At 38.8% G+C, this 144,179-nt stretch overlaps 1 long non-coding RNA gene across 2 annotated transcripts; it reads left to right on the top strand.

Annotated features, from left to right (window-relative positions):
* The first annotated feature begins 28,429 nt into the window (after positions 1–28,429).
* LOC147827623 (uncharacterized) lies at positions 28,430–106,360 on the top strand. Of its 2 annotated transcripts, XR_015451858.1 has the most exons (4): positions 28,430–28,889; positions 51,837–51,942; positions 54,096–54,163; positions 106,110–106,360. It is a non-coding gene; the product is annotated as an uncharacterized LOC147827623 (long non-coding RNA). The 2 variants fall into 2 exon arrangements; XR_015451859.1 differs by lacking the exon at positions 51,837–51,942.
* The last annotated feature ends 37,819 nt before the right edge of the window (positions 106,361–144,179 follow it).

Raw genomic sequence — 144,179 nt, 5'->3', positions numbered from 1 at the left:
TTAAAATGTATAAAAACCAATCTAGATGACTTAAGTAATGTCAAGCTTTTCCTGTAGAGTCCCCTGCCTTTGTAATAATTAAATCAGTGAAAATCAAATGCGATTACCTAGTGCAATGTTTTGAAAGTATGTTGAATATGTTTTCCAACTACTTTACATGTAACATGAATGGCAATTGAAGAAATCCATGGTCTTTGGGAAGGGACAATTTCTGGGAGCAGGGTGTGATGTTAACTATACACCTGTCACTATGACTAGGATAGGTTACAGGGCATCCTAAACTAAGGACCTCTGTGCGATTAACCTTATCATCTCCTCCTGTTGGACCAACTTCCTTTCCTTTCTGATACTTTCTTCCTCTTGGCATGTGCAGCGCTTTTCATTTAAAAGAAACTCATTCCTTGGCAGTTGTTTAATTTATTCTGTCAGAATCAAGTTGTTGGCATTGTTTTCTTCCAGTTTTAAGAACAACAGTATTATTGTATATTACTTATAGCTATATAGTTTCATTAAAACTTCTATAACAAATCAATGCTAGCAGAAATGGGGCTATTTGGCGAAGGGTGTGTATCTGTCTAGCCTCTTCTCAATTTAAAAAAGTACAACATTTCACAGCATGTCACAGCCTCTAAATTGTAGATTTTTAAATATATGCTTTTGCATTGGAATTTTAAATTTTTTAATTGACATAATTAACACGTGTGAAATGCACACATCTTACATATTCATTTGATGAGTTCAACAATATTTTCCAACTGTTAAGCACTAGATTCAGGAAAAAACCCCAAACATTTCCACCATCCTCAACATTCTCTCATGCTTTTTAGTCAATTCCTATCCCCACTGGAATTCTATCACTTTCTGTTTCCATCTTCATAGATTGATTTTGCCAGTTATTAGAATTTTTACATAAGAAAACATGCAGCATACTTTTGTGTCAGGATTCTTTTGCTGCTCGGTTTTTGAAATTCTTTGAGGCTGTTTCTTGAATCTGTACTTTATTATTTTTATTACTGAACAGGGTTCCATTTTATGAGTATAATGCAAGTTGTTTGCCCATTGTTTTGTTAATGGATATCTTACTTATTTCCAGGTTTCAGGCTTTTAACAATGTAATGCAGCATTTTTATAGATAACTTCCTTTTCCCCTGGATAATCACTCAGAACGGAGCAACAGATTTGTAGTTAAATGTATGTGTTGTGGTTTAGATCTAAAATTCTCCCCAAATTATCATGTGTGTGAAAGGTGATTGAATCATGGGGGCACTATACTCATCAATGGACTCATCCATTGATAAACTCACTAGCTAAATGTGCTGTTACAAAGTGGGGCTTGATTGGACTGGAAGGATACATTCTTATCTCCAGCTCCTCCCTTCTGTTGCTGCTTCCTAGTTGCCATAAGTTGAGCACCTTCCCTTTTGCCATGTTCCATCTTAGCCTTGGATCCAGCCAACCATGGACTGAAACTGTGAACTCAATTAAATCTCTCTTTTAAAAATTTTTTATAAGTACATGCTTGCAATTCATGCAGTTTACAATCATCTTGGGGGGTGGTTACATGTACATATTATAGCTTGTTTCCTTTTTTAAAAATTCTCTTCCTTGTCCCCTCTCCCCACTCCTTCTCCGGTTCCCCTTTTTCATACTTGTTGATATTACTGGAATTAGCTCATGTTATGGCTGTTTACATTAATTGGAGTTATTAGGTTCTCGTATACGGCATGTCTCTATTCTTATTTTTCCTTCCCTCTCTCCTCAACCCTTACCCTTTTTCCCTTGGACCACTTCCCTATTGCAAGAGTTCTGTCCTTTTGTTCTTTCTATCTATCCTTTATCATTTTCTTTGTACTTTGCCCACGCAAATGAGAGATACCATATGGTATTTAAGCTTATGTGTCTATTTTATTTCACTCAACATTATATTATCCAGGTATATCCATTTTCCTACAAATGTCTCAAATGTGTCATTCTTTACACCCGAGTGAATAGTATTCCATTATATATAGATATCCACATTTTCTTTATCCAGTCATCTGCTTCTGGGTATACAAGCTGCTTCCAGGATTTAGCTATTATGAATTGTGCTTTTATAAACATTGGAATGCATGTATCACTGTAGTATGATGACTTAAGCTCTTTGGGGAAGATACATATCACCCAGCGGGATAGCTGGGTGATATGGAATTCTGATTTCAGTTCTTTGATAAATCTCCACACTGATTTTCATATTGGTTGTACTAGTTTGCATTCCTACCAACAGTGTAGGCAAGTTTCTTTTTCATCACAGCCAAGCCAGCATTTGTTATTGTTTGATTTCCTAACAATTGCCATTCTTTCCAGAGTAAGATACTTAATGTTGTTTTAATTTGCATTTCTCTAATGGCCAGAGATGTTGAACATTTTTTCATATATTTACTGATAATTTGTATTTCTTCCTCTGTGTCCATTTCTTGACTGGGTCTTTAATTTTAGGTGGTTTAGTTTTTTTTTCTTTTTAGTTCTTTATATATTCTAGATATTAGTCCTATTAATCCTGTCTGAGGAGTAGCTGGCAAAATTTTTTTCCCATTCTGTAGGTTGTCTCTTCACTCTACTAATTGTTAATTTGTGCCGTACAGAAGCTTTTTAGTCTGATATAATCCTATCTGTTGATTCTTAGTGCTCTTTCTTGTGCATTTGAGGTTCTGTTAGCAAATTTTTCCTATATTTATGTCTTCAAGTGTTTTACCTATTTTATCTTCCAGAATATTTACTATTTTTGTTTTAATGTTTCAGTCTTTGATCTATTTTGATTTTAATTTAGTATATGGTGAGAGACAAGGGTCCAGTTTCTGCAAATAGATAACCAGTTTTCCCAACACCACTTGTTGAATAAGCTATCTCTCTTCCAACGTATGATTTTGGGCCCTTTTTCAAAAATAAAATAGTTGAATATGTCTGGTTTCTGTGTCCTCACTTCTGTTCCATTGATCTACATGTCTGCTTTTTTCCAGTACCATGCTGTTTTTATCACTATGGCTTTGTAGTATAGCTGGAAGTCAGGTGTTGTTATGCTGGCTACTTTGCTCTTATTGCCCCAAATTACTTTTGTTGTTCTGGGTCTCTTCTGGCTCGATATGAATTTTAGGATTGTTTTATCGGATCTATAAAGTACACTGTTGGTATTTAGATTGGGATTGCATTGATTCTGTATAGCAGTTTTTAAAATACGGCCAATTGGACAATACTGGTTCTGCCTATCCAGGCAAATTAGTCTTCTTTTTTTTTTTTGAGATTGTTTAGGCAATGTTAAATATGTTGAATTCAACATAAGGTTTAGAATTTGCAATTATTTTTTTAAATGCCCTGGAATTTTGAAGTGGTTACATTTAAAATACAGATAAATTTGAGAAGAATGATAACTGTACCACTATTGAGACTTATAATCTATGTATATGATGTCATATATTTATATCTTTATTAATTTTTCTCATCTGTGTTTTGTAATATTCAGTGTAGAGCTGTTGCACATTTTCATCAAATTTTTAACTAGGTATTTGATGGTTTTTGAAACTGTTGTAAATTTTATTTTTTAAATTTTGTGTTCTAATTGTTCATTTTAGTAGACAAAAATAAAAATAATTTTAAATATTGACCTGTTTTATAACCCTGCTAAGTGCATTTCTCAATTAATTTTGTAGATTTTGTAAGGTTTTCTATGATATGCACCATCATATTGTTGGTGTATAATTCCAATTTTGCTTCTTTTTCAGTACTTGTATCTTAAGAATTTTATCTTCTTTATTGCACTAGTTAGGACTTCAATGCAGTATTGAAAAACAGAGCATTCATATTTACCTTGCTTCTAATCTTAACTTTTAACCATTAAGTATAATATTAGCTATATGTTTTATGTGGATGTTTTTAGCAAGATAATGAAAGTCCTATTTATTCCTAGCTTGCTAAACGTTATCATGGACAGGTATTGTCAAGTTTTTTTTCTGCTCTTATTGAAATGATTTTGTTTTGCCATTTATTTTGTTAATGTACCAAATTACATTGACAGATTTTCAAATGTTGACCTAACCTTCCATACTTGGGATAAACTCACTTAGTCAAAATATATTTTCCCTTTTATGTGTCTCACTTAGTCAAAATACATTTTCTCTATATCTCTGAATTCAATTTGCTAATTTTTAAAAAAGGAATTTTGTAGCTATCTTTAGGAAAGCTAGATTTTGGTCTGTCACTTTTTTTGTTGTAATTTTTTTTCAAGTCTTGAATTCTAGATTGTTACTTTCTCATAATCAGTTGGAAGGTATCCTTCCTCCTCTGTGCATGCAGAAATATGTTTTTGTGAGATTAATATTATGTCTTCCTTGGTTGATAAAATTCACCACCTAACTCTTCTGGGCCTGAAGTTTTCTTTGTGTGCACAATTTTTTGGGTCACAAATTCAATACATAGTCATTTTTGTTGTTTATATATTGCTATGTAACAAATTACCACAATCTTAGCTGCTTAAAGCAGCACACATTTATTATCTCACACTTTCTCAGGCATGATTTAGTCGACTCTCCTACCTTAGGATTTCCTACTTTAGGATCTACTTTAGGGTGAAATTGAGGTACTGGGCAGGACTGAGGTTTCATCTGTGGATCAACTGGTCAAAGATGTGCTCCCAAGCCCAGCTGGTGGGATCCAAGTCCTTTGGGTATATATAGGCCTCTCTTCTTTGCTGAATTTAGTTATAGTTCCTTGTCATAGAAGCTTTTCTCCATGGCAAATTCATCAAAGCCAGCAATGGACAGTCTGTGGGGAGGAAATCACTTAGCAAGACAAAAGTTACCGTCTTACATGACATAATCGTGCAAATGATATTCCATCAAGTTGGCCTCATATTACTATTAAAAACAAGTCACAAACTCCACCTACTCTCAGAGGGAGGCAATTTCATAAGAGCATGAATAATAGAAGTGGAAATAACTGTTAGATAATCATTAAAGTTCTCTACCTTAGAGATATAGGACTATTTAGACTTTCTGTGTATTCCTATGTCAGTTTTGGTAAGTTGTGTTTTTCAAGGAATTTTTCCATTTTACCTAACTTGTCAAATTTATTGTCATAGAGTTAGTTATTTATAGTACTTCTTTTCTTATCTTTTAAAATATTTGTCAAAGGATGTTCCATTTTTAATTCTTGATATTAATGATTTCCATTTTTTCCTAAGTTTTTCTTCATCAGTCTTGCTAGGGCTATATCAATTTTATGAATCTTTTCAAAGAATCAACTTTTGATTTTTGTTGATTCTTTCTATAGTTTAATCCATTTTCTAGTCCACTGATTTTCTCTTTTACTGTGTTGCTTCTTCTATTTACTTTTAGTTTAATTTGATCTTATTTTTCTAACTCCTTAAAGGAGAAGCTTAGATCTTTGAAAATAAGAAAATATTTCACAGTTCCACAACCATGATCATATATTACTAAAGCCCTTCTTATGGCTTTAGATAGAGCCTGTACAATTGAAAGGCAGGGAGGTTTCCTTTTCACTAGGCTCACAATAAATCAACCTTTTCTATTATGATATTTCATCTCTCTTAAGATGTACACTTTAACATCTCTGAAAATGGAAGTCTTATAAGCTCAGCATCTTATAATTACTGCCAAGCAGGCAGAATCATGGCACATCATCATTGCCAGAGTATGCACAATCTTGGTGACGGCTATTCACATTGTCATCATCTAACTCGAGTTATATGCATTTTTGGCACCTGTGTTAAGTTTAAGTATTGAAATATTGTAAAATGATTACATTATGATTCAGCGCTGAAACCAAAAGATAGTGTTTGTTCATAAAGGCAAGAAATGACAGCAAAATTTAACATTAATGGAGCAAATGTTATAGAAGGAATGATCAAAACTTAATGTTTTCTTTCAAAGCAACAGCCACTTTATTTCATTTATACTTTGCTTTTTATGTGTACCTAATTGTAATATTGGAGAAAAACTGTCTAAATTATAGCTAAAGTGAAAATTCTAAGCAATGAAAAAGCATTGAGTCATACTTTTATTGGCAGTGTTTTCTATTTTCTGAAGTTTTTTGCAGTTGACAGTGCCTTTTATTTAATGAAGTACAAGTAGCTCATTTAATTCTCACATAAAATACCATGAAGTTGTTACTCTTCACTTTTAGAGATGAGAACAGTGAAGCAAGGGAGAGTAATCTGTGAAAGCTCACACAGCTAGTAGGTGGCAGAGCTGGAACTGGAACATTGGAGCCTGGGCTCCTCATTACATTGCCTTAGTGCATGAGGACCAGGGAAAGGCAGTTGCCCTTTGGAGATTTTCAACTAAAAATAGCAGATTTTTCCATTTGACTATTGACCTTATTCCTCTCCTACTTTTTATTAATTATATTGGTACATTTAAAGTATACAGTATAACGACATTCATCATTGGAAATTTGCACCTTTACATGATCCATCTTGGTTCTTATTTTTTCCCTATTTCCCTGCCCTCCCTTCAACCCCTCCACCCCTCCCTAGTTACAAAGACTTTGTTTCCCATTTTTTCTTTTTCTCATATTAATTCCATTTCCTTCTTTCTTTTCCCCTCCCCCTCCCATTTCCCCTTCCCCTTTGCACCTTTTCTTCCTATTTCACATTATCTATTATACCTTTTAGTCCTTATTTACACTTTTCCTACCACCCACAGATAGAGTCAAAACTCCTTAAAATTTAAGATTTTTCCATTATTTAGCCTCAGTCGCCTCCTGAACTTTGCCCAACTCATGTAACATTAAACTCCAGCAAATCCAATGATTGTCTCACATGTTAATACAACCACATGTCCATACCTCGGTCATTTCTGGTTTACTCTTATTTTTCTAGCATATTTAATGGATTCCTATTCATTCTTAAAAGATTGACAAGCTGGATAATAAAGTCAACCTACCTACATAGGGTGCCTCTAGTGATTTTTGGCTGATCTGAGATTATTTATATTAACCTGTGCAGAAAAGAGCTGACAAAGGAGGCTCAACTGCTATCTTTTGAAAGGTCTGCCTCCAGGGCTGTCCCTTTGCTAGTCATCTGAAGACTTGGATGTCAGTGGGGCTCTGGTTCCAACCACTCCTAAAACTGATAACAGCAACTCAACGGTTTATGTGGAACACCAGTTTTCCTTCTGAAAGCCTGGAATTTTGGTACCTCTTAGACCAAGACACCTACAGAGACTATCCTCTAAGTAGCAGTCCTGGGATCCAAGTGTCTAACAAACCTCTCTGTTATATATTTGAATATATTTCACCTAAATTGTCACAACATTTTAATTAAGCAAGTGTTGTGTGACTCAATTGGGAGAGGACTCTTCTTAGCCTGTGGTTTCCCCTATACTTTGCCTCATGTATTTTTTTCTCCTTATAAATCACATCTGTGAATATATGTGGATTTCTGTAAGTCCTCAATGAAACCTCAAACTTGGGGGTAGTCTGTAAATACCTCCCTCTAATTGTAATCATTTCCTACACCCTTTCTTCCTTGTTTTCCCAGGTAACTTTTTCAGGAAGCAGTTTCTGCATCTTCCCACCCCATCCTGGTGTGTTCGATGTTTTTCCTCAGATGTTTTTCCTACCATATTATGCTGAGAAGTCTCCATCATTACATGTATCACATCATTTTATAATTATAGAGATGCTGTTTCCTACTCCACTAAACGGTGAATTCCACAAGGGCAGAAATTGTGTTATGTTCATCTTTGTATCTGTATACCTGTCGCACAGGGGTGGTCAATTAATATTTGTTAAATAAATGAACATGTTGGCCAGTCCAAGGTAATCCTTCTATTATTAGTGTCATCTATAAGTAAAATAGTAATAAAGACAGAAGTTTGGAATGGATTTTGAGAGCTTTTTTCCCTTTCTTTAATGAAAACCCTTGTCCATATAGGTAGTTATTGAGTTATTAAATTATTTTCTCATACACCAGATACTCAAAACTCATCTACTGTGCATCATATATTAGGCAGGCTTTTCTAGTCTAAGAGAAAAGTGGGGGAATTAGATATAAGGGTTCAGTTTTGTCATTGTGTAAAACTGTGGAAATAAAACCTGGTCTTCTTAATTTACAGTTACGACAAGAAATACTGCAGTCCAGGGTGATTTTTAAAACAAGGTGCTATGCAAGTCTAAGTATTTCTCCAAGTACAGTGTATTTTGCTAATTCCAAAGAAAATGCATTTATTTCCTTTTTTGGATTATTTGCTGGTTAGAAACTTATGTACTTGTTCTGATAAAATTCATTTCTTTATAAAATCATGAAGATGGTATTTAGATTTATTTTTTTCCTTCACTTATGTGCTTGCTAATGCCTTTCTTTTCCTCCCACAGTTGTATGATCAGCCTGCTATTTTTAATACTGCTTTTCTGACAAAACCAAGCCTAAGCTTTAACAGATACATTTCATAACTTGGAAGTTGCCTCAATGATTCACTCTGCTATGAACTGAATATATTATATGTCTTTTATATTGTTCTTACTCTTAAAAAGGATATTTGGTTTCCTGAGAAGTGATTTTTCAAGTTAAAATTAGAACTAGAAAAAGATATGATCCTTCTGGGGGTGGAGGTTTTGTACTATAAGGAGTTGTTTGTAATTCTAGATAGAAATAGTTTCAGCTAAACTCAGCCAATGTTATAATTATATCTCATATTTCCTATTCATGATGTGGATGAATATGTGGGAACGGCTGGTGTAGAATTGATCAATGTCGGTATCATTCAGTTTGTGAACACTTAAGCAGATTACAGACTATTCAAAACACCCTCTTATATACTCTCCTGTAGTCACTTTAACAATCAAGAATGTATACGACCCTGTTTGGGGCCTCATAAGGATCATGGAATTAAACTGATCTGGGTAATTGCTAATTCATTCTTTTCATTTTTGATTCTACACCAAGTTTGCCTGACTCATGTATGATATAAAAATATATTGTGTGTGATACATGGGAATATTTTGATTACTAATTCTTTTAATATTATAAATCACATATATCAGAAGTAGAAAGTCCAGATTTAAATCTGAGTAATTCATAAACCTTATAAAGAAATTCCTGGGAAAATCTTTTTTTTTAAAAATCATTATTCAAATTTTTGCATTGTTTAAACCATATTTACTATTTACCAAGATAAAAAATCTATGTCTTAAGCCCATCATCCATTCAACAGAGGTCAAAATCTACAGAGGTCTAAATAATAGTTTTGAAAGAATCAAAAACCTCATTTTTAAAGTGGTCTTCCTCTTTCACTTTCTCCCTCTTCCTCTTTTACTGAAATATGCCATAGAACCCTAAATTATCTGTTTTCTAGTTATTTTAGCTCTTTCAAAATATAAACTCAGTATATTTTCAGGTAATGATTTGATGTTAAATTTTGAGACAGTTTAGAATTTTTGTTCTTTTAATAGAGCTACGCACTAGCACACATTTTAGTTGTATGATTCTATCTAAAGCTATTGAAAGACCTGTAAGTATTATAATTTAGTATAATCTTTTTTACTATATTTGTTCTGACACTGTTTTCATTCCTTACCATTGTATTCATTTATAAGTCCTATCTTTAATATGTTTGCTTTACAAAAAAAACCCCAACTTGCTGAAATTTTGGTATGGCAAGATCAACACACAATTTTTTCTTTTATCAGAACAAGAACTAAACCAGACTTACAAATTGCGTGGTGAAGAGAACACAGCATAATAGCCGAAGGATGTCATCATTCTGTTTCCTCACTTTTACTGTTTCTTTTCACGTTGCTATTGCCCAACTCCATAAAGAAACACGAACAAAGACCTATTCTATCAGCATAGCTTCTCTTCTCCCAGGAAAAAGCTAAACGTTCAACAGCTTACTGTGAAATAACTATTGGAAGAACAAAAGAATCCAAATGAGGCTAACTGACACTTGAAGAAATATTTTAGCAACAAAGTTCAAACTGCATTATTAATAGGAAGTGGATTTATTTCTGGTCTGAAAAACTGGCCTGTGAACTAATACAGACTATTCTAATTATTGTTGCCCCAGCCCTAAGATTTCTTATTTCTGGCCTTTACATTTCAGATTTCTTATCAAAATTCCAATCCTATGAGGCAGATTGTGGGCACTGACAGCTCTGGGAAACTGGACAGCATCTGAACATACAATGATTGATTCTTGCTCTAATTGAGACAGCTTTGAAAAGTTACCCTATGAGAAAGATTACTTATTTTTAAAAAAAAACTGCTTAAATAGTCATATTGCAAAGAACACTATGGTTTGATAATCATCATTTTCTACGATTGCAATATATTTATAAGTGTTGAAAAAAAACAATGGCAAAAGATTAGTTGAAATATAGAGATACACATCTATTATTAGGGTAGTCGATTTATTATTTTTCACCACTTGTTTTATTAACATACATCTTATGTTACATGTTGCTTTAATCTCCTTTATTAAGACTAGCGGAAAGATCCTGTCGTTATTTACTGTTTCGATGCCTCAGGTTCCATGTTTTGTTCTGAATTTTCTATCCCAACTTCTTTTGACATGAAAGTGAAATGTTTTTTGGGTAGATGTGCGAATGGGTCTAGGGTGGGTGTTTTTTATGAAAACAATCCCAGAAAATCAGTTGTGTGAGCAAATTCTATCTTCAGGCCAAATAACACTTTTGCAGCAAATGATATCCCACTGTAAATGTTCTCTTATCATAGCTTTCTCTGGGCTAATGTGGTCCTTTCTCATTTCTCCCTTCCCTTTCATGCCCCCAACTCCAATAAAACTAGCAATGCTATTGTGCAAACGGAGAAATGCACACATTTCTCCTTTCCAGAGGCGCTTTTATCGAAAGGGGAATATACCACAACTGTTTTACCACTTTGCCGCAGCTTCTGCAAAGAAGAAAGAGTTAACTTCTCTGTCTGCAGCTGATCCGTGCTTAAGCAGTTCACTGGGGCATCGTGGTTATAAATGTGATAGAGTATCCCAGGAGCCCGGCATGATTTTATACTATTTTTCATAAATAAGTAAAAATGCATCAGAAGGCATTCCAACTTCTCAAGGAATGCACAATTAAAGAAAATGGAGAAAGACAAGACCTAGGATGTGGGACTCTGGCTTCAGTCCTGTGGAGGAAAATGTATTCACTTTTTTAAAATTTTTTGCTTTCCTCAGTCCTGATTGAGTAATGACAATAGTTCAGTAGGAAAGCTTACAGAAAGAAAATAATGCCCCAGAGCACGTCAGTAGTAAAAGTAATTAGTTCATTGTTAACATCAGGGTGCTGTTAACAAGCACATGGGCCCTGCTCTCTGGCTAAGCTGCCACATATTATGATAGTCAACTCCAAAATAAAAATTATTTTGTGCAGAAGGAAGGAGAACAGGGATTATAAGCTTGGAAAAGACTAAATTTGGGGATCGGGGATATTTTTCAAAAGCATAATCAGAATCCACAAATGCAGCCTTGCCTCCCAGATCTGGTCATTATGCACCACATGTGTATTCAAAGCATGCATGGTTATGAGAAACAGAGACACCGAGAGCGAGAGAGAGAGCAGAAGCAGCACGCTAGGAAGTGCAGTGCGGGAGACTGAGCAAAAACCATTATTACGCACAGCACCTAGGGAACACAAGATCTAATTGGAGAATCAATAACTGAAACCCCATTTTATATATTCTGCTCTATTAATTCTTCAGGTTAATAAAAGCTGCCCGCATGATGATATTTTGGGATATAGATATTCAGAGTTGGATTACTTTTGACAAGAGCGTACGGAATCTATTCAAAGCTGATTTTCCCCCCTTTTGTTCACTGAGGACCTGCAGAATCTAAGATAAAAATGGCAGTTGTCCTGAGGGCGCCCTGAGGCATGTCATTAAAATCGGAATTTGATCCTCTTTTCATGGTTACTTGGGACAATCAAGCACAGGAAACCTGAAATCTCATCAGTTTTCCAAAATATGACATGCCCTTGACTTTGTCAGTTTGGCTGCCATATAAAGCCCTGGCTATTTCAAAATCCCTTTAGATGTCACTCTGTCTTCAAGAATGCACGCTGCTGGTCTCCTGTGAAAGAAAAGAAACTCAGGGCTTCCTGTCAGTGTCTTTGCCCAGTTGAAACTCTTGCCTTTCTGTTTCCCATCAAAGAGAAATTCCCTCACCATCTTCCAGTAAAAGGCCAGTAAAAGGCTTGTGTTTTCAAAGAAACAAAGCAATTTACTAATTGTAATTAATGTCAATCTGAGAAGTGTTTTCAATCTACTTGTTCATGCATTCCAGGTAATGAGGGTTCCTTCGGTTTTTAAAGCTTCAATGAGTGGTGGATGATGGTACCATAGAGAATCTGGGAGATAATTTGTTACCATATAAAATTATATGGCTTATTGTCCATTTGTTTTTGTTTCTTTGCTTTGGTTTTGGATTTTAATTTCAACTAATAAAGTCTTTCCTTGCTCTATTGTTCAAATTATCTGAAGTCAGAGATTCCATAAAACTAGAAGTATGGCTGACTTGAATTGCCAGGAAAATGAAATGTGCATTTCACAAGGCAATCTCCAGGAACCAAAGTTTTTGTTTAACTAATAAATTCTTAAACGAATTTGTGAACCGAGGTCTCTTACCATCTTCTACCTTAACACTTGTTTCTCAAGGATGAATGGCCAAAAGGGTCTCCATCACTAAGCCTACGCATTGCCCTGACCGGAGAGACATTGAGTATTCCCAGCAGTGAGAACAGCTTTTCATGAGGAAAGGGCAAAACTCTAACCCCAGGGCAAACAGGAGGCTTTTCCAAGGTGGAAACATGTGGGTTAGCTATTTTCCCACATGTCTTAGAACTAACTTTTCTTTCTATAAAAGCAAAAATAAGAAAAGAGATCTGGCTACTGAACTTTACCTGCTCACTAAAGCCAGCTGCATTTTGATAGATGTTGCTGGTTGCAAGTGTTGTCAGTTAAAGACTTCGAAAGAGGCAGCCACATGACTAGCCAGTGTGTGCTATGGAATGAAAGCAATTCAGCATTGCTGGCAGGTCTAGGAAATTCTTGCTCTGCTGGGGTCTTAGACTTGGGGTATTCCTCTGCATATGTAGAACCTTACTCATGGGATTTTGGTTGGTTAAAGCTATTATTTAACAGCATGAACCAACTTTATGAGTTTGTTTTTAATCTACTACATGCCACATAATAAAATTCTTTTTTGGCAGAGATTCATGGTTAGACCCATTTCCTTAAGTCCTTTTATTCTAAAAGAATAGCTTTTGAGAACTTCTTGTCATACTATTGGTCCAGTTCTCGTCTTAAATAATATGATCAACAAAAGGAGCAACTTCGGACAGCAAGGAGCTGTTCAAGTCTTTTATATTGATTTTGGTTATTCACTAGTGTAACTATTTCATATAAGCTTATCAGTTTGTCTTCTACTTTGCCTCTGTGGCTTTACACGTGGTTGTTGTCCTAGTTGGATACCTTTCTTTTCATTACACCCTCTACATGTCCCACTCTGTCTTGAAAACCAGCTCCAAAATTCACTCCTGCTGATAGTTTTTCTTGTTATGTTCAGTGTGACAAGGGTAATTCTTATGTGCTTGTTTGCATTTTGTCATTGGTACAATATTGCCACTTATTATTCATTATTCATTATTGCAGGAACTTGATATGTTGTGCATCAATGAGTGGGCCCACAAACCTAAAAGAGACATCCTGTTACCATGCTTTCTATTGCCAGGTATTAGGCCTAACTAGGTCCTATTGTGACCAATTAACCCTCTGGGATGTGGTTTTCGGTAAACCCTTTTCTCATGTGGGTGTGCTATTGAAGCCACCATTCTTCTACTTTTCTGTTCCCTAGGGTACATAATATAGAGCTTATCACAAGTTGATCTTTTAGTTCAGCAAGTGATATAGAGCTTTTTATACATACAAAGCACTTAAAGTACCATAATGAATAGAAGATATGCTACTCTTTTGAGGTAGCATAATAATTATGAAGCTCTAGTGTCTAAATAATGGTGATTAAGTGTTGGAAAATTATGCAGTCTGAGGGCCAAATCAAGCCTGCCATCTATTTTAGTAAACAAAGTTTTATTGGTACACAGCTAAACTCATTCATTTACATACTTTCTGGCTGATCTGGGGGCCAGAGTGGTATAGTTTTGAGAGACCTGATCAGCAAGAGTAAAATATTTATCATCTGGCCCTTCATGAGAAAACCTTGCTGACCTCTGTCCTACCTTGCAAGAACTCGAAGGCAGAAATGACTAGTGGAAAAATCAACCTGATAAACTGTTAGCAGATAAATTATACAAATACACAATGTTAAGCAACCTAAAAAGGAAGTTTCTGTAAATAAATGTATGAGGACTTCTACTTTCAGTAAGAAAAAACAACCAAAAAAGTAAAGAATAGAGGATTGTAATCATTATTCCTCAAACTGACTTATAACTTCACATTTACAAAGCACAGCTTATATAACTGCCTCTGAGTAGTCATTTTATTTAGTTATTCAACAATACTTGTTGGTGACTTGCTGTGTTCCAAGCACTGATCTTGGTGTTCATTGGTAAGCCAAATGGAAATAGATACATGAATCCCCTAACTTACATGAGAATTTGTATACTGAGTTTCAGCAGTAAGTGGTACAGCCAGGCCTGGAAGCCAAATCTCCTGACTTTCTATCCATTGCACTTAAATCAGTAGTCATCACTATAGGAAGTACAGGGTACAAAAAAATTATACAGATTTATTATGAATATCACTTTTCTCTCCAATGGTAGATTTACTGGTTGGTGGTACAATATTTGTCCCCATAAGTATTCAAATATAGTATAATCTATGAGGTAATCAAAGTGAGGCTCTGGTACTTACATTGAGTAGCTATATGAAAATAATCTCTTAACCTCAATTTCCTTATCTGTGCAAAGAAGTGTAAATCATAACTTATTTTTAGCCTATAAAAGGTAATTTGTTATGACACTGTGCACTGATACTAAAAAGCAATGTTTGAAACATCTTAGAGTTAAAAATTCTATCGTAACTCCTTTACTTACAGAATCTTTGCCTGCCAGGACCTTATTGAGATGGCACAGTAACAAATATTTACAGAGATTCTGACGTACATGATGGAGTGCTGCATCCCCATTTTTAGTTTGTAACCTAGCTTGCTTAACTCTAATGCACATTTTCTTTGTTGTAAAAATGCAGACAAACAATGCTGACCTAACAGAATTGTAAGATCTTATTGACATGAAATACATGAAAGCATCTAGTCACATGTCCACTTTGTTCTAAGGGGTGAAATGTGCCCACCTCCTTTCTTCTATCGGTATCCTCCTGACCATTAAGGCCCAGTCAGGGTACTATTACTACAATACTAGAGACAGAACAAAGTTATAAAAATATAAGAAGGAGAGCAGCTCTTCTCTTCTCTAACCAGGCACATAGAAAAAATGGTCATATTCTCCAAGGCGATGAGATTGATGGAAATGGCAGGAAACTCCATGTGATGAAAATCTGTTAGCACATGCCATCAAAAAATCTTGTTTCTTTGCCTTGGTTTGAAATTTAAAGACAAAAGGGATTCCCTTTTATCAGTGGAGGGCCAGGAGCGATTAGACAAATTATACATAAAAATAATATTTAAAGGTCAGGTAATTATTCAACTTGGGGGAACTAGCTCCGTAATAAAAGAAACATTCTCTTATCTCCTCTTAATTCTGAAGTCTAAACTTTAGTGCCAGTCTGCTTTAAAATCAGATGACACCATTGCTGGCTGTCGTTCTATGATGTTAGAGAAAGTGTTGAGCATTTAATGAATTCAGGGGTGTGTTTCCAGTGATGAGAAGTGCTGTCTTGTGTTAAAGGTGTCAGTTCGAGAGAGACTTGAAGACACAAAAGACTATGTTTATGTAGGTGTTCTTTTATGTCAGGTGCTACACTTATTGCTTTTGATTAAGATGTATGATTGAGTTACTGAATATGACATTTGTTGAGAGACAGAAGATTACCATGGGTGAATTGCAAGAGAGTAAAGAATGAGGTACTGGATGAAGTGTGAATGAAACGTTACATGCATTGATGTCCTGTTTATTTCATTTAGGAGTTTGAGATAGAATTAATCTATTTCATTTTTTAGCATGTTAAAAGAACTATCTTAAAAATTTTCCCTCCGATACATAATCAAAATATATCAACATGGACTTTGACAGGTAGTTTACAGTTGGTTTTAGTTAGATACAAGTGTGTATTGTGGGAGATGAGAGCTGGGGAGGCTTTTAGAAAAGCTCAGACTGCTTTCACATACATTGCCATTCTGTTTATATTCACAACATTTCAGTGTAATAGGTAAAAGCCAGGTTTTTCATGAAGTTTAAATGTTTCAAATGAAAGTCCATTTTGCCTGTTACTTTTTGAACCACTGTGATGCAAACCAAAACCCATCATCTCTGAACATAGAAATTAAAGAATGAAATAGACTCTAAACTGAAGCTGAATAATCTAATTTAACTGTTGCAGTTAGTATGGTGAGAAAAAGCTCAAAACCACGGAAGCTTAAAGGGCAGAAAATAAAGCGATGTTTGAGGTTGAATTCTCTATGTAGCACCTGGATTTGAGCAGGCGAAAATTCACAAGGAAGACCTGAAATTCTCCCAGAACTAATGTTGTGAACTCACCTACTGTCCTCTTTGACTGTTTGCTAGTTTTGCTTTTGCTTTGCTAATTGGGCATGCCAGGCACATTCTCGATTGCATTTTAGAGGTGGAGGGAAAGAAAAGGGGGCAGTTTTAGAAGGTCCTAATTCATAAAACCAGGCAGTGGTACACCCAGAAAAGGAAACCCAGATCGTCTTGCTCCCAGACTAGAGCTATAGTTACTAAAACCAAATTCCCACTCTCTGCTCCCTTCTAGATCTTCTTGCTTATCTGTATCTACAAAATGATGCCTGCGTGGGCTGGAAGCTGCAGTCCTGGTGTTGTTAGCTCTCTGTTGGCCTGGGCTGGCTCTGCAGTCCCAAAGACTGACGGCCACCCAGAGGACCTTTCATTTGCCCCCTTCTGTTTTCTAATCAGGACCCTCACCGCAAAACAGTCTCACCCTGCCCAGAGGCCTTAACACTTCATTTCTGTTTGGAGATGTATACAAAATGTCTAAATATTTCTTACTAAACTAAAAAATCTTTTAAAATTAGGGTTCATTGTTTTCCAGCTATGAAAACAGTTTGTCTTCATTGTGGAAAATTTTGAAAGTATTAAGCAAAGTAGGAGCCAAATAAAATTTCCCAGTTCGCTAGGGAATGTTGACTCCTATGAAGAACAAAATAAAACAAAAATCGATTTTCTATTTTAACTAATTTAGATGGCTTTCCTCCCTTGGTTTCAAATGGAAATCTTTTACTGTGTATCCGTGTGTGCTTGTGTATATGTACATGTATGTATTCATATCTGGATCAGTATCATATAGATCTAGATGCAGAATCAAAAGAAATATTTCCTGTTTCCTACTGCCCATTACGACTAATTTTTCTTTATTTTTCTATCTGTTCCTAAATTAAAAGAATAGTGTTGCCAGAGATGTGAAAGGGAGCATAGAACAGCAGGCAGTAAACGTCTTTGCTGAATGCCAAGGCCCAGATACAGGCCCCAATAAAACTCCATTTTTCCTTTTTGCTCATGCAAGGTAATCCAAAATTGCATTCATTTCAGGGCTCCTACTGAAACACACACAACCCAAGCCCTGAGCCTGTGTTCCAGTACAGGCTGGAATTTAGCAATGCCAGCCTTGCTCGGAAGACTGCCCAGCTCCCTGGGACCTTGATCAAGTGCTGTGCCACAGGGCATGGGTGGAATCTGCTATAAAGGCAGCCTATGGATTCTTTAGATTACCTCCTTGGGAAACACATTATCGTTTAATCTTTCTATGAATAAATTTTTGTATTTTAAAATCTACTTTTTTGTCAACAAGAAAAATATTAGTTTTGATCCTCAAAAGTTCTTTTCTCTGATTTTAAAGGAACATTGCTTTAGTCTCCATCTTTTATGGTATCAATAAACTAATGAAAATAGTGGGAATAATTCCCATAGAGAATAGTTAGAGAAGATCAAAAATAACCTTCACTGCAGACAGAGTGGAGCCTATTCTTCACTCAGTAACAGATTCTGACTTGGGGATGCCCTCTTCTTTTACAGAGCCAACATATTCCTTTCTTTTTCACTAATGTTTATGTGAAAAAAAATGTCCTATTTAAATCACAGACTAATGTGTTTCATTGGTTTACTTTTGCCACATATTATTAGAAAATCACAAATAATACTATGCACTTGGTGAATTGGGCAGGCCTATTAATAAATTATTAACTTTTAATAAATAAGATTGCCAGGAATTTTTAAACATAATCTTGCCACAATGCATTCATTTGCATTGTGTTAATAAATTACTCATCTGAGATTGATATTTGAGAGATCATTTCCTATCTTAATACATTTAAAGATATTTAAGAGCTATTACCCTTTGAAGTGTATTTCATTTACCTTTCTTTTAAACACGTAAATATTGAGTGCTCCATTTAACTTGATTTTGACTTTGAAATTTCTGAATGTTTACGTTTTATCTGTAATAACATTAGTATTACAATAACAGTTCTCAGGACTGAAATAGCTTAGTGGCTGGGAAGGTTGTCACGAAGAATTTCATGCTAGCATGGCCATTGGGTAACGGGGGTGCTTGTAAATCGAGTCAGAGCATGTCATTCTCCTTATAGGTTGCTCTCTATCTAGATTTTATGACTTTAAGTACTTCATGATCAGTAAATAATAAATTCAATTTACCGGTTAGAAGTTTTGTCACTTAGAAATACTCACTTGGAATATATATTTCTTAATTGGCATCAATGGCACATTTCCCAGGAAGCATAACAAAATGGATCATTTAATAGATGCCCAATCTCTCCATCCATCTATCTATCAGTGCGGCACATGATGTTTTGACTTTAATATGGTAATTATCTCAGGCTGACTTCAGAGCAGGAAGCTGCCTCCCACACAGCAGTGCTTAATTACTTTAGACTTCAGCTTGCCAAGTGAAAAATTGACTGTTTTTTTGCACATTGCATGGAATTGAAATGATTTCATTGTCATTTCAGTTGAAATACAGCCTGACATCAGCATAGAATCATGGGAAAAATAGTGCAAAATTTCTCTGAAATTCTAAAATGGTCTGAAAGCTGCCTTATTTTTTTATGAAGCTGCATTTCATTTTCAGAATGTTAATGAAGATCTACTTCATCTTGAGAGAAGCAAACTTTTAGGAATTCACTTCTGTGAATACATTCCAGTGGCAAGTCAATAAAAGGTAGTGTTGTTAGGTAGCTACAATCAAATGTGTACTTTGACAGTGAGGGTGCAGAAGAGCAATTGGAATCAGTGTTGATATAATTAGTAGTAAAAATTGTTAGCTTGAGCATATAACTAATAAAATAAAAGTGGTTATAACCACCTCATTCAGAAAATTAAGAAAGTGCATCTTTATTCCGATTATAAACTGAATGTTGGTATGATGAATTTGTAAAATAAACCAAGGCTTTATGTTGAAATGTATCAAAAGTGCTTTTTTCTCCAGATTTCAACTGTCAATTGATACTCCTAATTGAATAATTTTCAAGATACCAACAGCAAATTTCGTTAATAAAATGTCCACAAAACCATGTGATTGGATAGAGGGAAAAAGTAAAACTATGACAGGAGGCATTGGTATATGGAGCAAATCATATCCAATCTTTCACTTTGGCCAGAAGCACTCCGCAAGTAGCAATGACACCTTTGCCATGTAAACCGCAGGGGAAAGTAATTAAATTTAACAGAAGCTGCCCTTGATTTAAAGCCACAGGGGAAGTAATTAAATTTAATAGAAGCCACTACTTCTAAACAAAGATATATGGCATTTCTATCACCAAATGCTTTTTTCTTTTCAGATGTGCCTATAACTTCTAGTAGTCTGCCCTGGAAACCAGTTCCACAACAGCTACTGGACAAGATGTGATTGGATAGTGTAAACTGGGCTGGACAAATCTAACGTCAGCGCATCTGAATGGTTCAGTTCTGCCTTCCAAGGCAGCCAATCAGAGCCAGTACTTTGCCTTAAAATGATACAGGGAATTTGGGTGGTGGTGGGGAACAAACTTGTGTTTTTCTCGATGACTTTGATACATTTTAACATTTGCTTAAATTGTTCTCAAATGTTAGCCCCTGGGGCTGCCATTGCCTTGTTGAATTGACCCAGTATCCTGGGTTTGGAAAAAAACAGACTTCTCCTTTTCTAAATTGTGTGCACTTGCCATCAAGTGTGTCTGGGTGTGGCCACAGAGACCTTCTTTTCTTCCACACTGGACCAGCCAAGGTGAAACAGGCATTCCAGGGGTCACTAGGATTTCAAAGATACCTATGCAAAGATGCTTATTGCACACGGTGGTCCTTTCACCGCATCTGGTATCCTGGCTCTGTCTGCTTAGTAGGAAGGGATATCTTTTAAAATTCTGTGTAAAGATCCCCTCTTGTCAAGTCATGCATCTTCTAGGCTTTGTCCTAAAGCTCACATGATTCCATAAGGCCAGCACGGCTCAGGCTGTTCATGTCTTCCCTTCAACTTTGTGTTGGAATCCATAATAATGAATACCTCTTGACTGTTTTTGCTGAATCGGATTGGAATGCATAGTTCTGATAGAAGATGAGAGAATTCATTTTCTTCTCTGAACTTAAGATTAAGAACACCAGGGATATCCTGCTTACCCAGAGGACAAGGGATAAAGAAGTACTGGGATGATTGTTATCCAGAAGAGCAGCCCAGTGAGACCAGTTGTTAGACAGTGTCATTCTTAATACAACATTGTTTACACAGACAGGGAGATGAATAACCAGAGTGTGGCTAGGCTATATGAGTTCAAATTGAATGTGGCCATTCCCAGCTGCAGGACACTGGCAAGTCAGTTTCTTGATAATGACAGTATCTGACACACAGAACTATAGAAAGGATCAAATGGGTTCATATATGTAAAATGCATACAACAGTGTCCAATGCATAGCCAAGTGTTTAGATGCTTACTCTTATCACACACAGTGTATATTAAAATTCACTGACTATTGGCAATAACAATTCCATATCATACTCAGTATCATGAAAGACTATCCCACATGGTTTTATTTGAGTTGCACACTCCAATTACATTGTAAACCCACATTCTGTTTCATATTTAAAAAGAAAGCTATGTAGCCAGATGAACATTCCTACTGCTCAGATGGAAGAGCGGTGGTCAGATAATTTGCTTGGGAAGTCTCAGTGGAGATCTAGAGGAGTTACTGAGGGATGGGACTGGAGGTAAAGTTGGCATGGAGGTATCATGATGAGGTTTGTGGGTCAGTATATCTTGTTAAATTTGCAAGGAAAACCTCAGTAATGCCTCCACTGCAGTTGTGGATTATGCCCGTTTTCCTAGTTAGCCCAGAATAGGCACTGCAATGAGTGAAATCAGCCACTATTCCTTCCAGGACTGAACACATAGTCACAACACATTTGTCAGCTATATATTTTTCTGTCAAGTAGTTGTTGGGTGGAAAACCACCAAAAAAGAATTTTTCTTTGTCAGATAAACTTTTCACAATGGAAGAATGTAGTGAAGGCTTCTGAAATAAATCTGGTATCACTGGGGAGTTTACAAATACTAGCATATTAATATACAGCTAAAATAATAATAAAAAACACCATGCTGCTAAAGATGTTTAGTATTATCAGCTCACTGCAGGAGTTTATTAGAAACTCCTGCTTTCTTTTATTAAAATTTCAATTGGCTTGGTGAATGAGATCCTATGTTAGTGTCATAAAGTGAGAAGCCAGAAGGAGAGGATATTGGCATTTAAGTGCAGATTTCATTTTAAAAACACTTTACATTGTAAAAGAAGATTGCATATTATAAATATTACATATAATGCTGGTGGTGTTAAAAGTAGAGTTAGTTGTTTTTTTTAATTCATCAAATTGTCTTTGTTTATGATCATATCTGGCAGATTTTATATTTCTGTAGTAATGTAAAGTTTAAAATTTATCCCAAGATGTTTTTAGTTATAGGCAGCAAACATGATTTTTAAAAAGTTTTCATAAAATGATGCAGAAGTACAATTTAATGGGAATCTGCTTTGGCAGTAGCATATGAGAATTGACAATTGTTTAATCTTATAATTAGCTGATTATTTTACCTCTCCAGTTTGGAAGCTTTTTGCTAAACTAACTCAGTTCCAGACAGGTTACAAATTTTAGTCTACGGGTGCATGTTTGGACTGGAAATGTTGAGGTAAATTCAATGTAGCACTTCCTGTGGTAAGTGCATGGTTTCCTTACCTTGTGTTAAATGGTCACTGCTTCTTTACCTGGGGAGACACTGTTTAGGAAGATGGTGGCAGGAAAGGCTCCAAAGTGCAAGAGCTAAGGAGCCAAGATGAAAACTGCGCCTCCCCACCTCAACATCTGGAGTCTTCATGGAAGTGAGAAGTTTGCAGGTTTGCAGCTGCAGCCCTTTCATGACAAGTTCGGTAAATTTTACACATGGTTGCTTGCTTAGAAAATATTTTCCAGATTTAACATGTTTACAGCATTGACATTTGAAGCTGAAGCCCCTTCCTTCTTGACTAGAGCAGAGAATACTCACAGACTGCATTCTAACTTTATGGGGCCGGAAAACTGGGAATGGGTCATTTATAATTTTCAAACAAATCCAAATGCACTTTGATCTCCAGTCCAAGTTTCTTTAAATGCAATGAGTAATAATAATAAATTAGCCCAACTTAGCTATTTTCCCCTTAAATATGGTCATTTTTAATGTAATCATTTTATTGCATTCTAAAATCCAACCAACATATTTAACCTATCTTACTCAAAGTATTTATTTTCTGAGAAGGAACATTAACTCAGCAAACTATGTAGAGAGGAGAATCTGTGTGTGTGTGTGTGTGTGTGTGTGTGTGTGTATACATTTGTATTTTTATATTCTAAGCAATGACACTTTCTGTGAGGATATGTATTTATATTAAATGCAGCATTTATATTTACAAATATTATGCAATTGAGTAGTTTATTTTATTTACAAATCTTTAGATATACTGAATGTTGTCAAAGCAATGCATAGAACATTTTAGCAATAAGAGACATTCAAAATAAAGACATGGTGCTCTTGAATTTTCCGGGATTTAAAATCCTGAATTTAAAATTTATTTTAGCAGATTAATTTTACATTGATGATAGCAGTTCTGCTTAACATTGGTTTTGATCATAACTGAAATAAGATGAGAAATAATTGCTTTCTAATGATTTTTTTGTTGTTGTTGCACCCTAAACACTCAGTTGACTGTCAAAATGCCCTTAGGTTGCTAACAGGCATGTAAAAGGCATTCATAAAATGTGAAGCATTTTACCATCCTCCTCTCTACAAATGCTAAGTCTTGTTGCTTTTAACTGGATTTACTGGAGCCCTCATGCACAATCCCAAATATTGTCTTTAATATTAGATACAATGTTGAATATAATATTTCTCCTTCATGCTTTAAGATAGACTATGGCACATGCCACATGAAAAAGGCTTTCATAAAATAGACTTTTGGTTGTGATATTTTAAATACAAAACGACAATCACCTCTACCTCTCAAAGAAAACAAAACAAAACAAAGCATAACAATATACTTTCCATTGTGAAAAAATGCATTAGGCATTTATATTATTTAGGCATAATATGAGTATTATGCCTAAAATTCAGAAAGGAGGACAGCCACTAGTTCTTTTGTGTTTCAAGTTTATTTCACCGTCTTTCCCCCCCATAAATGCATGGGAGATACTTGCTCTAATATTTAACTCAGTTTAGAGTGACTTATATGAGCAACTAAGTGATTTGTATTGTTTTGATCTTTATGTTTGTAGAAAGATATTTTAGCAAGTTTTTTTTGAAAAAATAAAGTATTTCACAGATCATATCTATTTGTGATTAATTGCACAGTCAAACATTTTAATTTTAACCAGGAAAAGAACAAGAACAGATGAAAAAATATGAAGACCCATAATGAAGCATAATAAAATAATCTAAGTGAATCATTTTATTAAAATGGTTCGCTCACTATAAATAAAGAACCATAAAAAAACACAATTTGTATATTCTGTTACAAAAAACTTCACTCTAGGAAGCCAACTACTAAAATTTTATATGGGAGAAAAAAACAACATGCTCCCCTAAGGAAAATGTGCATATCTGCTATTTCTTTTTAACAAAGATTGAGATGCTTATAAAGAACTTAGTAAAGACTTCTAAAAATAAAACCTTTTCGGCAGTTCTTTGGCCCCTCACTACATACACTGTGTATGCGAAGGCTTGATTTTTCCCCGTTCATGCTGAATTGTCTGATTCCAATATAAATCGCTTGTCAGTGTTTCACAGCCCTGCGTGGAGCCATCTAACCCTTTCCTTGTTGGGCATCTCTCTTTGAAATGAAGCCGTACTCTTCTCTTATACCCGACACAAACAAGTGTACCTACTTGATCGTTTAGTTGTAACTGGCCAAGCTCAGAAAATGAGCAGTAAGTTCAGGGGGAAAAATCTGTGGGACACAACCAGCTGCAAGAAAGGAAACCCTCCGCAGGGATGCAAATGATATTTTATTATTTGTAACAGCTGTTGTGTAGCTTCAGACACTTTTTTTTCCTCCAGATTTTTCCTGAATAACTTCGTGCTTGTACGGTATATTCTTTCATGCTTTCCCTGACGACCAAAGCTCTCTTGGCCATTTACCTTGCTCCAGGTAATTTGGGGAGATACCACAGACTTGTATCATTACGAAGTCTGTAGAGTTGTTTGACTGCTAATTGAATCTCAAAGGAAGCAGACCGATGCTGTCACTATAATGCAGTGTTAAGAATTCTTCCATTTAGGCATGCTTATTTTAGTGAAATTAAAACTGCCAGTGGAATGAATGTTAGACTGAAAAAAAGCTTTTTTTTAAAAAAAGGATAAAATAAATATTGCCTTTATCAGTCAAAAAAGGAAATATATAAGTTTTGAGAGCTAAGGTGCTTTTTTAGGTCTTGACATTTTCATATTATTCTAACTTGATGTGCTTGATACATGTCATGATAAAAGTTAAATCTGGATCCTTTAACCCATGGTTTAAGTGAACTCATATCGTGTAATCAGAATCTTGGAGGACAGTATAAAAAGCACTTGTTCTAAAAATGATTTCACCTTTCTTAAGCCTTTACCAGGTAACCTTGTTTTTAGTGCCAGAGTTATAATAAGTGCTTTGATACAATAGAAACTTTCCCATAGAAGTATCTTTACTTTAAACAGAGCATGGTGTGGATTTTTTAAAGGTACATTATTCCTGTAAATGGGTTTATCAGCAGTACAACATTACAAGACAAGCTAGGTCATAAAAAGGATTAAGTGGCGCTGTATAATACTGATTAAGTAACGGAGCAATACATGCGAGTTGTGAGAATAGCCTGAGCTGCCAGGTCTTCTGAAACAACACAGTAATAAAAGTTTACTTTCCTTGCAGACACAACTTTTTCCTCTGGGATCTTCTCTAACAATATTCAAACATCAGCTCTTCTACATTCACTAAATTCTGCCTGTGTTAAAAAGTCATCAGTCATCAACAATAGAAACTGTTTTTAGTTTATCCTGATTCAATAATGCTTCCTGATATGTAGACAGACCTGTGTTTAATTCTGTGCCTAGCACTTATCAGCTGAGTAGGCTTGAGTATGGTTCTCAATATTTGTAGCTTTCTTATCAGTAAAATGGGGATAATAAGACTTAAGAAGTTGTTTATAAGGACCAAAATAGATAATGCATATACCAAGTGCCCCCTGCTTTCCCTTCCTCATTTTAAATACTAAAAATGTTAACTGTTATTAAGGGAAATAATTGCACATACTTTTCCTTCAATGATAAATACATTTTGAGAAATAGAACTATTTTTATTTTTTCATCTTACAGAGATGTCCTCATTACTTCTTCTTATTATGATACTAGATTTGGCAGATTTCCCCAAGAATGCTTGATGTTATTATGCCTTTTGAAAGAGCACTGTAAATGTGGTCATTGATTCAGATTACATGTGATTTCAGACTGACGCAAAGGAGAGCTCAGATGGCTATTCTTTTAAAATATTTTTGCAAATAACTTGGATTGTCTGCGTAAGTAATATATTTAATGTAAGGAATGAATATTCCAAAATGGAAGTTATCTCACTACAGATGCTTTACCTGTAAGCTGCTTATAAGAAAGGTTCAACTAGTTCAATTTTTATGTGAGAAATTAGTTTCAGGAGATAATATGATCCACATCACTTGAAATGCTTTTCGTATGGGCTCAGGAGAGTTAAAAATTCTTGCCTTCATTTCTAAGGTAAAGGAAAAAAACCCTGTAGATTTCATACATGGAACCCATTCCACATTGTTTTCTCTAGTTTTTCCAAGGCTCCCAGGGGATCCAACAACAGGTTATATCGAGTACAATTAGAACCCTAATGCAGAAGCAAGTAAATTAGGGGAGATGTTGATATTTCCAAACTAGTCTGCTTTCCTTATATTTGGAGACAACTCAAGGGACGTGTTGGGAAGTATTGTTATTATGGAAAATGTCTTCTCTTTAATACATCAAGAATGTTCTCAGAAAGGAAAAAAAATCCATTAGTGCAACCTCCAAAACTCTCATTGCAAACCATCTTATTCTACATGTGACACGGTAAGGTATTGGTTGTGTAGTCACACTCAGATTTTAGGTGTTTGACTTGTCCCCTTTCTGTGCTGTGCTGAAGACACGGGTGAGCCGGAATGGGGCTGGGCTTGGGACCAACAAGGGTCATGAGAAGGAGCGAGGGATGATGCTTCATCAGTAGACACAGTGCCGTGTGTGATTTAGGGGAACTCCTTTGGCTATGGCTGGGACTTCTGTGACTAAGCTGGAGGGAACCAAATGAAAAGAGGCGCCAAGGTGGAAGCAGAGATGGGCACAAAGAGGGGAGGGTGTCTGTGAGTATTGGCAAAACAGGATAATTTTGGTTAGGAGGATTCGAGCTGATGGAATGCAGATAAGATTTGGAAGGGGGAACTTCGGGAGGTAGGCACAGAAGGTTTGCTCAAAACAGAAGAGCGGTAGAGGGAGCTACCCGCAGAGGACCGCTTCAGCCAGAGAAACTCTGAGTTAGGGAGGTACGTTTTATTTTTATTTATTATTACAACACAGACTATAAATTTTAAAACCTATTTGAGTAATTTCCCCTAGGAGGAAATCTGACCCCATGCCCACAGCTTCCCCACACTCAAAGTGCTAAGTGTGCCACAGAGCATTCCGAATGCTTTCTTTAAAGTTCCAGACCATTCGGCCACTCCCAGGGCTGCACAAATTCCCGCTAGGGTTGGAGCTTATTTAGGAGGGCGGGCAGGGTGGCGGCTGCAGGGCCTGCCTCACACCCCGGGAGATCGGTGGCAGGGGGAGAGAGAGGGGGACGGGGAGATAATGACCATCCGAGACATGCTATTTAAGCAACTGTTTGTTACAGAATAAAAATTACTCAGTGGCTCTGAGCATGAACCCCCTCCAAGGGAGGGTACTGCGGGAGGCAGCTGGAGACTTTATTTTAACCAAATGGACAAACGGGAGCGCTTGGCTTTGTTGTGAGAAAGGATGGCTTTGTGACAGGCTTTCCTTACTTCCTCCTGGCTTCATCTGTTTGTCAGGCAACACTGCTGCCCCTGAGGGACTCTGAGGACCAGAAGCTGCAACAGAGAAAGTGGGTTGGGGAACTGGGATGGGTGAGCAAAACTCAGACACCACAGGGAGGGGCTGAGCAGAAGGCAGCTGTGTGAGGCACCTTCCAAGATGCACGGGTACATAGCACTTCTTTCTCCTTCAGATTAGGCACGTTTTCATAAAACCAGGAGCAAATAAGACTCGCACTGTACCTGAAGTAGAGTGAGTTTGAACTGTGACAAGTGACAGAGCTGCAATTTCCAGTCATGGGCCCCTAAAAGGAGAATCTCTGGGGTGTCTAGAGAGAGGAACCAGAAGCAAGGGGCTGCAGGGTGCCCCAGCTGAACCAAGCCCTGGGCAGTGCTGTTCCCCAGGGAGCCTCCAGATTCCTGACCCCTCACACACCAGCACCAGGGGCCAATCTCTGCAGTTCCACCAGCATCTAGATATGTCTGCAGGCTGCTAGGAGATGTTGATATCACAAACCTTGAACCTTGCCACTGGCCTCCCCTCCCCGTAATTTGGAGTGATTTTTAAAATATACTCTTTGCTTATTTCAAAGAAAAGAGGGTCTGGAGTGTTCTAGCAATATGAAAGTGAGGTACAGACAAAAGTGAGGCTTTGCAGATCTTCCCAGACAGGCAGGGTCTCCGTAAGGGTGGTTCTAGGAAACAAAAGACAGATGACAGGCAGTCTACCCATTCGGCAGTGGGATCTCAGGGAGCAGTCTTGGCAGCTGAAGTGGGCTGTGGGGGAGCCAAGGTCTCCATCATTGTGGCTAGGGCTGCCTTTTGGGGCTGCCCACCAGCTCATCAATATCCATGCAAGAAAAGCTAGTGATTAGAAGACTTAGTCTCCGTGGCTCATCTCATTGAAGCCAATTCCTGGCTCTGAGAATCTCCCTGCTGTAGACAGACTGGAAATCTTCTGCAGCTTCCTCCTGCAAGCTGCTTGCCCCGCTTTGTATTATCTCCTGGCATTTGTCTGTGCTCTGCTTGCATCTAATGTATATTTATTCTCCAGGACCCGGAGCCTCAGCAGGCAACTGAAGTTTAAGTGAGTGAATGGCACAGCAGCGCTGAGGAAGATTCATTATCGGTATGTTTCTAGGTTGTTTGATGTGGGAGATTTTAAACAGTTTACGTGGTGAGGAGAAGGCAAAGTGACAATGTGGGAACCTCTTCTGGTTTGCAAAAATGTGCAGTCAACACAGGATTGCCATTTATTAGACAATAAATGTGATGCCAGATTTTTCCAAAGAGCAGCAGGGAACGTAAATACGCGAGGATGGGCCAAAGTCCAAGGATCAGCCTTGGGTCCAGTCCATGGCTTGAGCCACCTCCGAGGAACTCTGTTTTCTAGATGAGATTTAACTCTCTTAGCAGCAACATTATGAGGCAAGGTTACTAATACGACTCCTTTGAATATGAAGAATAAAAAGAAAACCCTTTTTAATCTTTGTTTTTATGGCTGCAAACATGATTACATAGAGGAAAAATCAATCCCAATGGAACACAATGGATAATACAAAATAATTGATTAGCCTTTATCATTTTCCATTATGATATTAAAATAACACCATCATATCAAGCGGCAGCCACTGATACATAAAGGAAAACAGGAGTGATTATGTCTAAGGGTAATCAGGTCAGGGAAGTGTGAAGGTAAGATAAATAAGGTAAATACGAAAATAGAAAAAGGTTTAAAGGAAGCAAAAGGGAGTTGGTGGCAAGGCGGCAACATAATAGAAGAGAGATCTGATGTTCAGGATGTCATTACACAGTAAGCACGAGAGACAGTCCATCCACAGCAGCAGTGTGATTGTACCATGTCTCGGTTGGTGTCCCAAGCTATAAGGGCAAAAGTGGAGTGACTTCAACTTCTCAGGAAGTGCAATAATCCTTTCAAAATACAATGCCTGCAGCCTGGCTGCTACTGGGCTATGAAATTTAGAGAATGAAATAGGGGAAGCATTTAGCTATTGGTATTTCCCAGGCACTAGTGCCACCAGCATGGCATCACAAGCCAAGCAGCCACTTAGAAAACCTCCATCTGCAGCCAGAGACCAGTATGGCTTTGTTAGCTCCCTGAATGCCAGGGTTTGTGTCCTAGTGGTAAGTGGCTGAAGCAGAGCCATTGACAGAAATTGCATCAACAGAACGCTGAGGTACCTTAATTCTGTGATCATGCCTACTTTATCTTTCCATATATAATTATTCTCTCTTTAAATGTATATTCATACTTACTAATGTATGCATAAATGCTACTAAGTATGCCGTTTTATGTAAAAATTCAGCCAAATTTTAATTGGTACAACAGTTTTCTTGTTTGATAATGCTTCACACATCAAAATACATGTATGTCCTTTGTGTCTGGTTAGTAAATGAATGCATGTAGGAGTCAGTTTATGAAAAGTATATGATATTTATTTTTATCTCTGCATCACTACATAGCATGCTTCTAATTCAGGTTTCTTAATGCATACATTAACAATGCCATACATTTGTTAAGCAACCACTGCAAATAACCCTATTGTGGCTAGAAGTCAGTTTTTCCCATTCACTCTTAAAAAATAGTAGAAGAATGTCATGCCTACCAGAGTGATCGGCCCTTTGGATAAGCAGTAGTGAGGAATTTAGCTTAAGGTGGTGGAATAAATCACTGTGGGCTGGGAGCATTAGCAGGCTGCTTAGCTGTGACGCCCTCAAGAGGTCTGGGAAGTAGTTGTTTGCCCAGCCAAAGGCCTCTACATATAATAGAATTTATTTGTAATTTTCCAAATCCTAGGAGACTAAACTCATTTGTTAATTTATTCACTTTTTCACCCCATGAACATCAGTCAAATATCTGTCATGTGTGGGTCCAGACCTGCACTTGTTCTGTGGTTACAGAGATGGTCTCAAGGCACTGAATGAGTCAGAGTTGTTCTGAGAAACAGAACCCAGCAGGAGATACATGTACAATCATGTGCCACATAATATTTTGCTCAGTGATGGACATTATTTCATGGTAATCCTAAAATATTATAATATAGTCTAGATATGTAGTAGGCTATATAAGCTAAATTTGTAGAAGAAAAGTCTCTGATGTTCAAAAATGATGAAATGCCTAAAGATACATTTCTCAGTACGTGTCCCTGTTGTTAAGAAAGATATATATATATATATATATATATATATATTTATGTGCATTATTGGCTCACTTGATCATAAAGGCTGTAAGTCCCCTTATCGGCTATCTGCTACTGGGAGAATAGGGGAAGTCAAGGGTCTACGGCTCAGTCCTAAAAACACAAGAACCAGGAATGGACATCTCCAAGGGCAAGAGAAGATGGAAGTCTCAGCTCAAATAGGAAACAAATTCACCTTTTCTCTGGGTTTTTGTTCTACCTGGGCCCTCATGGATTGAATAATGTCTACTTATAGTGGTGAGGGCAATCTTTACTCAGTTCACTGACTGGAATGCTAATATTTCCAAGATATATGCTCATGGCATACCCAGAAATAATGAACCATCAGCTACTCGAGCTTCGTTAGTCCAGTCAAGTTGATACGTAGAATTAACCACCACAGGTACACTGGCTACTGGGGAGGACTGAGGCATGAAACAGATATGCAAAGCTCCTAGCAGATACAACACAGGTGTACAAAACATAGAGGGAACAGAAGTCAAAGGTAAAGTAAATTTCCAGGTAGTATACATGGAGAAAGGCACTGTGGACAGCACGGCCTTCACATAAATGATCATTGATACTCAAAGCAGTTTCAGAGGAGCAGAGGATAAGCCTGAATGATTTGTGTGCCAGGTGCATGGAATGGAAGTGGCAGCTCATGGATCGCAGGATAAGCCCACCTTCTCTTGTCTGTCATACAAGAGAGTTTCCCTACAGAAGACAGGAAGCCTGTAAGGGTGTTGAAGTGGAGATACAGTCTAATTGGATTGTTTCAAGGTGAAAGTGCTTTGGTTAGGATAGAGAAGAGGCAGGCGTAGAGGTGAGAGGGACCGTTACACAGCGTGAGCCACTGTCCTGACTATGGTGGTGCTGGGGGAATCACACCAAAACAGTCAGATCTTGGCAGCACCTTGAAGACACCTGGCAGCACATGGCAGAAAACTGACCTACGCAATATTGAAACTTCTATAAAAAGAGGTGCCACATGCGGTGACACCTAGGTGTACTCCCAGCTCCTCAGGAGGCTGAGGCAGGAAGATCTTAAACTCAAGGCCAGCTTGAGTGAGACTGTGTCTCAAATAGGCTGGAAACGCAGTGAGGAGCACTTCCTGGGTTCAGTCCCCAGTACGGTGGTCTGTCAGGGTTCCACCTTCAATTCTCAGCCGTTTGCTTTTCTACGCCCGTTCCACGGGTTGACTTCTTTGGGCTGGTGGCATCAATCTTGGGCTGTACTAGTTGTAGCAGTTCCATCTAGACGTTTGATTACAGAAAAGGGCCATCAAGAATCCTTTCCTAAGAGTTTCCACCTGGCCTCCATTCCCTGCACTCATGTTTCATTGGCCATATCAGATCAAATGTCATCCCTAAACCACTGATAAAATGCAACAACACTCTCTGCGGCCTGACCTGCTTTCCTTTAACTATCTTAACTTTTGATCTTGCATCTCCCTCTTCTGAAATGATAACTTCTTGGGAGTTCTGTAATAAGCCTTGGATATTCTCTGCCATCCTGTGTGCATGTAATGCTTCATTTCTCTAATAAAATGAAATCTGCCTTCTCCATCCATAAAAATGAGGGGAGTCTCCTGTTAGTTGCTGTTTACAGCATCCTTGCCTTAGTTTATGTTGATGGATGAATCCTGATGTTTACACAGATTTAGGAGCTATGAAGAGGCTGGATCCTCAGTCCAAAGAGGCTCGCTCATTCTTGTGCTTCTTTTACTTGTTTTATTTTGTTCACCTCAGAGTTTATTTTGTTTTTTTAAGATTAATTATTTTTTATTACTACATGTTTGCAGTAACAGTGTTTATATTCCTTGTGTGGAGTTGATACACTTGCATAACATATCTTGATTCTTTGCTTCATTCCCTTTCTTTCTCTTACCTGCCCCTTCCCTCTATCACTTGGATCCCTTCCCATTTGAGAAATATCTATCTTCCTGCTTTCTATTATCTATCTTTTACTTGGCTCTTTATTCACAATTTTGGTTTCTCATATAAGAGAAACTATATGATAATGAAGCTTGTTTGTCTGATACATTTCACTTAACATTATGGTCTCGAGGTACATCCATTTTCCTATAAATGACTCATGTTTGTCTTTCTTTATGGCACAGTAGTATTCCATTGTGTGTAGATACCATATTTTCTTTATCCATTCATCTGTTGATGGCTGCTTCAAAGATTTAGCTATTATGAATTGTGCTGCTATAAACATAGGTATGTAAGGACCACTGTAATATGATGGATGTCTTTAACTCTTTTGGGAAGATATCTAGAAGGGAAATAGCTGGGTCAAATGGAACTTCTAGTTTTGGTTTTCAGAGGAAACTCCATACTTATTTCTATAATGGTTATACTAGCTTAGATTCCCATCAACAATGTAAAGGGTTTCGTTTTCCTTGCAGCTTTGCCAGCATTTTTTATTATTTGATTTCTTGAAGATGACCATTCTTTCTGGAGTAAGATAGAATCTTGATGTGTTTTGAATTTGCGTTTCCCTAATGGCCAGTGATATTGAGCATTTCTTTGTGTATTTATCAGCCATTTGTATGTCTGTGATATCTGTTCATTTCACTTGTCCATTTTTTGATTGGGTCTTTTATTTGGGGCACCTAAGTGTTTTGAGTTATTTATATATTCTGGATGTTAGTCCTCTGCAAGATTTTTCCCCATTGTATATGTTGTCTTTTCACTCTGTTGGTTGTTTTCTTATGAAGAAGCTTTTCAATTCGGTAAGATCCTATTTGTTGATTCTCAGTACTATTTCCTATGCAACAGGAGTTCTGTTCAGAAAGTCCTTGTCTACACCTATGTTTTAAGAGATTTACCTATTTTCTTTTCCAGCATATTGCTTCTGTTTCAATGTTTAGTTCTTTGATCCATTTTGATTTTAGTTTAGTATATGGTAAGAGATATGGTCTAGATCCAATTTTCTACATGTGGATATCCAGTTTTCCCAACACCATTTATTAAAGAGGCTATCATTCCTCCAATGTATGTTTTTGGCTTCTTTGTCAAAGATCAAATAGTTGAATGTGCTTGGGGTTTTGTTTCTGCATCCTCTATTCTGTTCTATTGATTTTTACTTCTGTTTTTGTGCCATACTTACTTAAAAAATCACTATAGCATATATAATTTCAAGTCCAGACTTTTGATGCCTCCCATTTTGTTCTGGTTACCCAGGATTGCTTGTACTATTCTGAATCTCTTCTCTTTCCATATGACTTTTAAGATTGTTTGTTCCAGTTGTATGAAGAATGATGTTGGTAGTTTGATTGGAACTGTGTTAAATTTGTGTATCAATTTTGTAAGTATGGACATTTTGACTATATTGATTCTGCCTATCTAGGAACAGAGAATATCACCATTTTCTGATGTCTTCTTTGATTTCCTTTCTCTGAGTACTGTAGTTTTATTGAAGGGCCCCACAATCCTCTCAGGTCCCCGTGTCTCTGTCTGTTTTCAGGCCCTGGGCATCTAAGTCCTTCCTGATATAGGAAGTTGTCTTTATATACAAACCCAGACAAGCAGCTTAACTGTTGTTGGGCACTATAGTTGGATATTGATTGTCCAACGGAGCTCTGCATAGTTAATGGCTTGATCCTCAGGTGGCACTGTAGGGAGGTGGTGAAGGCACTGAAAGGTTGGCCCTATGGGAGGTCCTTAGGTCACTAAGGACTTGCCCTTAAAAGGGCATTGTGGGACTCTGGTCTGTCTTCTCTTTGCTTTCTGACCGAGGAGGTGAGCATTTGTGTTCTGCCATGGACTTTCTACTGTCGTTATCCTGCATTCCCCAGAAGCTCAAAGAAGCAGGCCCACCTGGTCATCTGTTGGAACCTCTAGAACTGTGAGCCAAACTAAAAGTTTTCTTGTAAGTTAATTAACTCAGGTATTTTATTATGGTGATGTAAGGCTGACTAATACAGTGGATGTGCCTCAGCCTGTTTTGTGGTTGTCTGCTTGGTTCCATCTGCACCTGGCAGCTTCTCCCCAGACAGTGAAGACCCAAGTACCTGGTCATCCTGAGACAAGGAAGTCAAAACGTGCTTAGGAAATTTCATTCAGTTCTTCTTAATGAACTCAGAGCCAGTCAAATAAGACTCAATTACTCAATTGACCAATCTGTAGTATCAAGTGTTCTCCAATATCCTGACACAGTGCATCAGTACATGGAAGGAGGAAAAATGGCTATGCTGGGGCAGCCTGAATCTTAATTGGTCTCTCGGAGGAAGTCAAACCTTGGGCCCAAATCCTGCATGTTCAAAATTCCTTTCTTCGGCTACCCTTGCTCTTAAAGCCCTAAGAAAACACTATTTCCCAAGTTTATTGACTTGAGGTGCGTGTTAGTGGGGAAGTGATCCAATTGATTAATTCACACCAAGTAGAAACAACTGACAATCCTGATTAAGGTGATATTCCTAGCAAAGCTACTTAAAATTTAACTGAAGATATTGTCTATTCGAAGTAAATCAGCCTCTAATGGTAGAATTTCAGACATATAGAGTTGCAGGAGTGACCTTTTAATTTCATATTAAGTTCTAATAGCATATTTTACAGGCATTTATTTTAGAATATTATATTTTAATTGTCTGCTGAAGAAGCTTTCTTCCCCCCAAACAGTCATGTTCTTCAGGACAAGACCATGCCTCATTTCTTGTTTCGTCCTCAGACTCTAGCAGAGTTTCTCCTGCAGAGAAGCTTAGCGTTTTTTGGTGGTTGTTTAAAGCATCTTTTTACAATTATTAAACTGTTACATGGGCCATAGGGGATTCAAGAAGAAACTGAAAAGATCACTTTCTTCTCTTCTAGCCACTGAATAATCCATACTTGCCTAAACATTCTCTACATTTATGTTCTGTAAATCTCTATTACCCACTTTGGAAATGTATAATTACCCTGTGATTCCCTTAAAATGCGAAGTTCCTGTCGAGACGTTGGTATATAGATGTTTATGTGACCAGTTAATATATTCTTACATTTGAAATATTCATGCATTGAGTCTGTGTGCCAGAGGCAGACATACTTGCCTCTTACCTTTTGTGGAGGCCTGTACGTGTCTCAGAGATTTCTTCCTAGGTGATATTTCTCTGAATTTCCTGTGTTATTTCTCTGGAGAGTTATAAATCTTTATTTCAAGCTCAACCTATGGTTCATGTGTACCTTTTGCAAGGTTCTTTCCTTTTGAGCTGGAATAAGATTGTAAATACATGAAAGTTCAATGGATAATTCTCATTCATTTTTTAGCAGAGGCGAGACCATTACAAAGGAAAGTAGCAAAAAGGCCTTACACTCAAAACTATCTTATCCTAACATATGCATCACACTTGGTCACTTAATCAATAGCTGTTATGTGGGTTACCAAATATCTTTGTCTTTCAGTAGTTGCCTCTTCCAGCCTGGTGGAGTTGTCCCTGACTTGATCTGTCCAATCAGGATAACCCCTCTCTGTTCTAGGGATCATTCACAGACATGCCTTGACCCAAACTGAATCAATCCGAGTCAACATTAGGAACTTTTCAGAATTTGTTAAGAAAGAGTCCCTGAGTTCTTTCTGTCATAACTTGCTATGAAAATGACACAAGCTTTGAGATATGTTGCTGTTTGCAAAAGGAAAGCAGAACAAAGGTGACTGAAGGGAAGGAGGGAGAGGGAAAGTAGAGAAGGAATTCTAGTCACAGGGTTTGAGGATCCAGATCCAGGGATATCAGATAATTTGATAAATTCTCTTTTATTCTGTTTAAGGTTAATTAGAATTCATTTTTGTAAAATACATCACAAGGACTCCAGAGAAACAAACAACATGCTTTTATTTTACAATTACAAATTACATAAACTTCAAAAGATAAAAATGTCTATATTTTTAGCCATTTTGAAATTACATTTTGAAACTTGCCAACTGAATCCATTGAATTGGGCAATATCAAAAATTAACTTTGAACAAAATAAAAACCAGAAAATAACCTGGTGCATGCTTTGTGCTACAAAACATGTAAAACATTATTTTGCCCTCAGAGCAACTTCTGCGTTCCTCTCTCAGACCAAAAGTGCAACTGATTCAGGATCTAGTGACTTCTAGGGAATTTCACTAAATAATTAATGGTCAATAACTAACTTCATAAGCAACTGAGGAAAGTCGGGAAAGTAAGTAAACTGGTTCCACAGTAAAATTGAGATTAAACTCAGCATTAAAGTGAGAGAAAGAGAGAGAGAACATGACCAGAAATTTTTTACTTGCCCTATTTCTTCATGAGGTGGACATATAGGCTCAAATTTCACATGGTTTCTCTTTTGTGAGAAACTCAAATTATAAATAAAGAGCAAAATAAAAGATGGATAATGAGATGAGGGGAGGGGAGAGGCAGGAAGGGGAATGGATGAAAGGGATTAAGATGTGTTACATAATGTACCAGCTCCACACGAGGCATGAGAGCTTCACATATTGCAAACATGGCCAAAACAAGACAAAACAAAAAAACAGAAAAGGAAGGGGATTGGGAGATGGATCGAGAGTGGAGGAAGGGAAGGGAAAGGGGATGGGAAAAAGAAGATGTGTTGTGTACATGTACCGATTCCCAATAAGGAATATAAACAGGAGGGAAGGAAGAAAGGGAAGGAATATAAACAGGAGGGAAGGAAGGAAGGAAGAAAGGGAAAGAAAGAAAGAAGGAAAGAGAAAGAGAGAGAGAGAGAAAGAAAGAAAGAAAAGAAAGAAAAAGCGAGCAAGCTTGTAGGATACTATTTGGGAGAGAAAAACAGTGTTACTTTATTTGAGAGAGAAAACAAATGATTATCTAAGTTTCATATTCATAAAATTTTGAATGAGCTCCTACAGAAAGCAATGTAGGTGATTTCCTTTGTATAAACCAGCATTGGCAACTTTAGGATCCTCTTTGTTTTTCAAGTGCAGTTTGGATATTACTTCCTCTGAGAAATCTTTTTTCATGGTACCTAGTATTTACTTCTTTATCAGTAGTTACTTGATCAAATTGAAATTGCAGCTCTACTACTTGGTTCTCCAACTAGATGGAAAACATTTGGAGTGCAAGGACTCTCTTGATCTTTGTTCCATCCATCTCAACATCTGACCCATTCACAAGTCATGTGGAGTGAAGGCACATGTCCTTCCACAGTGTCTCTCAGTCCACTATGTGGAGAACTTGTGCTCCGGGAGATCTGTCCTCTGGGGCCATCTCTGGGGGCTAAGTGTTCCTTCTGGTCATTTCCCATCACCTTTATGTTGATTATCATGCTATTTTACTTATGCTTACTACACGGGTGCCTCAGCCAGAGACCAAGGCTCAATAGAAACATAATCAGGCAGTGGAAACTGTACAAATATTTACCCGACTTTGACGTCTCCCTCCACACACACATTTTATTCATATTGAACTGCTGGCCATTAGACTTGGGTTCTCAGGTAGTGGAAAAAAAAATATTTTAAAAAGTAACAAGAATAGTGTCAGAAACCACAGACTTGGTTTTACTTCATCCCCGTAGTTACCTCATGGATATTATTTCCATTTTACAGATAATCAAATAAGACTGAAGGCAACTTCTCTAAAATAGAAACCTTGTTAGGAGGCCAGATTTGACACAGTTCTGCTAACTTCCAAATTTATAGCTTTTGAGACACTTAGAGGAGTAACCGCAACCAGGACAGTTCCAGCCAAGGTTGGAATAAATTAATTTATTTAGAATTACATATTCCTTGACCAAAAGCAACATGTACCAATAAAAGAGTTTTTAAAAAGTGAATTCAATTACAATCATCTCTTAATAATTGGCAATAAAAATTGGCAAGGAGAGTGGATTATTAACAAATTTTATGTGGGCTAAACCTTATAAATAGTATGTGAAAAACTGAAAAATGCCATCAGACTGAACCCCCAGCTATAAAAAGAGACGGGTTATAAGTGAGAGGTGATGAGTACCATGTTAGCTCAATTTACTCCTCCAGAGTTTATGGCAAATAATTATTTAGCAGATGGAGTTTTCTATAGGAAATTTCATTGACTTGACTTCCTCTTTACTTACCCTACATTTCTTCATAAGCTTGACTCTACTCAAAAATAACTTCTGGGATACTATTTGGGAGAGAAACACAGACTTATTTAATTCCAGAGGGAAAACAAAAGATTGCCTAAATATCAGCTTAATCCATGAAATGTAGTAGAGGCTCTGTGTCTATTCTCCATGTGCAAGTCTGGAAGAGTAGAATAAATACTCTGTGTAGAAACTCCAGAAGGGACCTCTGTCGTAGAGTTTAAATTATGAGGTGTTCTCAGGAAACATGTATTTCATCCTGGGTCAAGGCCAGCTGAGGTTGCAAAGACAGTCTCTCATGATTTGATATTTGCCTGATACCTCCCAAAGGAAATATTCAGGTTCCTAGAGGGGAGTGTGCTCTGGTCTGGCAGCTCATGTCTATTTTCAAGGCACCATTACCTATGGCAGGTGATGAAACACTCTGTAGGTTTTGACACAGAGAAGGCTGAAATAATTCAAAAGGGTCTTGCTCTCGTACAATGTAGTTACTGCACCCGCCGTGAGTCTTCACAGGACCCTCCCTCCTGTTACAAATACACAGACATACAGAACCATGAACATGCATGTGTCCATGTCCATTTACACACATACGTTCTCATACACATGTGTACTTTTTTAAAGTTTTTCAATTCTAGTGCTTTGCAATAAGAATACTATTTTGAAAATATTAAACTATGTATTTTATTATCCCTTAAATCTTGTTCCCTTGAAGCTTTCTACTTCCAGTTCTGGTTGTTAATCATAAGACCTCTGGGAACATGTGAACTGGAAGATGTGCTACTCAGAACAAAGAAAGGAAAACTGTTATTACTAGTGATTGAATATTGGTGTCCCCACAAAATTCATATGTCAGAACTCTAATCCTCAATGTGACTGGAAGGTGTAGTATTTGGATAGGTAAGTTGGACATGGGCATGAAATACTCATGATGAGACTAGTGTCTCACAAGATGAGATAGAAAGAGTTCTCTCTCTCTGCCTCTCTTTCTCCCTCCCTGCCCTCCCTTCTCCCTCTTTTCCTTTTTCCCAAGAGAGGATACAAAGACAGATATCTGCAATCATCAGAAAGAAGACATTCAGGAACCGAATTGGCTGACACTTTCATCTTGAACTTCTCAACTTCTAGAACTGTGAGAATAAATAGATTTTTGTCCAAGCCATACAATCCATGGTGATTTGTTATAGCAGCCCGAGCTAAGAAAATGATGAAGAGTATGTTCCTGCTTATGGAGGAAGAGAAAATAGATATATTTTCTGTCCTGTGGCATAGTAAGAGGGAGAAAATTTGGATGTAGGGAAACATGGTGAAACATGTTCTAAACTTCAGTCTAGAGAAAAAATCTGAGAGGTCACCAACAGAAGTCAAAAACCTCAGTGTAGCTTCAGATATGACTAGTAAACCCAATTTTGGAGTCTGTTTTCAGAGAGACTCTTTGGTTCTCAAGACCTTAGCTGATTGCAGGTGTTCATTTTAAAAATAAATACAGTAAAATGTCCAGCCAGGGAGCATTCAAATCTAGACTGATGAGACTATCATGGACACTTCTCCAGGTATCAACATGAGACCAAAGGTGTCTCCATCCCCAAATCAAGAGACCTGTAATTTATCCCCTATGCCCAAGCATCATTGGTTGTAACAAGAAAAGGAAGAAAGGAGCAGTTCAACTGGGGAGTGAACTTTGAATTGACTGAAAAAAACCAAACAGGTTGTACAACCCAAGGGGCTGAAGCATTATTAACAGGTAAATTTAAAGTTAAAGCCTCTGCTCCCCACTTCCCACCCCCATGAGGTGGGAAAGATTGTGAGAAAGATCGTGTCACTTATAGAAAATAAAGATGCTATGTTTCTCTGCATGTCTGGTAGGTAAATTGTGACCCTAACAACATAAGGAGTATCTATGGCGGTTTTAGAATCCCTGCTGGGACAAATGCTATTTTCTGGATCTGTCATTCTCTGGACCCAGGAAAAGCATCGCTAAGTAAAGCCTATTGATGCAACCCAATATCTTTCTTCCTTAACTTCAACAGCCTCCCAAGTTTGGTTGATGCTTGTTCTGAACATGAAAAGTGCCTATTGGCCTGTGTTTCCCTGTAAAGATAAAGATCCTAATTGTGCCATGACAAGATGGTACATAAATCTGTGTCAGGTTTCTCATAATATTATATCTGCAATATTATATCTATTTAATGAGCTCTTGCAGGCAATGTTCTCCCTTTCACCTGATGACAGAACTGAATGCTTCATTGAAAAATGGTAAAGAAGGATGATTGAGTTCAACTCCAGCCTGAGCATCTGAGTTTGTATATTTTACGGAAGTGGACTCAGAAAACAAAACAGAATTTTCAAAGACACCAACATGGGCTGGAACATCTGGAAAAATCCCTTTGCAATTGAAAGCATATGATGCACAACAAAGGCAATAACATAGTCTTCATGCATTTACTGTTTTTCCATTACAAAGGAGAAGCTGAATTACCAGCAATCTATGGTACCATAGTACCTGGCATTTTCTGCCAACATATTGAAAAAACAGTGAGAAAAATAAGATGTCAAATACCTAATAGAGAGATTGCAGATTTAAGGGAGTTGGAAAAAAGTAATCAAACATGATGAATAATTGGATTAGGAGTTAGTCAGTTTCATCCAAATCTTATTTTTATTTGTGGCTCTTTTCTCCTGGTCAGATATTTGCTAGAGTTAATAAGAAGCCTTTGTACTTATTAGCATATTTATTCCAAGTAGCTCTGAGGCTCCTGACATTCTTTTATTTTATCTCACAACATCTCTATATGGTTTTTGGCAAGAAGATAGGTATTATCCTTGTTAAACCCCCCTACAAAAAATAACTGTTTTCAAATGCAATTTACAAAGTGCACCTCTTAGGCTGGAATCTAAATTGTTGTTAAGGAATTCTCTCTTGGGAATGTGTTTCTCCCTTTTCCTCTTTAATTTAAAGTAAGAGACTGTCAATTCTGTCATTAGTTATTGCAGTAACTTTTGCTTCTTCAGACCAAGGTCAAAAGTCTCCTGCTGTTAGTCTATCTATGAAAATGCTTGAAACATACACAGCTGCACATCATGCATATTTATGTGGCACAGGTATTGAGTAAACATAAGAAAGATGAATTATTGAGGACAAAGTAAGACTGATGAAATGCTGTTAGTTTGAATATTTGACTGTTTTATACTTTTATGAGCTTACATGAAGCAGTTGAAGGGAAAGGAAACAAACAAAGTTAGTCTTGCTACTAAGCTAACACCTTAAGAATGACAAGTCTTCGGAGTTCCGGTTGTAAAAAAATATAAATATTCAGACACACATAGAGTCATTGTCAGTATCTGTAGGGGATGGGTCCTATGACCTGTGGATACCAATATCCTTACCAATATCCTTAGATACTCAAGGCTCTTAATTATATAAAATGCTGTAGTATATGCATAAAACCTGCCCACATCCTCCTGTATAAATCAAGTCTAGATTCCTTACAATACCTAATTCAATGTAAATGTTATGTAAATAACTTTTATACTGCATTGTCAGGGAGCAATGACAAGAAAGTAATATCAGTACAGATATGATTTTTGTTTTTCAAGTGCTTTTGATCTTAGCTTAATGTGAATGTGAGGATGTGGGCAGAAAGAGCAGACTGATAGTTTATATACTAGTGAGTTACTTCAAAACATACACAAGAACTTGTACTCCTTATTTTTCAGGGTACCTAAGCTTCCCAGACTGTGCTGTGTGAAGCTTCATATGGGCCACTGGATGCCCTGTTAACCATTAGTTACAATGGACTTTATTTTACTGAAGAGTTAATATCTACTTCTGAGACCACTTATAAGCAATTATCAGAGCCCCTGTCTGTTGAAGGTTTCTTTTAGATCTTTGGTTCTGCTGTATATGGTGAGATACCACTGCAACCCCCTGGTAGGTTCTTAGAGCCAATTCTTCCTCCATGTTAAATAACTCCAATTGCTTAGTGCTTAAGGGTCATCATGTTTTATAAAGCCTGACTTAAATTCTTTCTTGGAGACCAAGATTCTGGGAAATAAGTCCTATTAGATTTAAAGAGAAAATGTGTCCAGTTTTTCATTTGTCTGCTAAGCCTGTTCTTTGGTTGGGACTCCTCTCTGATTGCTTCAGGTTGGCTGGCCAGGGAGACTGCTGAGTGCTCCCTTTCCTAGAGCAGTTTGCTATAATTGGTGCCGAGGGGGAGCAATGCTGGAAAAAGGTGCAGGAAGAGATGTTTTTGCTGTTTCTCTTTGAAGGAGTCCTGTGAATTAGGTGCTGAAATAAAATCATGGGCAGGTAATATACAGGGATGAAGATGCAAAATATCTAGCAAAAGACAAGGTCACAGATAAATCTGGAGATTGGGCCAGATTCTAACTTCTGGGGCTGTTAGAGCCCTGCATGTGATGCTATCTCTTGGCTCTTTCTTTTTCTGTGGTTGAAGCGATTTTACATTGTCAAAAAGAAAACAAAAGTCAACTCTAACTAAAGCATCCCACCAACTCCTTGATGATGAAAAAGGCTTCCTTCTTCAATTCTGCTCAAAGGGTCCTGAAGTCCCACCCTACACCTTTTATAAAAGGTTTCTTGTCTGAGCAGAGCAAAGGGGTTTTTCCATTATGTTCTTCAGGAAAAGGAAACTGCAACCAGCAGCTTTCCACCTGATTCAATTTGACTTTTAAAATATTTTTCACATTAGCAGGCTCAGGACATCCAGAGTGATAGAACCATGCACCCATCAAATAGCCACCTTTCACAAAGTTACATTTAAATAGAAGATTGTCACATTGTCCAGGTAGTGCTTATCATTTAAAAATAATTACTTCTTCCCTATTGCTTATAATAACCACTTTAAAGCTCACAAGTGAAATCTATTTCCTCGCCTCAATTTTCCCTCCTCCGTCAGGTCTGCACATGCGGTAGGGCTTCAGGGCACTGCTGGGCCGCTGGCATTGATCTTTGCTTCCCTTGCGGGGAGAAGTGGCCTTGAAATTTTTCCTTTGGGGAAACACATCATACCTTTTACAAAATAAGCAAGCTTCCTGTTCTTTCTTCTGATTTGGGTTATTTTGTGTTATTAAACAGTCTTGGACTAGCATTTCAGTCATTTATATATCTATCCATTTATGCACTTAAATACTTATCAGTTCATTTGTGTAATATTTTGATACCTCTCACATCTAAGACATTATGCAAAGTGTCTGCAACAAGGTAGTGATTATAGCAGGTGCTTGTCCATACCTTACAGAACTTTAGGTCTCTCCGATTCCGTTAGGTTGGGGAGAAAGTTGTAGCCACTCTTGTATTGTATAGCTGGATGTTTTCATTTCCATATACAATGATAAGAATATTTTTCATCAGAGAAGATAGCTGGTATAAGGAGCTTACCTTTGCACTCACTAATCTTGACAGTAGTCTATTAATTACTTCTTCCACTGTGTGATGGACTTTTGCAGATATTAGAGCAATTCTGGACGGTGGAAAAAAGATATCATGGCATATTCAGATTTTCAGAAGTTACATAGATGACTAGGAATTAATATAGATTAATATGGATTTCTCAGTCACTTTATCTGATTAGTGAAGAGAATTTCTATCATTTTATTAGATGTTTTCATACAGCTGGCTAAAAGAACCATCTTAGACCTGGATAGGAAGTATCACCTTAATCCTAGAGAGGAAAATGCTATCTTAGATCAGGCTAAGAAAGTACTATCTTAAGATTTTGGGTTTTTAAGCATTGGGGAAAATTATATTATGCTAACTAAAATGCACCATTATGTATCCCAGTGTCTAGATTCCTCAAAAACTTTTGGATCCCCTGTGTCAAGGCCACACAGTGCACTCTGGCCTTGGTGGCAGCCTTCACTTTCCATGTACGAGATTTGGTGAACATGAGTTGACTTTTGTGTGTGGTTTTACTGAATGCAGGTTTTCTCCTGGACTCTGAACTATAGACCAGAGAGAAGTTCTACAGTCACCAGAGTGAAGGGCAAAAGGAGACCAATATTTTCTCGACCTCCTACTTTAAAGCCGCACACCTCTGTTTTATTGCTTTTTCAACACAGAATCAAAGCAGGAAACTTTCAAAGTCTCAGTGAAACAGGAGGATATCGGTTTTCCAGGGGCCAGGGCAGCTTTAATTAAAATTGGGTTTTATTTTGGAATGTTTGGCTTTGCATTTGAACCAAAAAGAAGTAAAGAAGACAGAAAGAAATATAGAGCAGTTGATAGTTTCCCTAATGGCACAAAGATCAATTAATTCACAATGAGGAAAAAAAAGAACTGCATTACAGATTTACAAAATGTTCATTATCTATGGACTTTGAATATGACCCATCATCAGCCTAATATCCAAGGCAAAGATCTGACAGGGACCAGTTGATAAATTAAAAATCATTTTAAAATTTAATATTAAAATTGATAATTGCTCTGTGGGAAATAGATTTTTCTGAACTTAAACCCTTTTCCTGCAGTGCTGAGCAAATGCAAGGCGATAAACTGTCCATTTGTCACAGTGATAGATAGACAAATCCTACTTTTACCCTTGTTCCTCAGTACTCATACATTTCAATTAAGGAGAATAAGTGCTCCCATTTGTAACATATATCCATATTGTCTTATACAGTTTTTTAGGGCATAAAGAATTCTCTTTAGAACTACAAAACGTACCCCAACACACCTCATAAAACTATTGGGGCATATCATCTATCACCTCAAGGGATATGGCAGGGGTGCTAGAAAGGAAGGTTGGCTACTGTCAGTCTTAGAAACCTGGCATAGAAAATAGTACCTGGAATAATCTTCTAAATCTTCTCAAGCAAGGGAACAACTAATGTAGGCTAGTCTTACTAAATTCTCCTCTGCTTGGCTCGTGCTGGTTTCTCCTTCACGTTTTACCGTAATTATCGCTTGAGGTGTGTTAGATTCCTCCTCTCCCTCTTCCACTTATTCTCTCTGCCATGTGACTTTGGGAATAACTGAAGCAGGTGGGGTACATTTTCCATCCTACTGATATTGAGCTTGGTTAAATGACTTACTGAACCCATGGAAATATTAGGGAATATGACTTGAGCAAAAGCACTAAATAGGCTTGTGGGGTGGCATTCCATCATAGGGAGAGGAAGTCCTTGGTAGTTGCTGCACTTTTAATCTGACCTCAAGCCTTTGTCCAAGCCCAGGCAACCCAGAGTCTGAAGCAAACCATAGACTTTGAGTGAGATTAGAAAGTGCTTGTTGTTGAATGGCAGTATGTTTCAGAGATGTTAATTACGCATCCTTAATTGCAACAGCAGCTCCCTATGAATTATTCTTAAAGGTAAACCTCCCATAGTCTCAAGATTGAGACTCACTACTAGCATTTATCACAAATATAATAAATTTATAGCTTGTTTATCACTCTAACCCTAGTTCAAGGCATATAGAAAGTTGTTAGTATGTGTGTGTTGAATGACTAAATACACAACTTCACAGGTCTGGTTTATCTCTATGTACATCATTTCCAATCAGCTTGACTCAGTTCTATGGCCAAGGTGACATGTTTAATAAGTCATTCTGAAAAGCCGTGACTTGGCTTTCAGCTGCCTGTCTTTAAGGGCTTGCCATACTGAAAAGGAGACAATACAGATTACTACATGCTATGCAAAGGAGTCTAAAGATAAAGTTCAGGAACAGAATTCAGATTGAAAATGAGGACACTAGGAGGATATAAGATATTCCAGTAGATTTCCTGGCAAGGAAATGTTTGAGAAATTTTAGGGATGTCGATGTCAAATTTTGAAACTAATAGGAACAGGTAAACATTTACTGTAAGTGTTTCATATTTTATTAAACTCACTTTAGACAGATATTTAGATTATCTTCATTTTACATTATTCTGATTATTACCATTTTACAAATGCAAAGTGGAATTCAGAGACAGCAAAAAACTTGCCTGGCAAGACAGTAAATGGTAGAAAAATAGGACTTATATCCAGGATGCTCAACTCCAGTATCAATTTAGAAGATCAACCAAAACATACCAACAATATGGTCACTGAGTCCTGAGACCCTGAACTTAGGTGGCTATTCCCTGGATCCCTGATTTTGCTTTCCCGGTCTGAGCATTCATTATCTCTTATCTTGTCCCTTCCCATTCCCTGAAACAAATCCATTCATAATTATATTGTGGGTGTGGAAGGAAGTAGTTCTCTGTGCCGTAAAGAGAGAAGAGAATATGCAGGAAGGAGGCCACTAATTAGCTGGTCCCAGCCCTTCACTAGGCTAGCATGGTTCCTTTATTTTTAAGGCTTCAAGGCAGGGGCCAGGCTGGGCAAAGAACAATGAGTAAGTCACGGAGGTGATGCTTTTAATGATACATTCACTAATGAAAAGGCACTCCATGGGTTCACTTATTAGTAACTCGGCTCAAACAGCCATGTCCTACTGTCAGCTTGCCATTGAAGACCCAGTGTGACCTCAGAATTGTCAGCTTCACCTGAAAAAGAGCAAATGTAGCAGAAAATACAGAAGAAGCAGCATAATTTGGAGTGGGAAGATTAGCGACAACAGGAAAAGCTCTTGAATCTCTGCATTTTCAGTTTGCTGTGAAATTATGCCAGAAGTGTAGCTGTTTGAAGAACAGGCTAACCTTGCAGTATTTGGGTTTGCATCTGATTTGTAAACAATAGGATGGCTTGATTGAATGTTTTTGGAGGTTGGATGACAGTGTTGGTATTAGAGAAGTGACTGGCACAACTCCATTCTCGACTAATTATATAGTGTGCATCTTCCTGATGTTTTTCAGGGCACCAGGGTTTTTAACTTTATGTTCAGAAAGTGGTTCATGGGAAAATACTTTTGTACAGAGCTTGCTTGACAATTGGGGGATCATTAATGATATATAGATGTGAAAGTTTATGATACTTCCCATTTATATAACCTCATTTACTCAAATAACTCAGTGCCCTTTTCATCAATTATTAAATTAAACCTTTTAATATTCCTCTGTCAAATGTGAAATGTGTATTTACTCCATTTTTATAGTTGGACAGATGGGGCTGTGATAATTTGAAGTGTCTTCCTTGAGGGATAGCAGATCTTACACCCATGCTTTGCATCCATGGCTAAAGGCTACCCCCTAAATATACACTAATAAATAAATTTCCCTTTTTAAAATCTTCATTTACATTCTCATTAGCAATTCATGATTCCTATGCATTTGGTTCTTTCTTTGTGCCAGGCTAAACAAACATAATTTTTTGTTGTTAAGCTCTGATTGTAAAACTAGAAGTTTTCCAAGGTGAAATGAATTCCTAGCAATCTTACAGCATGCAGTGTAACAGTTTTCATTCTCACTGATGAACAAGTCATGCGTGTTGGTGATAAAAATTATTGAAAGGACAATGCTTCTGAAGCTTAATCAGCAGTTGGGGTCAGAAAAGCATTGTGTATGGTTCAACCACACTGGAGTTGATCCCCTTTTCATGTTGTCCCCTCAAAGACCTTTTTTAGAACTTCCAGGTCCATGTAACCTTCCATATGATCCACCAGCTTCTCACTTTGTCCACTTGTGATTTCTGAGTAATCAGCTCATTTCCCTCAGATTCTCAAACAGCCCCATTCACCAGGGCTTCTGTTCTTTTCCTGCCTTTGGCTATCTAGTCACGAAGCCAAGCAGTAATGAAAATGGGTTTCATTAAACAGGAATCCTACTTATTTTCTCAAACCGCTATGCTAATAATCTCCCTTCTCAATATAAAGGCTTAAACACATACCAATATAACTAGTTTTTTCAGCTATTTTTTTCTAAAGAAGATTATTTCCTGGGGATAAAAATATCTTTCTTCGAAATCCAGGACTTTGTTGTTAGAAATGAAGATCTAAAGTGTATAGAACTCTTTTTTTGCTCCAGAAGTGAGTGGAACTTGAAACTCCCACCTTTTAGTCATTCAGTTTTTCAAATGACCAAGAGATATAAAGAGCTAAAACATTTCCTCACTGACACATGAATTTTGCAGACCCTTATGAATAAATCAAGATGGATATTAGAATACAGATATAGTTTGTCTGCATATGAACATGAATATTAGAAATATGACTTTTTTCTGGGACAACCGAAACATGTAGTGAGACATGTATAGTATAACATTGAAGAAACAGTAAACCCACAGAAACTTGAACATGCATCGTGCCTTTCTTGAAGAAAGCCATCCCCACAGTACAATATCACCCTTCTTTCTTGGCAGGCTGCTGTGGGAGACCCCATTTTGATTGGGGTTGGAGTTTTGTCAGCTTCTGCAGTCTCATCTAATGACTGCAGTTTCTAGTTGAGCATCTAACTTCCCATTTATCCTGGAGATCTGTTTTGAAACTGTCATCCTTAGTGGTTATCCTGACATTCTGCATCACAGCCTCAATCTCCATTTTCTTCCCCTTTCTGCTGTCACGAAGTTCCTGACCATCAGCAAGAAGTCAATTTTGACTTTTTTTTTCATTCACTAGAGCTTTTAAAGCTCTTTGCAAATACAAGGAGCATGACCCTGGAAATTTCTTTTCCCCCAGAAAAAGAAAAAGCTCCACTTGTCAATCAGTCATCCTGAGCATGAGATCTCACAAAGGAACTCAGAGCAGCCCCTGTCGTAATCCATCAAAGTGGGGGTGGGTTGGGGGAAAAGGGGGGTCAACTTAGTAAATAACTGTGATCGGCTGTAAACTAGCTTCACTTATTACGTATATTGCCTTCCACACTACTCCAAGAGCGTAGATGTACAAAAGAATGAAAGAAAACTAAATCCTTTGTTGGTGGGTAAGTTTGAGGAGCAAGGCATCCTATTAATTGAATTTGTTGTTGATTGAATATTATCCTGTTTATGGAGTCTGTACAGAACAGGGGTTTTGGTGGAGAGCACAGAAAGATGAATATTTCTTTTCAGCTGTTCACATTTCAGCAATTCACTCTATACTGCTTTGTAGCTTTCTGCTGATTCCCATATTTGTCTTATTTCTTAGTGAGCAGTCCATATAGTTATGTCACTTAGGATGTTATAAACAACGTTAGAGCATAAGTACTTTTTCCATCTTGAAAACCTGCAAAAATAGTTCAGATAGTAGCCACTCATTAATTATTTGCTGAATTGAGCTTATTTTTCCTCTATAAAATATATTTTAAAATATTACATTGCCACCAACAAATACCCACTGTGTATGTCAATGTCTTATGTACAAAAAGGAGGCCTAAAAAGATGAAGTGTGTACTTTGATGACTTTTACAAAATTTAAAAGCAAAACTTTTCTTTAAAACTCTGTTTGCAAAATGAAACCTAAGTCCTGAAATTTTATTTATGTTAAAGTATATGTGCATACGTATAGTATATACATATATGTAAATATACACTCAGTGTAACTGTTTGTACAACTAGAAACGCAAAAAGATAAAATGGATCATGCAGCAATGAAATCCTTTGGAAATACTAGAAATAGAATTTACTGCACCTCCTAGAAATATAATTTACAGAGCTTAAAAGTGATTCAATGACAAGTATTTATTCAGCACCTCCTATTCAGCACGTTACAAGGCTGCACGAGTTACTAAAAAGGTACAAAAAACTAAGAAGCTAGAGAGATTGATATTTTGCAAAATGGAAAGGGACCAAGAGATAGAGGGAGAGGAAGGAAATGGGTTGAAAAGATAATGAGGATGTGTTGTGTACACGTCCCAACTCCCCATAATGAAGGTAATCATGTACAAATAAAATATGTGCAAATAAATAAAATGTACATATGTAAATATGTACAAATTAAATTAACAAAATTAAAAAACAGAAAGTCAAATCTTGAGGCTCTACTTTGCTTCAAGCACTGTAATAGGTCCATTGGATATATCAGTGAATGACAATGCTCTTTGCCATCATAAATCTAGAATGGAGAGCCCAGTAATTAACAACACAGTAGGTAAGTCATATAGTCATTAGAACAGGACAGCCATGGGTAAGGAAGAGATAGAGTAAGGCAAGCTGAAACTGTCTGGGTACCAAATTAGTGTAAGCAGGTCAGGTGTCACCAAGAAGGTAATATTTGAGTGAATGTAACAGGGGCAAGGGAGTTTGCCAAGCAGGTATCTGGAAGAGAACATTCCAACCAGAGAGAGCGCCCGGTGCCCAGGGAGGGGGCAAGCCTGGATGTTGGATAGCAAGCAGGCCATTGTGGTTGGAAAAAAATAATCAAGGAAATGCTATAGTAGTAGGAGTCAAAATCCAGAGAGTTTCAAACAGCCAGATGACAGGGTCTTTTGGGTCATTGCAAATGAAATCTAAGTAAAATGAGCATCTATGGCAAGGTTCTTAGAAAAGAAGTGATATGACCTGGTATGTATTTTAGAAGACTCACCCTAGCTGCAGTGCTGAGGTGTAAGCATTAGAAGAGAGACCATTGTGGAGGCTTCCGTGTAATTCAGGTGAGACATGGTGATGCTTGATTCATGTCCACCTTTTCCAATAGACTGAAAGCTGCCATAGAGAAGATACAACATATCCAGACTATCCTTCCCAACACATACTCCACCACAAAATAGATTCTCAGCAAGTATGTGTTGGATGAATGGATATATATTACATATATATATCACCATATTACAGAAAGTGACTAAAGTTCTCAAAAGAGGTTGGGATATAATGCAATCAGCATATAGGGGAGGGTGAAAGTGTCTTTAACTTGCAAACTTCATAGTGGTAGAAATATTTCAGTAGGATTAGTAAGACTGGCAGTGATGAGGGTAACAGGAGTAGTAGAAACAATAACAGCTACCATTTACTGAGGAAATACTGCATTCCAGGCCATGTGCTCAATTCTCTGCATGTTTCATCAATTGCCAAGACTGAAGAAGGGAATCCCTGGCACAGGAACTGGGAAACAAAATCCTGGATTTGAATAGGAAGATGGTGAGTTATTTACTAAAAACCCTGGTGCAATGGGGCAGTTGAAAAGATAGGCTGAGGTAGATTGTGGAAAACCTTAAATTTATGCATCATGCCAATGTGCTGGATATTATTTTAGGTTTTGAAGTTGTTTATTTAGTGTGGAAGCTATAGGTCTAAAACTAAGCTTGGAGAAGATTAGTATAACTCTTAGATTACTTCTGGATCATTGAGCTGGAGCATAAAACTGGATGAGTAGTTGTTTCTAAGGTCAAAATTGCAGTTTTATCATTTGGAGGCACTGATGTGGAAAACAGAAAAATGACCCACCCTGGTATTTGTATGAATCTGTGCATTTTACAAAGCCCTTGCATATGTATCATCCCACTTGATCATCACAGCAACCTTGCTAGGTGGCATTGTTATCACATTTTACAAATTGAAATGATTTATGCAAAGGCGACCATGGAGTTTGGCCTGTAGTAGATACTCAAGAAGTGTTAGCTGAAGTTGAACAATAAGGAAGCACAGACTTAGAAAGCCTAAGCATATAGCCCAAGGTCATATTACTGAAAATAAGTGACACAGCCATGGGTTAAAGCCAGCGTGTCTGAGTTTGAGTCTCATTCTCTTTGCTTATACCTTAACATCAGAAAGCTTCAGAAGTTCTGGTAAAATGTCACGTGAGAAAATCAAGCACAGTGCTTAATAGTTAACCTAATACACACTCCTCAAGTGGAAAACATTAAATATTATTTAGTAATTAGTAAAACATTAGTAACTTCATTTTAAGGATTCCTGACATGCATGTATGTACACATATATTTATATCTACACTGTGTATATACTTCTATATATCATATATTATATGTGTGTGTGTTTCTAGAGATTCTATAACAAAATATCACATACTGAGTCATTTAAATAACAGAAATTTACTTCCTCACAATTTCAGAGGCTGGAAGTCCAAGATAAACTGTTGGCAAGTTAAATGTCTTCTGAGTCCTCTCTCTAGCTTGTAGAAAGCTATGTCTTCATGTAGTCTTTACTCTGTGTGTAAAGGTCTTCAGTGTCTCTTTGAGAGTCCAAATTTCTTTCTTTTATGTCAGATTACATTAGGTCCCATCCCAAGGGCATGATTTTAACTTAATTACTGCTTTAATGATCGTATCTCCAAGTACAGTTAAATTCTGAGGTATTGGTATACAGAGCCTCAACTTATGAATTGTAGGGGGCACAATTTAGCCTATAACACATACATTTATTGTTATTATTTTTGCTCACATTCATATTGATTATTATTATTTGGTTTTTAGAAATCAGTGGTACATCCAATCTTCTTCAGTGTTCCAAAGTGTGGTATTTGTCCATTAAATACGGACAAGTTAAAGCCCTGGCACAATGACAAGCAGTGTAGTATGGTACACCTGTAGACATGGCATAGGCTTTGAACTCCCCATAAGCTTGGATTTTATCCTGATTCGATTGGCCTCTTCACCTGTTTGGTGATGAAGGAGTTACTTAACTTCAGCTCCTTCATCTCATCAGCGTATTAGGGTGAGAGGCCTTCTTGTCAGGTTTGGGTGAGGATTAACAATAGTCTATGCGACATGTCCAGGTCAGGAACCCTATTTCTTAGGAGACTGGCTGTACTGGTTTGGGGGTTGTGTACTCTCAGTTAATGGTGCACTTGTACCAGATTATTTCACCTGAATGAGAGATCTACCACAAGGGCTATATAGAACAAAACTGTTGTGTGTCCTTGAGGGTTTTTGAGGATTGGTTTAGCCAGGATCTTTGTGTAATAAATTTAATAGGCATCTAGTTCATGATTCTATGATAAGATCGTTAGAAAAGCTTAAAATACAAGATTATGTTCAAGCTACAAGGATAAAGAAAAATTGAGTAATTATAAACTCTAGATAATTAGCTCAGTATAGTAGGAAGCCTCTAAAAATAATCCCCAATTTCTTATATTTATACCCTGGTTCCATCTCTGCCCTCCTTTGCATGTGGGCTGGACCAGTGATTTCCTCTGAGTAAATAGAATGAGACAAAATGTGTTGCGATATCACTTCTGAGATTAAGTTACATCAAGATTGTGGCTTTGGTCTTGTGCACTCCTTTTGGTGCATTTCTCACCAGCCTCTGCTCTCTTGTGTCTCTCTCTTCTCCAGATGCCATGTCCTGAGGATACTCAGACAGCTGAGGCAGATGTCCACATGGTGAGAATTGCAGGACTGAGGTGAGCTTGTAAGTAGATTTTCTTAATCCTGCCAGTGGCCATGTGAGTCATCTCGGAAGCAGATTCTCCAGCCCCAGCCAGTGATGTGACTGTGTGTGGGCAGCAGCACCCAGTAAACTGCACCCAGATTCCAGACCCATGAAAACTCTGAGATAATCCATGTTTATTGTGTAAGGCTGCCTAGTTTTGGGTACATTGCCAGGCAGCCACAGATAACTACTGTACCCAAGTTGTAGCAAGTCTTGTTTTACAAGAAGTACAGGAATACTCACACTTAATTCAACTTCTATATTTCAATAATATGTTGGATATATAAGTTTCATTTATTAATTTTTTTCTAGGACCTTAGCATATACAACAACATATATACATACACAACAGCAGCAGCAACAACCAAAGTACAAAGAGACAAATAAAAAACAAAGAAGGGAAATAAGAAGAAATTTAATTAGAGGATGACTGTATATATATATATTTAGTAGAATGTATATATTATATATATTTAATAGAATATTTAGTAGAATATATATATATTTTAGGTAGTAGAATCATTAAAATGTTATTCGATTTAATAAAATAGAAAATGAATATATTTTATTTTTACTCACTAGTAAAGAAGTCAGGCATAGCATTGTTGAAAAATACTTTGAGTATCACCGTAATAAATCACCGAACAATTCAAGATCAAAGCTCACAAATGAGGTGGGTGCACAGAACTCTGTCAGTTTCGAGGGCATTGGAAGAAAAAATAACAATGGGGACCTCAAAAATAGGAGCCATGCAACCAAAAGTAAACATTTTAAATTTTGGTTTCACTAGATAAAACTGCAACATATTCATCATCTGCTTTTTTAAACAGTGCAAAATATAGAATAGGATAGATAAATTAAATTTATAAGATACTTTCATGCTTGTTTTTCATATCTTGTACATCTTGTCTGTTTCTGAGCTCAGTTGTAAAATAGGTCAGATTAAGTGCTCTTTGCTTTATTTTACAAATGGAACACCAAGATCTGACACTATTGCTTTTGGGATATAGATTGACTAATTTTTGTAATTTTCATTACAAAAATGTGGAAGCTTTAGTTCATATCTTTCTTAATCACTCCCTCTTTGCTGGAGCAAAATACCCCATACCTTAAACCTGAAGTAAGAGAGAGTTTTTTTTTTTGGCTCGTGCATTTGGTTCCTGTTCAGCCAGCTCCAAAGCAGAAGCAGCATGGAGGAAGGGTTTGGGCAGAGGACTGCTGCTCATCCCATAGTGGCCAGGAAGCAGAGGACACAGGGAGGAGCCAGGGAGGGAGATACAACTTCCAGGTCACACCCTAGTGACCTTCCTCTTTGTCTGGACCCCACATCCTAAGAGCACATTCAGCTCTGAGCTCCTCAGTCAATTAATTCAATGATGAGTACAGTATGCCATGATCCAATCACCTTCCAAAAGCCCAACCTTTGAACACATAAACTTTTGGGGGACATTCTAGATCTAAATGACAACAATACGTCATTATAAAAACGGGTCCATCTATTTGTCTACCCACCTGCCTACTTATTTACCTATCAACCTACTTTCCTACATATCTAGTTGCTTAGCTGTCCATTCACCCCCCCCCCCACTCACAGGCCTGATTATCATCTATCTTCTGTCTATGTCTAAAGTTTAACTGCCTGATAGTCTCAACTGCTGTAGGTAGTACCCTCTAGGTAAGACAGAACATCCCTGGCATCAATTAAAATAACTTCCATTGGATACATGCACTATAACTTGGCCCTGCAATGAGAATATATAACTCTATAAGGGATTCTCAAGCTTCCCATACAGAACCTGTGGACACTTATTTTTTAATTAAACATAATGCTAACAAATTTGTTTCTAAGAACAGAGCAGATTAAATGAGGATAGATAAATGGCAGGGAGAGGCCGACAGTAATCTGAATTATCTGAAAGCAAGGAAAAGATAAAGAACAATTAAAAAGTAACCACAGAAGTAGAGAAAGCAGTTTTAAAAATACTTTTATGATAGTAATAAACATTGTGACCTGTTTCAAAATGCTATATAATAATTAATACTCATAATTATTACCCCTGAATCATTAAAATGCCAAAATAAGGTCAACAGGTTTAAGAGACAAATTTATTGTAGCTGACATATATTGGATATCTACTTTGTAGCCAGAACTGTGCTAGGTGCTTTACATACATTATCTCTAATCCTCTCAACCCTCAAGGTTTTGGAAATGAGAAAAATGAGACTTTGAGAGTTTAAGCCACTTCTTTAAGGTCATACAGATGCTAATAAATGTATAAGCTAGGATTCAAACTCAGATTTTCCTGATTGAGAACTGTCTGCTGCTCTGTCCACTATTCCACACTACTGTCAAAACTGCGTAAGGTTAAAAAAATGCCTACAGTTATAGTTTGTTAATTTGAACCAATACTAGTATCATATAAGTTAATCACTCTAATCTTTGTGATTTTTAAGGGGAGAAGGGTATGTCTTCTGCTTGACAAGAACAGGATTTACAAAACCGAATTGGAATGGTGCAGCACCAGAACCGGCTGCTTTATGTACAATAAGTTTCCTGAATCTTGAGATGATTGTAGCCATTGCTCTTCAACAATTCCCTGGGAGGTTGGAGGTCTTACTTCTACACCGAAAAAGAAATGAATCACTAAGAACTGACCTCATTTCTAGTAAGCACGTCTCTCAAATCATATTTATCTAATATGCAGTACTTCTAACAATTCATAAATGGAGAAGAAAGATTTTCTGCAAGATGAATTGTCATTCTTTAGAGCACAAAAAGAGTGAGATCAGCCTTCTTGGCAGTTGCATTTAGCTAAGCAATTTTTGGTGTCTTTAATTCTTTGATGTCAAATGGATCGCTAAATTTTCAATGCTTAATTACCAAATCTTCAACATCCCCAAATATGTCTGTGCTTAATATTTATTAAAACCTTTTTTTCAGTGAGACAAACTGCATCTACCATCTGAAATCTAATTTTCATGACACTTTATAGATAGTTAGGAACTAATAATACACAGTGCTGTTTGAAATTATCATTCCTTATGCTACATGCTAAAATTAATTTTTCTTTTTGATTTTTAATATGTTTCTATTATTCTATTCAAAGAACAGTAGGGTGCCCTGCTAGTGATAATTTTGACCAGTCATTGTAAATTGCTATCAGAATGGACTGAAGAATATTGTACATGAACATTTCTATTAAATTTCCTATGATGTCACTTATGGGTTCAAAAATAACTACTATGTTAAAAAATAAAGCTAAAGGAATATGTAATCAAATATATTATACTTACTTAAAACGATAAAATAAACCTAAATCAGCTTATGTAATTAGCTGTTGGTTTATTTGATAGATTCAGTAGGTGCATGGTTGGATTCCATGATACTTATAGGTGCACAAAAATGTTTTGTTTAGAATCTGAAGGATTAAAAACATCTTTTAGATCAAAAATGTTTTAATAAATAAATAACATTAATACATTCATCTTTATACCAATGCAATAATAAAGTATATTTTTACTTTTTAATGAAGAAAGTACCTCATGAAGTCAACAGTGCATAGGAATCACATAATGCTTCCCTGATGTACTCATTTTACCAAAATTTACTAAACTACCTGCTACTTTACAGGGAATCTGCCAAAACTATAAGGGATTTGTGGGATAGAGGAAAGTGCAGTGAAATGATCCATTGGATATAGGAAGAAGACCGTCCCTTGTCTTTACAGAATGCAGGATTTTCTAATGAGTAGAGAAAGGATGTGAACCAATAATTGAATATGATGTAGTTGTAAGTGAGATTACTGACATAGAGAAGGTACCGGAGAAGTACCCAGGAGGAAGTGAACATCTCTGGCTAGTGGGAGTGGGTGGGGGGAAGGATTGATGTAAAACATCATGCTCACACTGAATCTCGAGAAATGAAACAGACTAATAAGGGGCAATGAATGGGACTGTGTTCTTGGCAAATGAATGGCAAGGGAGCAGCCTTTTGAACTTCCTTGTCCACAGCCAGTCATGGTCTGTGCCCTGCCCCAGAGTTGAGATGAACGCAACTTCCTGGTGAGGGAGCTTTTTTCTGCCAAGGCCAATTCCAGAGAGAGAGGGGCAGCAATCACAGCAGCTTTGATGATGTATCAGCTCAGCAAAGAGGATATGGCCAGAGAACCAACAGCATCTACTCTCACTTTAATCAGGTTGACAAAATAAAAAAAACAAAACAAAACTGAAAAGCAAGAAAAGAAAGAAACAGTAAAAACCAGAACCAAAACACTGACTTCTCCATTGAAAATCTGGCTTATTCCATTTCATTGTGAATTTTCTCCAGTTATTCCCACAGAGCCTTACCTAACCTGATGTCCACCCTGACCCTTGTTCTAATAAAAGCAGATTTAATGTATAAACAAATAATTCAGTTCTTCTAATGGCATGCTTTGCTATCTCAAAGGAATATTGCTGAGAAAAAAATACCACAGGTCATTGGATGTGAGATCATTTCTAAGACTTTGAAAAATAAATACTGCTGTTTGCTATCCTGTCTCCAAGTAGTCACAATAATTGAGGAAAGTACCATGGCCAAAAAGTACCTTCCCAAAAGAAAAGCTCATCGGATGATTCCCCCTGCAGATCACATCAAAAGAAAGAAGCAAAGCTTCTATCAGTGGAGATTTTTTTCCAAGATCTCGTCTGGCATAAAAATGTCTACTGTGTGCAAAGACATATCTCTGGGGCTAAAACACAATGTACCCAGCTCCAGGGGTCTGGCTTTGACAGCCCTAGAGACAGGTCCCTCCTTCTGAGCCTCAAAAGTAATTTTGTTAGTTCTAATCTTAGTTTGAGCCTCCCAATTAGGATTCCATTAGATCTCTGCAACTTCAAATAGCCCCTATTTTCATTCCCATCATTCTCACAAAAGGAAGTCCACATTCAACTCAGGCCGTGGACACCTTGGTTTACTCCAGTAAATCTGCACTGCCTCCCATAGAGTGCATGGCTCTGTATTTGAATTTGGACTTAGTGGTAACTAAAGCAGGCTTTGTACTTCCCAAAGCTCTGCCCAGCAGCACCAGGCAGTAAGGAAAATGTCTGGCCTGGTGTGTGGTTTCTTTCTCTGCAGTCATCTTTACCTGCTGCTCAGGGTTGATTTTTTTTATGTCCTTTATTTGGCATACCTCTCACAGTAGAAAATTTAGAATAATTCAGAATTCCATTGGAAAAGTATGACTGGGGCTCGTATGGATAGGCTCGAGCACCAGGAAGCTTAGCTGGGATCAGGCTCCTATGCTATTTCCATTATTAGCTCCCAATCAGACCAGATGCCAGGCAGTCCCTGTGGCTTTGCACAAGATGCTATGAATATAAATTTGGAGAAAATAATTAGTAATAATAATTTCTAAGAAAACTGAGGTCAAAGCTTCCATAATGTCTGCTTTTCTCTTGAATTTATACCTAATTACGTTACATTTAAAATATGACAAATGCTTAATGCATTTGGCATAGAAAGAAGAACCAATTAACAAATGAACACTCAAAAATGTTTCTCTGAGAAACCATTTTATCGTGCAACCTCTGTAATTAAAATTCTTTAAGCCTCAGATTGTGCTTGAACTCATGAACTCACAAGAAGTGAAATAAGCAGCCATTATGCACACAATTCCCCCACACCTTCTCAAGCTTTCACTTCATTTGGCATATTTTTTACATTAAAAGAAAAGAAGAATGCTCTAAAGTAGGTGGACTTTCCCATGATTTATTACCAAGTACTAAATAAGTGAGTTTTAACTAGACAGTTCTTAGAGGAGTAGAAAGTCTTGAGTGACCCCAAATTTTCTAGCTGGGGAAGCTTGGAGAATAGGAGAGACATCAGTGGGCATTTGGGAGAGAACTGCTTTGGGAGAAAGGTAATACTGAGTTTGGATATGGTCTATATGAAGGGACATGGGATATCTAAGTGGAGATTCCACTTGGAAATATGAGAAGTTGAGAAATGAGACATGCTGGAAAATTTGAGTCATTTTCATTTTTTATACCTTAGTGGATCCCCTTCCTTAAATAATGCAGATTTACTCTTCCCATTCACCGGCATTGAAGGCAGAGTGCTAGGAAGAAGAAATGTCAAGCACAGGCAGCCTTCGGACAATTGCACAGTCAGGACATTCTATGAGGAAGGGAACACCAGCGAAAGGCTCCTGCCAGCCCCACTCTATATGTTAATACTTTTAATGGGTTTGTCCTGATGAGAATTCAGGACTTAGAAATTGGTCAATTTTCATTCCCATTCAACTGATAAGGGGCAGTCAGTGAGATACTTTAAGCCCCAGGAGATTACGGGCTTGGTCTTTCCTGTCCACATGACCAAAGGAGGCCACAATTTCTAATAATTTCTCCCCCCAGAGGGTAGAGAAAGGGAATGAAGAAACTGTTAGTCTGCTCCTAATTCTGAACCGCAAGGGGAAATTGGTTGATGAAGTAGGAGTGATTGAATCCTGGGGGGAAAAGTGTGCGTTCACTGTCATCTGAAAACGACAGCGGGGATTGAGAAGGTTGGACAGTCGGCTGTGTCCCTTGGAGTTCAGCAGGGCTGGGGTGTTCAAAGGAAAGGAGAGTGGATTGGCATAATTCTACTGCCAAATCCTTGAAGAGAAGAAAGTTTAAGACAACTGGAAAGCATTCAGGAATAGGATCCTAACTTTGCACTTTCAAGTGATCTTAAGAGAGTATGAAGAGAGAGATGAAATGGCAGGAGCGATAACTCAGAGAACAGACATTGTCTGACCAGCTCAGATTTTAAATGGACGTGCACAATCTTTTAATAAAAGAGGCTTAATGTATCCAAATCAGTAAGCTTTTGTTGTAGGATAACGAGATTTATTTAGCTGGAGTGAACTTTTCCAGTTGTTTTTTCTACTTCTTAGTTTATAGGGGGGGGAGACAGGCTCACAGGTGCTAAATGACTGGTTAAAATTTCCAGTGACACAAGCATGGCTACGCCAATTTTTTGTCATTTTTGGTGTCCAGGTTTGTGTCCTCTACATCAGTGTTTTCTAAACAATGACCCGAGTTTTCTGAGGAGCCTTTGCTGCACTCCACCCTTTACCAACACAAACCTCACTTTCAACCAAGGACTTTATCAATATGGTGACAGCATATAATTTAATTTTTAAAACAACTTCTGCTAATGTGTTTGAAAACCTGTACCACCCCTGCCCTTTCATTAGGGATGATTCCGAAATTACCCTTAAGAATAATAAACAATACTGTGTATGAGTTAAATGGAAATGATTAGGATGGAAGCTTAAATAAATTTGCATTTTTAAAATGTTAAATATGAGTATTATTCTCCAAAAAGCTGAGGCATATAAAGAGGAGAGAAGGAGCCCAGATCTATAAGAACCTTCAGAAAGCCTAGAGGTAGGAATTGATTGAAGTTTCTAAAAATGTCAGTGAAAAGCATTTTTTAAATTATATGTTGAAGGTGATGGTCAAGGGCCACAGCTTTGCCAATTTTTTCCCCTCACTTTTGATCACTAGAGTTAATTGTCTTGGGATGCTTATCATATGCTCAAATATCTAATTATAATTTTAAAAATATTTTAACCACTGTGTACCAACACTTAATGGATTCTGATCTGATAGTGATTTAATCAAATGGTTTTAGAAAATGAGATTCAACTCAACATCTACGGACGGCTACTTGGCTAGAAAATCTATATAGTTTTGCATGCTCCATTCAGGCGTTTCCATTTTTCTCCTGTGCCTTCTACTTCTTTGCAACCCTAACCCAGTGTGTGTGGCTAATGGAGTTTTGGCTGCTGTGCCTTGTTAATGGTGAGTCACAGCCCGTTTGATTTTTTTCTTTGGTTACTGCTGCAGAGAACTCTCCTGGGGCATTTTGTGACCTGCTTGTTCTGCTTTCTGCTGAAACTGATTTGCAGGGGCTGGCTCCTGTCAAGTCCTTGTGTTACCTGGCTGCTTCCAAATCTTCTGGCTCAGCACCTCCTCCTAGACTTGCTCATGCTGATTTGGAAAATGACTTACGACCAACCAAAGAAAGAAATTCTTTTCTGCTACACATGTAAGAGGACTCAACCCAGGGCTGGTGGTGGGTCTCTGCTCAGGCTGGGGTCCTGCTTTAGCAAGGTGTTAGGGTGCAGGGCACATAAGCCATGGCTTTCTGTTTCTGCTTAGTTTCTAAATGAGTTCTGCTAAAATATTCGAAAACCTGCACCACCCTATGCCATTTCATTAGGTGTGATTCTCAAATTAACCCTAAGAGTACTGAAGCATTGGATGTTGAACTTCACCTGTTTCTCTAGACAGGCACCTAATGTATTCAAAGGCTTGATTGGATAACACGCACGTGAGCATCAGGTGATGAGTCTGCACTTTCACTGCCTTTGCATATCTCACACCCCTGGCTCTGACTTTACCCATGGTTTTATGTATGGGAATACCAGTGGTATAGCCAGAAATGTTTAGTTTATACAGATTACAACCCTAACCTGCATCTGCAGCCTCATCACCCTATGCTCTGATCACACTGAATTGAGTACTAATCATTAAACTTACCAGACCTTTGTATAACTGTATATCCTTCAGTGCTTTCCCTTTCCTTCAAATACCCTGGACCTTTCTTTGCAAGGCAGACTTCTATATTGCTGCCAAGAGCCTGGTCAAATGATTTCCCTTTGTGAAGACTTGCAGAGTATCTGAGGCAGCACCCACATGTACTTTAATCTGTCATACTGTTTGATACATTTCTTTAGTTTGTTTATCCATTCATTGCTGCAGAATGTTTTATTAGTCACCTACTATGTAAGGTAGGTGATTATGAATCACCCACTATTTTTATTCACCTACACTGTAGACACTAGGGTTAGAGTTGCAAATAAAGCACATATGGTGCCCCATAGCATTGATAAGAGAGAGAAGATTTAAAATTACCAATCATTAATCCAGGATAAGAAGGCCCATCACACATGAGACATAGGGCACAGAAGTAATGGTTTGGAGCTTTAAGAAGGCCTCAATCGGGATAAATGTTTAAATTAAGTCCTTTTGTCAAGGTAGAACAGTGCGTATGCATCTGTATCCTCATACATGGTGCCCAGAAGTGGCTCAATAAAAGCTCTTGGAATAACTACATGACTAAATGTACTGGACCTTTCCAGTGGCAGTTTGAGGATTTTGTTAAAAATTAATTGCTGACAACTTGTCATAATAGATTATGGGTTCTATAACATTTAGGGCAAGTGTGTGTGTGTGTGTGTGTGTGTGTGTGTGTATGTGTGTGTGTTACATTCAGAAAGAATGAACACACATATTGCACATGATTTTAAAATCCTTTTAACTACCCTAAAAAATAAAGCAGTTTGTCCAATGCTGGACTAGTTGAATCTCAGACACAAAACATACTTGGGGTTTGCAGTGAATGCTTTGCAAATCCAGACCCTCTTTCACCACTGAAAGACTATCTGTGGCCCAGCCTCTAAGGGGCATGACGCTTGAAAGCCCCTGGTGTCAGCCCTCTGTGAGGTGTCTTAAGCTGAAGAGAGCTATCTCCTTCAAGGGCACCATTTGCCCCAGTCCTGAGCATCCAATGATTGATCCATGAGGTGAGAAGGTAGGTATAAAAAGCCAACTCCTTTGTCCAATTTAGGCAACTCTGAAAGATCACTGGTGGCCCTGAGTTCTTTGTTGTGATTTCTTAGGTCTCACTGTGGCCATTCCTTCTCCTTCCCTTCCACTACAATGATATTCTAACAGCCTCCCCTCATGACCTTCTTGGATGCTAGACTCAGAGCTGGCTTCTCGGAGAAGTTGACCTGCAAGGGGGCTTGCAGGACCCAAAAAACACTATTCTTCTTCCCTGCATGAATTCTCAGAAGACTCCTAAATAGGACAGGAGAATAAGAGACAGTGCTATCTTCTGGATGTAGTTTGTCCAAAGGGTTTGGGTGTTGGAAGCTTGGTTCACAGTATAGTAATGTTAAGAGGTGGTGAGACCTTTAGAGGAGGTGAAGCCGAGTGGGAGGTCAATGAGGATGCTTGAAAGGATTAAGTTGTTCTCATCAGAACCCAATTAGTTCCTGCCAGAGTGAGTTGTTGTAAAAGGAGAATGGGCCCTCTGCTAGCTCACTCTGGCTTCTGTCTCTCCATGTGCTCTCTCCCTCTCACACACACTCCTGCCATCATGAGGCCATCCTCCATGATGTGAACCAGCCAAGGGAGCCCTCATTAGAGGCCAAATTGGTGAGGTTAGTGGATGTTGGATTTTCAGCTTCCACAACTCCAAGCTAAATAAACCTCTTTTCTTTATATATCATCCAGCCTCAAGTGTTTTTTTATAGCAATAGATAACTGACTAACACACATAGGAAAGCAAAATATCACTCTTATTTCTGCCAAAACTAGTACTGAAAATGTTACCTTCCTCCCTGAAAAGATTTGTGAGGAGGTCCACAGAAGGTTCTAAGAATGTACAGTGGAAGTTAGCAAACTCTTTATTGTATGATTAACAGAGTTCTTTCTTAGGCAAGGCTTTTATTGGAGAGGGTAACACACATGGGAGAACACCAAGCAAGAAGAAAGCAATGGTATTTGAAAAGCAGTAATCATAAAATAGATTAATGAGTGGGACTTCAATAAAATTTAAATATGTCATTATTAAAAGATGAAGATAGTGAAAGTGAAAGCCACAAAGAAATTGGCAACACATATACTCAGCTAGGACCTGTATTCTTAATATACTATAAGCTCCTATAAATTTAATTACAAAAAAGACAGTGAACCCAGTAAAGAGATGAGCAAAAAGTACAAATAGGCACTTCACAAAGAGAATATCAGAAAGGCCAACGGGGTTATGAAAATGTTGGCAAAATCATCTGGAAGATACAAATCAAATCACAGAGAGATCAGTCCACAGCACATCTGCCACAGCAAAACAGACCTCCATCATCAAGTGTTGACAAGGGTGCATATAACTGGAACATTCCTACTTTTTTTGCTTAAATTCTTTTATTGGTACATTTTTGGTATACGATATGTTTACATTTATCATTGGGTGCTTGTACCTGTACATGATGTACCTTGGTTCTTATTTTTTCCCCATTCCCTGTGCTCCCTTCCCTATTTACAAAGAATTTGTTTCCATTTTTTCCTTTTCTTATAATTTTTCCTTTGCTTTCTTTCCTTTCTCCATCCCCTCTCATTTCCCCTGCTTCTTTGGATCTTTTCTTCCTATTTCAAATGATCAATTATTCATTTTAATCATTCTAATACTTATTTACACTTTCAGTTTCTCACACCAGAGAAACTATTCGGTATTTATACATGTGTGTCCTATTTATCTCACCTAAGAATATGGCCTCAATATGCATCCATTTAGCTATAAATGTCTCTAGTTTCTCATTCTTTATGGCTGAGTAGTACTTCATTTTATAAAAAAGCCACATCTTCTTGATCCAGTTTCCAGGTGATGAGCACTTGGGCTGTTTCCAAGCTTTAGCTATTACAAATTGTGCTGCTATAAACATGGGTGCACAAATACCACTGTGATATGATTCTTTTAATTCTTTTGGGAAGAACCCCAGCAGGGGAATAGCTGGGTCAAATAGAACCTCCAGCCCTAGTCCTTTGAGATATCTCCATACTGATTTCCATAATGGTTGCACCAGTCTGCACTCCTACCAACAATGGAGAAGGGTTCCTTAATCCCCACACCCCCGCCAGCATTTGTTATTGGTTGATTTCTTGATAGCAGCCACTCTTGCTGGGGTGAGGTGGAATCTAAGTGTTATTTTCATCTGGATCTCTTGAATGACCAGTTATGTTGAACATTTTTTCATATGTTTATTTGCTGCTTTTACTTCTTTGTCTGAGAAATGCCTGTTCATTTCAGATGCCCATTCTTTAATTGGGTCTTTAAATTTGAGAGATCTGATTTTTTTCAGTTCTTTATATATTCTAGATAATAGTCCTTTGTCTGAGGTACAGCTGCTAAAATTTTTTTCCCACATTGTAGTTGTCTCTTAGCTCTGTTGGTGGTCTCTTGCAGTGCAGAAGCTTTTTAATAAGATGAGATCCCGGTTGTTGATTCTTTGTGCTAGTTCCCATGCTACTGAGGTTTGTTCATAATGTCTTTTCCTATGCCAAGGAACATTCCTATTTTTCATGGGAATATAAATTGGTATGACCAGTTAGATAACTTGTTTAGCAATAGGCATAGAAGCCGAATATAATCCTATTTTATGATTCAACAATTCTATACCTAAATACCCGAGTATCTACTTAATGTTCATAGCAAAATACTCATTAAAACAAATAAACAGACAAAACCAGGAAACAACAACTGAATGAATAAATTGCAGTATATTCATATAACAGAAGACTGCAAAAAATAAAAATATGTACTATTGTTATCTATCCACATGTAGTAATGTAAATGAATAATAACCCAGATAAAATGCTGAGTGAAGAAAAGCCAGATGCAAAGGAATGCATGTTCTAGGTCATTTATGAAGTATAAGAACAAACAAAACTAATTTACACTGACAGAAATCAGAATAGTGATTATCTCTGGGAGTGGAATATTGACTGTGAAAGAGGATAAGGGAGGCTTTGTTGACACTGAAAATGTCCTGTCTCAAGCTTGTAGTGTTTACATTGAGAACAAGTAAAACTTTATTGACCTATGATTTAAGATTTTTACATGTACTGCATATACAGCACACTTTAATAACAACAACAAAAAAAAAGTTGTAGGATTTTTCTTAATCTCTCATTATTCATTTTCACTAATACAAAGTATCAAAGGTCACAACTGCCTGCTGTACCCTACTCCTCATCTGAAGATTTCACTCCAATCTACAGCAGCTGCCTGAGTGCTCAGGTGCAGTAGCATATGATTCACAGAAAGCCTAATTGTGACTGAGCCAAGAACTTGATTGTGCCTATAGTGAGAGAATAATCCAGACCAGATCACTCAGACTGGCAAGACTCCCAGTAAGTCCAGACGATGGAGAGTTTCTGTAGACATAATTTTACATAACGTCCTACCTGTAGTCAACAATTCTCAGCCTCTCCATCATTAGAACTGCAGGATTTTCTCTCCTCTGCTAGATCATTCTTACATCCACCTCCAGCCCTAAGTCCACATATTCAACCTAGAGCTCTACTGATGAATTATTCAATTGATTTTTCACAGTCTTTTCTTCTGTCCTCCATCTACAGTACTAATGTTGTATTCTCTTCTTTTAACATTGTTTAACCATCTGTTAACCCAGCCTTCTGCCCAAGGGGGTTAGTAGGGAGGAATGCTTTGAGGGTCTGCTGATGCGCTCTACAGTTGGGGATAGTCCATTAATTGTTGATTTTGTTTATATTCAGCATTCAGCTTCTTTCTATGGTTCTAATTGATGTGAGCATGCCTAGGGGCTTGTGCTGGACCCAGCTGTATAAATCAAATAAATAAATAAACAAACAAATAAATAAATGAAGTACATTTCCCCTGGAATAAACAGATAACACAGTTTTCTCAATCTTGTTTTCTTCTTTTCCCAACAATCCTTGTAAATGTGCCCCGAGGCATATGTGAGAGGGATGTATCCAAAATTTAAAGAAATAAATAATAAACATCCGTAGCGTAAGAAGCAATCATGTAACTATGTAGACCCTTTTGCTGTATAATGGAAGTTACAATGGAGGGATTAGGAATATTTCCATTCTGTTCCACCTAATCCTTTATTTCAGATTAGTTTGGGTTGTCATTGGCTCTGATAGTTTCTTTGGAGGGTAAAACACAAACAAAACAAAACATTTAAAGGGAACAAGTCAGTGGAGTGGTACCATCCACAGGCCATAGAGAAGTTTTAAGAACTGGTTTTCTTCTGTAGTGGGGAGAAAGGCTTAACATCTGCTGCAGGTCAGAGGAAGGCGGCCCAGGCACACAGCCAGGCAGCAGAGTGTGAGCGTGCTGGCAGCTGCTCGCTTCCAAACTGAGCCTGCAGATATGAGTCCAGACTTCTTGTCCCCATATGTGAATGACATGGTGGCCAAGTATGGGCTGCTTCCTCAACTTGTAACCCAAAATGAAAAGAAAAGGGGGACCAGACAGAACATGATCTGGAGCTGAACCACAGCTGAGCCACTGGTAAGCATCTGAGCCAGAGTGAGAGAGAAAGATATATTGTCGGAAAGCACTGAGATTTGGGGGTTGTACTCAACTGCAGCACGAGCCACCTAATACAGGGACCATGGCTTCTGCAAATTTCCAGGCACTGTTATAAAACCTGAGGGAAAATGGGCCACTATCTTTCTACCAGTGGGTGGGTGGGCCATGGCTTTTCTTTTGTAAAGCAAGCCCAAACTTTCCATAGATTCACAAATTCCACAGATTCCCACAGCCAAAACCACATAAACATCCACAGCTTCAGACAGTAGCACATCTCTTTCTTGAGGGCCTGCATTCTATTTCTTTGAATATGTATTTTCAATTCTGCCAATAAACCTTTGTATACCTTAAAAAAAAGACTCCGTAAAGATTCTTCATGCTGATGGCATCTGATTTCCTCTATCTCCACCGTCCATCTCTCCTGGGGTTTCTGCACGTCTGTCTCCAGTACTGGGAGATGAGCTAAGGTTCCAAGGAAGGTTCTGACTATTGGAATCATTTCCCCTTAAGCTGACTGCCATATGTTGGGAAGGCAATTTAGTATAATATAAAGAACCTGGGCTTGGAAGTGAGAAAGACATGAGCTTGAAACGTGGCTCTGTCACATTCTAGCTAGGTGACCTTGGGCTATGAACCTCACTCTCCCTATCTGATTGAACAGAAATAATACCATTCACTTGTTAGGATTAAATGAGGTGGTATCTATGCCCAGCCCATAATAAGGGCTCAAAAACTGCTTATTGCTCTTCATCCTCTGGGCCCCATAATACAATCCATCTCTCATGAACAAACTTTCAAATATTTGGCAACTTCTATTCAGCCTCAGTTCTTGTGCAATTGGTTCCTTGTACCTTAGTTTAATTCACTCTCCAGACTGAGTTTGCTCTGGCTAGATGTGGCCCACTGGGCCAGCTGGTGGCTAGCATTTCAGATTCTAGTTCTGCCCTTAATGTATTTATTCCAAATCTTTGCATCAACCACAACCTTGATTAGTATGTTGTCCACTTCCTCTTCCTAATTGATAATAAATATACTGCAGGTGTTTCATTAGACAGGCTCATGGAGTCCTTGGGAGTTGTAAGCTCATGTGTATTCATACAGTACTCAGATGTTCAAAAGATATGTAGTTTTTCTTTAATTTCCAGTAATAAACCTACTCTTCCTCATGAGATGCCTACCCTTTTATACTGAGGATGAAAATGACTTTAACTTCCAGTTATCTGTTATTACTAGTTTCAAGTGTCTTTATTGAACTCACCTAAAGGTGATGAATACTCAGACTTTTGGCTTAGCTTTCTCCTGTACTCTGCTTCAAAATGGCACCTGGGTAGTTCATGTGACCTTGTGGAATTAGCCTGGGTGGTTTGGGGTTGGAGCCTGTGGTGGTGCGTTGGTTGGGGTTGGGGTTGGGGTGTGGGTGTGTGACAATTCTGGTCACATCATCCATCGCTATCTGGGCTGAAGTTTAGGGAGGATATAACTCAGTATCTGTCCTGCATAGATCAGACCCTCAGAGAACTCAGCCATCTTCCTTGTGAATCTGGATCCACACCTACCACATTGGTCCTGTGACTGACTCTGATGTCCATTGGGCTTCACTTTGGAAGGGCCGGTCTGTACTCCTTGGTCACCGGGTCATTATGGACCTCTTGCTCAGTCCCAAAGCAGATTGTCAGTTAAATTCTAGATCTTCCCTCAGATTAAGAACATCGACTCCGGGCTAAACTGCCCGAGTTTGCTAGCCAACCTTACCACCAACCAGCGGAGTAACACGAGCTGCTTAACACAGTGGTGCCTCCATTTGTTCAGCTCTAAAATGGGATTAATAATAATGCTTAACTTATAGATAGGATTCCTGTGAAGATTATGTGAGCTAGTACATGTTTAATATGCTTCGAACTGAACTAAGTAAGAGTGGGTTACGTTCTTGGCCGGTATTAGCTAATAGAAAACTAGAAAAATTGGGAGTGGCAACTTACATAATCTCTCTGTTTTAGTTTCCCCATGTAAAGCAAGGATTATGACTCACACTCATAAGTTTCTCCTGCAAATTAAATGACTTAGTATGTAAAGGAATTAGAACAGCTTTGCTACAAAAGTCCTTCTCTTGGTTGTTCTTTTGTTGTTTCCAAGTCACAGGGGAGCCTGGAGTAGGCCAGGGCGCCAATCCATGTTCATGCTCGATACACCTGTGCTGCAAATGTCCAGGTGGCTGGCAGCTGGGACAAAAGCCCCTTCCCTGGCTGTCTTCAGCCTTGCCTGAGCTCAGTCCTATTGTCATGTCACTCCTGTCCCAGATGTCAGCCTGCAGTCACGCTTCTCCCTCAATCACCTTTCCCCTCGGGCTCCCAGTTCTGCCACAGTGACCAATGGGGCAAGCTCTCGTCTCTCTTTCTGTGATGCACCACTCTTAAAACTCTGTTATCTGGTGCCTCATGTCTGACTTGGTTTGTTTGTTAATGGAAACTTAATAAAATTACGATTCCTTTATCCATCCACATAAATTTGATTTTCAAGTCTATTTCCAGCTTGTCAACTCAAAACAGATGTCAGCTTTGAAATAATGCAGAATGATGACCCCTAAATGGATAAACACCATTAATTCAATGAGAGGAATTCACAAGACAACAGAGTATATGGGAGATGAAAACATACATGAAAGCATTTTTAAAGCTATCTCTGTACAGTTGACAATGTCATTTAAGAATCCCTTTGGAGACCTTATTTCTACCTGCTGCTGGGTCACTGGTTGGGAAATGTGCCTTAGACTGGTTGACCAAGGAGAGAAATGAGTTTTACAATCACAAAACATGTGGGAATTGAGATTTATCTTCTTGTTCTGAAAGAACATAGAAAATAATGTTTGGTGCCTGGCGCTATACTATGGGGGTTTATGCATATTCAGTCATACAGGATCATTCATGGAGCCCGTAATGCCCAGGCAGTTTATAGGGTTTTAGGGATGTAGCAGTAAAAAAGGCATATCCTTGTACAATTAAATTGATGGGTGTTATTTTTATCATTTATGGAAAGAAGGATCAAATGTACCTGAGAAGTGAAGTGATTTAATCACAAGAAGTCAGCATGCAGTGGATCCAGGACTCACACTACAAGGTCTCTGCTCTCCAAGTGACGGGACAGTTAGCCTGACTATTAAAACAGGTTGTCAGAGCCTCCGGGGAACTGTGTTCTGGAATCTCTAGAAATGTTCGAGAAAAACAAACAGAACACTGGAATTTCATGCAAAATTATTCTGGTTTGTCAATGTGTGCATTTATTTTCTCTGGAAAGTGAATCTATAGTTTGGTCAGATTGTCATGAAAGTTCTGTCAATGAAGACCTGCCTGGCTTTTCCTTGAGTGCTTATGGATAACTTCATCTTTGGCATTACTATTGCTCTAAATATTTATTTCCTCAATTTCATGGGAAGGCACAATTCTCAGCAGACCAAGTTGCTAGGCAAAAATGGAGAAAGACTGAAGGTGGGAGGAAAGTAGCTGCAGGAGTTGATGCTTAAACAAAATATACTGAGCCATTTGTACAGTAAGCATCTAGACATCAGAACCAGAGGGCTGGCTGCCTCCTGTCTTCCACATGCCACCTATTTGAATGCTGCCTTAAATGTTCATGATAGCCTGGTCTCCCTACTTAAAATAGTGCACATGTAGGGGCATGTGGTAATTTGCTAATGGTGAAAAGAACAACAGTTTGAATTGCTCTGTGTCTTATTTAGGCTGGTCCACATCCTAGTAACTTATGATATGCATGGTTGAGACTCACTGGCAAAAAGAAAAAGGCCATGTCTAGGGCAAAAGACCAGGCAGGCACAGTTAGCTGCTGGTCCTCCTCCTATTGCCAGGAGCTGTCTCCTCAGCATCTGAAAGTGATTGACCATTCTCTGTTAAATATTATTCTGTCTGTGGGCTGGGCACTGGGTGGGTAATTTGAAAAGTAGTTGGAGCAATAACTGCTACTCAGAGATGGGGAAGCCATGTCTGCAAACCTCCAGATGGGAAGTGAAAACCATAACTGATCACATGTCCTGAAATCTTTTGGGTGATGCCTCATAGTGACTTGCTTATTATTATTCTTGTATGGCATCCTGTTTCTTCCTTCCTATCATGTGGCAAATATGTGCAGATAATCCTTTAATATTGCTGCCTGATGTGACATTGTCTATCATATTTTTTAATAAAAATTATCACACCTCTTGAGTGCCGAATGTGTTAGTTTCGATGGTTAACTTTAAAAGCAATATTATTATAGTTTCTCTGAGCATCTCTAAATATAGAAAATAATAACAAAACCTTCAGCTCTTTTATTCTTGGAAATATGATTTAACCAAGCCAATGTTTATCATAGCATAAAATGGAGAAACAATTAGAGATGTCACATATATTAGCATTTTTGATAACATTTGCAATGTAAATGATCAAATAATGGAAGACTTTGGGAGAAATATTTGTTCCCTTCTGTACTTCATAAACTTCTTCCACAAAGGACACTGATTTAAGGAAAGCAGCTCCAAAACAGTGTAGATAATAGAGGTGAGAATGTTATTTTAATTTTGGATTTATGCATTCCTCTTTTATTGGATCAGGTGGGAAAGCATAAAATAAATGTCATTCAAATGACAGGTGTTAGATGATTTTAACGTGTGTGTGTGTATTTGTCTGAACATGCATCAGCCGTGGAGATGTGTGTCTTTGGAGGTGTATTTGTGTGCTGGCTATCTGTGGCTGCTTTGTGTGGAGGTGTTTAGATGCATGTCTGTGGCCATCGGGTGAAGGGGATGGCACTTGGGGATGTCTAGGTGAAGCTTTCTGGGATACCTGTTCATCTGTAGTGATGGCATTTTATGTATGCACATTTCTTTTCTATAGGTGTACAAGTGGGTGTTTGTTGGAAATGAGGACTTAAAACCATAATGTCTGCTAATTAGGAAGGGCTTTACAGGTCATTGATTATAACCTCCTAAAATCACCATCTTTTTCTGTTGGAGAATGAAAGACTAAGCCGGAATAAATAACACAAAGGTGAGAGCTAGTCAGTGAAGGGGTGTTAATAACCACCAGCTATGCATCAAGCATAATTCTGGACAAGGAGGGATGCAATGATGATTTAAGCAGTCCCAGTCTTCACGAAACAACAACAACGTAAAAATCAATTATTTAATTATGTGTGTTAAGTACCAGAGAGAAAAAGTATGGTATTCTGAGGAAGCATATAATAGGAGATCCCAAGTGGAGAGTAAGATTAGAGAAGGCTTGCAAAAGGAAATGAATTTAAAGACAAAAAAAGAAAGCTCCTCACCCTGCACACCAGCAGTGTTCGATGCTGCCCCTCCTGCTCCATGAAAGCAGTGATCAGTACTGGCTCCCCAGCCCACATGGGATGGGGGGGTCTGCCCTCGCCCACTCCCACCTCACTTGAGGGTGGTGATTAATGTCAACCCCCTCGTACCCTGTCACGGTGCTCAGTGCTACTCTCACCACACAGCACAGTGGCAGTGTGCATGTGAAGTCCCTGCTACTCTCACCACACAGCACAGTGGCAGTGTGCATGTGAAGTCCCTGGGGTCTGCTCACACACCCTTCACATACTACTTATTTTGCTAATCTAAAGAGCTTTTGTGGCTTAGGGTGGGCCAACTACCAAAGCAAACAGTGCAAAGTTTCACATCAGAAGTTTGTTTTCTGTTGATGTAACAATCAAAAATAGATGCCCCTGATTTGGTGAGCTCCTGGACTGCTCTTCTCTGAGCAGTTATTTTGGGGACTCAAGTTCCTTCCCTATTGAGCCTCTACTATCCTTCAGGACCTGAGAGTACTCTACTTTGTTCATAGGCAGAGGATAAGGAAAGAAGGGAGAGCGACCTGTAGGACGTGCTGCAGACCGGGCGGTGAAGGGGGGCGCAGCGCTGCTGCTCACGTGTCCTTGAATTCAGAATTCAAGAATTCAGGCCGTAATTCAGGCACGAGCTGGTCTAGTTTCAGAGAAGACCGGGAAATACAGTGCAGCTGTCTGCTCAGCAGGAAAAAAGAATGCCTTCTGGAGAATACTTTGCAGTCTTCACCACACTAAGGCTGTCTCTTTGCAATGCCCGAAGGAGGACACAGCACAGTGCCTTAAGTTTGAAACAGGGAGCTGGCTGCTTAGTTTTTAGCAGGGGAATTGGATAACATAGGAAATTGCAAATGGGTAAAATAACTTTTGATACACTAAGACATCAAACTAATGAAGTAATTGTCATGACAGTACAGATGTTGTCTTAAATTTCAAAGAACTTTTATTCTGTCCTACACCTCATAAACACTGAAATCTTCGAGAGAAAAAGCACTGTAACCATTTATATTTCAAAACTGATACACCTATGAACCTGATAAGGAAAAATATCTATTAAGAGTAAAAGTCTTATTCCAACATTCTCCTAGTTATATATAAATCCCGCTACCAATCCACATCCTACCCGTCCCTCTTTTCTCCTTGTGAATAGTGATGTATACTCTAACCATATCTTCAAGTCTCTGATTTAAAAACATTTCAAAGGATAATGAAATGTTGACAGCCATGGGCTTGAGAAGAAATATGCTTTGAGTTAACAACAAAATTTCCATGCACTCAACTATTATGTGGCGCAGAATTCTTTCAAACAGTAACAATAATGTTGCAACAAGAGAAGACACGTTCCTAATAGTCCACATGGAAAGCAGCACTCATTCTGCAAGAATACACTTAGGGTTTCTTTATCAAACTTTCTCTGTCTCACTTGAGGAGAGCAATTGAGCATCTTTCCTTTGTGTCCACATTGTACCTGGAACATATCAAATTGTAGTAACTTATTTTTATGTCTATCTTTACAAGAAGCACGTGAGCTCTCTGATGACAACAAAAGTGTCCTTATTCCACATTTACTATTTTTGAATACCTCTTTTGAATTCTTCTTACTCCTATTTCAAGTGTCTGGTATTACATGTTTCTTTAGATAATAAGCATGCTTCAAATGTAGAGCTCCACACCCTCTCTTCCTTCTTTTAGGTACCAGATTCAGAATCATGGGATCTGCAGTTTTCTATTCCAGCTGCTAGGCCTGTACCCAGGTCTGCCTCACCTGCACAAACAAACACACTTATGGCAGCTTTATGTGTATTTATACTGCCCCATTTGGCAAACTAGATTCGAGAGTCTTGGCTTCTGTCGTGAGAAAGCACAGCAAAGAAAAATGCAAGGAGCATGGCCTACTTTCTGGAGATTTTTCTTCACAAGGGTCTACTGGTGAGGTCTTGCCAGATTCAGATGAACTCTAGCATAGAAATAGCAACCTCCAGTATAGGATGGTTATGAGGATGAATACATGTAAAGGGTTCAGCATAAAATTTGGCATAAAGTGGGCATTCTATCAGTGCTGGCCTGTCTTCTGATGCTCTCATTGCTGTTTGTTTCATTATTTTAACACAGACTTTATGCCAGTATCCCTTTCCAGCCCAGCTCAACTTGCTTCTGGAGAATGGGGAGAATGAAGTCAGTTTCATCCATTGTGTTAAATTAGGTTTTATGAGCATTAGTTATCGACTGAAATGACATTCATTATCTACTGCAGTGAAATGTTTTCAATAACAGGCTGAAAATCTCAACTTGCTGATAGTCATGCGTTGGGCTTCCCAATTTAACTCTCTGAAATAAGAAGTTGGCCTTTTCAAAATTTTGCAAAATGGTTGTCTCTAGGTAGTTCGTGATTGTGTTGAAATATAGAAATTCTAGCTAGATCCAAAGTTAATAAAATAGTGTGACACATAACGCTGTATGATGGATGGCAACCAATAGTCCAATACTATTTTATTCTCGCTAACAAACTATTTCTCTGCAAAGGCCAAGGAATTAAAGAACAGTTTTATTCTCCCCTTCCAGCCTGTGTAGGGTAATTATGTATTATTAATAATGCAGCAGCACAAATGATATTAAATGAACTACATTTGTTAATGCAGATCTTATCTAACTGCTTTTTCCATCAGTGGACTGTTTCTCATCAGGGGGTACTAATTAGCTGTAATATGTAGAAAGATGGGACAGAAATCCAATCAGACAAATGGGATCTATTTGGAGAGATCCAGGAAGGAGGAAGAAAGGCATTCATGATTCTGTGAGAATTACTACAAGTAGAAAAGATGAAATTTTCTGCTGTTTCAACTTCATTTACATTTTGTGGCCACAGAAGTTAAAATTCAGTATTGCTGGATAGCCCAAGCTGCAAAGGCCTGCAAATAATTTTATTTATCATGACTGTAACACTGTTGTCTTTTGCAGTAATAAAAGTGCATATGGCTCTATAAAAATCCCAAATGGTTTACATGGCCCTTGCAAACTTTAAAACCTAATGTATGAGGGTAAAAGCTGATGTTCTCCAGATTTCCTCAACTAATGTGAACTTGTAGGAAACACTTGAGTTTTAAACTTTTTGCTTAGAAAAGTAATCACCTGAAGCCCTCAGATGATCTATACTTGGTAAACCCCAGGCTTCCACTATAAACATACCTGCTAGATTCTCACCCTTCATAAATCTCCTGGAGAAGTCCCCATGCTGAAGAGTTGATAAATTAGAACCTTCTTAAGTCTATCAACTGCACAGGGTGTATTTGTGGCCCAACACCAAATATCAGAGCAATGTTGTCCACACTCGCTGCCCACCTGTGCTCCCTTGCTAATGTCAGGGACCTACAGTGATCCATTTACAAATGAAGTGCTTCCCTCATCTGAAGACATATTATCATTGTTCTTGTGGGTTGTGGTCTCTTTAGGTCACTTGAGTGAGCTGGTGGAGATTCAAAGGAAAAGACACACATTCTCATTGTGAAATCAGATGTAAAAGTAAAGCAGTCCATTTTTGTTACCTCAATTCCTCAAATGTAAAGAAGGAGTTGCCACATTCCCCATAGAAGTTGAAAAGAAACAGGCTGATTATTGAAGTTAATTTTTGGACTAAGCTCTTTATGTTTGTTTTGCCTGCCACTTTCCAGAGCCAATGATACCTTTTTGCTTCTTTCTAAATCCCAACTCATTAGGCACTTTGACATTTGACCTGTATATATTAGAAAAATACAACACTGGGAACTACCATCTCATTGTTAGAACATCTCCATCCAAATCAGAGCATGCATAATCAATGCCCAAAATTCCTATTATAGCAGCATTACATATGAACCTTTGTGTGCTTGCATGTACTTTATGAATCACTAATAATTATCAGTTGAAAATATTTATTCTTTCATTTCTCGGTGGCCCTGGAAAACAGCACAACAATATTTTGAAATATCTGGACTCATTTTAACTGCCTTTAAAAGACGACATTGTCATTATCTGGTACACAGTTGAGATGGACTCAAAAGATTACACTAGTTGAGACCCCACTAGTCATTGGAAACTAATGAAATGTGACCTGGTCAGATAGAACGAGGCCTGGTACCTTAGCGATCTGAAAATATTCAACACCTTTTTGAGCAAAGTAATCATGAAAATTTAGGAGATATCATTATAATATAAAATTACGCAGACATCGAGGGAAATATATTTGTATACCTCATGACAAAAGTTTAGTGGAAGCTCAGGAGTACTATTTCCATTTATATATACTTATATCATGTAATTAAAGCTAACAGATAAACACATCAATATGTTAAAGCAGATGTAAAAACATACAGATAGACATATTGCACTGAAACCTTGATATTGCATCCAAATGAAACCCTGTATTCCAAATATGCCCCGTAGGAGTTTTGCTCAAGGCTATGCTTAGGTATACTCAAAAATTCCCGATAGCGAGTCACCAGGGAAAACATGTTCTTTTACAGATAATTGCTACTGGCAGCCAGAGACCTAGAGAATTTGATGTGCAGTAATGTGACCTGACTATGTATTAAACTTTTTTGAAGGACATGTGTAAAGTAATTTTTATATCTCTCACACGCCTTGGGTTTCTTCCCCCACTCGGTAGCACATTTTTAAACAACTTTTGTATTTTTAATATATCTGTTAGGCTTTATCCTAATAGTTTTCAATCATAAAATATATTGGTATTGTTTTCTTCTTCAAGAAAAAGAAAGCAGTCTAGACACAAGGAAAAATCCCATCTGAGTTGTAAGCAGTATGTAAACAAAGTAAAGTTGTATTACTGGTAATGAACTTCAGGAAAAATGTGAGAAATAATAGTTGCTTGTTCACAGCCAAGAGAAATTAGGGATTAACTTATTTCTCTAAGGTTGGGAGGCATCTCTGCTGCTATTTAAGGCAATAATCACTAGCTTTTCATTAAATCTAGGGATGTTTAGGAGATGGTTCCTGAGGTATTTTAAATATACTGCTTCAGAAGCTATAATTAATAACTTGAAAAAATTATAAATTGGCAAGGACACATATGTGCAGTGATACAATTCAATGAACAAGTATTGTTGCTTCTAATTACTTTGATTCTATTTTTTTCTATGTTATTATGCCATCCTCATTTTATTGTTCAATATTAACATGTAAACCTTAATTAAGCATAATGTCAGAAGGTTCTAAGAATATTGCTAAAGATTTTTGCAAGGTAGTTCAGAAGCTTGTTTGGAAAGAATCCCTGGATCAACCAGGGAGTGTAATCACTAAATAATGTGCTTTTGTGTTAAGAGTTATATGAATTATTACAGACTGACATTGGAAGTTAGCTTTTAAGAACAAACATGCAGAAGGAAAAAAATACGAAGTCAAATCAGGATGCAGTACAAAAATCCAGTATGGGAATAGGCTGCAAAAGCTGGGAATGTCACATCAGTTTCTTTAATGACAGGCAGCAGTTCATAGATTTACATGCTTGTATTCTGGTGTCAGGAAGATGAATGTACAAAATGACAACTTATCAGGAAAATGATGTATTTCTAGCTTCCATTAAGATCATTAAAAACCACATTCCTTCTTCACATATGCAAATTGGTTTTCTATAGAAATCCGTGAACAAAGATGAGATTTGGCTTGTGTTCCTTAAGTAAGAAAATAAATTCAGAAAATTTTAGATACTTCACAGATTATCTAGGCTACATCCACTTACTACTTGTCTCTTGCATTTTAGTTATTTTAGGACAGTTAATACTCAGTGGAAAACAGGGAAATCAAAGTGAATTATCTGTGATGTATTCATTTCTGATAAAAGAGGTGGGGGGATAAAATCCAAGTGAAAGTGGAATTTAGACCATTAGTCCCTCCAATTTCAAATGGCCTTCAGGGCATCCCAGACAAGAGGGGGATGAGGTTACCATTGTGAGTTGTCATATCAAGGTAATAAAATAGTGTGATGCAGAGGTCAAAAGCCCAGCTCTACACCCAAATAGTTGTGATGACTGTCTGAGCCTGAGACCCTGAGCTGCATGACCTTATACTTCAGCTTCCCCATCTGTGTGGTAGTTGTAAATTTTCTGCTTCCTAAGGACTCTTGTGAGTATTATTTAGGCTCTTATGTACAAAGCATTCAGAGATATCTAGCATATAGTAAGTGCTGCATAAATGCTCGGTATTAGTATTTTTCAAAACATCTTTTGGGACTTCATCAGTCTGTGATTTATTTTAAAAAATAATATTTTATGATCAGTAGTGAAGTCATAGTGTTGCCTTTGGTTAAACTTTATTAGAAAAATTGCTCTCAAAAAACATATGAAACATGATGAAAATATAATCTAAACCACACCCCTTTCTTTTTTCTAAAGCATACACTTGGTCTATTAAAATTTTTATAAACAGAGGAAGTTTGGCTGTGCCAGTTTATGTTCATTACTCTCCTTGAGAGTAGAAAATAGATTATTTTATAAATTCCTGTACAGTCTATGAGCACCTCATAAATGTTAAGCTAATCTTGAAACACATTGAATTTAAAAGCAATCGAACAAAAAAAGCAGCACATAAATGAAAGAAGCAAGCCTTTATTAAGGAAAACCCAGTATGTAAAAATGGAAAGCAGTCCTTTAAAAAGAGGTTAACTAAGTCCATTAAAATATATATCTAAACTGTATAAAAACTTTGCTTCTGGTGACCCAATGTCATGTGAAATATCTTGAAAAAAAACAACTCAAAGAATAAAAGTGTGGTGAAGTGTTTTAAAATTTCTTTCTAGAGTAGTAGGGAAATCAATCCCAAGTGTCATTTCTTTACCAATTTCTAGAACATTAACATTCAATAAAAATATAATCCAAGCTGTGTAATTTTAAACTTTCAATTAGCAGTATTGAAAAAAGTAAAAGCAAACAGGTGAAATTAATTTTAAAGAAATATATCCTACTTAACCCAATATAGCAAAAACATTTTCATTTTCCATAAAATCCACATAAAAATCCATGAACTATTTCATGTTTCTTTTTCTTTATTATTTATTCAAAATCTGATATGTATTTTACAATCACAGCATCTTTCAACTTGAATCACAGCATTTCAAGTACCTCATAGCCTCATGTGGTGCGTGGCTACCAGACTTTATCACACACTTTTAGAATAAGAGGTGTGCGTGTGTGTGTGTGTGTGTGTGTGTGTGTGTGTGTGTATGTTGGGGCGGGAGGGCTTTAGAAATTTGGCAGGATGGCATTTGTTGGCCTCAATAAGAACTGTGCTTTGAGTCTTCCTTCAAAGAGATTCAACTAGGGCCTTTGGCTTTCTGTGTCATTGCTGTTGGACACATCTCCATGTCTGTTTGCTAATTTTCCTTTCAAGTGTGCATAGGGTACTTGTGTGTCTTTCTGACGCCTTGTAATGGGGTCTGTTCTCTTAGAACAAATGGAAATTGGCTTTAGAATTCATGTGCTTCAAGAAAACTGGTCTTGACAGCTGCAGGGGCAGATTCAAGCACACACAAGGTGAAAGAAAGCCACCTGGGATTTTTTCTTAATTCTAAGGATAGAATAAGGAGATGGAGGAATCCCTTCGTAGTGCCAGATGAGGCAGACAGGTGGCACATGGAAGGAACAAATGAAGGACGAAGGGAAGAGCAGCAGGTTAAGGCCTCAGGCAGAGCAAATGCAAGATTCACCTGCTGCAGGTTCAAGCCCGAGGCAGGATAATAGAGCTGACTGTGGCAGAAAGAAAATCAGATCTGTCATCAATTCAGTTCATCCATGAATGCATATAGCAGGGTAGTATAGAGAGGCCTGCAGAGCCTTTCTGTGTTATGCTTCAGCCTTGCCACCCATGAAAACCACAGCACCTCTGAAAGGAGCTCAGGACTCCTCTATTATTGATCAGATGATACCTACAAAACACAAGTCTTCATAAGTACCATGAAGTTTCCTATGGCTTAAATATTTCTTTCCTAACTTTGCACACCAAAGGGACACAGACAGTCGACCCCAAAGCAACCAAATACACTGCAACTGAAAAAAATATGAAGAGATATAAAAATGTTTCTAAAAATATTTCCCTGTGAGGGGCCCTACATATAAATGAGCAAAAACCAATAACCTTCCTCTTCCACACAAATAAATCATCAGAAGCACCAACCCCAGTGCCTGCTGAAATGAAGCCTGACACTAAAAAATACAAATCCCTAAAAAATAGAAAATACGTGCAAAACCTATCATAGATCTGAGAAAAGAGCATGTTTTTCTTATTCCTCCAGTACTTACTCCGCTGTATCCACAAGCACTCAAAAGACAGAGGAGCATAAACTGCACAAAACCCTGTGCTGAGGTAGCTTGTAGTAGGCGTGAGTAGTTCTGGAGAGCCCCAACCCCTTGTCTTCCCCCCAGAAAATCCAACACCAGGGAGTCACACTGACTGCCATCCTTCTGAATTGCCCTGGCCAGATGTCATGAGTAAACAGTGGCAGAAAATGTTCAGAGTTAAAATATGTGCAGAGCACAACTCAGAGAAATCACCTGGTCATGAAGTAAAGACAGAATGGGGTTGAATTTTGGAACGAGTCCAGAAATCCTACATGAAACTGGTTTCATTTTTGTTGCTGTTTCCGACACTCACACCACCAGCACCACCGCCTTCACAGCGGGTGGTGATTTAGCTAACTAGCTGACTCTCCCACACTGCACTCTATCTCTGAGTCGTTTCCGTGTAAGAATGGCCTCTGAGGAGGGTCTTCAATTTAATGCATGAACCCTGAGAATGGGAGTTCAGTCTTAGAAGTCTTTCTATAGCAGTAGGCAACTGCAAATAGCCTTACAAGAAAAGGGGCCACTTTACCCCCAAGGCAGCAACTGGGTGAGTGGTGTTTTTGGCCATTTGCAAAGCAGGAGGAGAAAAATCTTGAGAAGAAAACCCTTGTTCTCTGCCCGGAGTGATAGAGACAAATACAGTATACTGCCAATATTCACGTGCCCATGTCAGTGTCCCAGGGATTAGCCAACCTGCTCTGTTCCCTAATTCACTTTCTCTGGGGCCATTTGGGTGTCTTTCACACCTCCTTTCCCAGGAACCCTAATATGTTAAAGCTAGGATGTATCTTAAGTACAAATCTTTCCATTTAATAGATGAGAACATTAGGCTTCAGGGGAGGAACGCTGACTGGTATAAAGTCCCCGAAGCCTGTTGTAGTTCCACCACCAGGAGCTGGATAACAGGAGCTCCTCATTCTTGTTGCACCTTCAAAGCACATGAGCAGGCTTGTCAGTGTTTGAGCAGAGCACTGGGTTGTGAATAGGGGTGGGGAGTTATGTAAATAAGAAAGAAGATGGAGAAGCTAGAAAGACACTAGGTAGATAGAATAATGGCTTGCAACATCGTACACTCCCTAACCCTAGGAACTTGTGAATACACTACCTTAAATGGCAAAAGGGATTTACAGTATGATTAAGGTTAAGGATCTCAAGATGAGATTATCCTGGATTATAAAGTGGGCCCAATCTAATCACACAAATCCTTAGAGAGAGCCTTTTCAAAGTGCTGAGAGCCGGGAAATGGCAGCATGTAAGAGAGATCTGACTGTGCTGGCTTTGAGGATGGAGGAAGGGGGAGACCCTAGATGCTGGAAAGAGCAAGGAAATAAATCTCCCCCTACAGCCTTGAGAAAGAGTGTGACCCTGCCAACGTCATGATTTTAGCCCAGAAAACTGTATCAGATTTCCATTCTAAAGACTTGTAAGATAATAAATCAACACTTGGAAACCACTACATTTGTGCTATTTGTTACAGCAGCATAGAAAACTAATGCAAACTTCTTCACAGCAAATATGGTATCTTCCTTCAGGTCTCTTGTTTCATTGCTTCAGCAGCTCTGACATTTGACAATATCATCAGAGCAGAGCTGACTCAGGTAACAGGGTGAGGGGTGGAGGCGAGCAGGAATGGGAAGGGCAGAAGGGAGGGGGAGCTCCTGGGAGTATTGAAAGGCATAAAAACAAGGATAATAACTGGAGGCAAAGCTATGCGGCTGTGGTTACAAGAAAAAAGGAAGGTATTGGAGCTGTCAGAAACTAGAAGCTCAGAAGAGGAGTGAGCTGAGATTTGATCCTGGCAGGACATAGTGCTGCTGGTCCCTCTGAGGGGCATCATGAGGCTGGTCTTTGGAGTGCTGGTGAGAGAGCTGGATCAAAATAACTGCTATTATTGGGTGTTACCCCCTGTTGGGATGCTTCCTACACAAACAAGAAGTCCTCTTCTGCTTCTGTAGTCTCTGTGTTAGCCTGCTCAGGCTTCCATAACTACATACTATGGCCTGGTGGCTTCATAGATCGAAATTTATTTCCCACAGTTCTCAGGCTGGAAATCCAAGGTCAAAGTGGAGGGAGGCTTAGTTCCTCCTGACTGAGAAGTCAGGGGTCTTTCCTCTGTGCAACTAAGTGTGCCCTTGGTGCTTCTCTGAGTATCCAAATTTCTCCTTCTTATAAGGACACTAGTTAGAGTGGGTTAGGGCTCATTGTAATAAACTCATTTTATCTTAATTGGTTCTTAAAAGGTACCATGCCCAAACTGGTCACATTCTGATGAACTAGAGCTTAGCTTAGACTTTAACATGAATTTTGGAGGAAAAGAGTCCAGCCCCAAACAATTTCTCTCTAGAAATTCCTATTGGTGGCATCTAGAAGCATGTCAGCTGACAGAGGAAAAATGTAGTTTTCAGAGTCCCAGCCCCAGTGTCACAAAAGCAAAGTTACAGAAATGAGGGGCATAGAGATTAATAAGTGGCCAAAGAAGGGTCTGGTGGTGGAAAGAACAGGAAATTTGAGGAAACTGGTCTGGGGAATGAGTGATAGCTCAGTCTTGCAGACCCCTCAAGTGGGGTCAGTGTGTACCTGGTGAATAGTGTGACATCCATGACTGAGCCAGTGCCTGGCATATCCCTTTGTCCTGTGAGATGTCCCCTACTTGGCAAGCCTGGGGCTGAGAAAAGAGATAGAAATGAAGCACCAGTGCCCTGACTGTGATTTGTGGAGCCAAAAGGTTGTTGTTGAGGAAGAGTCCAAGGGTCAAAGTCAGGAAAATCAAAGCAAGGTATTGGGGTCTGAACACAGCACTACACACAGCCACAGGTCACTGGTAGGAAGTGGCCATCTCCTAAGGGCCCTTGGTGGTGTAGAATGTCAGGACACTTGGGAGTCAGGAGAACACCCCTTGGGGGAGGACTGGAGCACCCTTTGGTGTAAAAGGGCAGAATCGAGGAGGAATATGGACCAAAGTCTGTGTTGACCCACTTGTTTCCTAGAGAATAGGGGGATCTGAAGTAGAAAGATGGTCTTATTTATTTATTTATTTATTTATTTATTTATTTATTATTTATTTATGCAAAGAAGATGAAACTGAAGGAGATGAAGCTGAAGAAGAGTGAAGAACTGAGGGCTAGTGCCTGAGATCTCTTTCCCCAAGTTAATCACTGCTGCTTCTGTATGCAGTGCTCAAGATGGCTTCAGGAACGTGAGGGATATTAGGTGTAAAACTGTAGAATAAGCTTGTCTAAAAGCGAGACGCTCAATGTTATGAGTCTCTCATTTTACAAGATGGATTCCCCTCTCATAGACAAAGAAATACATGTTAACATGCACTTTTCATTTACTCATTTAAACAGCTTTTACTGAATGACTACTATATGCTTGACTCTTCTGTACTAGAGCTAGGTAGCAGCTACTCTGATGCTATAAAGCTAATAATAGCAGCTGTCATTTATTGAGACAATGCCATGTGCCAGTTTCTGTGCTAAAGACTTTTCATAGTTTATCTTCTCAGTCCTCAGAGTAGCCCATAAGGATAAGTGTATTTCCTATTCTTTTCAATTTGAGCAAACTGACGTTGAAAAGAATAGGAAATACACATCTAGAATTCAAAATAGGCTGGTGTAATTACAAAATCCATGGTCTCAGGTCAACTGCTTTGCTTCTGACCATAGATTTCCTGGGCAGTGGTCTCCATGGACTTTCAAGATAACGACTACTAAATCTGAATTTAGCAGTTAGTTCCGTGTGAACCAGGGATGATAAAGACTAGTTCACATGAAAAGTGCTAGATGTACGCTGAAACAAATAAAAGGATACAAAATGCATTCTAAAGTACACATTGCCTGGGGACTGATTGGGGTCATGGAAAGGAAGAAAGGCAGGAAATTACAATAAGTGTATTAATCTAGTCTCCATTGTTAGAGCAAAATAGCTAAGGCCATGTAATTTGTAAAGAAAAGGTATTTCTTTAGATCACACTTCTGGAGGTTCAAGAGTACAGAGCCGACTTCTACCTGGCCCTGGAGAGGCCTCGTGGAAGGTGGTGTCATGGTGGGAACACGTGTGTGAGAGTGAACGTGAGCATGAGAGTGGGAGAGGAACACATGGTAGGACAGGAAGTCTGAGAGCTTCAGTCAGGTTTGCTCTTCTATAGCAACCATTCTTACGGGAAACAGCTCACTCTGATCTTAGTACCTTCTAAGGGCCACACCCCCAGTGGCCCAGTTATTTGCATTAAGTCTCACCTTTTAAAGGTTCTGCCAACTCCCAACACTGCCATTTTGGAGACCAGGTTTCCAACACACGAACCTTTGACCACAAAGTACATTCAGGCCACAGCAAAAGGTTGGAAAAAATGCCTAGCACTGATGAATATGTTCATTTTCCTGATTGTGGAGGTGATTTCAAGAGTGTATTCATCTGTCAAAATTTATCAGTTGTATACTTTAAATATATGTAGTTTGCAGTAGCTCAATAAAGCTATAAAAAGAAAAAATAATAACATGTATGTAACATTCTGCTATCCTGCCAAAAAATGCTACCCCTAACTCAGTGGTTTAAAACAACAGTGTTGTTTTACAGTTCCTATCACTATTCCCATCACTATGAGTCGGCCCGTGTTTGGCTGGCCTAGGCGGAGCCCAGTTGGGATAACTCTGTTCCAGCATCTTCATCCACTTACATTCAGGCCCTGACTTGGCATGAAAATCAAAGCCATGGTAGAGGTACCAGAGGGTGATCAGAAGTACAGCAGGATACTTAATGCCTTGATTTGGAGCTGGCTTACTGTCAATCTCACTTTTAAGTCATTTGTCAAAAATAAATCCTAACCCTGAGCTGAAAGCCAGATTTGAGGGGGGAAAAAACTCTTCCAGTAATGAGGCTAAGGAAGGGGTAAAGAATTGGGGACAATTAATCTACCTACTAAAAAATGTAAGAAACAGCTACTAGTGCTTCAAAAGATGGGGATTTCATAATCTAGAGAAAATAATCTGCTATTCTGACAGGCAACGTTTGGGGACATCTTTGGCTTTAAAGAAACAAGATCTTAAAACATCAAAAAATATGAGACCATGAGACCACTCATATTAGTGTCTTCTCCAGAGGACTTACTGGGATTCTTAGGAAAGTGACAGATTCTTCTAAGAGGAGGGACATGATATGGGAGCATGTGTAGGGGCAGAACACAAATCCATTTGGGGAAAGAGTGTTAAAGTGTTATTGTCTCAGAAATGTGATGAGTAAAATACATTACCAAAAGTAATTAAAACAACATGAAGGGACAAACTTCCCTTGGTTAATTTATTCCAAGCAAAGAAAAAAAAAATCTCAGAACTAAATTTAGTATTAGAACATTTTAAGTAAGTTTGCTTTTCTTGAACTGGAGCTAATTTGTACAGTTTGGATTATCCTGAAAGTTCCTGTTGACATCAGTGACTTAAAAATACTGCTACTGGGCAAAAGAAATCAATGATCTCTACATTGCAGCCTGAGTAATTACATAATAATGATTTGCATTAACGAAAAGGCAAGTTGGTCCAGATCCAGATGTGCCAGTGACCACAGTTCCCCACGACATTGAAGCAGATTGCTGAGTTCAGGGAAATTTCAGTGTTGGTTGTGAGACAAAATGACTGGTTAAAAAGTCTGTCCTAATCAAAATCACTTAATAGCTCTTTAATGACTGACTCATCATTTTTCTCCCAGTAAAAGTAAATTTAAATTTCAAAATAAAGCATATTTTACTTATATCTGAGGCACAGAAGCAGATGTTTGTCTGACATGTGCACACAAGCTGTTGACTGTGACCTTGCAGGAGAAAGCAGTTTTGAAAATTAGCTTTTGTCTCCCAAACTGGGGAAAACAATGCTGCAGTGAAGATTTAATAAAAAGTCATATCTTCTCACAGAAGCTTATTTCAGCAAAGTAAACTATTAATTAAAATAACAAATGTCAGCTGTTTCGAAGGCTGACAGTTAACACAAAGCAGCACTTGCTTGCCTTGACATACAGGATGCATGGGACGCTGGATGGATTCATAATTCATTCTAGGTATAGCTCTCTCATGCCCTGATATAGTGATAACAGAGTGATAAATTGGCTCCTGTTCAGTAGTTTCGTTAGCAAAAGTACTTGGGGACCTGGGGAAAACCCACCTACAGAGGACCTTTTGGCAGACTGAAGGAATCTACACTTGAACAGCTTGAGTGAAAGTTTCATGCAATTCCTGAAATTAGAACTAAGAAAAACAGGTGGGGAAAATGTAAAACTAGGTAAGAGAAAGACTAAGAGAGACAGTGTGCTAAAGTAGTGCATTACGATCTACTGTGACCACAGTGAGGAAGAATATTATTAAGTAGGGAAAGCACAGTTATCACCCCTAAGAGACCAGGAAATACCCAGGTTAAGGGAAGAGGAAAAGCTTAAGCTTCAAACAGAGAGGGGAGTGGGGAGACAAAGAAGGAGAGGATATTGATAAAGGACATCTTCTACTGTCTCTAAAGTCAACAGTTTGAAAGGGGTTTGGGAGCAGATGAGGAAACACATGGGGAAATTGATTCTAGGCTATTCTCTGATATGTTTCTCTAGGTGAGAGTAATATAAAAAGCTACACCAACTCCTTGAGGCCAGCTTGTGGGGAAGTCTGTTTTAGGGCTTTTCTGTTGCAACAGCTCAGTAACACAACCATTGTAAAACTAAAGAGGAAAGAAAGGCTCTTGGATTCAGGTCAGTCTGTAGAAATGTGTGTGGAAATCCTGAAAGGGTGGGCAGTGGACATGGAAAGGCAACCCGGAGGAAGTGTCTGGGTGCAGAAGATGAAAAGGCCATGAGAAGAGAGGGGGATACTGCATGACAGAGAAAAGCAGTTTAGTATCAAGGTAGGTGCGCTTAGGAGAACGCAAAGCTCTTCGAGTAAGAATGTGTCTGCTACTTTCCTCCATATTTTGGAAAGCAGAAAGAAATCATCTTCCTACAGTTCAAGTATCCTGTGGTTCTTTTTAAAAAGAAAAGAAAAGAAAAACTAAACAGGAACCAATTAAATTGGAGCCGGCTGCATGAGGTACTACCTATTCATTTTCTCTTTTACAAAGTTCATGATGGGTCAATGAAAAAAATTTTCTTTTCATTTCTGTGACTGTTTCAATATATCATTATGGGGTGGTATCTACATTTTAAAACTTACTTATTTTCATTTCTAGTTGAGTCAAACCTGAGTGCATCATTAAATGTGATCCAGTTCACTGGTCCAAAATGAGCCAATAACAGAGTCCAGAGCAACTTTGTACATCACTCCTGTTCCTCATTATTCTCTTTTTCTTCATTGGCCTGGGGACTTCTGCTAAGGTATGGGTTGTATTTGGCATTCATAAAAATGAAGGACATGAGAGACATAAAAAGAAGTCTTTTGGTCACGGACAGCGCTTCAATCAAGCTTAAAAGCCTGCCCCAAATTAATGGCTGAAATCAATATGCAAGGCAGAAAGGAGAGTGAGCCAGTTTGGATGAAATCCTATCTGACCCTTTAGTAAAAATACAAAGCAAGCAGAATCTTTTCAAAAGATCCAAGAGAATCAGCAAACTTAACCCTCATATTTCTTGTTGGAGGCTGGAATGTGAGTCTTTCTGAGTAGGTGGGAGCTGGATCTTTGCAGAAGCGGGGAAGCACTTGCTCCTGGAAAGGGGGTTCTTCTCCAGGTACCCACATGTGCAAGGTCCATGAGGCCATCTGCTCGCCTGTTCTGGATCCACCAAGCAGTGACATCAACTTTTGTATTTAGGATGACTCTGGAGTGGACTTCATGCACAGTTTTGAAAGGATCATGTCCACACATATTCCCTTATAGGAAACCCCTGCAATGCCCAATCCTTGATTTTGTCCCTTTTATGTTGCTAAATGCCATGGGAGTTTCAAAGCATGCTGGAGCTAGATGATGTTATTACAAATGCCCGAGGTCCTGGGGAGAATCTATAGTCCTACAAATCCACAGAAAGCCGCCTACTTAAGGGCAGCCAGTATCAGACCATTTCTGCTTTCTCCTTTTTCTTCCCGAAAAGCTTCTATGCCACTAAATTGTCCCATTTGATGGGCGATTTGCTTCTGTACCATGTTGCTATTAGCACTTGTGTCCACAGTGCCTCTTCCACTCCCTCAAGGGGATTTTCCACTGGAGTTCAGCTCTATGGCAAAGTGCCAAGCTGCAACTTGACTGCTCAGTAAGATATGCAAATTTTTAAAAAAGTTAGCACGCCATTGAAAAACTAGGACATGGCTCTCTTTGTGTTGGGTTTATTTAAGGAAGAAAACTGAATTCTGTCACTGCTGCAGTTTGTGAATGCTTTACCTCGGTGTAATCGCCAAGGAATTAATATGATTTAGTAGCCACAACAATAAATATAGTCCTGACAAGGTGATTATCCCATAAGACTAAAATCATGATATAGCATAAATCAATACCAGTCCTAAGTATGTCTCCAAAAGGGGTATATATTTCTACATCCACTGCTAGGTGTTGAACTAATTTTGGAATTAGAAGCTGTATGAAATGCAAAAGCTATTTTTCTAAGTGAAAAATTACAGAATATGTGTGATGATCACTCAGAATATATATTGCTCATAAAATGAGTAGAGGGAAAGTAGTCAAACTTTTAAAGCTAGTACAAGTACAAATCTCTGGTCCTAAAGGCAAACCTCTCTCCACTCCAAATTGACCCAGCTCAACTGAGCCCCCTGATTTCCCTCTCTCTGTCCCCTCTGTGGGGCTACTCACCTGTCTGCGAGTCTAAATTGCCCTTCTCGTGTGGACTAGCCCTTTCAGTCTCCTCTGCTAACACAATTGATTCACCTGCTTGAGAGAGCTCAGCCTATTGGCAGGGCCCCTAAGAGTCTCTGTGTGTGGATGGAGTTGAGTCCTACAGAAAAAGAGGGTATTGAACAGGAGCAGCTTAGCTCTTCTGGGGACGTTTCCCTGGGGACATGAACACTTCTCCCCTTGGAAGGTCAATATTAGTGACTCTTAGCTGCCCTCTAAAGTAATCCCATTTGAGCTGGCTTTTCTGGAAGTCTCGTTTTGCACATTTCAACCACTCTTTCCCTCAGGGAATCAAGTGGGAACCAGCTCGGAGGTGAGCAGTGCTCTGCCCTAATGTCAGCCCTGCTCGGCACAAGGAGACCCTCCTGCGCCAGGTGCCACTTGCTCTGCCTAAGCTCAGCTGAGTGGCCCTGTGGATGCCAGCCCCCTCCTAACCTCCTGAGCAGCTCTTGGTTAGTGAAGAGGCCCCTAAAAACTATTTAAAGCCTTAATATATGAAGTGCCTTCTCTCCGAGCTGAATTTCCCACTGCCAGATAAGTGCCGCCTTAACTACATTTTTTGTGAAGTAGCTGCAGTGGCACTCCATAGCTGATTATGTTAATCCTTTAGGGATATTCGAGAAAATATCTGCAGATTTTTCCTATAGGAGAGTAATCAAGATTGGATGCAGGTATCAGCCACCAACAGGCCTTCTAACTTGTATGCTCTCAGTGTGCCACATATTGTATTGTTACTTTTCAATATCGTACATTTTCTCCTTTTTGCCCCCCCTCTCTGTAGCACACACAAAGATTTCCTTAGTCACAAAGGATTAAATAATTCACCTATGAAGAATCCTTTAAAAGCATCATTGCCTGTCTTGAAAATTGCTTCCCCTCCCTGCCTTTTTTTTCCTTAACAGAACAAAGAAAAGTGTTAATCTTTTGATAATTGGCTCTATTTTTACTGGAATTTCTCTCCTGATTATTTACTACATCTCCAGTCAATTTCAAACAGTATCTGTTTTCAGCACACATCTCTAACCAGAGACAAGTTGTCCAAGCAGGGGGGCAGGGGAGGGATGGCTTGGCGGGAACAAAACCCTAACACAATAATGAGTACAGCTCAAGCATACTATTTCAAAATGAAATTGGCATTACTTATGTAGACAAAGAGACAAATGTACTTGAAGCTTCATTTACCACACAGAGCTCTTACAGAGCATCTGTCTGAAAAGGGACAGAGAACTTCCTACTTTGATGGGCATATCAGTAGGGATTTTATTTGTGTCTTCCTGTAAATGCAGAACTCGGCTATTGATGAGTTTAATTCTACAGGCCCTGGTGGTTTGTATTTAGCCTGAGAAATAACATTAAGTGAGCTTATCTGATGGGCCCCGGTGGGTTTGGCTGTGCCGTGGCTGGAACTGGGTAGGATGTGACTACATTCTCCTCCTGGACACCCCCTCCCCCCATCCAGCCTCTTCTTTTCACAAATGCAGAGAATTCCACCCATGTTGGCTGCTTCCTTCATTATGTAGGCTAATGCTTGCATTATCGATTCAGTCAGTGCTATTGAGGTTGTGAAAGTCTGTATTAGCACATGGGTTAAATGGAAAAATATTTATTTAATGCTTTTGTTTTCCTTTCCTCCTGCTCCTGACCCTGGGAAATGCACAGGGACAGGAGAAGCCCCAGCAGGGCTCTGTCTGGCTCCTTCCTGGGTTAATCACATTTCACACGTCCCCATTGCTGGCAGATGCAGCACCCGACCTCCCCTTTGTCCCTCTCTGGATGAAAGTGTGAGGCTTCCTAATTTCCCTCAGGCACAAAAATGGTGGTTTGCTTTCCTGCTGGAGGTGAAACTGACTCCCAGAGAAGGCGCAGCTGGGGCTTTTATCTACCCTTCAGCCTGCGCGGAGCGCTGGTCGCTTTCACTTTGCATGAAAATAAAGCCTAGATTGGAGCTGCTTAATTTGGCTGTTCGCAAAGTTGAGGGGCTGGGGTGGGGGTGACCAGAACCTTGGGACTTGATTCACAGTGTAGGAGTTAGGCCGGGCAGCTAGCCGGCTCCTGGGGCAGGAGGTGGCAAGTGCTCCCGACAGGGGCCAGGCTGAACTGCTAAAGCGATCGCAGCAAATGAAATGTGCTTTGCAGGGGTGAAAGTGTTGGTACAGCTGTGAGAGCTGCAGGAACTGCCTTAAGGGTAGGAGGTGGAAGGGACAGGTCTGTGACGGGAACTTGAAGTCACTCACTTACTGGGGCACCGCTCACCCTGGACAGCTCAGTGATTTATCCGAGAGGTATTTCTCTCCCTGCCTCCTTCCCACCCTTTGAAACACTCAGTAGCTGGCTGATCCTTGCCTTCCAGGGTCAGCCCACTGCAAGCCAGTGGCCAATCTCTGTGGGACTGGAGTCAGCAGATCCATTAGGTTGACTAATGGTGATGGAAAGATGTGTGGCCATTTGGGTTAGGGTGACATTTATATTTGGACACACTATTATTACTGGCAGGCCCCTGGGTATGGTGGGAAGTGTTCTGGGAGGAGGGCTGCAGAGCACCTCCCTAAAAGGGTGGCAGGGTGAGAGCAAGCCACAACAGGGAACAGGCCCAAGTAGCAGTGTCATGTTGGAGACTGTGCCAAATGGAACGGCAGCCGCTCCTAGGCGCCTGGCAGGGGAAGGCCATGTCCTAAGGTGTTCTGCCGACATCTACCAGAGCAGCTGGTGCCTGGTGGAAGGCAGATGGTGTTTCATCCCCCGAGTGTCACTGTCTAGCAAGATGCCATGTCCACTGATTAAAAATAATTAAACATTCCTTCCTCCAGTGAAGGAGAATGGCACACACGGCAGGCAGGGAGGTTGACAATGGCATTACGCAGCAAGACATGGCAGCAGCAGTGAGCGTCCAGGGTAGCAGGTGCATGTGGCTTAGAGAATGTGGGGTGGGAATGGGGAGCCTGGGTTAGCAGTGACAGCAGGGAGAGTTTAGTGCGAATGCATATGCATGAGGGGTGTGTGTTTGAACGGGATCATATTGGAGGACTTTCTATCCCTCAGCCTCTTTTATGGAGGACATTTTCCAGTTTCTGAGGGGAAACAACACGTTTTATGTTCAATCAGTATTCACTGATCACCCAATATATATGTTTGTTGGGCACTGTGGATGGAATATATTAATAGTCATTGTCCATGTCCTTATTGTACTTTTGTTGAATTTATCCACTTTGCTGATCCACATAGGTGTTTTTCTTCTGCAATCAGAGATCCTGGGAAGAGTTTGATGAAAGAAATGAACATACTGATATTTCTCACTCACATTGTCATGGATGAGATTATTTTCCAAATCTTCCCAGGTTTACAAATACCCATATCCTGTTCTGGTCTCCAGATATGCCTGCCCCTTGCCTTGCTTGGACAAGTCTCTAAATGTTGTCAGGAACATGACAAAAGGCAGGTCAGCCTACTGTGCATTTGTCAATTATTTCAAGTTTATAAGATGCATGGAAAATTTCAATTTGGACTGAATAATTTGATTTCCTGTTAATTATTCTAATTTTCTGTGCACTCTGAAAAGATTCCTCTTCCTCTTCCTTGGATTTGAAGTCATTAGGATTTATTTGATAGATATCTATTGTATAAGTGCTGCATGTTCTTCCATCTTAGTCACTTTCTTCATCACTAAGACACGATACTCAATACTCAAAACTTAAAAGAGGAGAAGTTTATCTTGGCTCACAGTGTAGTCAGCTGGCTCCAAGGCAGAAATGGCAAGATGGAAGGATGTGCTGGGGAGACAAACTGCTCACCTCTGGGTAGCCAGGAGGCAGAGCATGAAGGAAGAGCCAGGGAGGAAGATATACCCTCCCAGGTCATGCCCCTGGTGACCACCCCCTAACAGCATACTCAACTGCTGAACTCATCAGTGGGTGAAGCCACCAATGAGTACAGCATCCCCATGATCCAATCACTTTCCAAAAGCCTGGCCTCTCAGTGCATGAGAGTTTTCAGGAACATTTAAGATCCCATCCACAATGCAGAGTAGAGTGGCAAGAACAACGTACCATGTATAGGAAAGAAAGAGCAGATTCACGTACATCCAAGATTACAAAGAGTGAGAAGGTTGCACTAGAGGAGTGTGTACAGGATGATAGCATTCTTTGGGAAAGGCAGCGTGGTACAGGCAGGGAGGAATAAGCTGGCTCTGAAATATGGAGGTTATACACATATTTGTGATGAAGAAAGGGTAAGTTTCCCAAGAATGGAAGAAAGATTTCAGCAAAGGCATGAAGAAAGGAAGGCGTGAACTAGAAGACTGAATTGGCTGATGGAAAGAGCCCATGTTGTTTTAGACGAAATCGGTAAGAGAATACTTCCCTGAATAATATCCAAATAAGGACACTGTGCAGCTGTTGAGACATCCCTTAGCGTTCTCTCAAGGCTGAATGAAAGACATAGGAATGTAGAAATCTCAACATTACTCTGTGGCACACTATTTTGGCTTTTTCAGAAGCATTGCCTAGCTTGATTCTAAAGCCACAGAGGCTAGAACAAACTTAACATATTCCCAAATCCTTTGTAGCTAAGATTTTTACATATGATCTAATGATAATATGATTTTCTAACAATACATGCTTTCTTACTCCATTCAGGCTGCTATGATAGAATGTCACAGGCTGGGTGGATTAAACACCAAACACTATTTGTCACCATTCTGTAGGTTACAAGTCTGAGGTCAGGGTATCTGCCAGTCTTGGTTGGGTCACCTTCCTGGTTTACAGAGCCATCTTCTTGCTGTGTTCTCACATAACTAGATGGCTCTCTGGGCCCTTCTCCTAAAGGCGCTAATCCCATTTCTGAGAGAGGGCTCCACCCTCATACTCTACCTTCCAATGGTCCCACCTCCTAATATTGTCATGTTGGGATTAGTATTCCAACACATGAATTTTATGGAGACACAAATATCCAATCCATTGTAGATGTCCTCTTATGAGATTCAGAAGTGGAGGTGAACTCTTCTGAGGCAGCAGGCGCTGGAGGTGAGACCCCGTCATCAGGTAAACCAGTGATGGAGACATCTGTTCCTTTAGGAAAACTGAATTAGGGTTTCTGGAGTTAAGACCAAGTCGCCTAGGCAACAAGCATGGAAGCAAGAGGATTTTCTAGAACAATCCTCAGTTTTTGAGTATTTTTTCAGAATACTCTGTTCCTGATGGTATATTATCCAAGCCTGTTTTTCTTATTTTTTTCTGAGATTTTGTAAACTAATACCTTTTACTAAAGCTTTTCTAAACTTTGATTTGGTAAATCTTACTGCTCACAGATAACACCAACGACTGTCACTCCCTTATGAGTACATGGTTCCAACGAAATGGAAATCTTAAGTGCTCATTGGTAGCTGTGTGGCCACCCATTGCACCTTGGGCACAACTGACTGGATCAAGGGAAAGCACCTGACCCAAAGGGGAGCATTTGATTGGTTGACTAGCAGGACCAGGTGTGACCTTTGCCAAAAGGTCAATAATAACAAATTGGACCTACCGTATCATCTTAAGATTTTGAACTACAAATATGGAGAATAAAATCAATTGTCAAGAAAGACAATATGAAAAATTTATATAAAAAGGCAGGCAATCAGGTGTATGAGGCACCAGTAGCCATGTGTAATGGAAAGCTTTAAGCACATCCAAATAGAGTGCACTTTTGCTAAAACAGCCACATACCAACCATGCACAGATTTCCAAAGACAGATCACATACACACTGATGATAGCCCGGTAGCATTACAATGGAGCTGAAAAATTCTTCTCATCTAGTGATGTCATAGTCTTTGCACTTCAATCCATTACTCACAGATTTGTGGTGGCAGTTGGTGTAACGAGTCTATTGCATTGCCAGTGCAACATAAATATAGCCCATATAAGTTATGTAGAGTACATAGTACTTGATAATAAATGACAGTTCCTGGCTTATGTGTTTAATACACTATATTTGTATTTTGGTTGTTATTTTAGAGTGTTCTTCTACTTATAAAAATGGTTTACTGGAGAACGATATATTGTGTTAGTTGAGCAGTATATCTCTTGATTGTATCATTTACTCATGTGTAATTTAATCAATTTAATTGTTTTGTTCATCATGGCCCTTAGTGCAATAGGCTATTGTATATAAATTTTATATATTCCTAGAAGAAAAGCTATGTAGATAATAGGCCACTATACATATAAAATTCTCACACACACATGCACCATATAGCCCACAGTAGACTATACCATCATTGAGGTGAATGTAAGTGCACTCTACAATGTTTGTACAATAATCACCAAATGACAAAATTTCAGACTCATTCCTTGTCCTTAAGCAAGGTATGACTGTAGTAGGATTAGCAAAAGGAAGTTGATGGTTTAAATCATGTTAAACACGGTATCTGTTGTACCCAGCTTCTCCTGTGTGACTCTCACATTCGTAGCTCTTCACTTCAAGAAGCAGAGCTGCTCTATTCTTTGTGTGGGCACAGCCACAAAATTAAATCAAGAAGCCCATCTGCAGGCTGGCTGGTGATTCATAGCATCCAATGAACAACAGTAACATTAGCCAAGCCAATCAGACCAGTCTTGGTTGGTTCAGCAAGTCAGTAGTGTTTGGTAACTGGAACAGAGATCCAGGAAAAAGGGAGACGATGAGCAAAGCTGGTTTCTGAAGCAGCCTTCATTTGGCATAGATTTTCCACTGCCACAACACTTACCTCCAAGATAGACAGTACTCTCTCTACTCGTTTGCTGAAGAGGGTATGAAAGAGCCCATTCTCCCAGCCTAGGGCTTTGAGCACATGATCACAGTCAGAATGAGCCTGAGCAGATGATCCAATTACTAGGGCACCTCAGGTCTGTGGTGACTATGCAGGCCCAGATTCAGCTGATTTAGCAAGGAGCTCCGTTATCCTTTCTCTTTTGACAGTGCCTCCTCCTTCTGCTTCCTGTGGGTCAGTGTTGAGACCTTGCAAGCTGACTTCCTGCCCGGATATCATGAAAACACCTGAAGTTCTGCTCTCTCCTTCCCCACAGCACCTATGACATCCTGATCATTTGTTACTTGCATTCTAACAAGTCCAAGTAACACAGTACATTTGTCTTTAGAAAAAATCATTCTGCTTTGTTCTCTTGAAAATTTCAGAAGCAGAAAGGACAAGGGTAAACTCCCTTCACTCAGATTTAGAAAATTTTGAAATGGCTTGATTTTAGTTATTTAGCATTTAAATGCAGGTGACTAACTTATGGAAAGAGAATGTTGCCCAACTGATACATGGGCCAGTATTTAAATCACTCTTTAAATGTATTTGATTACCACGCCTACTGAATAAGAGCTCCCGATGAGCATTATCATCAATATAAACTGCATGAGCAGATCTCTACACTGGAAAGGTAATATACCCTTAAATTAAACTATTTTGGCCTCTTTGAAAGTCAAATCATTTTTAGCAAGTGCTTTCTGAAGCCTCATTATTATTATGACTACTACTAATTTATACTTATATAATGGATTCTGTTTTATTGTACTCTGAAAATTATACTTCAGAATCATTTTACCCACCTGGAGAGAGCATAACCGCTATTCCATAGCACTCAGCAATGTCTCAGGCCTGACAATGAACAGAAGAAATAGTTGTAAATGTGCCACGTGCCCTAGGGAAGTAAAGAGTTTTTCAAAAGAGAGTTTGACTTTAACAAATGGGCCCAACTATTTGGGAACCTCTTGGAGGGTCGCATTTCTTCCTCTCCACCTGTCATTCTTCTCAGCCTAATTGGGTGCAGAAAAACATCACTGGTCATTTTAAACTTTGGCTGAACATTAGAATCTCCTAGGAACTATAAAAAGTATCTATGTCCACATCCACCCAGACCAACTGAAACTATCTCTTTCAGTGAGGTCTAGGCTGCAGGATTTTAGCCCTTCACAGATGACTTCTGTGAACAACTAGAGTTGAGCACCACTGACCACAACATCATTGATTGTCAAATTTTGTTCTCCATCATCATCACCTGGAGATAGTCCTGCTCAGACCTACGGAAAAAGAAGATAAAATAAAACAATCCATAACTCATAAAACAACAAAGTGTGAAAACTACTGATTATAAGCCACTGGTTTATTATGATATTGTTCCTTTCTACTCAAAGGATTCTGATTCCCTATTTCTCTATTCTCTTCTTCCTAAATACCTACCCTAAAATACCTACCATCATGTATTGGGAAACATGCAACAATGTTAACTGGGCTGATAACATAACAAATTAATCAGCCACCATGAAAATGTTCCCATCACAGAGCAAGACCATGAATGAAGAGACAAAGTATGGATAAAATTTGCAGATAATAAGAGAATTCTAAAACTCTCTGCTCTTGTCTTCATCAACTTTATACTGTATAAAATCAACCACTGTGCACCATAACATCTGAGTATGACTCTTTTTCTCTTGGAAAAAACAGAAAAATTATGTAGTAAGGACCCACTTCAATATTACAACATTGCTGGTATTATCTCATTTTATTTTATTCATTTTTGGCAGTGCTTGGGAATATACCCAGGACTTTGCACTGAGTCACAATCCCCCAACATCTTTATTTTTTTTAAATTTTGAGACAGGGTCTCACTAAGTTGACTAGGCTGGGATAGAACTTATGATCCTCCTGCCTCAGCCTCCCAGCTGGTATTACAGGCATGTGCCCCCATGCTGGAGTACATTTTATTTCTTATAATAATCTTGGGGGGTGTATGTAATTATTTTTGACACCCAGATGAGAAATCTAAATTCCACAGAAACTAAGCACTTAACTCAGGGCTCATAACTGATAAATAGCTCCTTGAAGATCAGACCTCAATCCTCTAGACAGAAGCTGCTTCCTTGGCTTCCGTGTTGTCTCTGACAGATATTTTAAACAGAAGAAATCAGGTCTCAGTGCTTTAAAGGACTGTCATGCACGAGAAGCAGACCGAGTCTGTGTCGTTTCAGAATATGGGTCAGTAGGTGGAAATTCAAGACAGGCTCTGTCAGTTTAATCTATTATAACTAATATTAGTTAAACGCTAACAGCTCCTTCTTTTTTTGGTACTGGGGATCGAACTTGGGACTTCCTGCTTGCAAGGCAGGCGGCGGAACCACTGAGCTAAATCCCTGGCCCTAATAGCTCTTTCTTGAACTGAGAGTTTAAGTTAGTGCTTCTCATCTGATCATCACAACAACTCTGTGACTTAAGTATTATTATTAATCTTATTTTGCGTTGAAAGAAACTGAGCTCAGAGAAATTAAGGAACTTGGCAAAGGTCACAGAACCCTGCACTAGTGGCAGAATCAGAGGCAGTGTGTAAGAGTGTGTAAATGCTCAATCTGAGCTACTCAATCACCAGCCCCAAAGCCTCTTTCCTGAGCAGCCAATTAGAACTTTCTAACAAGAGAATAATCCCATAATGAGATGAACTACTTTCCAAAATCATGACCTCCATGCCAGTCACTAGAAATACTTGGAAGAACTTGAATGACCATTAGCCACCTGGCTTCTGGCCCTTTACTTCTTTTCTCAGGTTGTAATTGCATACCAGTGACTGGACTGATAATGGATAGCAATCCTAGGAATTTGGAATTCATATTGGAAGTGACCTACTCTCTCAGAAGTATTTGTATTTGGTGGCTGTGGTTACTTTCTTCTGACTACTGTATAGATGGTTATTACTGTAGTAAATCCTCCATTTTCAACTCTAACTCTCTCAGTGACACCAAACGTGTGGGCAATCAAAGCCAAAGCCAAAGCCAAAAAAAAAAGCAAGCGAGATTGTATCAAAATAAAAAATAATGCACAGAAAAGAAAATAATCCACAAAATGAAGCCATTTAGAATGAGAGAAATAACTTGCAAATTATATCTATGATAAGGGATTAATATTCAAAAGTCTGTTGGAACTCATACAACTTAAGAGCAAAAATCTCCAAATACTATGATTTTAAAAAATGGGCAAAAGACCTGAAAGGGTCTACAAATAGCAGCAAGTATATAGAAAAAGGATTCACAACACTAGTCATCAGGGAAATGCAAGTCAGTAAGATACCACTTCACAACTATAATAAAAAGATAAATATCGGTGAAGATGTGGAATAAAATGAACCTTGAACATTGTGGTTAGGAATGCAAATTAGTATAGTTATTATGGAAAGAAATATGGAAGTTCCCAAAAATATTAAAAATAAAACTACTAAATGATCTAGTAGTTCTATTTCTGAGAACATACATTTCTGAAGGAAATGAAATTACTATCTCCAAGAAACATCTGCACTCCTACATCCACTGTAGCGTTATTCACAAAAGCAACACATGGAAACAGCCTAAGTGTCCATCCATGGGTGAATGGATAAAGAAAATGTATACAGTTGCACTTACACACATAAATGCACAATGGAATATTATTCAGACATGAAAAGGAAATCTTGCCATTTGCAACAACATAGATAAACCTTGAGGGTAGTACACTACGTGAACTAAGAAGAAAAAGACAAGTACCATGCACTCTCACTTATATGTGGAATCTAAAAACATTGAACTCATAGAAATAGAAAATAAAATGGTAGTTCCAGGGCAAGGCGGTCATGGAAATGGGAGATGTCGGTCAAGGGTTACAAACTTCGGCTTATAAAATGAATAAGTTCTGGGGAACTAATGTACAGCATGGTCACTATAGTTAACACTGTATTGTATACTTGAAATTTACTAAGAGAATAGCTATTAAATGTTCTCACCATAAAAAAGAAAAAAAAACAAAAAGTTTTTAAAAAGGAGTGAGATGATGGATATGTTAACTAACTTGATTTTGGCAATCATTTCATAATATATATCAAAACATCACATTATGCAACTTTAATATATACAATTTTAATTGTCAATTATAACTAAATAAAACTAGAAAAAAATCTAAGCAATTTTTGTTTGAAACTGTACACTAAACTGTGGTTATTTTAACAAAAAAGTGTTATTATAAATATGTAGAGACTTATATGTTCAAACTAAAGTGGCTGCTTGCTCGCAATCGTGTCAGGGTTACCTACTTTTCCTAGTGATAAGCCCCACTGCCTTCAATATTGGGATCCATCATAGTAATTTACTCTCCTAAGTTTTCAGTCCAAGATGAGAGTACTTGCCTAAATTGAGCTGTCTTTTTCTAAGGTTTCTAAAACACTACTGATCACAAGGACTCTTTTGATTGAAGTTCTGAAATCAAAGATGCTGAATCCAGAGATGCTTCCCACCATATCCTCCACCAAGGGTTGCATGTATTTGCAAAGTAGAAATGAGAAATGGTTGGAGATGCGTGGAGGGTGAAAGAGGATGTGATAGAGACAAGAGTTAGCAGCTGAAAACACTGACTGCATGGCAGAAGATGACAGCTTGGATGTAGAAATAAGGTCCTGAAGAACTGGCTGCTGTTCTGGTTTGGGCCCAGTTCTCCTGAGGTGCTCTCTCCAATCACCAGCCTGACACCAGTTCTCCAGTGCCTTCTCCTCAGGCTACTGACTCCATTCAGATCACACACCAGGCGACTTGACTTTCACATCAAAGATTTTCACAGTCAAAGGTTTTGCTTATGATTCAGGATCCTCACCGTACTGAGCAGAGGAAGTTCTGGAGCTTTGTAACCTGGTAGTCATACCCTCATAGGGAGCCTAGCAAAACTCAAGCAATTCAGGAAATGGGGGCATTCCAGAAAGCATTACTTCTGTTTGTGTTCACATTGGGACCAGCTATATTATCTCTGAGCTTTAATCAAGCTTAGTCTTTACTACAGGATTACTCTTTACTGTAGGATCTAAAGGGGAAAGACTGTGCAAGCATTGGCTCTTAAGTGTTCACCAAAAGTCTGTCTGGCAAAGGCTTGGTTCCCAGCACAGTGCTGCTGGCTTGTGGCGGAGTCTTTACAGAGGTGCGGCCAAGTGGGAAGTCTTTGGGTGACTGTGGGCGTTGCCCTCAATGGGGACTGTGTGACTGTGGTCTCTTCTTCCTTCTCTTTTGTGTTCCCTGGCTGTGAGATGAGTGGTTTTGATCCACCACGTGCTCCTGCCATAATGTCTGCTTTGCCAGAGGTCCAAGGGCCAAGCAGTCATGGACTGAAACCTCCAGCGCTGTGAGCCAAAATAAATTTTTCTCTGTATAGGTTGATCCTCTCAGGTTATGATAATAGAAAGCTAACATGGAATATTTACATATCCTCTTTTCCCATTCTACAGTGTGTTCCTAATCACTTCCAGTCTGTTCATTCAGGACTCTGAACTTTTTCCACTTCTAAAACTCGAGGAAAATGAGTTCCCTAGTCTCAGGTAAGGATTATTTTCCCCTAAAATCTAGTTATTTTTTTTAATCAGATGAGATTTTTTTCTGGATACCACAGCTACATTTGTTTTATTATTTTAAAAAATGTTCCTCTCTGATGTTTTTGAGTAAATGTGAAAGCTCAAATGTATGCCATGTTTATTTTGTGAGGAGGTCCCCTGACAGGTGAAAGCTTAACTTGCAGATAGTATGGCTACTGTTTAAGATGCTGCATCTCTCTTTTAAAATGCAGATTTCAGAGAGGATTTCATAGTAAGCCCTTAGCATCTTGGCTTCAATCTGCTTTTATTTTCTAAAACACTGTTTGTATTTACTAAAATATAATTTACATATCATTAAAAATCTCTGATGCTAAGATAGCCCTTTGGCCATGAGTTTTCCCAGGACAGTCCTGATGATTCTTTTAAATAAAGAGCTCTTGCAAATATTCCCTTTAACAAAGTGGTATACATCTGGACAGTCCTAATTTATGACTAGTCTTGCCATAAGTTACTATTATTACTCCACTCCAGAATAACTGTTTGAGACAAGCAATTATATGGTTGGCACACCTAGAGGTGCCATTTTTGCTACTTTATGTGTATGTTCCTAGCAATAACTTCCATGTCTTCAAATCTGTGATTATGTGCTTATTTCTTGGCGCTGTACCTATTTTAGACATTTCCTGTTGACTTCCTGCTACCATGATTAAGTATTCAGCTCACATATACCCTCATCTCTATACGTCCTTCTTCTGAATAAATACTTTACTTTTTAGTTCAACTGTTGATTAGTTTTATAACTCGATTTCTTGTTCCATTAATTATGGATAATTTTTATTTTATACTTTATAAGATAAAGATGTCAGTACCTCCACACCTTTCTTTGCCTGTCTTCTCACTTTGAGCAGAATCTTGTACTTTTACATTATCAGAGTTGATATTATTTGCATTGTTATGTGGCCAAACATTAATCTGGTATTTAATCTATGGATAACTGAATAGTGAAGGTCAGTTAGTAGCATTTGTTAATATGTCCAGGTATTTGTTTACTGCTGAATGATATAGCAGTGTGCTATGATTTTACCTCTTTGTTGTAGATTTTTTTCTGCATTTTTCAGAATTTTCTCTTAGACTCTCTGCCTTTATCATATTCCTAAAATCTTCCAGCATCTCAGATGCACTATTCTGCATCTGATGCACTGGCTCTCTTCAGAATCCTGTCTTCTAGAACAACCCACTGTGCAATCTAGACTTCATATTCAGCACAATTTGGGTTTGGGGCCACTGGTATCGGTTCCAACCTCTAAAGGGACTGGAAATCTACCTGACCTCTGTGAAGCCTGGAAACAGCGTCACATACGTTTGCCCACACAGTCAGTAAGTGACTAGGCCCCTATAAAACCTCTGGATACCAAAGGCTCAGGAAAGCTTTTCTGCATGGCAATGCTCTGTGCATATTGTCACATGTTGTGGCTCAAAGGAGTTAGCAGTATCTTTGACTTGGGAAAAAATGACTAGAAGTTCTAAACTTGGATTTCTCTTAGACTCTTCCTTTGGTTAGTTTAATCAGATGTGATATGTACATGTACCAACTTCCCATGATGAATGCATTCATTATGTATTGCAAACATGGAGGGATCTAGAAGGGTGTATTCTCGTCCTCGGCTCTTCCCTTCTCTCTCTGCTTCTTGGTTGCTGTGGGACAAGCAGTTGTCCTATGCCGAGGTCCTTCCACCAAGTCATTTCTGCCCTGAAGCCTGCCACCTATGGACTGAAACCATAAACCGAAATTAACCATACTTCCTTTAAGCTGCAGAAATCGAGTATTTTACCTTAGCAATGGGAAAGTGTCTAAGACAATCCTGGAATGTTTTTATTTATTCAGCAATGAATATAGGGCTTATTTTGCAACATATTCCATTTTAGGTGCTTTTATAAACATTAATTCCTTTAGTTGTACTAGAAACATTAAACTAGGGACTATTAAGATCTTCCTTTTACAGAGAAGGAAGCTGAGGCACAGAGAGGCTAAGCCATTTGCCTGAGATCATACAGTAATTCAATAGTAGTCAGATTTAAACACAGGCAGCTGGCTCTAGTCAGTGCTCCTTTTATCATCCTGCTTTGCTATTATTTAATTGCTAAACTGTCTCCATTCTTCACTTCCTCAGGAAACACTGTGGCTGATGAGAAACAAAGGCCTGTTCATCATTCCTTTATCACTGTCCTTTACTCCACTCCTACCCCATAGATTGCCTGTAGGATGTTCTCTTTATTAGTAGTATTCTGGAATTTCACAATAGTTGTCTCTTTTTACTTCAATCTAGTCATTATTCACTAGATCTTTTGAATTGGAAGACTCACATACCCATTTAACTATGTGAAATAGTCTAATCCTTTCTTTAAACATTTCTTTAACTTTCTTTGATATCTTTTTCTGGAATTCATATTAATCAGACATTTAATACCTCATGATTTTTACATTTATTAAATCTTTTATCATATTGTGTCCCTGTTTTTTCCATTTGTTTTAACTCCAGAAATCATTATATGAACACTTTGTATTTTAGTGAGGGATACAGAAGTTAACAAATAAGTAATGTAATTAGACAGAGGTAACTATATAAAAAATAAAGCATGATGTTTGGTGGTAATTGGGCTTTTGTTTTACCAACTGTGAGATTTACTATATTTTATCCATTAATTTGTGAAGTGTTTTATTTTGGTAAGCATGCTTTTACCTTCCCAAAGCTCCTTCTTCTCCTTTTCAGAGATATCTAGTTTTGTTTTCTGAATGTAATGTGTTCTTGAATGCTGTTGCTGTGGACTGAATATTTGTGCTCCAAACCTCTTCATATGTTGAAACTCTAATCCTCAGTTTGATGGTATTTGGATGGGCCTTTGGTAATGGAATAGGTCGTGAGAATGTGCTTTCATTGTAGGATTATTGTCCATATAAGAGAAGACAGATGGGACTTGCTTTGTCTCTGCCATATGAGAATATAAGAAGAAATCAGCCTTCTACACACCAGCAAGAGAACCCTCACCAGAACTGGACCATACTGATGCTCTAATGCTATCTTCAAAAATGTGAGAAATAAATTTCTGTTGTTATAGCCACCCAGATTATTGTATTCTATAAAATTAGTACCAAGTGAATCAGAAAATTAGATACTAAATCTCTGAGGTAAAAATAAAGGCATTATAAAACTTTCTTGTAGTTCCTAAATTATCTCTGGTTACTCTTTTTTTTTTTTGTCTCTGTACTTTTCTTATCTTAGCTTCTCTTTCATATTTCTGATATTTCTCAAATGCTTTAGCTTTCCATTTGTATCTAAGAATGAGGACAAAGAAAGACTGGCTAGGAGCTTGTACATGTATTTGGGGGTTGTTAATTGGCAGGCTATATTATAAAGTAAGAATAAATGATAAAAGAACTTTTTTCTGGGATGGTAAAACTTATGTCTGCCCTAAATCTTCCTGGATAATTTGTTTAATTTATTTCAGACAGTCCCCTTCTAGCTTTATTATGACTGGGAATAATCTTATGTATTTGAACCATGCTGTATACAGAGGTGAGGAAGTGAGGTTAGAGGTGATTCCATCTACCTGACCCCCCGGTTTTCTCCCCATCTTCTTAGCCCTGTTCTCCATCTTCATAGCCACTGGACACATTATGATGAGAATTCTGGTCAGCAGATTGGCAGCCTCATTGGGTTGTAGTGTCTCAAGGGGGCTGCAGATGCTTTTGCTTTGTTCAAATGCTTCTAGCTTCGAAAATTTGCAAAATCTCTCATCTTATGGCCCCCATCCTTATATGTTATTATCTTCTTGATCATAAATGTATTGAATTTTTAGTGAGGATAGAATAAAAATTTATCTTCATATAAAGTTTACCATCAAATTCTCATAGTTATTTTTAGAAGATGCTATTCCAAGCATGGGCTACATGAGTTCAGGAACACAAAGGAATAGTCATGAAAGAGTAATTTTGGTGAAAAAAGGATTGAAAGCTAGATCTGAAAAAAATTTTCACTGGGCATGAAATCTGGTTTGAAGGGAATTCATTGTTCTCATGGATCCAATTATTATACACTGAGTTATGTTTCCCAAGTCCCCAAATTCATATGTTGAAGCCCTAACTCCCAATGTGACTGTATCTAGAGATAAGGTCTTCAGGAAATAATTAAGGTTAAATGAGGTCATCAGGGGGTCTATTTTTATAGAACATGCTTATAAGAAGAGGATTCTCAACAGGGCATGGTGGCACATGCTTGTAATCACAGCACTCAGGAAGCTGAGGCAGGAGGATCACTGCAAGTTTGAGGCCAGCCTATGCTACACAGGGAGTCAAGCTGAGCCTGAACTGCCTAGTGAGACCCTATCTCAAAAAGAAAAAAAAAAAAGGATTCTCTCTGAACGTCTGTCTTGTGAGAATACAGTAAGAAGATATTTGCCTGCAAGCTGGAGTCCTCCCCAGGAATTTAGCTGGCACTTTGATTTTGCATTTCTCAGCCCCACAACTATGAGAAAATTAATTTCTGTTATTTAAACCACTGTTATGGGTTGTATCTAGGGGTTTTATCTCCCCAAAGCTCATACATGGGACTTTTCAGAGTTGGCTGGATCTAGGTTGTGTGATACTAAATTAGATTGGAATTATTATGGTATTGTGTATGGGTGCATGGATTTATAGAAGACAGAAGCCCCACTCTTGGTAAGGGTGGCACCTCCTAAAAGGGTTGTAGCCTGGATGGAATAAAAGGGAAAGGCAGGCTCATTGCTTTCTGACTCCTGCCTGCTCTGCCATGGACGGTTTCTCCTGTGTGATGTCTTTCTGCCATGCTACCTTGCCTTGGAACTCACTATGGAAACCTCTACAAACCTCTGAAACTGAGCCAAAATAAACCTTTCCTCCTTTAACTTATGGGTGTCAAGTATTTTGTTCAGCAATGAGAAAAGTAACTAAGACAGCCTCTCAAGCAATGATATTTTGTTACAACATCCCAAGCTGACAAAGCATCAATAACCAGTAGGAAATTTGGGGGACAAGGAATAATTGAAGTTGCTGGTGTTTTTCCTTAGGATTGAGGTAATTTTTATTAAACCATTTTGAACTTGAACTGGGAGGCCCCCTGAATGAAATTCTGGCTCTGATATTAACCTGAGTGACTTGAGGCAGACACTTAACTCATTGGGCCACAATTTTTTCATCTGTAGAATGGAACTAATAATTCTTACTTTGAGTCTCGGTATATCAAATAAGTTACACCATAATTATTTGTTGTAATGAATTATTTGTTTATAGTTAATTTATTTGATAGATCTATAACCTTGGTAGTTGAGTCTTGAGCCAGAAAAGATAAATAAATACTAACAGGCATGGCCAGCATGGTGCTTGGCACTCAGCAGGTCCCCACTAAATTCAAATGTAAAGTGAGTATGTAAGCAGATGGTTGTAAAAGTCTATAGCTTTTTGACTGTGGTCCCCACAGGGAGGTTCATGGATATCTTAACAGCAGGCATCCTTTGAAATGTTTGAAGTTCCTGTTGCTGGTTTTGCCTTGGTCAGTCTGAGACAGTGCTCCTAACATCACCATTGCTAGGTGTACTAATTCAATCTTCTGCATTCCTAGAACCTTACCTCTATTTAACACTTAGAAATTTTAATCAAAATGATCTGGTTAATATTTTTCTCTTCACTTAGAGACTGAGATCTTCTAGAGAGCACTGCTGTATCTGAATTATGTTTATTCCCAGTATTTAGTCCCTTTGCCCATCAAACAGTAGGTATTTGTTTTACGAGAAGTTCTTCTTATGCCAGAGGCTTAGGAGTTCTGCTTTCCCTCAGCTGGCTCTTTAGAACTGCCTGAAGTCCTTCTGTCTTCATTCATCTTTCTGCATATGTCGAGGACAAGGGGTCTCATTTCTATTTCCACTGACTTAAATAAGATCAGACCGTGTGACTCTGGGGCCATGTTGCTGCCATTTTCAACTTTATATTTGATGTGAATTATGGCACAAGGGGGATTTTGATGAGATTGTGGAAGAAGCTATATGTCTCATCTGTGGCACCATCCAGGTCCATTGTCATAGACCACGCTGAACACAACTTGCATGCTCTTGACCTTTAGTCTGATTCTGGAGATGAAGGCCATGTTGACACCATGCTTTGTCAGCCATTCTCCCAAAGGACATCCTGAGCTAGTGATATAATTTTCTGCTTTGAATGTAACATGAAAATCTGTCATTGTTCTCTCAAGGAAGTGAGAGCAGCAGCAATTTCAGTTCTCTCTTTCTAATGGTGATTGTGAGTTTCTTAGTGCCAAGTGGTATAAGATGTTAGTTTCTTGATAATTAGACCCTAACTCTTTACAGAGTCCTCGAGGTGGTTTAGAATTTATCAATCTTTCTGTCATGTTGAAGGCTTCAGAACATTGCACATAATTATAATAAACTAGCCTGTTTCATTTTTGATTCATTTATTTATCAAAGATTTAACCGGAACATTGTCAGGTAAAATATTAGCCTCTGACTTTCTGAAGCTCATATTTTAGTTGATGTCCTTAAGCTACTAAGTTGAAAAAATAGGACATGTGCCTAGTTTAATATTAACTTCTAAGTAGTTTGTTTATATTTTATAAAATTATAAGTATATATGATATAAATACCTGTTTTCATATAAGTATGCAATTACATGTGTATATATTAGGTGTATGGTGCCAACAGTATCTCTCTATATTGCTAATGGTAATATCTCACAAAAATGTATGATCTTTTTGTATTAGTAAAGTATTTCAGCAATTTTGAAAAGCCAACCTGATTCTCAGCAACTCTGAGAGGTCTTAAGGATATACATGATATTTCCACATGATGAAAATAGGTTTCAAGTAAATTGCCCCAAAGGTACTGCATAAGTATGCAGCAGAGCTGACCTAGGCTGGTTCTTAACGTGGTGTTCTTTAGACTAAAGACCCTTCCCCTGAAGGAGTTTGTGATTTAGATGTTATTAAGACACACATGCACACACTAATCAGTTAACACAGCATGACAATGTGCAACTATGTTCTCCTCACACTTAAATGCAACCGATCTCCAGAAACAAGATACTAATACTGGCTGGAGTAACTGAAGAGCTTCACTGAGAAGAGGTGGGTCTTAAAGAAGGGTTATGCTCAGGGGTAAGGAAATAAAATTCATACTTCTGATCAGGAAAAAAGTACACAGTCTAGACTATCAGGCTGATAACTATGGAGCTTCAATCTGCGATTGGCAGGAGCACATCAAAGACCTTTCAGCAGTTAAGTCGGTTGCTGCAGTTTCACGGGAACAGTTTCTAGGAAGGATTGAAGTGAGAAGACTGTGGAGATGTCGAGTTTTATTGTGTTAGCGAGAAGCGACAACATAGCGCTGGCTATTTCCAACTGTTTTTCTGTTTTTCTTTTAATCTTCCTTCCATCCACGTTTGAGAGCATCTGGGGCTGCTCTGTCTGTTGAGGCTGCCCAGCTTCAGTGAGAGGCCTCGACTGGCCCACACCCCCTGGTGAGTCTGCCTCTTCTGGGGCAGCGCGCTCGGGCCAGCCTGTCTCTGCCGGACGTGTGACTGTGCCTTGCTCTTAGTCTAGAGAGCTCCTCCCAGAGTCCTGTGGAGTTGCTCTGAGCATCCAGGCTAATTTACTAGCGGATAGGTTCTAAATCGATCGGTACTGACATATATGACAAATACACAAGCTCCAGCACATTTTTGGTGGGTCTTGATGAAAATGAATCCTAGCAGAGTCTTTTAAACATTTAATATTGCAGGATTTCCCCAACATTACTACAGTCAGCTTAATGTTTTTCCCCTTAAATATCGCAATCTAATATTCTCAAACTCTGGAGGCATTTGTGATATGCTCATTTGTTAAAGAAACTGCTGAGCTTATATTTAAGTAATCCCTCCCAATTTTTTTTGTAAACCTCAGTGAGCAGTGATCATTTGTACCATATGGAGATGAGGTGGGGGGTGGCGGTGAAGTCATCACAATATTGCAATCCTGAGCAATGAACATTCAATTGAACTCATGGAGGGCCTATGTAGGGGCTTCACTAAAAGGCCTGAGGTTTAGTTTAGTTCCCATGGAGAAGGGCACTTGTGTGCTTTGCAGAGGTGAGAGAGGGCTACTAACAGGTACTGCACAAGGCCCGGGTGCCATCAGGCTGCTCTGCAGAAACACAGTCACTCTGGGCTGGGTGAGTGATGGATTAGGTAGGAAGAATGGGGCAGGTGGCCTGGAGATAGGACACCAGTTAGCGTGTGTATTAGCAGGGCTTTTCAGAGAAACAGACTCAACAAGGGTGTCAGGTGTGTGTGTGTGTGTGTGTGTGTGTGTGTGTGTGTGCGTGCAAGAGAGAAAAAGAGGCAGAGAAACAGAGACAGAGAGAGAGACTGAGAGAGAGAGTGACAGAGAGAAAGAGCTTCAAGGAGTAGGTTTATGTGATTGTGAGGAGGGGGCTGACAAGTGTGAAATCTGTAGGGTGGGTGAGCAGGCCAGGATTCTGGGAAGAGCTGATAATGGTGCAGCTGAGTTCAAAGGCAGCTTGGAGGCAGAAGTCCTTTTCCTTAAAGGACCTCAGTCTTTTATCTCTCAAAGCCCTAAACTGATTGGATAGGCTTCCTGATATTATGCAGGGTAATCTGTTTATTTCATGTCTACAAAATCTACTGATTTATTTTTGTGGTATTGAGGATTGAATGCAGGACCTTTACACTGAACTATATCCCCGCACTGTTTTAGTTTGAAAGAGAGACTCGTAAAGTGCTTAAGTTGCCTAGGTTGAGCTTGAACTTGCAGTTCTCCTGCCTCAGCCTCCCAGAGTACTAGAATTACAGTGTGTGCCACCACGCCCAACCTAAGTCTACTGATTTTGAAATGCTTGCCTCATATTAGAAGTATTTGTACAGCTTCATCAAGACTAGTATTTCACCAAACAATTGGAGAGCATGGCCTAGCCAAGTTGACACATAGAATTAACCACCATAGGAGGAGTGAAATTTTGTTTTCCAGGTGGAAGGAGAGGAAGGATTGCAGCAGAGTACGACTATGCAGACTTGTTGAGCAATTGGATGCCAGCTCCGAAAGGGCACAGTCTGAACATCTGATGCAGGGATTTCTAAAATGAATATTTTTCTGTCAATTTACCCATAGATATAACCTAAAATCCCTTCCCTCTTCCTCCTGAGCTCATTTATTTTATCCTTTATTGAGCACAAATGTGCTAAGAAATCCACTAAGAACCGAGGACAAAGATGGAATTAGAACACATTTTTTGCCTCAGAGATCTCAGATCTCAGAATTTCCTCAGGTTTCTGTACTTGCAATTTTGCAAAAGGAGAGTAAGAGCCACTTCCTACACTGACTTTTGTTTTTTACAATTTATTTTTGATCGACTAATGAAAATCATATTATATATCGTGTATAACATGCTTTCTCAAATATGGAGAGACAGACCAAAATATATATAATATATATAATCTAAATCTAAATATATAATAATATAAATATTTATATATTTGATTCTTCCTGATTCTCAAGATTTCCAGCAAATGAAGGCAAGTAAGCATGGCACAGTAATGCAAACCAAAAATAAACATAACCCCTCAACCTAGCTTTCCTTGTATCTTCTGATACCATTCCCTGTGCATACCGCTTGGTTCCCACACACTCATAGCCCTGTAGAGAAGCCTAAGGTATCTGTCTGACTTTTGACCCCCTGCCAAGCAACACAAAGGCTTACTCACTTGCACAAGGGTCATGCTGCAAGATTCTATACATTTCCTGTAAAAACAGAATCTCCATAAATTCTTCTGTCCTGGTCCCTAAGAGACTTGCCAAACTTATGGTCAGAATGACAAGAATAGGAGCTAGAAAAAAAGAAGCTTCTTTGGGGAAAGATATACTTTAAAACGTTTAGTATGATGTTATATGGGATTCCACATCTGGTTTTTCGCATTTATCATGCCAATAAAACATGCACCTGTTCGTTTTTCATCACAAGCCATATTTTTCATCTGTCTCGCCTGACCTTGTCACAAGACATTTCCCTTTTAGTACTCACTTGGATTTTTGTACTGAGTAGAAGTTGGAAGTGACTGCAAAAGAGGGCAATTTCTTTTGACATCTTATGCATGACCTATTTGTCTCCTTAGAGAATATAGGGACGTTTTGCCCTAGAGAATCAGAAATATTTCCATAAGACTCCAGCTTCATCTGAATGATTACATATATTTTATATAAATGTGTAAGTATATGCCAAAATATGATATGGATATGATTATGTAGATGTTTGTTTGGATCTAGAGATTGAGTATGCCTTGTGGGAGGGACACAGTGAGAGGCAAAACATTTCCTAGGTAGTGGTCTCTTTTTAGTCTTTCATTTATTCTTATTTTTCAACACATAAGGAAGAGATAAGAGGATAATGCACATCATCTAGCTTCAACAAAGAGACAAACTTGTTTCTTCTACAATCTTTTCACTTTTCCAAGCCTCTTTGCAATTTTGGGGAGGTACTGGGGATCGACCTCAGGACCTTGCGCTTGAGAGGCAGGTGCGGTGCCACTGAACTAAACCCCTGGCCTCTCTTTGCATTTTTAAAAGAAAATCCTAGACATCATATCATATGTAAAATACACACAGGTACTCTTTCAAAACCAATTATTATTGTTACATCTCAAACTTGACACTTCAATATCATTACAAATTCAGCCAATACTCACATTTTTTATAGCATCGTTCAAATTAGAAATGAAACAGGATCTGATTGTATGTGGTTAATATTTCTTAAGTATTTTGAAATCTAACACCCTGTCTTTTTTGATCTTGTGGTTGAAGGAAGTGGGTTGTTATAGTTCGTTTTCTGTTGCTATTACAATACTATAGATTGAATAATTTATACAGGATAAAGGTTTATTTGGCTCATGGTGAACACTTGGAATTTCAAGATCAGGCAGCTACATTTATTGAGGCTCCTCTTATTGGTAGGCCACTCTCTGGAGAGACCCAAGGCAGGGCAGGGTGCCACATGGTGAAACAGAGAAAATGTGTTAGTTCATAGTTGTCTTCCTCCTCTTATAAAACCAATAATGCAGCCAGAGGGGTCTCACATTCTTGACCAAATCTAGTGCTAATTATTTCCTAAAGGTTTAGCTGATCTTGGCTCTTAATAACTAACAATGAAGATTGAATTTCATCATAAATTTCATTGGGGACCCTTGTTAGTGTGAGTCATTTGTCCTATAGAGATATTAATATTAATAGAGACTGTGCTGACTAAATCCTAAAATGTTATGTGTTTTCCTGCTTCCCCTTGCATGCTCCCTTATCCCCCAGTTTGTAGTTCCTGGAATCTAGCGATCTAGAGGCTTGATCAGACTCAGGTTGATTATTTGGTAGGGATGCTTCATACATTTTGTGGTGAGGGTCTTATTGCTTCATATCAGCAGGCACGTACAGTCTCCCTGCTGATGTGAAGATTGATCTGTGGGTTTAGGAGCTGTCAGGCTGGTCCAGTTTTATAAATTCCCCATTAGCAATCATCAATGACTACTACTTAGATTCTTTTTTGGTGGTGGTGTTTTTTCACCAGAGATTGCAAAAAGGTGATATTCTATGGCTATCAATTCCTGTTTGGTCAGTGAGAGACTTCAGTTTCCTAAATGTGTGGAACATGATCAAGCCTTTAAACATAAAAATAAAGAATTCACATTTGCAAAAGATAGAACATAATCAACTCTGTTACAACCAAAATGGAAATTTAAAGGCTTGATTTTTTTTTCCAACCTGCTTGATAGTTTCTTAAAACAATGGTTTGTCTTGAAAACAACTACTGAATTAGGAAAAAAACCCCAAAAACCTTACAACTGGGAAGGACTCACCATGTTAACTCAATTTCAAAGTGTGAAACTCAATTTTGACAATAAGTGTAAAACTATTCTTACTGTTTTTCTTTCAACTCTCCACTGTTTTTATCTGGTTAACTCCAAAACAAAGGCAAATTTTATTCTCTATTTTAAAAAATCATGGGCTAAAATGCGTATCAGTGGTAGAATATATAATATATATGGTTCACTTAGAAATTATCTTTCTGAGTGGTTTCAATAATTGGAGTTCATAAGCAGTCAATATTTTAGGATGGTTTCCCAAGGTTCATTTTCCTGCTCTTGTAAATTTTCCTTTGAAAATGGCAGCTGTTTACAAGGTCGGTCTGTATCAACTCTTGCTAAAAGTGAGCCAGACCTTCTCTGAGTGCTGCTTTTCCTACCTGTAAGTTATCAGAGATGGGACAGCACTTCAGATTGCTATTTATCGTGTTCGGCTCTGGTTTGCATCTGTAGTAGAGAACTTGGCTTGTTTGCTCTGGTACTGCATCAGTTGGGGTGTGGAGAACGAGAGTGAGACAAGGAAAAGCTCTTCAGACCTCTTACAATTTTATGCCTGTTGCACATTTTAATCCATTTAATGTTTCTCATATTTGTGTGGTTGGAGGGCGCAGATGGATAACTTTTAACAAGTATCACTAGACTCTCACTCTGGCAGATATTTCACGTAGGCTAAGTTTTTAAATCATCATTGAACTATATTCGGTAACTACTCATTTTGCGGTCAAGGAAACAGATTCAGAGCCTTAACCTAGGAAGGTTCAAGCATCGATGACGAACAGCTGGAATTTCAACCCAGAGACACCTGTCCATCTTGCAAGGCTGGCTTTGCCCCCAGATCACCTACCTACGACCATGTCTAGCAAGCAGACAAGCTCAGTTTTCAGAAAATGGGCTCTACCATCACCATGAAGCATACATTTTGTAATGCCTGGCTGTTACATACACACACACACACACACACACACACACACACAGATATAGATATATTTTTTCTTTTTCTTTTCTTTTTTCTTTTTTGATATCAGGGATCGAACTCGGGTCCTTGTGCTTGCGCAGCAGGTGGCAAAACCACTGAGCTAAAGCCCCAGCCCTATATTTTTTCTTTTGAAAAATCCACAGTCTAATAGATATATCTGACAAGAAGATGCTCCCTGCCTGGTTTGTTCCTTCACTGGAAGTATTACAGAATGTAGAATTGTATAAAGTAGGAGTAACCTGGTATGGTGCTTGGTGAAGTGGAATTCTGTAAGCTCTGGCCCAAGCAGAAAGTCAATACGTTAAAAGCCAGAAATCACCAAGGAGTAGTGTGCTTGGGAATTCAATACAGTATTAAGTAACTCAGTACTCTGTCCATGAGAGATACCTTATTGTCCACCAAAAAATGTTAATGTACCACCCCTTGGTATCAGTTAGATCTACATTTTAAAATATTCACATAAAATAAATCAATGAGAGGGCTTTTTGCTTCCTCAAAGTTAGCTACACACTCTCAGTGATATTATCAAGGGAAAACACTATAGGATTATTTAAGAACACTGGACACATTTTTGGAAAATTGAAATTAAATTAAATACATTTGAAATATGCACTTTCTGTGAAATTATAAATGCAAAATTATATATGAAAAATTTGAAATTAAAGTTATTTTTTTCTCAATGTAAACCTTTGTCTCTGTTTATCAAGTTACCATATTAGTGAAGATTATGAACATGGCCAATGATAATCAAACTTCCACATTGTTTTTATTTCATAGCTTTGTATAAACAGATACCAACCTACCTTCATCAAGGCTCTTGATAACACCTCATGTGTGTTTATTGGGAGTCTCTCTGTACACACTGGTGGGCTTTGGGTAGACTGTGAGAAAACAATGAAGAATAAGAAAAAATATTTCATTTCCCTGGATTATTTATTACCAGTAAAGACAGACCCATGGACAATCAATTTTAATACTGTGAAGCAGGCAGCGAAACCACTGAGCCAAACTCCTGGCCCTTAATTTTAATACTGTGTATTAAGTATTTTGACACTTTCAGATGCAAATAATGGAACCATCTGACTTAGCCTGTGGCAGGAGTAAAAAGTAAGTTCTCAGAAAGCTAGTTGGAGAAAGTGACAAAAGTTAGAGAGGGTGGGGGTTACCACCCGTAGGGGATTGTGGGAGCCCTGCATGCTCCAGAACAAGTGCAGAGCATCTAGAAAGGACTAGAGTATAGAGAGACATGGAATATTTGACAAGGACAGTGAAGAAGGTGGGAGTGAGGACAAGGTAAAATATAAGTGCCCATTTCTAGCATGGTCAATGAAGAGCTGAGTCTAGAGAAATCAATAACAGCCATATAAACTATGTTCATATAATTGAACTTGACTAAGGGCAACTGAAAGCAAGCAAGGGAAAAGTTTCCATTTTTGTTTTCAGACGGGGCGTGAGTGGAGGATGGATGGGAGCAGGTAGAACCAGCTTTGCAATAATTTAGATGGGTGGTACCTGTGGTCTTATATGGAGCTTGCAGTGTTGAGATGATGAGCAGAAGTTGACATGCTTAATACATGCTGACTAGAAATGATGGACAGGACTCAGAGATTGCTTGGGTTGGGACAGAACATGAGGATGGAATCAAGGGGGCTGTCCAATTTCTGGTTTGGCAGCTCAGTCAGTGGCAAATCAAGAATATAGGAGGAAGGGCGGGGGATTTAGTTCAGCGGTTTCAGCGCCTGACTCACAAGTGCAAGGTCCCTAGTTAAATCCCCGGAACCAAAAGAAAAAAAAAGAATATAGGAGGAGGGGTGGGCTTCCGGGGAGACATGATGAGTTCATTTCTGGTCATGTTTGAAGTTCTGAGAAATCTAAGTTTCTCACTTTCTGCTATTTGGCACATTGTCCTTGTGAAATTTATGGTGTGGATATTATTTGATGTGTCCCCTCCATGGGTTTATGTATTCAAGGCTTAGTCTCCAGAATGTTGCTCAGAAGTGTTGGAACCTTAAAGGGATGAAGCCTAGCAGGAGGACCTGACATCCTGGGGACCTGAGGTGTTTCTTTGTGACCTCTTGGTAGTTTTGCAAAAGGTTGTTATAAAAAAGCAAACCTGGCCCCTCCACCTTTTTTCTGGTCCTGGCTTGAGATGTAATCACATGCTTGCTCTCACACACATATGCCATTGCTATCCATCTCACAAGGTGATACAGCCAAGATACACTCATCACCTTGTGAGCTTCCTGAAGATAATGTAAGTTTTAATTCATTAAAGATTGTTTTGGGCTGGGGATTTAGCTCAGTGGCACTGCATTCGCTTCGCAAGCACAAGGTCCTGAGTTCAATCCCCAGTACCAAAAAAAAGAGATAGTTTTATTGAGATATAATTTATATAACTTACAATTTATACATTTACAGTACACAATTCAACAGTTATTATTATATTCACTATATGTGCAATCATCACAATCAGACTCTGAATATTTTCTTCACTTCAAAAAGAAATTCTGGAAGCTAGGTGTAGTGGCCCAGTCCTGTAATTCCAGCACTCAGGAGGTGGAGGCATGAGTTTGAGGCCAACTTGGGCTATATAATGAGATCCTGTCTCAATAGCAAAACGAAACAAATGAAAAACACACAAAACTAAACCCTGTATACTTGGCTATTACCCTCCTATCCCTTAGCAACTCCTGATCTATTTTCTGTTTCTATAGATTCCTCTCTTCTGGACTTTCATATAAATTTGGAATAATATATTATGTACCGTTTTTTTCCTAGGTTCTTCTACTTAGTATAATGCTTTTGAGGTTCATAAATATTATAGTGTGTATGAGTACGTTATTTCTTTTTACAGTGTTATGGCTTGCATCTAGATGTCTCCCCAAAGTCTCTTGCACTCATAAGTGGGGCTTTTTGGACATGGTTGGACATAGGGTATGTGGTATGGATTAAGGGTGTGTGGTAACTAAATTAGTTCACTGATTGGCCAAACATAGCTCTGGGTGTGGATAGTAGGAAGGCCTTCCATGGGTGTAGGTAACACCAATCAATAGGCTTATATTCTGAATGGAATAAAAAGGAAGGGAAATTTCACTGCTTGCTGCTTCTTGCCTGCTGTGCCATGGACTGTTTCTTTTCTGCCATGCCTCTCCACCATGCCACCCTGCCTTGGAGCCAGCTGACTATGGACTTGACTGAAACTTCAACATATCATGAGCTAAAATAAACCTCTCCTCCTTTAACTTGTGGATGTTTTGTCTCAGTAACAAGAAAGTAACTAAGACATATGGCTAGATAATCTTTCATTATATATATGTCACATTTTGTTTTTCCATTTGCCTATTTTGATAGACATGGAGGTTGTTTCTATCCTTTGTCTATTATGAATAATACTTCCATGAATGTTTGCACATGCAGTGACTGCTATTTATTTACCCACGTGCTTCTGGGACTAGAATAAAGAAGGATTGACTTTTCTTCCAATGATATTGTTCAGAGGGGATCCCTGCAGGTCAGAGGCTGCCTGTTCTTATTCATTGATTCCTTGATGCATGTGCCCCTTTGTACTATCTTTGTCCTTTCTTCAGTTCCCCTAAAAGTTGGAATCTTGATTCTTTTCAGCTACTTCTCTGGAGGTGGCCAGAATTTTTACCATTCTTGTCCAGCTCTAATTCAAACCACACATTCTCTAAGTGTGTGTAAATAATTGATAAATTCACATGCAGGTGTGAATGAGACTTCAAGCACAAACATTCTTTTGTCTTTTTGAAGAGGAGTATTAACCCAAATGAATCTTATTCTGAAAGAGGTTTTTTTGTTTTTCAATTGAGTTTGAGGATCTTCTGCAGGTGTGTCCAACCTGTGGCCCGTGGCTTGGACATGCCCAGTTTGCCTGAGCCTCATTGAGAGAAGAGGAACTGTCTTGAGTTGCATATAAAAATATAGTTAGCATCTAATTTTTAAGGTCAATATGGTCAAATCTCTCTGCTCCCTTCTTGACATCATCTAGTCTTCTCTACATGTGTACTATCTCCCACCCATCATCTTCTTATAAGAATATAGGTGATTGTATTCAGGGGCAACATAGATAATCTAGAATAATCTCCAAGATTTTTCATGCAGTCACGTTTCCAAAGACCCTTTCTCAAATGAGGTAACATTTGTAGTTGCAGGGACCAAGAGCAGGTATAATGATCCAGTAAAATTTTGGGCTGGCAGGTATCATCCTCTTCATTTTAGAGTTAAGAAGATTGAGGTTCTAAGAATTTATATAGCGCCTAAACATCAGATTGTCCAGTGACATACAAAGGACTAGAAATATTATGCAATTTTCTTTAAATTATATATCTTCCTCAAGGGGGCCTGGAAATCAGATGGTGGGTGGTCCATATCATTACCTCCCCCCCCGGGCACCCCTGGACAATGAATATCCTTTGAAAGTATAGTACAAAACTACCTGTTGGAGAAATCTCAGCCTTTGCAGGGAAATCTCAGAGAAAATCTAACGGAAATCTCAGCCTTTGCAGGACTTCTTGGCACTATTAGGAAACTGGAAAAATCCTGGCCTGGCATGGAAATTTGGACTTAACTGTGTCATGAATGAGTTGTGTGAGATGCAGAAAGTTTCCATGACTCTGTTCCTCAGGTTTCTTATGTTTAAGACAAGGGGTTGGTGTAGGGAACAGGGAAAGGGGACAAAGTTACTCGAACCTCTGCAGCAAGTCCTAGTCTCCTGTGAGCCATGACAGCACAAGGCAAATTAATTTATTAGACAGAAAAGATAGAAAAATGAGATTTAGAGAAGAAGCTGAGCTTTGGGCCTGATCATTGCTGCTCTGGCAAGCAAAGAGGAAAGCCCCCCAGTTTGACAAACTTTTACTCAGTACATCAGGAGAAACAAATGTAATGGATGACTCAGGGCAGAGAGTTCAGTACATAGGGAGTGTAACAAATGTAAAAAGTGACTCAAAGGCCAGCAACAGTGAAAATATTAGAACAATGAGGAACTACTCAGATGAAGATTTTGTTCCTCCCAGGACTTCTTCAGCTGGCATAATCTTGCCCTGGAGCATCACAGCATCACTGAACCATTGAGGTTTTAGCTGTAACCAGAGGCCAAAGTGGAGTTATATCTCAACATGTCATAGCTGGCCTATAGGCAGAAAAACTAGGCCTAATCATAATTTTAATTGTGAAATGATTTTCCCCCCAAAATTATGTAGAATTCTTCCTGACAGGGTGGGTCAGTATATAATATGCTAAAGCAGAAATGTCATTTACTGAATGTCTACAGTGTGCTAAGAATATCTATGCTAGACTAGGAACTTGGCTTACATTATTTCATGCACTTCTTGCAAACAACCCAATGAGAGACATGTAATTACTGTCCTTGTTTTACTCTGGAGACTTGGAGATACTAAATGATTTGACCAAGGCCACACTGTAAGAAAGTGGTGGACCCAAAAGTGGTTTGACTCAGTTCTTTGATCATATGCCTCTCAATTTTCTCCTTACACTTATCCATACCACCATACTGGCATAGCTTAGAGGGCTGAGGCACATAAGGGCTGCATACCTACCAGGTCAAATTTCATATGACATGACTCATTTGTCTCTATTGTTTTAAAAGAAAAAGACATACAGGTTAGCTTTTGTTTAGAAAATTACATGATAGAGATGTGACCCTGAGTGAGATCAGAAATCTCCAGGGAAAATTTCATTATGAGAATAAAGCAGAAGGGCAGCAAAACCTTGAAACAAAAGCAAAAAGGGGTTTGATTTTATTGGTTAAACAGCTTGAGTTCAATAAGTATTCATGTCTTTTTTGGTCAGTAAGTGCTAAGTTCCTTGTCTCCATAACTTGAGGGAGCTTTGTAGAATCATAGCATATCAGGGCTGGAAGAAGCCCTGGAGACAGTTTAGTGTCAACTTTACATTTTCACTTGAAGAAACACTGGTGTAATTAAATGAAATTCATTTATTCAGCAAACATTTAATGAGACCCTACTATGTTTCAGATATGGTGCCAAGTGCCAAGGTACAGAAATGAAACAGCATGACCATTATTTTAAGATCTCCATGCCTAATGGGTAAAACAAGCTCATAAACATGTAATTTCAAGGAACACAGTAAACACTGATTGTGTTGAGAATTCTATGAGTGCTGAGTGAGTCAGTAGGGACTTATTTTTGAGTTAGAAGAAGAAAATGGGAAAAAACAAACTAAGCAAAGGAAACAGGATCCCAGATGGGTCAGATGTATTCAGAGAAGAGTGGTAAAAGGTTAGTGAGGGCTAGAATCTGGTGTGACAGATGGTCACAGAGGCTGTTGTGGACTTCCTCAAAGTCAAATAACTTCTGGTCTACTGAGATACAAGGATTTCAGTTTGTATTTGTCAGCTTTCTCATTGCAGGGGCACAATACCTAACATTCATAACTTAAAAGAGAAAAGGTTTAATTTGCTCATGAGTTTCAGTCCATGATCAAATGGCTGGATCCAAGGTAGAGACATCATGATAGAGGGTATGGTAGAGAAAAGCTGCTAAATTCCTGGCAGACAGGAAGCAGAACAGGAGAATGGGGACAGGACAGAAAGTCATAAGGGATCAAACACACCTACAAGTGTGCTCCACCAATCCCTTGGGCAGACCCCAAGGCTAATCAAGTTGAAACTCCACCTTCACTGCCACATTTCACTCCTTTTCATTTCGCTCTCCAAACACATCTCCTTAAATCAGTGTTCCTCAACTTTCTGTTAGGAACCAGGCAATACAGCAGGAGGTGTGTAGAGGGTGAAGGAGAGAAGCTTCATTAATATTTACAGCCACTCCCCATCACCCACATTACCATTTTAGCTCTGCCTCCTGACAGATCAGCTGTGGCATTACATTCTCCATGGAGTGAGAACCCTACTGTAAACTACTCATACAAGGGATTTAGGTTATGTGTTCCATTCAATCATCCCCAAACCATCCCTCTCATCATCCCACTCCCCCAGTCCACAAAAAAAATTGTCTTCCATGAAGCTGGTCTCTGGTGCTAGAAAGTTTGAGGACTGTTGCCTTAAACCATACTTAATTTCCAAATAAACCCATTAGCAAGCACATAATTCAACCTAATATGACTATCACATTTACAACTGGAAACTTAATAACCCCTTCCCCCAAGCTGCAAGAGTTCTAACGTTTTACAAAAATCCAAGTCCAGGGCTGAGGATTTAGCTCAGTGGTGCCGGTGCCTGCCTCACAAGTGAAAGGTCCTGAGTTTGATCCCTGTTACCAAAAAAAAAAAAAAAAATCCATGAAAAAAACAAGTTACATAATCCCAAAATACAATGATACAGGGTTAACATTCCCATTCCAAAAGGGAGGAATAGGAAGATAGAAGAGATTAGGACCAATTAGCTCCATCTGTGTCATCCAGGGCACATGGTGGTAAATGTGAGTTCCAAAGGTCTTGAGTGGCCCCATCCCTGTGGTCTTTTTGTTTCCAATCCACATGGTCTCTCTCTGTCACAACCTTCAGTTTTTCTTGGGAGACATTCCACATTCTTAGCATCTTCAACTTCCTAGGGTCTCCACTGTACTTTTGGCTTCACTCAGTTTCATGTACTATACTTTCAGTGGCTCTTTGCCTGATCTTTTAGGCCTTCCTTTGAAATTGGGGTGGAGGTCTCCCTGACCCCACAATTTTTACATTCTGCAGGCTGGTAAAATCTGCAGTATGTGGAGGATACCAAGGTCTGCTGTCAGTGGAAGCAGTAGCCAGGACCCTTTGGACTATGGCCACAGTAGTCTCTGATTGCCTGAGCATGGTGAGATAAATCCTGTGGAACCAATTCCCTGGGATATTCTTCTCAAGTAGGGGTCACAGGATTTTCTTCTCAACAAAATAAAACCCAAAGCAGAAGGTTGATACTTTTGCACGTTTGAGCCTGTGATAGGTGGGGTCTTTCTGATTCCTAAGATGCCCTCGAGGCATCTTTCATCATCCTTGTACCAAGTACTTGATCTCTTTTCAATGGTGTTAATCTCTTTACCAGTTACACCTCCTTTGGTCCTAATTTACACATGGTTACTTACTTCTGGGCCAACATTTAAATTTTTCAAATTTTTCTGCTCTCCCTTTTGCTCCCAATTCTTACTATACATCTGACTAAAAGCAGCCAGATGTACAATAGGTGCATACTGAATGTTGGGCCATATTCAAATTTCTTCTGCCCAATTAATTAGCCCACCAGCCTTAATATCAGTCTCCTGCAATATTTCAGGACATGGACAAAATGTAGCCGCCCCCCCTTTTGTTGTTGCAAGAATGTAACACACATGGCCTTTAGTCCAACTTCCTTTGGGGTCCTTAGTCCCAGCTGAAACCTTCTGAGCCTAGTCTTTACAGTCAACATTCCTCTCAGCATTCTTAGCTTCTGAGCTTTGACCAAAATCACCTATCAGGCTCTGCTCATAACCTTCTAGGGCTTCTCTGCTCCACACCTCTAAATCTTCCCAAACTCCTCCCATAGGTAAGTTCCAAAGGCTTCTAAACTTCATAATTAGGTAAAGTCACAGGAAGAGCCCAACACTCACAATTTTAAGGAGGAGAGGTTTAATTTGCTCATCCTTTTAGTCCATAATCAGCTTGCTGGCTCCAAGGCAGAGATATGGTGGAAAGGTGTGGTGAGAAAGGCTGGTTAGTTCATGGCAGCTGTGAAGCAGAGCAGGGAACAGTGCCTGAGTGAAAGGAGTGAGGGACCAGACATAACCCCAAGGCTATATCTTTATGATCTATCTAGAAGTATACTATCTAGAAATATACTTCACCAATCCCTGGGGTGGATCTCAAAGCTAATAAAGAAGAAACTGCAACCTAAGACCACAAAGTCACTAACCTCAAGTGAATTTTAGTGCCTATTTCCCCCCCTTTCACCAGGTCCATGTTGGGCTACCTGCCTCGTGTTACTGGACTGGACTTGGCATTCTTCACCCAGGGCATGTGATCATTTTCACAAACCATGGAAGTTCTTAGGGAAGCTAGCAGTTACATAAACCATGTGGAGTAGTTTTGTGATGTGTGTGAACCAGCCCTGGCTGCCTCTGTACTTTATTTTGTTTCTGTGTGTAGCCTCCAGCAAAATCAAGTATCCACACAGCATGGCAGCCTCCAGTTAGACTGGGTTGCTGAGAGTCGCTGATACATCTATGTGTGCATATAACTGAAAATTCCTTCTGACTAAAGTTATTTTTTAAGCACTAAAGGAGAAAACTAAGAAGGAAAGATTTGGGAATGTTCTGTGGAAAGAAGAAAAGAAAACATGTCCTCCTCTCTCTCTCTCTCTCTGGATTTCAAAATTAATCCAGTGTCCCTTTTATCCCCCTTCCTACTTTCCTTCAGAACTCATTAACTGCAAGGTTGCATCCCATCCCCATGGAGCTGATGTATATCTGACGTACTTTTAAAGAGTGGTTGAAATGAAGACCCACAGCTATTGGTGGTCCCATGACAGTCCCTTGTCCTTTCACTTTGGAGGTTCCTGCCAAATTCCTTTCCATTAATTATGAGGACAATAATAAAAAAGTTTTCTGGGGATTGTTTCTCTCATCTGCCTTTATAATTCAGTTTTTTTCTGTCCTATATTCTCCTTAGGATATTATCTACTTAATGAAATGCAGTGATACATATTCTTCCTTGGTGTTTCTCTTTTGACTGTGCTGGGATTCTGAAAATCATACCCCAGAGTATGGTGCTTTGGGATGTTTACTTTGAACAAAAGAAGATTGGAAAGGCCTCTGAAGAAGATCTCTCTGACCTTCTCTTGCCCTCCTGTTTCTCTCTTCTCTTTCTCATACTGAAATGAGTCATAGAAACCAAAATTATTCCCCAAACCAAGTCATAGAAAGTAGACACTCTCTCCCTCAACCTAAGTCATAAAACTTAGAAAGGTCACTCTCTCCCTCCTCCCTTGAAGACTCTCATTTCAGAAGTGTCCTGTCTCATACCTGAGAAGAAGAAAAGCCACAGAGGCAGGTAAAGAAAAATTTGAACAGATAGGCCTTGCTGAGTTCCTCTCTTCCACTCACCAATAATTTCTACCTCTTTGACCCATCACATTACTACACAGCTGCTCATTCTTCATCAAACCTAAACACATAAATAGATAATTAGCGCTGGGTCTTTGAATCTTCATTCTGCAGGCTCCTGTGTCACATAAAAGTTTGATTAAATCAATTTTTGTGTATTTCTCTTGATAACCTTTGATACAGGGATGTTGGCTGTGATCTTATGACTGTTAAGGAAACGTATCATACCTTCCTACCTCTACAGCTCAATGTGCTTTTTGTACTTAGAAATAAAAGCATAGCTTTGATCCTGAGTGCCAAAAATGAATCCTTAAAGAATGAAAAAAAATTACTGACACTGAAATCGTGAACTCTGGAGAAATATTATTTTCTTCACTTAGCATTTATTGATGGTATGCTAGATTTTTGAGGACATAAGATAAATCACTATATTCCACAAGGAAGGGAGGTGAGGGCAGAAGACTAATGAGTGAAGCACAGTGGCAGTGGTGTGAATAATGGCAAACACACAGGCAGAAGAGAGGGCGTCCCTATGGGTTGGGAGAGCTTGGGAGATGGTCCACTTAGCAGCAGAAGGGTGAGAGAACAAAAGAGAGACACTTCCAAAGATATTCTGAGCTGATTCTTAAAATGTAGACTAGAGAAAATACTGACTGGAAAATTGTGGAAGAAGGGAAAGAGAGGATGGAGAAAGAGAAGATAAAAAGCATGGTGGAATAAAATAGATCATCATGTACAAAGAAATGAGTGTCCCAGATTGTGTGACATATAAGAGTACATGCAATGTTAAGTGGAAAGAAGAGAAAGAAGATTTTAATTAATATTACTGAGAGCCAACTAAATACCCTTTTATAAAATATCACTTCCCAAACACTGATTGAGTAAATGATTGTGGTGATTTTATTCTATCTAGGCAGAACTTTGGGCCAAGGATAGTAGGTCGGTTTTCAAGGCCTTGCAGCTAACTACCTAATATGTGAAGGATTTGGAGTTTGATTCCATTGCTCTGCCTTGGCAAGAGTCCTTTGCACCTGCCTCACATGCATTCACAGGTCTCGTTAGGCATCCTGTTTGGAAAGGAAGGCCCGGTAGCACTGCATGAATTAACAATCACTTTCTTGAAAACTTTTAAGAGACTTCTGCAACGTATGTGGGTTTGAGATGAAATCAAGAAAGAAAAAAATGCTTCTTTAAAGGAGGGCACTAGATGAGTTAAAAAGAGAAACCAAGGATGAAGCTTAAGGGATGATGAAGGAAAGGAGGAAAGTAAATTAGAGTTCAGTGAGCTAAAGACACAATTTAAAGACTTTGCAGAAAGGAGCCAAGGTGGGTATGGAGGAGACTAGATTGCAAGGTGTCTAAGGGTTGTCAAAACTTTAGGGTAATCAAAGGACTGTTACCAGTTCAATAGAATTTTAGATTATTTTAGGAAATCAAGTAACAGTCCATTAGCTGGAAAGCTCAGGTTCAAGAATAAAAGTAAAATACAGGGCAAATTGGGGAAGCCTCATATATCTAAAGGTTTTAGCTTAGCAACATGTTAAGTGCCTAAGAGATCAGCTCCTATGACCTCACTTTACCACTGAGGACACTGGGGTCAGTGAGGTGGTGTTAATGCTATTTGTGACTGAGATTACTGCGAAGCAGGGTTTTGGTTGTAAGCTTCCAACACCTAGTTCAGTGCTCTTCACCAAGAATATGAATTTCAGATCAGGGAATGAGTTCCCTAAACCAGTTAGAATACTCACAGGCCAGTCATGGAACATGAGGCATAGAGTCAGAGGTCTGAATTACAAAGGACAATGGAAGGGTAAGAGGATTGCGACATGGCAAAATAAATGCTAGGAGGAAATTAAATTACAGTAGGTTGGGAGATTTTTTAAAAGTTTAAATGATGATTAGGAGGAAGTGGAGGAACAGAGACAAGAAAAGAAGCCAGAATATTATCAGTAGACCTACCAGGAAGACTCATTAATTTTATAGAGAGTAAATTCTCATTTATATTTTTGTTAATTTTAAAAAAATATTAAAAGGTGGACTTTTCCACATAAAAGGCAGCATGGTGAGGCCTTTGACCACTGGTCAAACAGGACACCACTTACTTAAAATTCAACTCTGTGTCGGGGTTCAGTCAAGAAAACATAAACCACCAAATTATTTTGACAGAAGGAGTTACTTTGGGAAAGATGTTAAATAATTATTAAAAGATGGAAAAGGCTAAAATGGGACACTGAAAAAATGCAAAGCTGCAGGAAGCAGCTACAACCCCTAGGACTGGAGAAACTAAGGGAGGAGTTTGGGAATTTTAGAATCTAAAAGTTTAAGGAGGAGTCACAGAATCCTCTGAGAAGGGGCCTGCAAAGCTAGGGCTCAGGCTACAGAAGACAGAATGCCAGCTGAATGGTCTTGATATTGATTAGAGAGTGCAATGCTGTAGCTTTTAGGACTAGACACACACACACACACACACACACACACACACACCCCAACTGGAACCAATTGCTGCTGCTAGGAGCATCTACTGCCAGGATAGGGAGCCAGGATGGTGAAACGTTGCTGGAGAGATACTGAGGGGAATTGTGAAAACAGAACACAGTGTGGAACATTTCCCTTCCTCCAGTGTCCTAGATGCATCCTAGGACACCCTAATTATGGAAGTTAGCAGAGAACCAGTCAGAAATGGCAATATACAGTTTATAGGATACTAACACCTAAATATTTAAAAAGGAGAGTAGAGGAGGGTAGATTTGGGAGTGAGAGCCTATGGCTTAAAGTCAGCAGGCCCTTCATTTGCACCGTGATCTCTCATTTGTATAGAGCTCTAGTACTAGAAAGAAGTCAATTCTCCCTTGACTTTATATCTCTTTCCAGTTATGTCTCCTTATCTCTCTCCTTTTATGACAAAACTCCTCAAAATTGTTATCTGGATTCAGTGTTTTATGCCTCATTTTCTCTAGAAACTTTTCCAAGCAAGCTTTCATCCCTAGCTCCCTAAGAGAACCAATTTTATTGCTTCTCAGCCTCTTGGTTAAGATCAAGTGTAGTATGAGAGCCAACTTTTATCAATTGTAGACCATGGAACCATTGACTTCCATGCCAGCAAATCTCAGAGTCGATTCTCAGCACTCATCTTACTGTCCTTCTCAGTAGTCCTTCACACAGTTGGTTCACTCTTGTTCCAGGAACACTTTACTCAGTTTCTAGTACCCATATATTCTTTTGTTTTTCTCCCACCTCTCAACTGTTTCTGCTCAGTTTTCTTTACTGTGTCTTCACAAGACAAAAAGGATGGAAGAGTAATAAGGGACCTAGCTAGTTCCTTCCAGCTCTTTTGTAAGAACACTAACGCATTAATGAGGTTAGACTCTTCCTAACCTAAGCACCTGCCTAAAACCCCACCTCCTACTGGGACTTCATCTTCTAATCTTCAGAAGTGTCACAGGGAGTATTTCTCAGTCTTCTTCTTCTATTCTCTCCTTGCTCTATGATCACACCCAATCTCATGGACTGCTAAACTTATATCTCTAGCTTGGCCTCCTTCGCTAAGCTCACATGTGTAACCTTTTGCTTGACATTTCATTGAGGTATTTATGTAATAGGAGACTTAAATTTAACAAGTCCTCAAAATGCTCTTGAACTCTTCCCTCCGACAAAACTCATCTCCGTACATTGTACCTTTGTACATCACAGAATCAAAGCCTGGTTTTTATCACTGAGACCTTTCTATATTTTGTGCCTCCCATCATCATCAAGTCTGTCATCAAATACTCTAGGTTCTACTTCATTATAAGTACAGAACCCGATGATGTTTGACTACCTCTATTACCATCCTCCTCCTCAAAATGATCATTTTCTTACATAGACTACCTCAGTGCCCCCCCAGCAAGGTTTTCCTCCTTGTCCCATGCTGTTTACTTCTCTCTCCTGTTGTCTAGTTTTCATATAAGTTGTGATAATGTGAATATATTTTTTCTGATTATATCATAATTTAATCTTTTTATGCTGCTATAATGCAATTTATAAAGGACAAATTTTTTTCTTATAGTTATGAAGGCTGGAAGTTAAAATTGAGGTGCTAGCATTGGGTGTCTGGTAAGGATTGTTCCTTGCTTTCAAAATAGTATCTTCTTGATACTTCCTCTGGAGAGATAAACACTAGGCCTTTATTTGGCAGAGGGGACAGAAGGGCTATAAAGAGGCGTAGCTGGGTCCTTTCCCTCTTTTTTCTTTTCTTCCTTTATTTTCTCTTTTCTTCCTTCTTTCCTTCATTCCTCTTTTTTTTTTTTGTCACAAGGTCTTGCTCTGTAGCTCTGGTTGGTCTTGAACTTGTGATTCTCTTAAATCAATCTCCCAAGTACTAAGATGTAGGTATGTATCTTCTAGCCCTTTTACAAGACTATTAATCTATCAATGAAAGGGGCTCCTTCATGATCTAATCAACCCATGAAGGCCCCACATCTATTTTATATAAATTTTTCAGAACAAGTTCTAACATAGCACTCACTTTGTTCAAATCCCTCCAGTGACATCACATCATACAAAATAGAATCCTAAGTCTTATTTGTGGCATACAAAGTCCTACGTGATCAGGTTTCTGGCCACCTTGCTGACCTTATCTCTTATCATTTTCTTCCTCAATCATTCCAGTCACATGATCTTGCTATTGCTGCAATAAGTCATGGACTTTTGGCTTCAGGACCATTCTACTTGGCAGAGCCTTTTTTTCCCTCCAAATGTTGGCATAATGTGGGTACTCTGTTGCTTTTCTGGGGGGGGGGGTCTCTTACATGTTAGCTATTCTTGTAAGTTTTTTCTGCTGACTACTGTATCTGGTATAGTCCACTTCCATCATTTTTCCATTTTTCTTCTCTGTTTTCTTTCAATGTAGTACTTTTCATTCACATTACAATTATATGTGTGTATTTTTAATGTCTGTCTTCCTTTTGAGAGTGCACATTCCATGAGGGCAGAGGTTTTTGCCTTCTTTGTTTATTGCTGCATACCTGAAAAGATTACAGTCTCCAATGCATATTACCCTCAATTAATATTAGCTAAGGTTTCTGCAACCTCAGAATGAGATCATAACCCTAACTCTTTCAGGAGCAGGTAATTGAAAATATATGTAAAGTGCTTTGTGTTTAATAGTGACTTAAATTTCTTTGGGAGGAATGTTTCTGAGATTTCCTATCCTATTATATTGATCTTATTTGTCCAAAGTTGATCTTTTGCCAGGCAAGAGCACCATTACAAAGAATATGCTGTGTGTTATGTTGAATCCAAGCCATTCAGGCTTACGTGTTTTCCATTCCAGAAAGCAATTTTTCTGATTGTGATTTGAAGTTTTACCTACGGGAAGACATTCTTCTAAAAACATGTTGCTCTCTGAAGAAGATCCGTGAAGGTCAGAAATATGACCATGTGGAAAAGAAAATCAGAAAGATAAAGCTTTCTACTTTTTACTTCAAACCAGGTCTTGAGATTGGTAAAAGTAGATATGTTGGGTAAATAGAAAATTTTAGATCTATTCAGAATGTTATTGGGTGGGAGAATATTAGCTCCAGCTGTGGCTTTTCAATGGCTCATTTTAGGGTGATTTGGGGCTAAAGGAAGTGAAGAAAAAGCTGACTTGTTGTTTTTGAAGGAAAGTGTTGACAATGACATCTGTACTTTTATCTCCTTACATCCCTGGATAATAAGCACCATCTCTTCCTAGCCTTCCAGGCTACTGATGCAATATGGTCTGGAGAGAAATCCCAGGAGCCATTTTTTTCAATTTTAACATTACAGAATGTCTTATATTTTATTTATTTATTTATTTTAAAATTAATTTTATTGGTACATTTTATGTATACAATATAATGACATTCATCATTGGAAATTTGCACCTTCACATAATCTCTCTTTGGTTCTTAATTTCTCCCCATTCCCTTGCCCTTCCTTCAACTCCTCCATCCCTCCTGATTTACAAAGACTTTGTTTCCATTTTTTCATTTTCTCATATTCATTCCATTCCCTTCTTTCCTGTCCCCTACCCCTCCCACTTCCCATTTCCCTTTGCCCCTTTTCTTCCTATTTCACATTATCTATTATACCTTTTAGTCCTTATTTACACTTTCAGTTTCTCACACCAGAGAAACTATTTGGTATTTACACATGTGTGTTGTATTTATTTCACTTAGGAGTATGGCCTCAATATGCATCCATTTAGCTATAAATGTCTCTAATTTCTCATTTTTTATGACTGAGTAGTACTCCATTTTGTAAAAAATATCACAATTTCTTTATCCAGCCTCCAGTTGATGGGCAACTGGGCTGCTTCCAAATTTTAACTATTACAAATTGTGCTGCTATGAATATGGGTGCACATAAGTTATAGTGGTATGATTCTTTTAATTCTTTGGGGAAGATACCCAGGGAGGGAATAGCTGGGTCAAGTGGGACTTCCAGTCCTAGTTCTTTGAGGTATCTCCATACTGATTTCCACAGTGGTTTCACCAGTCTACACTCCCACCAACAGTGGAGCAGTGTTCCTCTTTCCTCATACCCCTACCAGCATTTGGTATTGGTTGATTTCATGATAGTAGCTATTCTTTCTGGAGTGAGGTGGAATCTCAGCATTGTTTTTATCTGCATCTCTGGAATGATCAGTGATCTTGAACATTTTTTCATATGTTTATTTGCTATTTTCACTCCTTTGTATGAGAAATGTCTATTCATTTCAGATGCCCATTTTTGGATTGGGTCTTTAAAATTTGGGCAGTCTGATTTTTTTAAGTTCTTTATGGATTCCAGATAGTAGACCATTGTCTGAGGAAAAGCAGGTGAAAAATTTTTCCCACATTGTGGGTTGCCTCTTCACACTGTTGGTGGTTTCTCTTGCTGTGCGGAAGCTTTTCAATAAGAAGAGATCCCACTTGTTGATTGTTTGGGCTAGTTCATGGGCAACTGAGGTTTTGTTCATAAAATCTTTTCCTTTACCAATGTCTTCAAGAGTTCTATCTAACCTCTGTTCCAGCCAGTTCAGCGTTTCTATTTTAATATTTAGATCTTTAATCCGTTTCAATTTTAGTTTAGTGCATGGTGAGAGATATAGGTCTAGTTTTAATCTTTGGCAAGTTGAAACCCCATTTTTCCAGGACCATTTATTAAAGAGGCTATCTTTCCTCCAGTGATGGTGTTTAGTTAGCACCTTTGTCAAAGACGAGGTGGCTGAGTGTGTCTGGAGTGGTTTTGGAATGTTCTAATCTGTTCCACTGGTCCTCAGGTCTGTTTCTTTGCCAGTACCATGCTGTTTTTGTCACAGTAGCTTTGTAGGACAGTTTCAAGTTAGGGTTGTGATACCCCCTGCCATGCCTCTGTTGCCTAGAATTGCTTTTGCTATTCTAGGTCTCTTCTTGTTCCAAATGAATTTTTGGATTGTTTTCTCAAGGTCTGTGAAGTATGCTGCTGGAATTTCAATTGGGATTGCATTAAATCTATATAGAGTTTTGGAAGTATGGTCATTTTCACTATGTTGATTCTTCCTACCCAGGAGCAAGGGATGTCTTTCCACTTTCTGATATTGTCTTTGATCTCTCTTTTCAGAGTGCTGTAGTTTTCAGAGAAAAGGTCTTTGATTTCTTTTGTTAGGTTGATTCGTAGGTATTTCAATATTTTGGATGCTACTGTGAAAGGAATTGTTTGCCCTATTTCTCTCTCAGTGAGTCTGTCATTTGTGTAGAGGAAAGCTATTGATTTTTGTGTGTTGACCTTGTAACCAGCTACTTGACTGAATTTGGTTATTAAGTCTAGAAGACTTTTGGTGGAGTTTCTGTGGTCTTCTATACAGAGTATCATGTCACCTGCAAATAATGACAATTTGACTTCTTCATTTCCTATTTTTATTCCTTTTCTTTCCTTTGTCTAATTGCTGTGGATAATGTTTCCAAGACTGTATTGAACAAGAGTTTTGATAGTGGAGATCCTTGTCTTGTTCCTGATTTTAGTGTGAAGGATTTCAGTTTTTGACCATTTAGTATGATATTGGCTGTTGGTTTTTCATGGATGGCTTTTATCAGATTGAGGTAGAGACTGCCTATTCCAATTTTTTGTAGGGTTTTTATCATAAATGGGTATTGGATTTTGTCAAATGCTTTTTTTTGCATCTATTGAGATGATGATATGGTTTTTGTCCTTGGCTCTATTGATATAGTGTATTACATTGATTGATTTGCATATGTTGAACCATCCCTGCATCCCTAGGATGAATCCCACTTGGTCAGGGTGTATGATCTTCTTGATGATCTTCTGCATTCTATTTGCCAGTATCTTAGTAAGAATTTTTGCATCTATGTTAATTAGTGAGGTTGGCCTATATTTCTCTTTTTCGGTTGGGTCTTTCTCTGCTTTGGGGATCAAGGTGATGCTTGCTTCCAGGAATGAATTTGGGAGTATTACTTCCCTTTCAATTTCATTGAAGAGTTTAAACATTAGAGGCAGTAGTTTTTCTCTAAATGTCTTGTAGAATTTGGCAGTGAAGCCATCAGGACCTGGGCTTTTCTTAGTTGGTAAGTTTTAAATTATGTTTTCAGTTTCATTGATTGATACTGGGTGGTTTAGAATTTTTAGGACTTCTTCCTTCAACTTCATTTGTTTTTTATCATTATCTTAGTCTCCATTGCATTGATTTCTGCCCTTATCTTTATAATTTCCTCCTTTCTATGGGCTTTGGGTTTGTCCTATTCTTCTTTTTCTAGAACCTTGAGGTTCAGCATCAGGTTGTTTAATTTGGCTCGCTCTGTTTTCTTAATATGAGTATTTGCTGCTATGAATTTCCCTCGTGAGGCTGCTTTCATTGTGTCCCATAGATTCAGATATGTTATAATGGCATTTTCATTTAATTGTAGAAACTGTCTGATTTCTTTAATTTCCTCTGTGACCCTTTGGCTATTCAGAAGGGTTTTGTTCAATTTCCGTGTGTTTATGAAATTCTTGTGGTTTCTTTTGCTATTGATCTCCAGTTTCATTGCACTATGACTTGATAATATAGAGGGGATAACTTCAATTCCTTTGCACTTACTTAAACATGTTCTATGAGCAAGTTTGTGGTATATTTTGGAGAATGACCCATGTGCAGTTGAAAAGAATGTGTACTCTGATTTTGTGGGGTGGAACACTCTGTAAACATCTGTCAAGTTCATTTGTTCAAGAATTTGATTAAATGCTAGTATTTCCTTGCTTATTCTTTGTCTAGTTGATCTACCTACTTGTGACAGTGGGGTATTGAGGTCCCCCACTAGTATTGTATTAGTGCTTATTTGATTTTTCCTATCCTTTAGTATTTGTTTTATATAGTTGGGCACACTAGTGTTTGGTGCATATGTATTAATGAGTGTCATCTCTTCCCCTTGGATTGTTCCCTTTACAAGGATGTAGTGTCCTTCTTTGTCTCTCTTAAGCAATGTTGGTTTGAAATCCACTTGATCTTCAAAGAGGATAGCTACTTCTGATTTTTTTCAGGTTCCTGTTGCATGGAGTATTGTTTTCCACCCTTTAACTTTCCAGGTATCCAAATGAGGGTGATGATAATTAAAATATCAACTAAATAATCTCTCCTATCACTGTTGAAATATTGGAAGTATTATTTGCCTGGATGGTACACAAGAAGTGTTTGAGACAGGAAGTTACTAACAAATGATTATTTTGTATTATCTAGGGTGATTATTAATCTGGGGGACTTAAAGGCTGTTGTTTGCTACAGAATTTTTAGGAATTGGTTCACATTGCTGATTATGTTTCCCAAGCCAGAATTTAGCCTTGTTTTTAAGTCTATGTATCTATAGCCATATTAATAAATACATAGTTTGTTATTCTCTTCCATTATTTCATTTACCAACATTACATACTGTCATAGCCAAGATGTCATTAACATCCATTGTCTTAGTTACTTTTCTTTCATTGCTGAGACAGAATACCTGACACCCTAAGTTAAAGGGGGAAAGGTTTATTTGGCTTACAGTTCATAAAGGTTTCAGTCCATAATCAGCTGGCTCCAAGGTAGGGTGGCACATGGCAGAGGGGCATTGCAGAGAACAGCATTCACAGAACAGTTACCAGAGTTCAGCAAACTATGGCTTAACAATCTAATCCATCCTGCTGCTGGTTTTTGTAAATAAAATTTTATGGGAAAACAGTATATCTTTCTCTTTTTAATGTATTACCTATACCTGATTTACAGTACAAGGGCAAAATTAAGTAGTTGCTACAGCAATAATAGGGCTTTGTGGCATAAAATATTTATCTGTTTCATTATAGTAAAATCTGTTTATTGTCGATTAGATATTTTTACTCAGATGGACTTGGATCCTAAATAGTGTGAATAGACTACATGGCAGAAATCAGTAATTGATCATGAAAATTTATTTTCTCCCTTTTTGAACACGTAGGGAGTCCACATTTCCCATATTTCCCTGCTGCTAATGTGGTCTTGTGACCAAGTGCTCTCCAGTGGAACAGGAGCAGACGCGAGTGCCACCTTTCGTAGCAGCCTCGAAAAGCCCTCCTTTTCCTTTGTTTCTGTCTCAGCATTCTTGGATTTTAATATTCAGCATGACCTTAGAAGCCAGATGTTGAAGATGACAGAGCCTAGATCCCAGCTTCACTGCTGTTTCCAATATTCAGCTGGACTATGAAGTTAAAGACATAACCAATTTGATTTTTAAGCTGTTGAGATGTGAAGATGTATTAGTTACTTCAACCTCCCCTGAGACAAATTGGGAGAAAGCACCCAGTCAAAATCTATCCTCTGTGCACTTTTGAGAATATTTTTTCCTAACATTTACATCTGGCCGTATGATGTAGACATTGTTCCTTACTGTTGTTGTTCTTGTTATCTAGTAGTATCAATCACCCTTCCTATGTGAAGAGAAAAATCTCAACAAGATGGAATGCAGGGCCTTGTTTCCCTCTCAGGCAAGGAGGCAGACATTTCCCCTCATCCCCCCTCTTGTAGGAGGCACAGGCCTGTGATCATGGCTTGACCAGTTGGACACACCCACTTTGAATATTGATCAAGTGACCCACAGAAATGAACATCATCAGTCAGTGAGAGCATCAAGAAGCTTGCAATAGGCTAGTGAGTGCCAAGGGGAGGTGAATAGTTTTGCATCAGCAGTGTCTCTACCCAGGCCCTTCTTCTGGAATGTTCTTAACGATGTTTTGGATGCTTTCCTCTTTTCCCCCTTCTTGACTCTAGAAGTTTATACTTTTAAACTAAATGACATGTTTCAGAATCCCCTTCTCCCTGTGTAACAGGTTAGATTTAGTAAGAGAAGAGTTTGTGCAACTGTGGACTTGGAAGGCAGAGTGAAATGGCAGCCATTAGTCTTGAAGTCTTTGTGATAAGGTGCAGCGCAGAACTAAGGTGCTGACAGGTTCTGGGCTGTACCCACGCTCGCCATCCCCACCTCCAGCTCTTCATCCATCACTGGCGCCTTGACAAAGGCAGCCTCAGCATCACCACTCAGCATGAGACTCCCTGTGGCATCACTGCCCAGAAGCCCACTTTCCTAGAGAGCCACAGGTGGCTTAGTGTGTTTGGAGGATGACTCCTTTCTGATCTTCCCGCTTCCTCCTGGGTGCTCACTCCCCCAGCAACTCTACAGTTTGGCTCTAGTTGTGTAGTAAATCCCTTAGCAAAGAGTGCACATGTTTCTGCTTCTCACCTCTTCTCATTTTCTTCTACCCTGTTTCCTATGATAGTCAGGGGTGACCAGGCTCACCCTGTGCTTCAAACTGAGATTCACTCTAGAGCATCCTGGCCCTGCACATTTCATGGAAGTCCACAACTCTCTGCTTTTTGTTGATTTTATTTCCCCCCCCAAAATGTACTTCTTTTGCCCTGTGGCATAATTAACTTATGCTTATCTCTAAAACTTAGGTCCATTTTTCCTCTGCTCTGAGTATTTGGTTGTCACCCTAACCTGTGTTCTGCTGACTTCCTAAACCTCCTGTATCTCTTATTCCTTGCGAGGAAATCTGTGACCCCTCCCTGGGCTGTAAGCATCTTGGAGGCAGAGACTTTGTTTTTATATTTGTAGTGTCAGTTCAGAGTCTAACATAGAATAAGCTTTGAAAATATTTGTTAATTTGAGCAGAACTGACTGTTTGAAATGAGTTTATATGCCCTGGACTTGATAAATTACATCTTGGTATGCTAAGAAAAGCTACACATTAAATAGCTGAACTATTGTCAGTAAATAGCTGCTGAAATACTATGTACAACAAGGACAAGCAGATACAAGTAAATACAGTTAACATTTTTAAAAGGGAATAAAGTATAAGGTCTCAATGAGATAAATGAGTATTATAGGTAGCTTGTTAAGTGTTATTAGACTTTATGTATCTACAAGATAAAAAACAAAACAAAACAAAACCCAAGTGATTATTAGTAATCAGCAAAGGAACCCAAGAAAATATTCTTTGGTTCCTAGTCACTATGGATTAGGCACTGAAGCAGACACTGAGTATGCAAGGGCAGCTGATACAAGCCCTGATGAGCTTTCAGCCCTAGTGAGATGGCCCCACCTTAGCAGTTTCTGAATAAGGTACTGTAACTGAGACATTTATGACTTACATAAAGCTTGAGCCTAAAACCAGTGATGCACTGATAATCATCCTCTTCTCCTTCTCCTTCTCCTTCTCCTCCTTCTTCTCCTTCTTCTCCTTCTCCTGCTCCTTCTCCTTCTCCTTCTTCCTTTTCCTCTTCCTCTTTCTCCTCCTCCTCCCCTTCCCCTTCCCCTTCCCCTTCTCCCTCTCCCTCTCCCTCTCCTTCCTCTTCCTCTCCTTCTTCTCCTTCTCCTTCTTCTTCTCCTTCTCCTTCTCCTTCTCCTCCTCCTCCTTCTTCTTCTTTTGTGGTGACAGGTATTGAATCCAGGACCTTGTACATGCTAGGCAAGAGTCCTACCACTGAACTACATCTCCAGCCCCTAAAATATTATTTTAAGACAGGGTCCCAAGAAGTTGCCCAGGCCAAATTTGTGACCTCGCTGCCTCACCCTCCCTATACCTGGGATCACTGGCGCGTGCTACTGTGTCCTGCTTCCTGGTTGTATCTTTACCTACCTTTTTTTTGTTGGTGATATATATTATGCTAATGACAGGAGGGAAAATAAGGTAAAAAAGATTAACAAGTATCTTTTGTTATTTTACTAACAAACACAATTCAATAAAATGAACACAAAGTGCTGTAATGAGGCTTGAAGCTCAATGTTACTAGGTAGAGCCCATAGCAAGATAGACTCCAAGTTAACTCAGCAGAGAACTTTGAACCAGTCAGAGCCCTAGCCCAGAACTAGGACAGACAATCCCAGGAGAAGATGTGCTATCCTCACTGGAGTTTTAGAGCAGAGGCTGAACAGCTAACTGAAAAGGCGGACACAGAGAAGACCCCTTCTCCTCTCCAGCCCACTGCTCGTGGGTGCAGGCAGGAGGCAGGAGGGAGGAACCTGCCATCCCGGGTGGTCTATGACTCAAGGCTGGAGGATGAACAGGGTTATGTGGCATGAAACCTGCTCAGCCCTGGGACCAGAGGGAAGGCTGGGTTTTCAAGAGTCAGGATAAACTTAGGCTCAGAGCAACAAGGTAAAACAATCTAATGTAGGAGAATATATTTCTGAGAGCATTTGATATGAAATATTTCTGCAAAGGCATTTTAAGTCATTCCTCATTGGAAAATCTTAGAACTTTGTAGAATCCCATCCCTTTTGTTTGATGTTTCATATTGAGCATCACAGAGACAGGCATCACGATCCTTTTAGAGTCTCCTAGAAAATTCAAAGGCCTTAATCTGGCCCTGCTTGGGAAATGCAAGTTCTGGCCTCAGTCCTGTCCTTGGCTCACTGTGCATATTGGGCTTTGGCTTCCTCTGTTTTGAAAGTAAGAGTTTGACTAGGTAACTCTCTTGTGGTCTAGATTGCTCTGTGCTTTCTCTCTCTCTCTCTCTCTCTCTCTCTCTCTCTCTCCCCCTCTCTCTTTCTCTCTCAGTGTGGCCCTGCTGAGGAGCTGGGCATGTGCTCCCAAGCCTTCATGTGCATGAAGCCTGGGCCTCATGCTTCTAGCACATGGCAGGAAGGAGCAAGGCTGGTCTGGCTCTGCCAAACCTGTAGGCCACAATAGACATTCTAGTTCACATTAAAAAAGAAATCTGGAGCAGTTTAACATTCCCCAAGCTGGTGTGTGTGTGTGTGTGTGTGTGTGTGTGTGTGTGTGTGCGCGCATGTGTATGTATTTATGTGTGTGTGCACAGCATGCAGAACTTGAAAGCAGAGAGTTTCAGCTGGCCCAGAACCTGCCATTTCCATCCAGCTGTTGGCCATGTGCCTCACAACGAGCTTGCAGCCCATATTAATAGCTCCTGTGAAATAGGCCCCATTATTTTACCAGGGCAGTAAGATTCCCAACAGCTGGAGGGAATATCTTTTGATGCAACAACTGACAAATAAGATTCTTCCCTCCAGTTGGGGACTAGGGGCCATGGAGTATGAAGCAACAAGAAGGTCCTTTGCGGGGAAAGAAAGAACAGTATTGTTTAATTACTAGGAAAGAATAAGATTTGACCAAGATTCTACATAAGATACAAACATTTTTATTTTATGTACTGTCTCTGAGCCGTGACACTTCTTTGTCATGAAAGTCATAGATTTACTCAAATCATGGCTAGACGGAAGGGAAGCAGGATTGTAATGCATCGCGTTTCAGCTTCCAGGATGTCATCTTGGGTCAACAAGCAATAGTTTAGGCAGGATTGTTGTTACCAAGCATTCAGTTTAAAATGATTAATAGGAGGATGTGGGAGGCAGGAGGAAGAGGTGTAGTTTTTATCTCTGCTATTGTTCTGCTTTCACTTCTGTGATGTTGGAAGAGGCACTTAATCAGCCTGGACCCTGTTTATCTGCTTGCCCAAGACAGAACAGGGGATTTATTTTGTCAGTGGGTCTTGTTGTATTTCAGTAGCCTCCATTCCAAAGAGGAGCATTTCCTACTTGGCCTTTTCAACCATGTCTGAGAGCTAACTGATCACTTGCAGCTTTTTTCCCATATCCACACTTTCTAGCTCACCCACATTCTTGAAGATTGAGCTGCGTGAAATGTTTCTACTTGCGGACTATCCACACCCAAACAAGGCATCAGGATTTTTTGACTGAGACCAGAGACTGTCAAGCTAATTTGATAAGGTCCTATTTGAAAAATCAAAATACATTTGAATGAGTATTTTTAGATCTTCATTGGAGACTTTTCTCATCTTTAAGAGTCTTGACTCAGTTAAAAACAACAAAAACCAAAAACTTATGAGTACTATTCTGTCCACAGCAGACTTACCGTTGTTCTAAAATATTATAGTACTCACCAATTGTTCTTTGGTTTTCAAGCTGTGCAATATATGATCACAAAATGTATTAGATGGCTCACATAACCTTTTTATACTGCGAAGGCTCAAAGGCAACAAAATGGGCTCATGTGTTTTGTACATCAATTTTTGCCAGTTTTAAAATAATGTCACAGCAAATCTGAAATGAGATCATCAAGAGCTTGTTATTTGGAATCACATGCTATATTTCAGTAATTATGTAAATTAATGAAGTAAGACAATCTTATTTAGAAGCAGTTCACATGATAAATGGAAAATAAAACACAAGAACAGAGTTAAATCGAATTCTGATTTTTACAAGCTGAGTCTTACCATATTACTGAACTGAAACACTGTTAGACTTTCATTTCAAAATGCTGTATTTGTAACAGATCAGATTATTATAAAAATTAAGTATTAAAGAGTATTTTTTTGCTCTTTATGCAGCTTGAGAGTGTGTGTTTCTCAAATTGTTACCATATTGTTTCAGATATGCTTATCAATGTGAAGTGTCATTCAATTTCATGGAGTTCTCTGTTTCCATTGCCTCAATTGTAAACCAAACAAGAAAACAAATGCGTGATTGCAGCTCTTTTAACTAGCAACTTTCTAAAAATGTGTCTCTTCCCCCAAATTCCAAATAACTGTGCTTGTTATTATTGTTTAAAATTGCCTTTTTTGTTCAATAGCTTTCTGTGACAGTAGTCAAAACTCTGCCATGAAAATGCATCTCCATCTTCAGAAGTGCTTGTTTTCAAATCTTGCCCATTGATTTCCTCTTTCTCTCTCCTCCTTCTATAGGAGCCCTATGCTCTCTCTTCTGCCCTGCCACTTATTAGAGTCAGTGCTTAGGAAAGAAGTTGATATTGTGTGTTTGCTGGTGTGGTTCCGTATTCATGGTATCAATGGTATTGAGTATATCTGTGTTGACTGTGCTAGAAATTCTGTAGTTGGAAGGCATCCTAGCTGTTGCACCATCTTGCTTTCCTAACATCAAAGACAAAGAGCTCACTACTATTCCATCATTCTTAATGAGTTCTGTTTCTTTTTGTTTTAATGTTCTTTTTTTTGGGTCCGCTAAAATCTGCTTCAATCTACTTTGAAAAATCATTGACCTTAATTTGTCCTCTGGGACATTACAGGCTGAATCTAACTACCTTTTCCACTTGACAGCCTTTCGAATATCTAGAGTAGCTCTGTCTTTCCCTCTCCTTCTTTTCGCCAAGTTAATCATTTCCAGTCCTTTCATTTGTTCCTTATTTGACATGGTTTCCAGACAGTGCCAAGCATTTTCATTCTACACCACCCATCTTGATCTCTAGTGCTGGACCTATTTGAATTTCCTGAAGCTTTAAAATATGGAGTGAACATGACACTCCAGTGGGCTCTAACCGACTTAGGATGGTACATGAGCTATAAGTGGGTGTCTCTATGTCTCTGAAAGAAGTCTTCTGGGTACCCTAGCTTGCTTTCACTTAACACATTTGAGATCTGCGATATATCAGGCATGGTACTGGGGCCATAGTAACAAGTAAAGTCCAGTCCTTGTCCTTCAAGAATGCAGACTGACATCCAGTCATGTAAACAGATAACTACGGTGTGGTAGTGGACACGCGATGATAATGCATAAGGCACAGGAGTGCACAGGCAATAATGATGAGCTCTGTGTTGGCTGTAGAGGAAGCAGAAGAGCCAAGATTGCTGGCTTGCCACATCTTTCTTACTGATAGTAGATTTTCACATAGTGCATTTTCTCTGCAGCTGTGGAATGACAGGCTTTGGCCATTGTTAAAGAAATTTCAGGGTTGCCTCTTTAGTGACTTTAAGGTTTTAACTCCATCCTCTTTGTGGTATGACCAGTACTGCCATTGTCTGAAATCCCAAAGGCAGCAGGCACAGATGTGGTTGTTAGTGTCATTCTGTTACTGAAAAAGTCTAGAAGTTATACTTGCAATGATCTTTCAGGAAGGAAACAGCAGCCTGTCAGTAGCTGTTAATTTTACTTCCTTAAAAGGCAAGAGCCAGGATTTAAACTCACATTTGACCATGTCCTTAATAAAGATAGGTACACATTCAGATGTCACTAAAAAAACATGCACACATTAAGGAAGATTTTGTTTCCAAATTCTACCCTGATTTCTTACCTGGTGAATTGGGTGGTTTTGACCTCAATTTTCATCTGAAGCTCAAAAGTAAGCAGGTAACTCTATACTCCTATATTTAGTAGAATTCAAGGAAAGCAGAAATCAGTTTTCTACATATCTTACTATATCACTTCTATTCATCTGAAGCTTCTTCATCTCTCCCATCACACTCCCAGCCTCTTCCCAGTGGTCTGTTGGTTCTCAGTCCGTATTGTACCTGTTCCTTGTTACTTAATGATAAACTGAGGGTGTCAAGGGGACATTAATGGGAGATGGAACGCAGAAGTCATTGGTAGTGGTAAGAAAGTGGGGTAAATGGAGAGAGGCCTTATTTCCTTGAGAATACATATCCTGTCTAAAAATGTCTCTGGTGATGGCAGCTCATTTTATTTCCAGGTAGCAGGGGGAAAACCTGCTTATACTGCCTGACAGGGCCCAGCCTGTATGAGTCACCATGAGAGGAAACCCAGGTTGGCTGGCTTTCCCAGGTGTATTTTACTTTTCCTTTTGC

Source organism: Heterocephalus glaber, unplaced genomic scaffold (assembly GCF_053883595.1).
Source record: "Heterocephalus glaber isolate CG9 unplaced genomic scaffold, H.glaber_assembly_v1.0 deba00001442, whole genome shotgun sequence".
NCBI lineage: Eukaryota > Metazoa > Chordata > Mammalia > Rodentia > Bathyergidae > Heterocephalus > Heterocephalus glaber.
Note: the sequence above shows the minus strand (reverse complement) of the source record. Positions and strands in the feature narration are given on the sequence as shown.